Source organism: Acomys minous (genome assembly GCF_964271855.1).
Source record: "Acomys minous genome assembly, chromosome: 14".
Lineage (NCBI taxonomy): Eukaryota > Metazoa > Chordata > Mammalia > Rodentia > Muridae > Acomys > Acomys minous.
The window spans coordinates 68,313,072-68,457,250 of NC_140496.1; positions in this window are offsets into that span (position 1 = coordinate 68,313,072).

The following is a 144,179-nucleotide window of genomic DNA, read 5'->3' on the forward strand; positions in this document are numbered from 1 at the left end:
TGAAGTTCTCTGAGCTGCAGCCGTTTCATATGTATACTAAAATGTGTTTCTAATTCAAGGAGTTGCGTCAAGTTTATAGTGAAATTTAAGGATGTCTCTCTGAGTCCCGGCTTCTTGTTTCCCATAGTCAGAAGAGTTATTAAATCACATCCTTCTCTGGTACCTTTTATATTTTACTATGTCATTTGAAAACAGCACAATGTTTTGACTCCAGTAGGGTAAAGCCTATTACAAAATATCTTACTCAGGGCTGACAGTGAGCTAAATGCTTTTTCCATGATTGTTGTACTTCATATAGTAGGGATGGGGGGTGGGAATGATTGTTAATGTTTATCATTTTTCAAATCCCTAAATTGATTTAATGATCATCTAATTTCATGGCATGGCATACCCATTCAATGATAATGCAAATATTAGGCAATGTATATATGCTGTATGTCACGGGAAGTGTTAAGTGGTAGCAACAACAACAAAAATTACGTATACACTATATGTGCCAAAAATAATCTTAAAATTTTATATACAGTGAAACTACTTTGTGAAAATAATGTCTTAAATTCAAGTTACAGGGATGCTGAATGCATGCATAGAAGACTTGATGGGGTGAGGAAAGTTGCAGAGGACACGGATATGTACATAGGTTGCACTTTCAAGGTTAGCAAAATATACCATTTAATTCGTCAAGGCTTATTTTAATTGTGGCCACAAATGGATTGTGATGAAAGGAATACCATTTAAATTTATCTCTTCTGTGTATAGTCATTAACTTTTGTACCATGTATCAATATAAAAGAGTAAAGCTATAGGAAAACAGATGAAGTTGTGTGGTATTTTGAATAAGAGTGGCCAGTATTTTATTATAAATATCTCCTTACAAGAGGGTATATACCCTGCATATCCTTCTGGATCTGGGTTACCCACTCAGCATGATCTTTTCCTGTTTCATCTTTTTACCTGCAAATTTCATGATGTCTTTATTTTTAATAGCTGAATAATGTTCCATTGTGTAGATATATCACTTCTTCTTTATCCATAAGTATATTTCATTTCGGTTTTTGTTTTGTTTTTGTTTTGTTTTTCTAGTTTCTGGCCATAGTGAATAAAGCCTCTATGAACATAGTTGAGCAAGTATTCCTGTGTGGTGGAGCATCTTTTGGGTATATGCCCAGAAATGATATAGCTGGATCTTGAGTAAAGCTTTTCCCAATTTTCTGAGATAATCCTAGAATGATTTCCAATGTGGTTGTACAAACTTGCACTCCTACCAGCAATGAAGACGTGTTCCCCTTTCTCCACGTCCTCACCAGTATGTGCTGTCACTTGAGTTTTTGATCTTAGCCATTCTGAGAGGTTTAAGATGGAATTTCAGAGTCTTTTGACTTGTGTTTCCCTGATGACTAGGGACATCGAACATTTCTTTAAGTACTTCTCAGCTATTTGATATTCCCTTGTTGAGAATTCTCTGTTTAGCTCTGCATCCCGTTTTTAATTGGATTACTTGGTTTGGTGATGTTTAATTTCTTGAGTTCTTTCTATAATTTAGATATTAGCCTTCTGTCAGATGTAGGATTCATGAAGATCTTTCCACAGACTATGGGCTGCTTTTGTCTTGTTGACTGTATTCTTTGCTTTACAGGAGCTTTTCAGTTTTATGAAGTTCCATTTATTAATTGTTGATCTTATAACCTATGCCAATGAGTTCACTTTTTCTTTTGCGTACCAGGAGATAGGGGTAAGGGAAAGAGGGAGAGAGGTGGGATGAGAGGAGACAAGGGTGGGTTTATGATCAGGATAGGAAGTGAACACATTTTAAAAATAATTTTAAAATAAAAAAGCTAGGATAGAAGAAGAAGAAGAAGAAGAAGAAGAAGAAGAAGAAGAAGAAGAAGAAGAAGATGGAGAAGGAGAAGGAGAAGGAGAAGGAGAAGAAGGAGAAGGAGAAGGAGAAAAAGAAGAAGAAGAATTTTATATATTTGAATGTTTTGAGAGTTTGGTTCCCACTAAATTCAGAGATTTACAGTTCTCTCTCTCTCTCTCTCTCTCTCTCTCTCTCTCTCTCTCTCTCTCATCCTCAATCTCACTCTCTCAAACTGTAAACAAAGCTCCAATGAAGTGCTTTTATGGCGTTTAAAGTGATTTGATTATTTTTCCAATATTTATTTATTTATTTATATATTTATTTATTTATTTTCATATACATTTATTTTATTACACATATATAAAATAGATCACTTATAGCAAGAAAAACCATGACACAATCAGGAATTATATGAATGTTACATTCTTAGTGCTTTGGCTATTTGTATTTGACAGCTTCAGTTGTCACTCACAAGGTTATTTTTAATTTAATGGCATAGAATTTTTAATATAGATGCAAAATAAGTTTGATTCTAGATACAGTGATATAGAATTCAAATGTAAGATTATTCTTCACACATACAATATATATACACTCTAATATGAGGTATTGTACCTATATATAACTCAATTATGATACAACTCTTACTTCCAATACTTTGAAAGTGCTAATGCAAGCTGTTTAGGTTAAATAAGTGATATAAGTTAATTGTTAGCTCATCAAATCATGGTCATTTTAAACACTAGTCTATTTTTATCAAAGGAATATACATCTTAGGTGAGGCAAATAGATATGATACTATAGAAAGATAAGGTAGGACAGCTATATAAGGTCTTCAAAAACCTCAGAGACATGCAGAATATTCCATTTCAAGATGTTTTTACTATTTTAAAGATTCACTAGCAATGAGACAGGTTAACTCCTTATAATACTAAGCCTACTCCAAAGAGGATGATGAACATCAAAGAACCTCCTTATGGAAATAGCTTCAAATGTGTGAAACAAGCCACTGGGCAAATTTTTCTCATTTCTAGCACAGACAGAATTCTGCCTAAAAAAGGGCAAGCTTGGATGCTGGCAGAGTCAACGGCCAAACTCTGGCAAAACAGGGCAAGCAGGTCCTCAATAATTCCTGCCTCACAAATATGTCTGTAGATATATTGGACAGAAGGCTGAAGAAGAGGCTACAACATTATTTACAGCTTTGGGTGACTATTCAGGTAGCAAACTGTCTCTGTCATCTTCTCATTTGGAAAGCTACTAGCCTGTACCCTCCGGCATACTCAGGTAATCAAGTTTATTCCTTCTCAAGACTCTGATGGCATTGAAGTAGAGGTATCTTAGTTTTACAATGAAGCTTAGTTGTTTAGGGTTTAAGATGTCTTTAGGTCTAGATAGGTGTTTTAAGTTGATTAGGAAAATATGTGTTGGAGATTAACTTATATTCAGAAATTTAGATGCACCAAGATAGGAAAAATGTTTTCTTCAAGTGCTTTGTTTTATAAATTGCCTTGGTAATCTTTTTTACAACAATAGAAAAATAACTAAGATAGATTGCAATCCACTAATTTTTTGTAGATATACTACTAAAATTTTTTGGTATTATATTGATTAGACTTCTGGCTACAGTAGACTATAAATTGTGGTTTTTTTTGGTGGGTGTGTTAACTGTCACTCCATAGTTTACGCAACAGTGGAGGCAAGATGATATAGGACATCTTACTTCTGATAAATTTCATGTTATACCTAAATAACTCCTTCCTTAACTGAATATTAATTTGTGTCAGTCTTGGCCCAGGGCAAATTTGATGTACACAAGCTCTCCCTTTTCTTCTTTTGCTTCTTGTCTATGAATGTTTATGCATAGGCAAGACTTAGTGTTGGTCATAGATTCCCTGTAAATTATTATTAGATGCTATTCTTTGGCATGAATAAATATTAGCAGGTGTCTCATACAAAGAACAGAGAACCATCCTTAATAATCCTGCGCACCTCATACATTTATAATTTTAGAAGTGTATAATGCTTGTGAAAAATTATGTTTTCAGAACAAAAGAACCAAACACTGATGCTGGATCAGATCTGAGAGGATTCATTCCTCTCAGCATGCTGGGCCCTGACATCCTGAATCCTTCATGTTCCAGCCACAGTCACCTCAGTTACTGTTACCCATAAGAAGAGGACAGCTTCAAGGACAGTTTTGTACAAAGCTTCTGATCCCAATTGGTCCAGCACTTCAGATTGTCACACAGGACTCCTATTAAGCCTGGAATCTCTCAATATTTAGAAACCTACAAGTAGAACATTATGATAGGCAGATTTGGGCCCAGGGGTCCCGCTCAAACTAAGGCACCAGCCAAGGACAATACAGGCGGTAAACTTTAAACCCCTACCCAGATCTAGCCAATGGTCAGAACAGTCTCCACAATTGAGTGGAGAATGGGATATGACTTTCTCATGTACTCTGGTGCCTCACATTTGACCATGTCCCCTGGAGGGGGAGACCTGGTGGCACTCAGAGGAAGGACAGCAGGTTACCAAGAAGAGACTTGATACCCTATGAACATATTCAGGGGGAGGTAATCCCCCTCAGGAAAAGTCATAGGATAGGGGAATAAGGGGAAAATGGGAGGGAGGGAAGAATGGGAGGATACAAGGGATGGGATAACCATTGAGATGTAACAAGAATAAATTAATAATAATAATAATAATAATAATAATAATAATAATAATAATAATAATAATAATAAAAGAAAATGAACAAGAAATGCTATCCCTGGATTGCTTTACCTTTTTCCATAATTTTATTTGGGCCCCTATATAGAGAAAATTAGATTGGACTTGGGAATGGCTCTCTTTTCCTTTATCTTTCTTTCATTGGTAAGGAGAAAGGAACTGAAAAGAAAGAAAGAGAGTATAGAAAAATATAGGGATGATAGAACAAAAGGTATATTATTGAATCTACTCCTCAGCTCAAGGCTTTAATTGTTACTCACAAATCAGTTTATTTTTAATTATTTGGTATAGAATTTTGTATTTTGATACAAAATAAGCTAATTGTTAGTTGTCAAATTGTGGTAATTTCAAATACTAGTCGAATTATATAACAAGAATATATATTCTAGGTCTAACAGACAGATATTCTTCTATAGAATATAAGGTAACATAGCTAAATATTGTCTTCAAAATCCCAGAGACATTGAGAATATGTTATTTAAGTATGTTTTTATTAATCTAAAGAGTCTTTGGCAACAAGAAAAGTTAACTCCTGGCAACACCCATCCTACAACAAAGAAGATGATGAGCATCGAAGAACCTCCTCATGGAGAGGGCTTTAAATGTGGAAAACTAGCCACTGGACAAAAAGTCTTGTCAATTCTTTAGGGGATAATTTCTGTTTTATTCTCCATTTTTAGGAATTTCAAATTTCTTTCAGTTGGATATTTTTTCCTCAAAAATACTTAGTAAGAAAGTTCAGTAGAGAAAATGACTTGCAGCTGGTCCTGGGTTGTACTATTTTTCTGCTTGCCTTTTTTGAGGTCTCTGTGAGACATTAGCAGAACACAGCAAGGGTATTTTTTCACAACTGTCAAAATTCTGTTTACTTGCTCCGGCAAAAAACCATGTAGCTTTCTTTCACTTCTCTCAGGTTGATTTTTCTCTGGAGACATCTAAAACTACAATCCAAATTCAAATTTAATACATTCCACCTCCCATGAGTTATTTTAATGAAATGAATTATTGTAATGAAAAGTTCTGACTCTCTAAGATAAAATCAAGTATCATGTAGGAAAATCATCTCATCCTTTGATTATATTATGGAGATGATCCTCATCCTACTTTAGGCCAGTTCTCCTTGATCTACTCCAAAAAACCTTGATAAAATGCTCTAGGGTTATGAATGATCAAATTATATAATTTAGTTAAATATGAATTCCAGTATGGTGATACTAATTTGTAACACTTACTCATTCCAATATTGAACTTCATACTGTTAACTGAGGATCATGAACATTAAATACAATACATTTGATTTCTTAACTGGATAAAAAATAATGGAGTAATAAAATTTTACTTTGAATTCTATTTACTTTTTAACAATATACTTTTTATTTAAATACAAGTTTGAATAATTAAAATTGATGTCAAACCTTGTAGTCTTAAAATATAGGCTATGTATTGATGGAAGAAAAGAATAATAATATAAACATTATTTTTAAGCAATGAAGCTATGGGAGGGTTAAATGTAATAATTATTTCACCTGTCCCTTTATATTTAATTGGTATAAGTGCACTTTTATGTAAAATTATTTTTATTTAAAGAAATACTCAAAATATGCACTAATTTCAATCTATTTTCTGGATTTTAATACATCACAGTCATTATGGACATGTAGTTCATGTCTTTTCATATATTTCTGCATTTAACAGATTAAGGTAGATCAAAAAGTAACCACTAACCTATCTCTTGGGAAGGGTTGGTGGCACACAAATTTAATCACAGGACTTGGGAGGCATTGGCAGTCAAACCTCTGAGGTTGATGCTAAAGTGGTTTACAGAGTGAGTTCAAGAGCACCCAGGAATACACAGGAGAAACTGTGTCTCAAAAAAAATAAAAGAAAGAAATATATTGTGAATTAATATTTTCATGAAATAGTCACTTATTTTTGTGTGCCTACATTATTTATGTGGATGCTATACAAATAAAATGTGTCAATTTATTATTAGTAAAATTTTTCTAGCTTTATAACTTGTGGATAACTTTCTTACAATCAATTCCACAATAAGGACGTGCAAGTAAAAATCATTTCTTCAATAAAGTAGGAAGACTTTGCAGTGTAGTGCTTTCATTCCAAGGGTAAAGTATGTATTTTTAGTCAATTAACTTTCTGTCCTTTGTTTAAAATGCAGATATGATAAGAAGCTACTTAACTCAGCCTGAAATTCATTTGGTGGTATAATTACCACACAGAGAAGTTTAGATAAATTATACTTTACCAGTACTGAGGAAACAACATACTATCTGTAGTAAGTGGAATTTTCCTTAATGGTGTTATCTGTTCTCTGTGACTCTTTAAAAGAAACAAAGGTTTCGGTGTTCCTCCAATAGAAACAATTGCATTGAAATAAAAATAAAAATAAATGATCATTTTAAAGGTTTCTATTCTAATAAAGAAACTAACATCTGAGTTCCTGTGGAACTATATTGGGAACTCAGCACATATCAATCCTGGGCTTTTGGCCTATTACAGACCTGCTTCACCTAATTTTTAAATGATGCTTTATCTACTAGCATTTATTTCAAATTGCAATGACATTTATTTTAGAGGTTATTCTTCTCTGTTTAGAAGATTGGATTTCACATTATGTATGATGGCTGGCACTGTGAAGGTACAATTCTATGGATCCTTTTCTTCAGGTCTTTTTTAACCAATGTCTAATAATTTCACATACGATGTCACCATAGTGACTTCGTCATCTGACTCACAAAAAGTTCCATACCACAAACACTAACACCATTTATCTCAGTCTATTATTTGACAAGAACAGCATGGGTCCTCAGATTTTTATAATGTGTCAAAAATTAAACTTACTGGTAACCCTAGCCTGTTGTTTCCTACATCTGTGCCATAAACACACCTAAACATAAAAGATTTACTCTGGAATTAGCTGAGTTAATGGGTTTATTTAGATAAATATTTTTTAGTTAAATTCATTAAGGCTAAATAATTAAAGAAAATATTAAAATTCTCAAACCTTATTCCTCTAGAAGCAACAAAGAGACAGGAAATTGCCTATAGGAGATCATTAACCAATAGTCTTGGAAACCAGTGCTTTTCATTTTTTTCTGAGGGTAACAGTTTATAAACACAGTAATAACTGCTACTGAGACTAGAAGAGCATAATTCACATAATTCATTATTGTCTAATGAAAAGAATGTAGGGGTGGTGATTAATTCTGTAATATTTCAGTTCTCACATAGCTCCATCATAAAATAAACATGTCACATCCTTGGCTATGGCTCAGTAAATAAAAGAACTTTCTGCCAGTTCCTTCAACCTGAGCTCAGTCCTGGGGACTCACCAGGTAGGAAAGAACTGAACTATAAGTTGTAATTTGGTCTCCACAAGAATGGTGTAATCAGTTGGTGCTTACACACACACACACACACACACACACACACACACACACACACACACGTAATTTCTCCAAAATAAAATAAAATGCAAAGCAGGCCTCTCATCTAACTTAAGAATAAGAAGAATAAAAACCTAATTAGTGTTAAACGCTCTTAATTTGTTTCCTTATAAAGATTATCTGTTCTCCTTGATATGTCACCTGGTATTATGATTGGTCAGATCTTACTTATGTAGCCATATTTATGAAGTTCCATGGCTGTAACTTCCCTGTCGGACATAGAAAACACAATCCTGCTGCAGATGTCCTGGTTCTCTGGTTCTTAACAGAAACTGTGCTTTCTTGTGCATGATGTTCTTTGAGCCTTAGTTATAAGGGTTATGTTATAAATGTATCACAAAGGGCTGAGAAGCCTAATTGGTTATCTAAATAATCAATACACACTATTTATATATTTATTTGTTTATACCCACCCACACAAATAACCATAGATTAATATATGCAACAATAATAATTAAAGAAGAAGAGGAAAGATGCTCTGAGTCTGAGAAGGATTATGGAAAGGATATGGGAGATGTTGTATGGAAGACAAGTAGAGAGAGACAATTTAATTATATTTTAATTAAATACACTTATATGTATGCAAATGCAATTTGTACCAAAATTTTAAAAAGAGAAGGGGGATACATATATGAAAAAGTAAAGAAAAAGAGAAAATGATGCATTTTATTATCTCAAACAATAAAAGAAAACATAAGAAAATAAATAAGATAAGTTTATGTGAATTATCTCACAACTTGTTTTCTATTTTCCGCACATACTAATTCAGTGTAATTTGTGTAATAAAAAAATATATATGGAAAATATCTTATTTTTTCCACCAAGTGAAATTTTAAATATGAACAAAATGTATTTCACCTATTTTAATATAAGTACAAATCACTTTAATAATATGAGCAGACCAACTAAAATTCAAGTACATGCAGTAAAGAAGACTTTCAGGGCAATCATAAAACATGATATAGAAAAAAGATGAGAAAAGCTTTCTAAGTTAAGCATCATCCTGTGTTGTTTGAATTGCTTTATAACAAGCCACCATTATGTACAATTTTACATTTTATATGTCAGTTTATTGTTCAGTGACCCCAGGATTCAGAGAACACCTCTGGAAGAGTCCAAGCTCTAGTGTTGTGTAACCAAGAACTGAACAGAGACATACAGATACTAGGACCCAGGTTGGAAACTTCTATTGAGATAAGATATGCATCCAAGGGAGGAAAGGAGGTTGTGGTGGAATTAAGCATTAAAATGGTTCCACTGTAAAAATAGTAGGACTTTTTTTTTTTTAGATGTGTGGCATATTTTATTAAAAGTAATTATATTTATTTTAAAAAAAGAACCTATAGGAGCCCCTAGTACACAAAGACAAGGGGCTGGGGTTGTTAAATCCTCTCTTATCTTTTGTGTTCTAGCTGTTAGAGACTCTGCAGTCAGTTCTATCTTAAAATCTTTAAACTGTTGTAGGTAAATTTTCTATAATATGCAGTTCTACAGAAATGTTCTTATGTCACATCACTCATTAACTCTTAAATCTCTTCCCAGGACTATGTATGTTTTAGTACTATGGTGAGGCATGAGCTGCCTTTAAATATTATAAAATGACTTTGTACTTTTCACAATGGCCCAGTGATGAAGCTAGTTACTTACAAGGATCTTCAGTCTTATTGGTTGGTAAATTATTTGCTCATGTGTTAACTTTTTAAATTTTCATTAGGTCTTCTTTACATACACATTGTTCTTCCAAATGAAGCTCAAAACATTTATATAAAATGTATGCACAGCACATGATCTGTGATTGGTGTATGAGATCATAGGGAATAGTCACCAAAGACATGCATTGCAAATGTTGTTTTCATTTTCTCAGATGAGGGGGTTAGATGACAGCCATTCATTCCCAAGTCCTTCTAGCTCTTTCAGATAAGCATATTGGTATAGACAAAATGATCCCCATAGACAATAAAATACTAAAGGTAAGAATACAAATTATGAATATTGAAAGCTGAGATGAATAAGTAGTTGAGGCAGTAAAATTATTTCAACAAACATAAACTCATACTACTTTGGTAACAAATGTTTTTAATACATGCAAAAGTAATTGTTTGGAAGTCTAAGTAGTGGTGAAACAGCACAAATAAGCATGTGAATTAAAGATAAAAAAATTCAACCTTAGTTCAAATATTGGATTGCATGTATCCATTGACAGGTCTAAGATGTCCCAAAGTATACCCATCAGGTCTACCAAACCAGAAATATAGACTGTGGTAGTCAGAGTTTTGCACAAGTCAAGGATCTACTGGGTAATGGCAAAGATGGAACTACCTATCTCAAAGACAAATGATTCACATATTTAAAAGGGGAAGTTTCAGTGTATTAATTTTATGAGACAACAGACAGAAATTTCTCTTTCTTGACAAAGTTCATTCCCTGTCTAACTGGTTAAGGATTCATATTTTACTCATAGGGCAAAGACTCACTCTTTGTACTCCTCCTCTCTTTCTCCCCATTTTTCAGCTCAACCTCTGGTGCCCCTGTTAACAAATTAAAATCGTAAGTGAAAAATGGTCTTAGTAATGATAGTAATATTTGTGTAAGTTATATATTTTTTCATCTATCATTTCAATCCTTTCTAGGTTATGTAAAAGAGAGAAAGTAGTAAAATATTTATATTAGTAAATAGTGGTTATGTTGTCTTGTTTATACAATAGTGACAAAAAGGGCCTGTATATTTTTAGTAAAGAAGCAATATGTTTTTCAGAGAGATTTGTTACCCACTTACTTAAAATCACATCTGTGGGACCACATTTGGCAAGACTGAAATGTGGCTGTGAATTTAAATTTGTTCAGTCATTCTTAAAAATAATATTGAGGTTATGTAGGAAACTGAGAGTAGAATTACCATAGGACATAGAAATTCAATTTCTGGGCTTGTAGCCAAAGTAATTGAAATTGGTATGTTAGAGACATAGCCACATTCTAAGGTTCATTTCAGCATCATTCACAATGCTAAGATGTTGAAGTAGCTTCAGTGCCATCAGTAGATAAGTTAATAAAATAAACATGAATGGTTACACAATAGAGAAGTATACACCACTAAAATTCAAGGAAGTGCTGTCATTCCTGAAAGGATGCCTGGAGTGAGTGGGCCTCATGTTATGGGAAATATTCCAGGCACTGGAGAAAAAAGTCGTAAGTGTTAATACATGAAGGATTTTTCTTCTATTGCTACATGTAATTCTTTTTATGATCAATGGAATAATCTGTAATATTTTATTTAAAATTCATTTTATACACTATTTTTCCATTATGCATGTTAATCATATTTATTAGTTCATTTATTTTTAAATTCTTCTCTTGTACAATTCATCCTTACCAAAGCACCCCCTTTCATCCCTCCCTGTTTCTCCCTACCTCTCCTCTCCTCCTGATCTACTATACCCAAACACAACATAGCAAGATACAATAAGACTAGACACAAACTTTCAACTCAAGGCTGGGTGAGGTAAACCAGTAGGCCCTAAAACAAGCATTAGAGTCAGAGACACTCTCACTGTCACTGTCATTATTCCCCTCAAAACACTAAGCTAACAATCATTGCATATATGCAGACTAACTGTCTTAGATGGATGAAGGATCTATGAAGTTCTCTTCACTCTCTGTGAGCATGTTGGAGCCTTGCTTAGTGGATTCCACGAGTCATGTTCTTCCAGTGCCTTTGACCTCTCTAACTTCCAAATTTCCTTCTCCCTATCTTTGGAAGGGGATTTCCTTAGATCTGAGGGGAGGGACCTGATGAGGCCTCCAAACTAGGCTCTCTCTGCTTAACACTAGGCTATAGGATTTTTTTTTAAAATCTACTTTCATATGTGGCTAAAGGCAACCTCTAATAACAACTGGCGTAGGCACCAATCCATGAGTATAACAGAACATTATTAGGAATCAAGTCATTGATTTTTTGGCTTGGGAGTCTCATTTGCTTCAACCATAGGTCCCTAGCCTATTAAGCCTCAAGTTCCTGGTTATTAACACAATGTTGAATGTGGGTTATCTGTTATGACACAGGCCTCCCACAAGTTGAACACTCTCACAAGTTCTATGCCACTATTATGACATAAAATATGACAGGAAGAATAGATTGTAGGTAGACATTTTGCGGTTGGGTTGGTGCCACAATCCTACCACTAGAAACCTTTCCTGGTTACAGAAGATGGCAAGTTTAGGCTCCATATCCTCCACTATTAACAGTCCTCACTAGGATCTCCCAAGGTGTTTCCACTGCTCTAGATTTCCACATTATGCCTCAAAGCCCTCTAATTGCAGTAACCTCTCCTGGGACTATCATCCTTCATCACCCCAACCTGATCCCTCCTATTCCAGTACCCACACACCTTCCAGTTCACATAAAGAAAAATCCATTCTATTTCCCCTTCCAAGAGAGAACCATGGGTCAAGTCCATGGGGAGCTTGGTGCTCTGATTAGATCCCTTCAGTCTTTTTCCCAGCCTCAGCAACTCTGCCTACTAGACATGGTCCATACTGTGTGCTGCCATCTTGTCCCCTGAGTTTTGTCCTTTTTAGGTCTACAAAGAATTGCTTTGGGATTTTGATATATAATTGAATCTGTAGATTGCTTTCAATAGGATGTCCATTTTCACCTTGATGAACCCTCTGGTCCATGAGCATGCAGACATTTCCATATTCTGTTACCTTCTTCTATTTCTTTCTTCTATTTGCACTTATTTTGTTAGTCTTTGTCCTTTGTTTGGGGGAACTGAGTCCACTAAAAGTCCATTGATTAATAGCTATCAATTACAAATGAAACTTTTTTTTCCTTTTTTCTTTCTTTCTTTTTTTTTTTCAAGACTCTGTATTAGCCTTGGCTATCCTGGACTTGCTTTGTAGACCAGGATGGCTTCAAACTCACAGCAATCCACCTGCCTCTACCTGCTGAGTGCTGGGATTAAAGGCATGTACCACCACCCTGGCCGACCAATGAATCTTAATTCCTCTTATTTTGTTGCTCTTGCTGCAGCTGGTGGTGGGTGGTTCTAGTATGTTTTTCCTTTCTTTTCATGAATGTACCTAAAGTTCTTGAGTTGTATTTTTCCATCTATTACCATAGGAGGGGTAAATTTTTAGACAGTTATTGTTTAAATATGATTTTTTTCATGGAATATTTTCTGTTATCCATCTATCATAACTTAACATTTTGCTTAGTATAGTAGTCTAGGTTGATATCTGTTTTCTCATAGAGTCTGCAGGACATCTTTTTAGGTTCTTCTTGCTTTCAAAGTCTCCCTTGAGAAGTTAAGTGTAATTTTTGTTGTTGTTGTTGTTGTTATTTGAGACAGGGTTTCTCTGTGTAGCCTTGGTTGTCCTGGACTTACTCTGTAGACCAGGCTGGCCTCAATCTAACAGAGATCCACCTGCCTCTTCCTCCTGAGTGCTGTGATGAAAGGCATGTATCACCATGCCAGGCAAGTGTAATTCTAATAGGTCTGTTTTTATATGTTACTTGTCCATTTTCCTTTATAGTTTTAATAGTCTTTCTTTGTTTTGTATGCTTTGTTCTGTATGTCTTGATTATTATATAGTGAGGAGACTTCCTTGGTGTCCTCTATCTTCTTGTATCTTTATAGACATATCTTTCTTTAGGTTATTAAATTTTCTTCTATGATTAGAAAATTATTTCCTAGGCCTTTGATCTGGAAATATTCTTCTTCTTTTTCTATTATTCTTAGATTTGGTATTTTCATAGTTTCCCAGAGATCTTGGATGTTTTGTCATTTACTTTAATCTTTGTCATGCAGCCATTTCCAGAAGAAACTTCTTTTTATCCGGTTTTCTGGTGTTTGGGCTTCCTAATTTTTTTCCCAGAGCCATGGATGCAGGAGCAGCGATGTTGATGTTATGTCAAGATTGAGAAATCGCCAAAGACCACCACACGTCCAAAGTCCTATGCAAAAGCAAATAATCTTTATTGCTTGAGCTCGAGGGACCTTGAACCTTACTGATGCAGCAGATCAATAGCTAGAGACTTGAGTCATCCGTAGGCAGGGTTTTTATTGTGGTTACAGTAGGGAATGGGAATTTAGCAAGAATTGGGTAGTGCAATGGGATCAGTGACACCTGGGGACATTAGCTACTTTCCTGGTGTCCCCTGCTCAGGCTTACTCTGGGTCTTTTCCTGAAACAGTTTGTGGTTTTTCCAGGAATTGGAGTGAACTTAAGGATAGACCCAAGATGGAGTCTAGATACAAGATGGATTCTTCATGGCTTGAGTTCCACACTAGATGCATCCATTGACACTGGCTCCAATACTATATGTTATCTCACCATTGTTTCCAGCTGTGTTTGTTTGTTTTTGTTTTTGATGTGTGTGTGTGTGTGTGTGTGTGTGTGTGTGTGTGTGTGTGTGTGTGATGGTCTCCATTTGTTGTAAAAAGAGTTTTTTTTTTTTTTAAATAATGGTGGTAGCTTCCCATACTTCTGATGGAGGGATAAAATTTAGTATGTAATAAGAAATCATGATGGTTATTTTTAAAGGTACATTACCTCACTAGTCCTGGAAACATAATTAGTTCTCCAGTAGGAGGCATGATTCTGTCCTACTTGGTGAGTCCTAACTACAATTATAGTGAGTCCTAGGCCTCATTAGCATTGTTGGCTGTCAATGCCAGGTAAGTATCTCTGGTTGAACCTTTATTTATAACTTCCCATGCTGGTTAATTGCCCTGGTTCTTACATATTGAAGTTGGATAGTATTGTTTAATTGCTTTCCTTTCTTTGCAAATTCTTTTCTGGAACCATGAAAGCTAGACAGGACAAAATAGGCTTTAAGGTCAGATCCACCAGAACCATCAGAGTCTTGTTTCCTAAGGGCATACTTTCTTCAGCAATAAGGCATCACTTTTTTAAAAATGTATTTTTAAAAAGCAAGCCTGATATAACATCAAGTCCAATTCCACAGGCCAGAGTAGACAGACTACTCCCAAGATGATGTCAGCTCAGTGATATGTAGGTGATGCAGGTAGAACACCAAGGAGGTCACCTTTGCCAAGTGCCACAGCACCCCAGAAGGAAGACCACATCCAAGATGACCTCAACTTGGTGCCATGTGGCATACATGGGGCATAGCACTTCTCAGATGACTCCAGACACACAAAGGCCCCTGGTGCCACTAAGATGATAAAGTAAGTGGTAGATTTGGAAGAGAAAGAGAAGCAGAAGGATGTGTGCGTATTCAAGATAGATGAAACTGGAGAGTTAGTGGTACCATGGTAGAGCCTAATATGCATAGCCAGGATGTCACCTAAGGCCATTGTGAAGCCCTGGCCCATGCTATTTTCAAGGGTCATATCCAATGTCTTACAGCAGAGGGTGTGTTACCATCAAAGACTAGGGATATTCCTTTACCTGGGTTGCTACCTGTGAGTATGTTGATGCCTGAGGCCTGTGCATAGCTGGCCTTATCCATTGCTTTGAGCATCTTGGAAAAGTTGCCTCTGATGTCATAGACAGGAGAGCAGGGGTGTTCGCCATCTGCAGCACTCTGGACAACAGGCCCTGTATCTTTCCCAGGAAGGTGTGTGTGTTGTGGGTGATCTGTGCCCAAAGGTATGAACATGGGAAAACAGTCAGCACATACAGTCTCCATCCCTCACCCCCCATCATCCCCGCTGACCCATCCCTTACCACCTGTAGAAGGAGGGTGAGCTAGTCCCATTCTCATGAATACAAGAGAGCTGACCCTGATTCTCACCAGTTATAGCACTTGGGGGAGCAGGCCCAGCCCCTCCTGGGAAGCATAATATAGTTTGTCCTACTGGCATGAGCACAGGTAAAACTGTGCTGGAGATCTGGCTCTGACTTTTGCCAACTACAGCTATACTGAAGAGCTTACCCTAGTAGTGTGGGGATGAGAAAGCCAAAGAGATGACACGTTCATCTACTACCCAGACCCAGATCCAAGGCTTTGCGTTGGCCCACTCCAAAATCTACCCAATCTACAAACTGCTGGAATGTATGAAAGGGCTGTTCCTATGGGATCCAAGGTGGTAGGGGCTCCATGACTGGATATCCAAGAGGAGTCCTACTGAAGATGCACTATTGATAGTGTATCAGAATCCAGAGGCTTCTAACCAAACCAAAGACTCATTGCAATGAAATGTGCAAGTAAAGAAGTGTGGACAAAGTGGTGTATTGTGCAACACACTGTGACACAGTGCAGCTTCCACAATGACATTGATTTTTTTTCTTTAATTTTCTTTTGGAGAGGATATTGCAAGGGTGTAGGGAAGATATGTAGGGAGTGAGAGATGTATGACATTTGCGTCCACGATGCGAAATTCACAAAGTATATGTAAAAAGTTAAATAAAGTTAGTTTTTATTATTTTAATAATTGGTCTGAGGATTATAGTTTAGTTGGTAGAAGGCTTGCTTAGAATACACGAAGTCCTGGCCTAAATACCTAGAATCATATTTCCGAGGTGTAGTTGTATATACCTTTAATCCCAGCACTTGGAAGCTTGAGACTGGAAGATCAGAAGTCCAAGGTAATCATCAATATAAAACAAATTCAATATTGGCATCTGTTACGTGTTCTTCTGTTAGAAAAATAGGGTGAAAATACATGTAGCATCTTATAAAGCTGTTCTTATCAGACATATGATAAATCTGTAGGTAGTAGGGCCTGAGAAAGCAATGGCGGTATGGAGGAAATGATGGAAAATCTGGCAGAGTTGGAATAGCATAGTAAGTTTTAGTGACTTATTATAATGGTACATTGACCATACTTAATAATACTTTACATATTCAGAAGTTGCTAAATAAATACATTGAATAATATTGTCATCCTGAAATTTGATTTATACATTGTTGTATAAAGTAGTTTTCTTCTAATATAATTCTTCAGTTGTTGCATAGATCAGATTCTCATTTTTTGCTGCAAACAAATATATAGTTATAATTAATTAATTTATAATAAATTTAAGAAAAGAAAAAGTAGAAAGAAAAAATATGTATATAGCCTAAAGAAAAAACTGTAAAATAAGTTATTGTCAACTTGAAATAAATATGATGGAAGAACAGCATAAAGGAAAATGGAGAAAGAAAGAAGAGGAAGAAGTGGTGTGAATGGGAGCAGTAGACGTGCTTTTCAAGCAGGAATCTGTGTCTTAAGGCATGCATTTATATCCTGTATATGTCTGCTCAAAGTAAGAATACAAATGAACCACATCAAATACATGAGTCTTTACATCTACTAAGCTAGTGGTTATTTATGGGAGAAAAGGAAGGGTAGGTATGATAGAACACAGAATCTCTTTCAAAGAAAAGAAAATGATAACCAGATGTGGTATTTCAGAATTGCAGTCCTCTAATTTAGCAGCTGTGAGAGGCTGAGACTTGACGATGACTTTGCCTTCTATGTTAGACAGGCCACTGTCTTCTGTAGACACTTCTGAACTCCTGACATCTCCATTATTGTAGAGTCTGTTTTGTCATTTATGTTTTACTTTTGGAACTCAAGTATAGCCTTTCCTACAATATCTGATAAGAATCTAAGCATTGCACAATGATTACACCCTTAATTTACTCAGAATCTTGATGAAGAACTGCACTATCACATAACATTTCTATTAAATATTATGTCATAATCACATGAATAATGCAAAAATTGCATGAGCTTGAACAGTTTGTGACAAGACTGTAATGTCATGGGCTGATAACCCATACAAATAGTTGTCAGTGTAAGCACCATGCCCTGGAGTAACTGTGTATGCAAATAAATTGTTTCAAAGGTGTTTGTAGTTTTATACCTTAGCCCTGTTATGCTCAGGGCCCTGTCAATTCCTATATATTGAAAAAGGGTTCTTATTTTCCCAATACAAAGAGCTTGGCCTCTTTGTCACAGTATTAAGAAACGGCTTCTTTATCTTCAACTTTTATCACTTTCTTTTTCTGGGCAAAGAGCATGTTTTTCACATTTTTGTGCTGCAATTTTACTTCATTTTAAGTGTGAATACTTGCAGCCAGTAATAACCATGCCATTGCCTAAAGACTATATTGCCTTGCAATTATCTCACAAAATTAACTTTACTGTATAATTCAGTCCCATTCACATTTTTAGGACACATAAAAATGTAGACAAATCATTTGCCAGATTATAATTGAAATGCCCTCAACTCCAGTTCTCAGTAAAGTTTATATATCTCTATGAAACTTCAACGGTGTAACTTGTCCTCTACTATTTCATTTTCTATCGGTATTCTGGTCTCAAATCTGACTAGGATCACTCACCAAGGATTACTTGTAGTCTGCAGTGGTAGTGCATATCTTTAATCCCCACGCTTGGGATACGGAAGCAGATGATCTCTGAGATTGAGATAAACCCATATTAGAAAAAGAGAGGTCCAGGACATCCAGGATTACACAGACAAATCCTGTATCCACTTAAAAACTGTTACATACTATAGGCTGTGTCTCCTCCTTCATGCCTCTCATTACAGAGTGTTCTACATTATGCCCCCAAACCAGTCTGAAAGGCCTCAGCAACATGTAATCACACACAATCTTAGAATACATCCCCATATTTTTGGTACTAATTTTCTATATCCGTGCCTTTGGCATTGCCTTGTCAGAGTTCCTCACAGAAACAATGAAGACAAGAAGTTATAATTGCTCCTCATTTCTGGTTCATTATTCCATGATAATATGGAGGGCACAGGTGACCATCTTTGCTTATAATTGGAGCAATGTCACTGCAAACTCTTTTATGGTTCTTTCTGTCACATAAGGATAATCTCATGAAAAACGTTGTAACCAGTAGCCAATCATCTAATTGAAATACTAACCTTTAACATTGCTTACACATCTCTGAAAAATAGATTAATTAATAACCATATGAAAATAACAGGGGTGGGTGTGGTGGCACATAACTTTAATCCCAGCACTTGGGAGGCAGAGGCAAGTGGATCACTGTGAGTTCAAGCTCTACAAAGCATGTCCAGGACAGCTAAGTCTACACAGAGAAAACCTGTCTCAAAAAATAAAACAAACAAACAAGCAAACAAACAAACAAACAAAAATCCCAACAACAATAAAATGAAAATAGTAGGATGACAGCTTTGACTAACTATTTAAGAGAAGGAAAGGCAAATAATAAATTCTACATGAGAGGAAAGCAACTGTGTATATAGCTCAAAGATGGAATACCTGGTTAAGATGCCCTATCATGCACTTAGACCCATCACAAATAGATAAGTAATAAATAAATAAATAAATAAATAAATAAATAAATAAATAAATGGTGGAGAATAGAATAGGGCTAATGAAAGGTATAAACATAGAGGTGCTTTACATAAAAAAAATTTAGTTACTGTACTTGAAATGTTTGTTGAAAAGAAGATATAAGAAATAAAAATATTTTTATGTATTTTACTTTTTTGACATTAGTACATAAAACTCTACTTACATTTGCTCACACTCTAGGTTTCACATATGCGCTGTGTATGGAAGAAAACAGCTGTGCAGACGAGACTTAAAGGTCCCATGTTTAGTGACCAGAAAAACCACTTATGAGAGAAATTTTATGTGTCATTGATTTAGACCTGCTCCACTTTAAGTGAGGCCCTTGGAAATGACCTGAAGAATGCTGGCTGCGGGCAGCATCAGGGGCATTAATGCCACGGGGAAAGGTCAGGCTCTGCTTTCCAGCGAGGGTTTCCTTTGTTGCAGATGCTTTAGAATTTTTTCCTCTCATATTCTTTTTTTTTTCTCCTAACTGTCCTGAGTACATTCATCTTGGAGCATTTCTAACACATGAAAAACATCAGAAAAATACATTTCTTCTCAGAAATTTCAGGTAATTATGAGGAAAGTCTATTCTCTATTTTAGTTCTCAGATTAAATCTGCCCTGTGCATTAATCCCTCAGTGGTTATGTAAGTTTTCATCATTTTCTAACAACAGAGATGAGAAATCCACAGAACATTAATTTATTTTCAAGTATTAGTTTGCATAATTCTCACAAATCTTTCCTAGAAATACACTTACAGTGCTCTTGTAAACAGTGATTAAATCTGAGTGCATGTTTGCTCTTGAGATAGTTGTATAATTTATGTTTATCTAAAAACATGAGTTGATGAAAATATGACATCACTGTTTCAGTCTTTGTGTATCTTTTATAGTGCCTAAGGATTAATGCCATTTTTCATTGTTCAGGTATTTGCGTGTTTGTTTGTAGTTTCTCTAGTATCTTACTGGTCCCTATATAAAACATACCACCTTTTTCTCAATACATAGACTTTTATGTAAATTATGTTATAAGCATTTTGTTAAAATATGTGCACACATATGTACATATATGGCAAGGTATAAGTGTTTAAATGTATTGTACTCTGATTGAATAATGTTTTTAGGTTTATAGTAGTAAAATTTATAACATCAGCCCACATAAGGTAGGAACTAATGAATACAAATCAATCATTATCTGTCATGTACTTAACACAGGCTACATCAAGGTCCATACTTACACATCTGTGTTCACATCATACAGTCTTCCACATCACAACACATGGGTTTCAGCCTACACCTCCTAGTGAACATTTATATGCCTCTGGGACCTGTGACTTCAGAAGAAACCTAATATTTTGATAATTCAAATAATTCAAGTACAACACTTCTGTTCAATTATCAAATTTTTATTCTAATCACATCAGTTATTTCGCAAAAATCATATATATTTATTTTGGCTACTAATTATTTTTGCAGAGAGGTTTTGTTGTTGTTTTGCTTCATTTCCAAGATTTTTTGTTATTCTCATAGTGCACTTAACTTTGACGCACTCTTGTTGGAAATCCTTGAAATAAACCTAAGCTCCAGTCCTGAAGGTTTGGACATAAAGGGGATGAAGGATAGAGATTCCTAGTTACCTAAACAGTGATCAGAATATAGCAAGGTTTTATGAAAACATTTATCCTCGAGATATCTTAAAGCATTGAAAATTATATTCATGCTCACACATACAGTAGGCATAATTTTATTTTCCACTTTTTTATTCTTTTTTTTTATTTTTTATAATTATATCATTCCTCTGCTCCATTTCCTACAACCAAACCTCCCCATACAGTTTCTGTCTATTTATTAATTGTTGTTAAATATATACACACCCACAAATATACAAACACATACACTCACACACATTCTGTATTATATTGCCTGTTCTATATGCTTTCATGGCTGACTATTGGATACTGGGTAACCAATCAGTGTGCTGCTCTCTGGAGAGTCTCATTTCTCCCACTTTCAGAACTCCTTACTTGTTTGCAGTCCTTTGTGTGGGTTTGAAGCCTTGTGGGCTTTTCCTTTTCCACACGGGCATGGCTATTGGTGCCATTCTAGGTCAGATAATGCTTAGGCAATATTTTGGTAAGACTTTAGATATAGCTTTAATTAGTTATAGGAAACAAAATCTCAGCAAATTACCTGATCATCTGCCTCTTACAGTATTTCTGCTTCCTCTTCTGCAATATACCTGAATGCTGTTTGAATCTTTTGAAGATGTATCAATTGGGAACTATACTTTACAACTCTGATTTTGACTGGTTATGTTATTTTGTAGTGTTGTAAAGCATTTTTTTTGACAACAGAAGACTACTCTTCTTTGTGGGTATAAGGACAAATGTTTAGATACAGTTAGCGGTTATGATAGTTTAGTAAATAGGTGGTTATAGGTTCTCTTCAAGATCCTTGCCTTCCCTAGCTCCTCAAGATCATTGACTAGGTTTCCAGGACTTACCTCGGTATTACCTTATTGATTGAATCTTAAGTCCAATTTAAAAAGTTATTGGAGCCTAATATTTACATTACAAGCAAAAAAAAAATCTTATCTTCAAGAAAATTGAGCCTAAGTCAGTTAAACCTTAACTTGATTGAGACAATATAGAAAAACTGTAAGATTAAGTATCAAACCCTAGTATAGACAATAAAGACTGTTTTTAATTTTCCACACTATTAATTCCATCACTACCAAGAAATAAAACCTTTTCTCAGAGTTCCCATTAAAGGTCTGCTTCTCAGACTGCTTTTCACCGAACATTCATGGACCTGGCTTAGCTCTTTTTTATGCAATTACTCAAATAATACTCAAATAATATAAATAAATGAAATGGGAGAAATTGTATTCTGCACTGTAGGGAAGACACTGACATCCTCACAATGAATGACAAACTAAAACATCTTCATGTTTTTAAAAAGCATGAACTTAGTGTGGTACACTCTTATGACTAATCAGAAAATACTTGTTTGCTATGATTATTAACAACAGCTTCTTTCGCCATACTCAGTATAGCACTAAGCCTAATGGTAAAACCAAAAGAATTCCTAATTTCTGACTTTGTGAGCCTGTATACTGGCTGTGATCAGTATCCCAGTTTGCATAATGAGTGATCATTGATGACTTGACTGTATTTCAAATTGTCATGAAAAACACCTTTGGGAGTGTCTTTGGATGTGTTTCCAGAAGGTTGCATCGAGACATGAAGATCTACCCTGCACATAAACATTGTCAACCCATAGGATGGTATCCAGGCATGAAAAAAATTAAGAAAGCAGACTGTACTTGCTGTGAGGAAGTCATATGTAGTAAATTCAGATGAGAGGGCTTAAAATTTGAAAAGTTACTATCTAGGATGTGCATGACCCTGATTTCAGTCCCTGGTGCACACACACAGGCACACACACACACACACACACACACACACACACACACACACACACACAAACAAACACAGACACACACACAGGAGAGAGGGAGGGAGGGAGGGAGGGAGGGAGGGGGAGAGGGAGAGGGAGAGGGAGAGGGAGAACTGGAGCAGGAAGACATGTCTGCTACTTCCAAATCCCTCTCTAATTTTTCCAAGAATCTCTATGGTATTCACTTACAGAGACTAAAATCTTCTAAAGATCTCATTTAGAAAAAGGTATGCAGGTGTTTAGACAAGAATGACTATGTAAATGTAGAGTTTCTTTGATGTCATGAGAAAATTGTCTTGACACTTTTTGGATAAGGTGATGAACGGAGTAACACATATGTTCTATTTTCTGATTTCCCCCATCCAAGATAGCTCCAGTTATCAAGTCTCCTCAGCAGCCTACACTAACAGTGTTTCAGAGTGAAACAGAGTGAAGCTGGTTGTTAGTCTGAGACTAACCCCAGAAGGGATACCCTTGCTGTTGCTATGGGACTCTGAGACCAAAATTATGGTTCACAGGGTCCTCAGGTACATTCTTAAAACTTTCTTGGAACTGCATTATAGTCTAGCATTCTTGTTATCCAGTTATTTTCCTCTCCCACTGCCAAAGACTGTACTGAGATGCCCTGTTTCTCCATCCCTGTTCTTTCTAGTTTCCTGTATGCCTGGTAGGCAATTTCTCTTTACACCTCATACAACACTTTAGTTTCCTTTCTAATATATATTTCCAAAGGCTGCTGTGAATATTTTTATTATTCACATAAATTTTTATTATAAATACACACACACAAATATATATATATTCAGGGGAATATATGCTAATTTTTCATATGTTACAATTAGCTATTTAATTTCACAAGAAGAAGAAGAATTCTAATAACTTAACTTTCCTTGGAGTTGAATTTTATTCAGTGCTATTATTCTATTACTGAAAGTGTTCATTGTTGTTTGAAAGAGCATGATCATCCAGATATGGTCTTGTGTGCTTTTAATCCAAGTAAATATAACTTTTATTTGTCTGGTGCAATTGTCATCTTAGAGTCCTACTGCTAAATAAACTCAAACTCACCCTTTCCAGATTTTTCTGGACTCTTGCTGGCTGGCTTAACTCAGCTGTTCTGGCTTGAACTCTTCTCCAAGCTGACTGATTCGAACTGGCTTGTTTCAGATTCTCCTGAATGTCTCTGCTTCTGATCTCCACAAAATGAACTACAGTTAACTTCATTAACTGAACTGCACAAAACTGCCCTTACTGTACTTGATCTACTACACTGTCTTCTCTACTCTCTCTTTGCTGTACTCTATTATCTTGCGCTCAACTCTAACGTGCTGCTCTTAAGTAGTCTCTTCTTCCTGTCTCATGAGAGTTGGTAATCCTCTCTGACTGACTCATTCTGTCCAATCTTTCTCCGATTCATCACTTTGTCTGTCTCTCAATTAGATGTGACTTTCAAACATGGGTGCTTCCTTATACAAACTAAATTTGCCTTCACTGCTTTGGATTAACTGTCTGTATAAAGGGCCTATCTGTATTTCAGCCAGAGGGTAAAGGTGTGTCATTCCAGCTGGGTTACACAGACCTAGAAGTGATCGGATATAATCCCTTTTGAGAGCACCCATGTTGCTGAATTAAAACTTCTCTATATTTCCCTTTTCTGTTTAAACTACAAGTCATACACAGGTCTTGGATTAATAGTGTGTGCTAAAGCTGAGTGTCAGGCAAAGTGACAAATGAGAGAAGTATGTGACAGAGTAGAATATGCCATACTTTTATAAGAAGTGAGAGAAAGGAGAGTCAACCTAAGAGAGAGCAGTGCAGGGAAGAAACAGAAGTTGTTTTACCTGGACAGTTTTACATAGACAAGCGACAGAGAGAATAGACTAGACCCAGTGAGCCAGAGAATAAGGAGCCAGAAAAGTGGAAGAGAGTGCTAGGGTTACTTTGAGACTAAGTAGAGCAATTCAGTCAGAAGCTTAGAGAGGCTAGACTGAATCAGTCAGCTTGAAGAAAGGTGTTTAACCCAGAACAGCTGAGTTGAAACAGCCAGCCAGAATTCATAAAGAGCTACAGAGCATATTTTTGTACAGCAGGAAACCTTGGAGACTACAAATACATCAGGGGAATAAAGATGATTATTCTCACAGGTATATCCTATTCTTTGAAATCTTTCTCTGATTTGTCATAGATGTCTTGCTCTGGGATTAGTGGTGTGTACTGAGGATGAGACTGTGTTCCAGCCAGAGGGAATAAAGACGTGTGGCATGTCTACTGACCTAGAAGGTCTTTGGCTGTGATCAGAGCAGCCAGATTCCTCTACAGATCCTGGACTGGGGAACCTGAGGAAGAAAGATAGAGAAACTGAGACAAGCCTAAGCAAAAGATTCAGGCTTTGAGTCAAAAGCAAGCAAGCAAGCAAACCAACCAAAAAGACAATGCTCAACTTTCTATGTGTTCTTCTGCAATCAGTAAGTATTTTATTTATTAATTATAGATGAATGTAGAATTTGAAATTATTTCTTAAGATTTCATAATCATATAAGTGCAATATTTACCTTAGTCTATTAATAAAGTTATATTTTAGTTTTAAATTCTTTTTAAATTTAATATCAAAGTTAATATATCTACTTGCATATTTATACTCAATATGTGTACTAAATTTATTCAAACTATATACTTTTACCTATAATTATATTTGCAATATTCATATGTATTATAACATTTTACATTGGATTTGCTAAAAATTTTGTTTCTACTTTCTAAAACAGACTTCCTTATTGCTCAACAATTGATTTTTCCACTGTATTCATGAGGCAGGATTTCTTGTAACCCTGTGTTGTCCAGAGTGCATCAGTGCATCTTATCCCCTAAGATTGCCTTGAAATAGTAGTCTGTGTTATAGATTATGCCAACATGCCTAACTATTCCCTTTTCACCTTATATAAGTTCTAATGCTGAACAGCTATGTGGTATTCATGGGCTGTCTGAAACTGTTTGTTACTTTAGGCATTCTTAAATTAATTATAAAATTATATGACATTTTTATGCAAAAACTGAATTTTCTCTTCCCCTTCTTTCATATGTATGAGTTTCTATGTGAACCCCATTATAAATACCTTATTATTTTTTCCAGAAATAGCCTACTTCTATAATTTTAATCTACAGCAATTATTGCTACACGCAGTTAAAATGTTCTAAAATAAGTCACTTTAAGTATATTCATGTCATTTTGACATATTCCAGGGAATCCATTGAAGCTTTCATGTCAACAGAGTGCCGCTCTTACTTGGGGAATAAATCAGAGTATTGAAGTTTTACTAAAACTATAATGTGTGAAAGAAATTACTTTCATCAGTGAAATATAAATCCTGCTCACCTAGATTCAGTTTGTTTAAAATAAATGTCAGTTTATCATAAGTAAAAAATATGTACTTTTTTTTACAGAAATATGAGTAAATCAGAAAAGTCTAGTATTTATATATATAACAAAATAAATGCTTTTGTTTTTGCATTTTCATTATCTTCTATTGACATCTATCAGCAATTATGTGATCTTCAATATTTTGTCAAAATAAAATTATCAGATATAAATGGATTGATCTAGAACAGTTAGCTGGAGTTGAAATATAGTAACTATCTAGTTCTTTACCACACATCCTCCAGTGCTCATGTCCAGTACCCTAATTTTCCTTTAAACAACTTAAGTTTTATGTTTCCTGTGTAGGATTACTTTTATCTGCCTTCTAATGTACCAATAGTCCAAGAATTCTGTTTAATTTAGTTCAGCTTCTGCTTATTTGAAGAAGTTTAGTGTAATATTTCATCCTGTTTTATTTCTATTTTACCTCAAAATGCATAACTTACTTTTCTTTTTTAATGTGCTGTTTCTTCGGCTTTATTTTTTTCTTTTTCGTAAACTTTTTTATTGAAAATAGATTCTTCTTTCATATAATACATATCATCCACAGATTCCACTCCTTTCATTACTCCTAGCTCACCCCCAACTCCCCTCTCCCCAAGATCCACTCCTCCTCCATTTCTTCTTCAGAAAAAAAGCACATCTCCTAGTGTCTAGCACCAGGAAGGACAAATCAAGGTACAATAAGACAAGGCCTGATATCCATGCTGGACAAAGCAACCCAATATAAAGAAAAGAGTCTAAAGAGGGAGCGAAATGGTCAGAGATAATCCAACTCCCCCTAGTAGAAATCTCATAAAAAACACCAAGCCCAGAGCCATGGCACATATGAAGAGGACCTAGGTGTGTATCTGTGCATAGCCTATGATTGCTATTTCAGTTTCTGTCGGCCCATGTGAGCCCTGTTTAGTAGTCTCAATTGGCCATGTTCTACTTGGGTCCCCCATCCCTCCTACTCTTAAATTTCTTCACCCTCTTCTCCACAGTTCACTGATTCCTCTAGGGAGGGGCCTCACAGAGACTCTGAATTTAGAGACTCTCTCTCTCTCTCTCTCTCTCTCTCTCTCTCTCTCTCTCTCTCTCTCTCTCTCTCTGCATAACGCCTCATTAAAGATCTTTGCACCTGCTTCAGTCTACTGCTAGATGAAGCCTCTCTGATGGCAAGCGAACAAGGCCTGGATTAGGGTATAGCGGAATATCATTTTATATGCAAGATTTTTAAATTGTGTTATTATTGTTAAATTATTATTTTATTCTTATTATTTGCCAGTCATGTATGAATCTAAGCTAGGTTTCTTTGCTTTGTGTTGTCTGATTTCTGCCCATCCAGGCAGTGTAGGACATGAGCTCCCCCTTACGAGATGGACCTCAAGTGAAACCGAACTTTGGAATGTCACTACCGTATGTCAGTTACACTGTTGCCCCAGCACTTCTTACAGGCAGGGCAGATTTTAGGTGGAGGGTTTATTGGCTATGTTGGTGTCCAGGTTTTTTCCTTACCCTGCAGAGTACCTTATCATGACATAACACATGCCTTTAAAAGCAGAGGAACACCTATATTCTTATATGCCAGTTTGTAAAATTATTTTCCTAATTTTTAAAGTAATGGTACTTTTTTTTTACAGGTGAAAACCATAGCACATGAATTATTTTTGCATTAAATATAAATGCAGTTTTCCTTCATATTTACAACTTAAATGATTCCCTTAATAAATAATCTGTAATAAGAAACTTACTACATAGATTTTGGTGGTTATATTTGGTGTTCTAGGTTGGAAAACTTAAAAATTTCAGTAAGTACTTTCAGTTTATCAGTGCTTCCATAATTTCATGTAACCATAATATGTGAACATAGAAAGCACACTTATTTCAACACACTTATTCCCTTAGGTTGATGCAACTGTATCCCAAAAATACAGACTGTATAGCTTAGACACTTCTATTGACTCTTCCCCTTTACATGGAATTTTGGTCAAATGAACATAATCATTGCCCTATACATTGGCTTCCACAAATATATTATGTTCTTGTTTTAATTTATTTAACCATATCTTTAGTAAAATCATCCATTATTAATATATTGATTTCTCTGGTAGTTACGTACACTTTTATAATTATTATCAACTAATTAAGATTCCCTCAGCATTGTCACATTGGAATATTAAAGTGAATGAGCCTACCTGTAGGTAAAATAGTTACCATTAATGTGTTTTAAATATACTTGTATCGTTAACTAACTTAACTATTAAATACAAACTGAATTCTGACAATAAATTTACATATTTTATTGCCAATTAATTTCTGCATAATGCTGTCAAATTCATTAAAATTAGCAGATGGATACAATTATCTATGATCACAAAATTACATTGCCAGGAATATTATACATTGTTAATTACAGAAAAGGAAAGCTTAATTAGTCTCATCAGAATGATTGGTATGCATGTGATAAATAGGTTTTTATACAAATCATAGGAAATAGGCATCTCCTAGGACCATTGGAATTATAATGGAAAAAGTATATTAGTATTATTTATTTTTGAAAAAAATTCCATGACTCCTTTCTGAAAATTTGAAGACATTATTGTTATGAAACTGCCTATTGAACAAATATTAATAATCAGAAATTATACTAGTAATAGGGATTACTAGGTAAAATTGCTTATTTGCATGAATTTAAATAACTGAAATTAGACATCCTTTGATAATTGACATCAAACAATGGTTTGTATACCTATTCAAATACTAACTTCCAATTTTTCCCTTAACTCTGTTTCTTTATGCACCAGTAAAAGACATCTGAATGACATTATTTGCATATGCCAAAGTAAGTATTATTGTTTGACTTTAATGAATGGCACATTAAAAATAATATAAAATAATTTTCATTCGTGTTTTCTGTATAATAAACAATACTTCTGCCATTGAGCAACTAAATATATCTAAGTTATTTCCATATCCTTTTCCTACAAAATTACAATCTGAGTTCAGAATGCCTTTTAATAAACTCCTTAAGTTCTTTTTGCAATGTGACCACAAAATAATTATTGACATTATTTTAGGAGCTGGCATTCTAACATATGTACATCTACATTTTAGGAAGCTTACAATTCCATATTACTTTAAAAAATACCTTTAGTGTTACTTCGTACTTTTCTCACTTGACTTCAACTTTAGTAAAGAACTACAGGCAAATAAAGAATGATGAGATTGGAAAACAGTGTATTCTCCAGTGAGAAGAACATCAACAGATTTTTAAATATTAAATTGTTAGCCCTGAACCACTTATATATAAGAACCATTACTTGTACTCAGGAAGTTTTAGTATGTATTTAGAAAAAACATGCATGTGTGTTTCTACCATACATCTAGGTAATATGTGTATATACTAAAGGTATTGAAGAAATGATATAATTTCAAAAATAATTAAATTATTTATTTAAAAGTAGCAAATGTATTAATTTTAAAAATATTTAAATTACCTTAAAAGGGCTTTAGTATTGGTTATTTTCCCTGTATTACCATATCTCTACTGCCCCCAGGTCCATTCTACTTAATTCTAATATACCCCTTTTTCCACTTATAACACTATATTTTATTTCTGCTTTCTTGGAAGAAATATCTCACTCTGGTATCCTTCTCACTCTAGTAACCTAAACTGGATTTACTAAGTAACACCCACATATCTAAAGTTTAAATGCCAATATCCACATATAAGATAAAACATACAATATTTTTAAATCTTTCTTTGTTATCTTATTTAGAATGATTATTTCTAGCTCCAACTATTTACTTCATTTTTGTCTTTATACCTTAATATTATCTATAGTTAAATGTAACTTTATTATTATTATTATTATTATTATCATCATCATCATCATCATCATCATCATCATTATTTTGTTACTAACACTCTATTTGCCAGTATGAACCTGAGGAGGCAGGGCCTAAAAATGAGGTAGACTAAAGTGTCATGCAACAGAGAGCTTTATTCAGGGCATCAGACTATTTATGTGCTGAGGCCATGCTGAGGATTAAGCAAGACCATGTGAGCAAAGTTCACTTGAGTTTAGGTTGTATATAGTGAGAAGGGCAAAGTCACATAACTTTAGGCTGTGCACAGCAAGGTCGGCAATCCATGCTTAGAAACATCATCTAAATAATCAGTTCACTCTTATTTACACCTGGAAGGGGAATAAAAGCACATTCCCAGAAAAAAAAAATCCATATTATGGAGGAACAGAGAATATAAGACCTTTTCTTCTTTACTTGGAATTTTTTTTCACGAGCTCTCAGAAATCTCCTCACACTTCTTAGTGTCCCAGGTCCCCAAGGATGTATGTGGAAAATAAGGAGGAAAGATTCAAGGAGTCTGAAGTGGTGACGATGTAAGGGAAACATTTTCAGACACAACGGGACTGATACACACATGAGTGTGCAGAGGGTTTGCCAGCATGCACAGTACTGCAGATATTTAAGAAAGACATAATCCTAACATATAGAAGGAAAAGTGGAACCAAGGTACCAACTCCTATCAAAAAGAGTTATTTGCAATTGGTAGATTCTGGGAGAGGAAAATACAGCTGGAGGTTTCCCCAGAACAGAGATATAGACCTCACTTAGCCAGAAGTGGTTTCTCTAGCAAACTCCACCTGCAGCTCTTCTCTGTCTCACTAGATAGTGTCTACAATCATGAATTTTCGTGACCTGAAGTAAAATATGCCCTGGGTCCAGATCTGTGCTAAACACTAAGCTCAGCGTCCTTGTGCTTGCCAGGTGAGTGCTCGACCATTATGAACAGTCCTCAGTGCTCTGAAGAAATCTTGACTGATACCATGCTGTTTCTTATGATTTCTTTTTCTTTTTTAGCAAAGAGCAAATAGCAGCAACGTATTGGAAGAATTATCTAAAGATGAAATGAGAGTTACATATACATAGGGTAATGGCAAGCGACAAATAAAAAGTAAATACCTGGGCCTATGTGTCTTTACATATTCTCAGGGTTATAACTGAAAATCTAAAGAGCTGGTCCCACTTCAGTTCCTTTTTTCATTAGTAATTATCCTCAGTGTTTATGGTAACATATATGTTGGACCCTATTTTTAACTTTGAGAGATTCCAGCATGAAAACCAGCAGCAAAAAGAATGAGTTGTGATAAATGTGTAGTTATGACAAAATAATAGATGAGGGTCTTTGCCAAATGCATCTATGAAGTGAGCAGGGCCACAGAATTTGCCTGACTGGAACATGGATGATTAAATAAAATCTTTCTGCTTTTTTTGTTTTTGTTGTTGTTGTTGTTTGTTTGTTTCTCTTCAGCTCCTTCACCTGTCCCTCCCTGAGCACTATCAGGGCCTAAGATGTCAATGGAGCACAGATTGCGGTTACCACAGCTTCTGGTTCCATTCAACTATTTCTAATTGGAGCCTCAGGCCTGGATTGCTCACCCGCATCCATCCAACACAGCGCTGCTCTGGTAGATAAATGAGTAGAAAAGCGGAAACAAGAAAGATAGAGCAGGTTTTAAGGAGTCAGGCTGAGTGAGCACACTACATAGCCTCCAGCTTCTTAGAGTGACGGTGGCTGTGAGAAGGTGATAGTGCACCTTTTTTTTTTTTTTTTTTTTTTTTTTTTTTTTTTTTTTGCGACGAACAGATTTAGTCAAGTCCCAGAGGCCAGAAGGCAGTTTTAAAATTAAATGACAAGCAGTTACTACCAGTACGAAGGGAGTGTTTGATGTAGCTCTCTGCATTGAGCGTTGATAATGTGAGCACCAGAAATCCAGTGCTCCGAAAAGCACTGATACGAGGAGAGAAATTTTACTGTCAACTGCCAGGCAGGGAAAAAGGAACAGGCATCACTGACTCTCGTGAAGGAGCAGGTAGGTAAAACTGCTTATAGAGGCTTGGACCAGGAAATCTAGGCCAAACCAGAAGTAGGACTCAGAATCAGAGGGCCTCTGGAAACAGGTTGTGATATCATTGTTTATAGTATGTTTAACACTTGTACAAATATAGCCTGACTTGTTCTCAACTTATTTTAGATCTTCAACACTTTTCCTAAATCTCTCTACCGTGATTTTATGACAAGAAAACACGTACTTTGGTGAAATTCAAAGAATTTGTTGGTCTCCCTCTCAATTTCAGGTTTGGGGGTGTTGTGTACTTTCACCATAATCTAAAATAAAAACTTATGAAAATATCACCTCTCAGTATGTGTACTGGAAACACATGATTAAATTTAAGAAAAAAACTTACAAGCTGTTATGTAGTCATTTTCTGGTTACTAGCCCAAAGTAATTGATGACAAATGGTATTGGTTTTACATTTTAGAGTCTTTTCTTTAGAATACACTACACATTTTGGAGTTAAAAGGATGTGATTTTAAAGACTATATCTAACTATTTTACCATTTCTTTCTATAGAGTCATATCAATCTGTTGCACTTAAGATGTATTTTCTTGTGATAAAAATAGACTAGTAATTGGTATGACCATGACAGAGTAATCAAGTCCTCAGTAGTTCCTGTCTCACAAATATGTCTGTCAGATATGTTGGACCAGAAGGTTGAAGATTATGCTCTAACATTAAAGAGAGTTTTGGGTGACTGTTCAAGTAGCAAATTGTTTCTCCCATCTTCTCATTTGGGAAGCTGTTAACTTGAACCTCCTGTATAATCAGGTAATTATTTTCATTCCTTCTCAAGTCTCTGAAGGGGTTCAAGACCCAATAGTTTAGTTTTACAATTAAGCTTAGTTGCTTAGTGTTTAAGATGTTTTTAGGTCTGAATAGATTTTTTAAGTTGATAATGATGAGATATGATAGATGTTGATTTACATTAGGAATTTTAGACTCACCAAGACAGGAAAGACATTTTTTTCCAAAGTTGCCAAATACAAATATTCAAATCACAAAGAATGTAATATTTATGTAATTCTTGATTGCTTCATGGTTGTTCTTGTTGCATGTAGTTTATTTTATATAGGTATAAGTATATAAATAACATGTGTAAAAATAAAACATATTTAATAAAACATGTTTCAAACAGGATGTGATTTTCATAGCTTTGATGAAAATGAAAAACTGGTTACCAGATGTTTTTGTCCAGCAGTAAAAATATCTCCTGTTATTTACAGGGAATCATCTGGAAAGTGTTCTCTGACTATACGTTCTGTGTTTTACACATGCTTTTTGTAGTTGTAATGAAGCAACCCAAAAACAATCCCGTACATAAAAGAATCTCCTCCTCAACTCCACTGATATGGTATGTGAATCAATATTTCTCCCTTATGACCTTAAAATTTCTTTCTTGGTCATTAAAACACCAGGAAGAGACCCCAAGACTCTATCCAGACTGGTAATAGATCCCAGTCAACCAACCAACTACTGTTTCTATGCTCCTGCACAGACCTAGGGAATCTATCCTTTGTACTAGAGGAATCCCACAACTCCCATATGATGAAAAGAAGATGGAAAGAGAATAACCAGGACAGAAATATTCAAGCTTCCCAAACCAGACATTTCTAGAATCAGACGTCTTTTTGTCTTCGAGGTGGGTGTGGGAACTTCTATTCTTAAACCATTTGCAATGCTTGCCAATAAACATCTTTCTTTTTGCCCTGGGTTACTTTCCTGCATTTTAGTTATTTAACCAATGGAGAAAAAGAAACATCCTAATATCTAGTCTAACATTTGTGTTAAAACCTTTACCAAACTTCCAAATATAAATGGGCATAATTGCTCCTCCTAAGAGCTATGTGCATGAGGTAAGATGGCTTTATAAGCCACACTCTAGTGAGTGGAATCTGCTATGGATGTCTTCTACTAAATAAGTCACTATGGTGTAGTGGCTAAACAAGTGCCCTGCTGAGTAGGCATTGGGCTGCATTTGGAACTATAATACAATAACTGAGGAAATCCTGGGCAAATTGACTAATTTACCCATTCTTTAGTATTCTTGTATATAACTTGAGAAAATGGTACATAATTCATATATTACATGCATATTAATCATCTATTTCTAATACAAATATTGGCACAGGGTGTTGGATATCATTTCATTAGTGCCCCAGTTAAATCGCCACCATCTTTAAGTCATTGAAAAGCTTCATACCTAATATTTTTCTGTATTCTCCATTTTACCTCAAGTTCGTGCATTGTTGCCACCATATCACTGAAATTTTTTTCCCCAAGCTTCTTTCTATATATATCTCCATAATGAAATCATTTCTTTCAGTTTTACTCTACGGACAATTCAATGTATTTTTCTAACATCCATGTTGTGTTATATTTCTTGTGGGGCTTTTGTGAACAAATGTCTATTTCCAACAAAAGGGTAAACAGCAACAAAACAGTCTCTCTACAAAAGCCCACATCGACAAACTGAGACATTTGCTAGGCTTATTCGCAGTACAACTGTGACATGTTACCTAGGGAGTGTGTGTGACTAAAACGTAGCTCCACCACTGGAATGCTCAGCCAGTCAACCAGAACAACTCGAGAGAGCTGTATTGCTGATATAGGACTTTTAGGTGCTTGGGCCAGTTAGAATTTCTCCTCTAACCAGAAGTGTTTACTTCTTGTTTAAACTTGGGAAATAGTCTTGTGAATGCCACTTTAAATAGTTTCAGCATGTTGAGTTATTTAATTCCTATGACTTGAAATTCATGTCAACTTACTGAGGCTAGCCAAACCTCTTTCCAGGAAGAAATGTTTGATTTCAGGGGAATTTGTTTTTAACATTTTGTGACCATACTGAGGTGGCAGCTTCCTCTATATCTTCATGAGCCATATTCTAGTTAATATTTTAGCAGTGTGGAGCTAGTTACATTTCATTAAAAATATTCTTATTTTTTAAATGTGGATCCTGTCATACATTATATCTCATTTACTCAATTTTCTAAAATTTTTAAACATAAAATTATACCTATCCTTCAACTCAGCCTTTACATAAAATTGTACTAAACTGCTCTATGTCTTCTGTATTTGACATGTTTCATGAACCCAGGATTAAACCATTTTTACTTATTTAAAGCAATTTCATGTTGTATTTAAATTGCGTTATTTGTTTTCAACTAACTTTACAGCTGACTTAGTCTTTCCATATATATTTTAGAAATTCAGAATGTTCTGTCAAAGTCTTTTGAACTTAATAACTTCTTGATAAATATTTGTTCTATGATGAAATTTTGTTGACCCTTTAGGAACCCTTAGCTTCTGATGGCTTCCATTGTAATCTCCATGTAGACAACTTAGTGTTTCACAAATTATGAATACTAGGTGGTGTAGAGGAACTTTAACCCACCAATATTGCTGCATTCGAAATGGAGCACATGTAAAGGGCTTCTGGGTCTATATGGGAAAGCTGAAATGCAGACACACCCTGGATTACAGCATGATCTGGATGGAAACAGACATTCTGTTACTACATACCGTTAATTCCAAACAATGTAGATTAGTTTAGTTCTTGAAAAGAAGCAGCTGCATTTGAAAGTGACATCTAATTGAGGGACATAAAAAGTGATGAATCAGAGAAAGGTTTGACAGAATGATTCCGGATAAGCTATACCAAACTCTCAGAAGAACAGACAGGAGAAAAAGGCTATTTAAAGACAGTGAGTGGGCAACTAAGTGATGGAATTTTATAGGAGCAACTGCAAAAAGATAGGTTGCGGAGAGAGAACAAGCTAGATGCGGTGAAGGCAAAACTAACTAGAGAATGAGAAGGAATCATGAGATTAGAACAAATTGCAAAAATTAGTATGGGACCAAGCAGAGCAATTTGATCAGAGACTGACAGAGAGCCACATTGAATCAGTTATCTTTGAGAGGAGTTTGGATCAGAACTGTTGAGTCGAACCATTTAGCCAGAGTTCAGAAAGATCTAGAAAGGAGGGGTTTTTCAGCAGTAAGCCTCTGAGATAACAATTATATCAGGGGAATAAAACTTAAATGTGCAGGGTGGAACTGTTTCTCCATTGAGTGGTCTGTTTTATTTAGTATAAAATTCTTCAAATCATGTTCTTAAAAATGTTTTGTTTTCATTTTCAGAGCTGAAAAGTACACCAGTGTATTTAAGAGTCCACATCTGCTTTATCTAGTCATCTTATAATAATAACTTGATATTTGTAAATAATGTTTCAGGAAACTCAGAAGTGTAGACGTATTTTTGAGACATTGGTTTCATGCCTTTTTAGTAAATATCCAAGTGTGCCATGTCTGCATTATATATTGATTGTAGTTTTGCTCTTTGATTACATAAATACAATATTTCACAATGGCTGTAATAGTTTAGAATAACATTAATAGTGCAGGACAGTTCTCTCATCACCAAATTTCTGCTAACCTTTCATTTCATTTTATTCACAGTAAATGTTCTGGAATGTGTGAAGTGCTATCTGATGATTTTATTGTCATTTATGGATGATGAGTATTTTTTAAAATATCTTTATGGCAATTTTGTATCTCTTTTAGAAAAATTTCTATTCAACACTTTTATCTATTCTTAAATAGATTACTCATTTTTCTTTATTTAGAGTTGTTTATTTTATTTGTTTACCATCTTAAATCTGTGTCAGTTTTATATATTGCAAGTTATTTCCCAATTATGTATTCACTGTGGCCTCCTATGTTATTTAAAAGTTTTGGATTTTGATTTAATTCTGTTTGTATGGTTTGCATTTGTATTATCAAACAAGTTTATAAACTTGTTCATTTAGTTTTAAATTATTTATATGTATGCTTATACATGTGTGTAAACATGTCATTATGTGTATGGAAGTCAGTGGAATGCTTGGAGGAGTCAGGTCTTTTCTTCAGCGATGTGGGCCATGAGAATTGATTTCAGGTGGTCAATCTTGAAAACGTGTTCTTTTATTTGATCAGTCATCTTGGATATCCTGAATTCAGTCATAAACAATTATTTACTTTCTCTCTCTAAGTTTTGAGAGATTTTTCAGCATTTCTAACCTTGCAAACTGCAAAATAATTTCTTTTTCTTTCTATTTAGAGAGCAAACAGTCAAACCAACAAAACATAATAAAATAAGAAACACACACACACACACACACACACACACACACACACACACACATCCTAAGAACACAAAATCAGAAAATATAATGTAACAAAGCGAAAGATGAATAAAACAAAAAGAAACAAAAAATACTCAAACTAATATGAGACAAGAGTCTAAATAGAAACAAAAAAAACCAGACAAATAAATAAAAACGCTGAGTTCATTTTGTATTAAACATCTCCTCCTGGCCACCAGACCTCCCCTTCCATACAGTTAATATACCCAAGGAGACTCCACTAAATAAAATTATATTTTCCTTTGCAAGTGGTGTTCAAATGCAGATAGATTCTTTGCTCAGCATGGGAGTTCATGAGTACTCTCTGCAGTGCTGTGACACTGCTTGGCTTAGACCTACACAGGCCCTGTGTATGCCACCACAGTCTCTGAAAATTCAACTGCGCATTTTTCAGGGGACATATCAGGACAGGCCTATTCAACTCAAATGGAACACCGATGGCAGACAAAAGTTATGATTTTCTAATGATTACTTAAATATATATTGTTGAACAGAGTGAACAAATACTTTCATAAATATTTGAGTTACTTATGAAATATAGGTGAACCAGAAACCTCAGTTCAAAGGTGTTCACCAAAAGGATGAATATTATGCATTCTATAGCCAGTCAATCTGTCTTCAGTCTTATAGATTTCTGTAGCAATTTGGGTTTTTGATAGCATCTGTTGTATGCAAAGAAATAAAAATGTTTGTCTCAGGATCCTCAGCATAGATCAATGTGTAGTCTCTCCAGTATCACAGCAGTCATGAAGCAGCAAAGAACAAGCATTGCTCTTGGTCTCTTATATATTTTCAAGTAGGCATCATGTAGTATCTGCTTAAGCATTTGGGTGTCTGGCTGTCTCGAGTAAATGATGTCACTGGGTTTCATCCATCAGATGTGGCCCTGGTGCAGTGGGGTCATTGACTAAGCTACTTATATATGTCTGAAAAGCATTAAAAAAAATCATGTTCATGCCAGCATTCTGCTTCCAGCTTGTGTAGAAATGATTCAGTTCCAAGGAAATAGTTAAACAACAAGTATTTAAAAGTAGGGGCTTAGTAATTAAAATTTCAAAATAGAAAAATGTGGCACATGGATGATATAGGTAAAAAAAATTTAGAGGAGTGAAACTTTGTTTCAAGCCCAAAATAATTTAAAAGTGCTTGATATATTTTCTTCAGGCTATAAAACTAAGGTGTTTATGAAATTTAAATAAATTTTACTTAAACCTGAATAATAGTTGAACGATACGTCAACACATATAAGGAAATACTCTAAAATCCAATATATAAAAAATGAAGCTTGCTGAGCTATAAGTATGTTCAACACATGAATATTATTTAAAATAGTTTAAATAAATGTTATGAAACATAACATAATATAGAAAATAAAAATATTGGATTAGTTAATTTTTATTTTTATTTTTTGTGACGAAACATCTAGGAAAAGAAATCAAAAGTGAAAGGGATTTATTTTGGTTACCAGTTCCAGGATCACTTCTCCAAAAAAAAAGAAAAAAAAAAAAAAAGGAAGGCAATGTGGCAGTAGCTTGAGGCAGGTGGTCACATTTCTTCTGTTGTCAGAAAGAAGGAAGAGATGAATACTGGTGCTCAGTTTGCTTTCTCTTTTCATTCTGAGTGAGCCTTCTGCACGTGGAGTCAGTAGTACCGTCAGGATGGAACTTAACACCTCAGGAAACCTTTCTGGAGACTCTGTTACAGTCCTACTCAGAGGCTTGCCTTCTTAGTGGTTCTAAATCCTGTCATGATGTCAGCCAAGGTAATCAAGTTCTTCGAGAATTTTGAACATGCTTGGATCATGTTTACTGTCTTTCTCTCAAAAGGAAAACACAGTGTGAGTTTATAAGTTTGAATGAAGAAGAATTAGAAGATGAATGGATAGCCTTGTGACAAAGGTAGGAAATATAAAACTGTGAAAGCCAGCCTAGAGATCAGATAGATAGATTTGTAAATATACATTAACTAGACTTTTTGAATGTTTAGCTTAGAAAATAGGCCACACTAAATGTTAAATAAATATTCCATATATATTAGTATCTTAAAATGGTAAAGAGGATGACAACTGTAAAAAATGTTTAAGAATCTTTAATATGTATGTTTTGCTTAGAATCCGTTTTTTTTCGAATTGTTTATTTTTATTACTTATCATTTGTACATTCAGTGGGTGTGTGCTCTTACATCAGTGTAGGTGTTGATCAAGCCACATGTGTGACTATCAAAGGACCAACATCACAATTTTTTCCCTAACTCTATGGTATGAGTCCTTGGTATTGAATTCATTCAATAGGATTGAGAGGCAGGAGTCTTTACTGACTAAGTCATCTCACCAACAGTATTTTTATTTTTAATATTGAGTTATACAGATTAATTTGTTATTTTAAAATCTAGCACATCAATACTCTCTGCACAGGTTTTTGCAGAATTACTCCTTACTTTTCTCAAAAATTATCTATAGAAATGACTCAGTGGAAAAATGAAGTTTGCTAATTATGGACAAATCATCATTAAAATTATTCATGCATATGTTTAATATTTTTGGACTATTTGTTGTGGACATTTGCAGTATGTATCATTAAAATATATTTTCAAAATTTGGCAGTACAGTACTTTATTGCTTAAATTAATTTAGCAAGGAAACTTTTTGTTCTGCTCTCTAGATTAATTTTGTATATATCTTTCTTTTCCTAAGAGGGTTACACAGTGCTAACAGTTTTTCTGATAAAATTATTCAAATAAGTAAAATTTGCTGGAACATAAAAATTGTTATTATAATTAATGTATATTTAATGAATTATCAGTCTGTGCAAATAACCCCATAGTTATGGTAGCCAAAATTTATAAAAATTAAATAAAAAGATTTCTTGCTGATAATTAATATTGTCTTTAAACTACTTGGGAATTTCAAAATGTAAAATTGGTGACTCAGTTTTATGAAGTAAAGCACTATTTTCAATGGAATATAATTTATGTAAAATCATGTAAATAATTTTGACTGATGTGTGTATTTACATACTTATGCATACATGTGTGGAAGTCTGTGTTTATGGGTGTAAGAAAAAAATCTCACAATCAAGATAAGTGTATTTTCAGTTGTTTTTATTCCATGTAGGCAGTCTTTCCTTCTATGCCATACCTAAGATCTTCTTTCTTACATATTATTATTTTTAAAATAAATCAGTTTGAATTTTTTTCTTAATTTTTCACTTATATGAACCATGAACATTAGAATACAAACTGGGAAAAGATCTTCACCAACCCTACATCTGATAAAGGTCTAATATCCAAAATATATAAATAACTCAAGAAATTAAACACCACCAAACCAAATAACCCAATTGAGAAACGGGGCTTGGAACTAAACAGAGAATTCTCAACAGAGGAATATCAAATGGCTGAGAAATGCTCAACCTCCTTAGTCATCAGGGAAATGCAAATCAAAACAACTCTGAGATTCCATCTTACACCTATCAGAATGGCTAAGATCAAAAATTCAAGTGACACTACATGCTGGTGAGGATGTAGAGAGAGAGGAACACTCCTTCATTGCTGGTGGGAATGCAAACTAGTACAGCCACTTTGGAAATCTATCTGGTGCTATCTCAGAAAACTGGGAATAGGGCTTCCTCAATAAAATGGTCCTAATTGTTGAAGCACAATAAATTCTCAGCCTGTAAATTCTGTATGCAAAAATTTTTAGAAGAATAGATGTGAGAGAACTAAATAAATAAGAAGGTTACACTCTGATCTTCTTTCTCACAAATTCTTTCTGGAAATATATCTACCTAAATTCCAGAGAATATGAATCTCCTGACTTTACAAAATACCAAGTTTATCTTTAGAGACTTCTGTGATTCAACTTTTCCCACAATTTTTTTTTGGAAAAAAAAAGCAAGGAAGATCATTCCATCTTCTCTAGTCATCTTCAATCTCTTTCTTCAGAGTTTTGAAATTTTTTTCAAACAAGTCCTTCACTTGCTTAGTTAGAGTAACTCCTTGTGGCTAATGTGAAGGGTGTGGTTTTCCTAATTTCTTCCTCTGCAAGCTTGTCATTTGTGTATAGGAAGGCTACATACTTTTTTGAGCATGTCCCCTGGAGGGGAAGAACTGGTGACACTCAGAGGAAGGATAGCAGGTTACCAAGAAGAGACTTGATACCCTAGGAGCATATACAGGGGGAGGAAATTCCCCTCAGGAACAGTCATAGGGGAGCGGAATAAGGGGTAAATGGGAGGGAGGGAAGAATGGGAGGGTACAAGGAATGGGATAACCATTGAGATGTAACAAGAATAAATTAATAAAAAATAAAAAAGCAGTTTTCAGTGGGTGGTTGTGTTTTTATGTGTGAAGGCTACCATGAAAACCAGAATTACTATTAAGTAAGTGTGGTGTTTTTCTGGTATTATTCTTTCTTTGTTGGAAGGCTATCACCCATGAACTTTGCAAAATATGAGGAAAATATTAAATTTTCTACTTGAAGTGACCTCTCATTATTGTATAGCCTTGGATTTGTTAGTAAATTTTTATGAGCCTGAATTTCTTTACATGTAAATGGAAGTTAAGACTAGGGGGAAAATGGGAGGGAGGGAAGAATGGGAGGATACAAGGGATGGGATAACCATTGAGATGTAACAAGAATAAATTAATTTTAAAAAAAGAGAAAAAAAGACTAGTTTCAAAAGGTGCCTCAAATTTTATCTAATATAAAGTCAAAATAAGTGACTTAATGAAGATATGGCAAATTTTCAATACTGTTTTTACTAAATGAGTGTTAATTCACTAATTTATATGGTTTTCCCAGTATAATTTACCTTAAAATTTAATTAATTATTATTTTATGTATGCTTGAGTACTTCTTATATGAATGCACATGCGCCATACACATGTTAGGGGCCTGAACTAGAGGCCTTCATCCCTGTCATTGGAGTCATAGGGTCTTGTGAATGGGCTGATATGATACTGGGAAAAGAATCTCTCTTCTGTGTAAAGACAACTGCTGAGCAAGTTCTGTAATCCAACACCTTTTATTTTTGGCTAATACATTTTCCTAAAAATAAACTTTGTATTCTAAATAAGGAAGGTTCTGTACTTCTGCCCTTGTGTTGTTGACTTGAAATCTGAAACCAGTTAAAAGGATGGCAGCAGGAAAGACCTTGTACATAGAATGTATTGGTATCCCAACTTCTTTCCTGGGTTCTTTTTCACAAAGCATATCATTTTGCTCTTTTAAGGGAATATTTTTTGAACTTGTCACGTTTAATAAGCTAAACACCTTCAATCAAGTGAAATACTTGTACAATGTTGATAGAAATAAAATTTATATGTTTAAATGTTCCAAGATATAATATAAATTGACTAATTTTGAATATTCTAAGTTTCAAAATCAGAAATCCCTCACCAAAACCGGTAGTATTGAATGGACACATTGGTAACATCAATTCCTCTGCAAAGGTGAGCTGTGGTTTGCTCACCCTAGTATTATTAATCCACACTGACATTAAAAAGTAACTTATTCACTGATTTCCTATAGGTTTGTCAGTGGTAGATATTGAGGGCATTACTAGTCATGACAGTTAGGATAAATTACTACTCAAGTAAAGATTTCTTGAGATCTTATGGCTTAAGACTACATGCACATGAGTAAATTTGGGAGGAAGACACACATAAATACATGCATTTCCTCCAATGCATGAGTACATCCATTTTAGCTAAAGCAGTTTGTAAAAGGTACTTGTTAAAGTAATGTGACCAGCAATAGAAATTATAACCAGAAAACTACCCTAATTGTAAGATCTACCCAGGATAAAATGACTCTTACTGTCTAACTCATACACAGCAGTATTTTGACACCAACAGATAAGACAGGTAGATATATCTGATAAGAATTTGGACAGTTTTACATTATTTTTTTAGTGCTTTATTCTTTTCTCTTCTGTATAATATACAGAAAAGCATTTTCAATTAACCTACTGAACTGAAATTATCGATTTGAAATTTTCTAATGATGGAGTTACTAGGCGCTTCAACTAAAAGATATGAGAGGATAAAAATCAAAAGGGAAACCATTAACCAACTGACTTACTGAAATGGTCATGAAACATGCAGAGCAGCAACATCTGCTCATTTTAATGCTTCTTTTTAATGAGAGACAAAATACTTTTCTCAATGCTCAGTCACATTACAGGTCTAAATACAGCCATTTCTGCTGTCAATTACAGGTATCTGAAGAAAGCCACTGTGATACTCTGGTCTGATTAATGAGTACAGGGTAAAGGTCGGATGAAGGAAGGAGGACTCAATTCAGATGGAGTGTGTCAGTGGGGACTCTTAAAAACCCAAGGCAAAAAAAAAAAGTTCATTCACAGTGAACATTCACATTATCTAAATAACCTAAATATTATACTTTCATAATATCCAATATTGCCTACATATGTGTATTTTTCTCCTGACTACACCATCATTTCTACAACATTTAGAATTCAGTTTATTGGAGATTCATCTGTTGATATGTATTTTATTGGTAGTTACTGGCCCTCAAGAACTGGCCCCTGATCAGAGGAGCATATTCTCCCATATACCTGTCCTCTTCTAAAGTGGATTGGTTAATAAACTATGCTGAAGCTTGGGATTTATCAGGATAGAAGGGAGTGGAGTTTTGAGGTTATAAGCCAAATCTATACAATGGAAAAAATTAGCATCTTCAACAAATGGTGCTGGTCTAATTGGATAGCTACATGTAGAATAATGAAAATAGATCCATATCTATCACCCTACATGAAAGTGAAGTCCAAATGGATTAAAGACCTCAACATAAAACCAGACACACTAAATCTGTTAGAACAAAAAGTCAGGAAGAGCCTTGAGCACATTGGCATAGGAGAAAACTTCCTGAACAGAACACCAACACCTCAGGTGCTAAGATCAAACATTAATAAATGGGACCTTATGAAACTGAAAAGCTTCTGTAAAGTGAAGGACTCTGTCAACAGAACAAAACGAAAGCCTACAGACTGGGAAAAGATCTTCACCAGCCCAAAATTGGACAAAGGTCTAATATCCAAAATATATAAAGAATTGAAGAAATTAAATGACACAACAACCAAATAATCCAATTAAAAATTGGAGTACAGAACTAAAGAGAATTCTCTATAGAAGAATATCAAATGTCGGAGAAGCACTTAAAGACATGCTCAACATCCTTAGTTATCACGGAAATGCAACTCAAAAGAACTCTGAGACTACATTTTACACCTATCCGAATGGCTACGATCAGAAACTGAGGTGACAGCACAGGCTGACAAGGATGAGGAGAAAGGGGAACACTTCGTCATTGCTAGTGGGAGTGCAAACTTGTACAACCACTTTGGAAATCAACCTGGTGCTTTCTCAGGAAATAGGGAATAATTCTACCTCAGGACCCAGCCATACCACTCTTGGGAATATACTCAAATGATGTTTCACCATACAACAAGAACATTTGCTCATTTATGTTCACAGCAGCTTTATTTGTAATAGCCAGATGAAAAATGGATAAAGAAACTGTGGTACATCTACACAATGGAATACTATTCAGCTATTAAAAACAAAGAAATCTTGAATTTGCAGACAAATGAATAGAACTGGAAAAGATAATCCTCAGTGAGGTAACCCAGACACAGAAAGACACACATGGTATATACTCACTCATAATCGGACATTAGCCACATAATACAGGATAACTACACTACAAAACAGAGTAAGGAACATCAGCCAAGGGCCATGGATGATGTGGACCTAGACCCACTACTCAGATATAGTAGCACAGTCTCCTTGTCGATCCCATGTATGGAGAGTAGGGACCACTTCAGACATAACTCTGGCTACTGAAATTAGATAACTTTCCCCTGGCAAGATGGGGAAGAGTTTACAGCTAATACAGACAAGACGTTACAGGCTGAGGTGTGGTATTAGGAGAAGATGACTCCCATTTCTCAGTACTAAGGGAGAGGAGGAGAGGGGATGATGGAGGGAGGGGGATCTGGAGGTAATGAGGGAGGGGGCTACTCTCAGGATGTGAAAAATTTAAACTGCAGAACAAGCAGATAACTTATATTGATAATCCCACCATATGAGACTAGCTCAGAGACTGGCTGAAATGTGAATGTCTAGGCATAGACAATGCTTCTTGTTGGCTCCAGAACCCCTGTGTATTAGTATTAGATGCCATTCTTCATATGGCATGAATGAAGATTTACAGATGTCTTTTTTCCTGCTCAATACAAAGAGCAGAAAACCCAGCCTTAATTGTTCTGTGCATCACACACATCTTATACACCTATAATGTTAGAACTGTTTAATGCTTTTAAGAACTTATATGCTTTCAGAACAAAAGAACCAGACACTGACATTGGATCAGAGCTAACAGGATGCATCCTCATAGTATACTGGACATTGTCATCCTGTTTGGAGAAAGGGGTTTAATAGAAAGAAGGGGGAGTATAGAAATATGTAGAGAAGACAGAACAAAAAGTAGATTAGTGAATCTACTCTTCAACTTAATGCCTCAATTGTCACAAGATATTTTTAATTCACTGGTATATAATTTTGTATATAGATGCATAATAAGTTCTAGATACCATGATATAGAATTCAAATGTAATATTCTTCACACATATTAATGTATATATGTATATATATACATATATATATATATATATACATATATACTTTAATATGAGTTAGTATACCCATATAACTCAATTATAATACAAGGTTTACTTCCAATTTTGAAAGTGCTATAGGAAGCTATTTAGGATAAATAAGTTATACAAATTAAATGTTAGTAAATTAAATCATCGTCATGTCAATTGCAAGTCTACTTTTAGCACAACTGGACCAAAACTTAGAAATTTCTTGCTTCTTTGTTTGAAAATTTGAGTTACAATGATATGGAATTGAGATGAAGTATTTGATCAGGGCAGCAGTGGCAGATGGCCTTAATCCCAAAGCAAAGGAGTTAGATACAGAAGGTTTATTTCTGTAAATTATAGACCAGCCTGGTCTACACAATAAGTGAGGGCAGGATAAGATACAGCCACAGTCTATGATTCAAAATGACAAAGTTTTCAATAAAGTTACTATGTAAGTGTTCTCTCAATATTGGATAATAATGTCCTTATTGATCTAGAGGATTGATGCACATCAATGTTAGGTTCATATAAGAAGATTATGTCACACTGCCCTAAAAGGCCACCCAGTCTCCTTAGAAAGTGGGGGTCCCATGGTGTTAATAGTCATTTGGGCTTAATAAAAATATATTCTTTTAATCAATATGAGTACTCAAAGTTATCCTGGAGATTAATATGCAAGTTGCATGCCTTTCACAGCCAAAAGCTACTGAATAATGACTAAGATGAGTTTTTATGATGCTCTGAGAAACTGGATTATCCATTTAAATATTAGACACTATGATGGGGGACAAGTGGTTTTCATGCCTGGCACAAAGAGACACACGGGACTATAGAGGTGAGAAGGTACATGCCAGCCTACGTTAGGCCCCAAAATACAAAGGTCATAAAGGAAAACCTGTCCACTCCATGTGGAGAAAGGAACGAGACAAAAATTGCCATAACAACAAACAACAACAACAAAAGGCCTAAACCTCTAAATGTACAAAGTGTCTGGGGTATGATAAGCATTAAGGTAGAAAAGAATTTGAATAAAGTTGATTTTAGAAGATAATATTGTTCTGGGCAACTAGTTTATCCCTTTAAAATTAAGACTCTTTCATGTAGGTAGTGGCTTGGCCTAATTCAACAAGTACCCTACATGACAAAATAGGACATCTTGTTTTGATTTCAATATGATAATGATTTTATGTTCATTGATATTGGCAATATTATAAATCCTCTTTGAGAAGGGTCAAAATATAACAGACCTAGGTGAATGAGAGAGTGCTAACGTGTATCAGTCTATAATTATATGACCTCAAATTATAGAACAAGCAAGTAACTTATACTGCTAATGCTACTACATGAAAATTGCTCTAAGATGGATAGAGATATGGGAATCTACACATAGCCAAGAATTCTTCTGGGCCACAGGATCCCCATTCTTCATATGGCGTAAATGAATATTTATAAATGTTCCTTTTTTCTGCTCATACCAAGAACTGAAAAGTCGTCCTTAATTTATCTATATATTCTAGACATCTTATATTATTTATATTAGAACTGCATATGAGTTTTGAGAAAGTATATGTTGTCTGAGCAAAAGGACTGGACACTCATGATGATGAATATATGAATATATATGTGTGTATATATACATAGGAATATATACATATCTGTATATATACACTCTGAAATGAGGTTTTTTTTACTCTTACAAGTCATTTATATATAAAGTTTCCTTCCAGTACTTTAAAAAAATGCTATTGCAGGCTTGCAGGCTGCTTAAGATAATTAAATAGAACAAGGTAATAGATGATCAATCAGATTTATAGGTATATCAAGTACTAGTATAATTACGTTTAAAAGATAAATATGATTCTATAGCTATATTATATAAAAATAAATAGATGAAGTCCTCAAAAATCTCAGAGAACTACAAAATATGACATTTAAAGTTTTTTTAAAATTATTTTAAGGATTCATTTATAACAAGACAGGTCAATTTGTGGCATCACGCAGACTATCTCAATAAAGATGATGAGCATTGAAGAACTTCCTTACAGAGGTAGCATAGCCACTAGCAAAGAAAATGGTCTTATTTATCCCACATCCAGAATTCTACCTAAAATGGGCAAGCTTAACTGCAATCCAAGTCAACTGCTGAATTCTGCCAAGACAAGGAAGCAACTCTTTAATAGCTCCTGATTAACAAATCTGTCTGTCACATATACTAGACCAAAAGGCTGACCATCATGTTTCAACATTATACAGAGTTTTGGATGGCTAGCTCTGTTATTTATTTTATTTCATTTTATTTTGGAAGTTGCTAATCTGTACTCAGATATTTAATTTTATTTCTCTTACTTCTATGATGTGGTTCAAGACTAGGTTATTATAGTTTTATAATTAAACATTTAATTCTTTAAGAATTAAAAAGATGTCTTAAAGTCTAGATAGATGTTTATAGGATGTTATATAAAAGATATGATAGAAATTAACTTACATACAAAACTTTTAACTTACAAAAATAGGATAGATAATATTTTCTTCAAGGTTGGCAAACACCTTTTGACTAGACACTATGCCTAGTCAATATTATAAATCCTCTTTGAGAAGGGTCAGTCTTACCCATTGGTTTTTATAACTGTCTCTTATTGTATGTAGTGTATATTATTTTATATAAAAATGACCTTTTATTTAGACAGAAAATGGGGAATTTCTGGAGGATGGTCTGGAGCTATGTATTCTAATACTAATTACTGACCCACAAATCCGGAGCCTGATCAGATGAGCACATTTTCACTTACACCTGTGCTTGTTGTGTAAAACTTGCTTCACCTAGTTTAAAGTTGATCGATTAATAAAAAAAAAAAATACTGAAACTTGAGATTTGGCAGAAGAGAAGTGGGTGTGAATTTTGAGCTTATGAGGCCAGAGGTTGCGGGGATATAAGGAGAAGGTGCAGGAGAGGAGGACAATAGATGGATTCCAGAGAGGATAATAACACAGTACTGGGATCTTGGATGGCAGGAAGATAAATTCATAGTAGATTAATAGATTAGTCACTATGTTCACCTCTATGTTTAATTTTGAATGTATCATAGTCTCAATGTGTGCTTATTTGTGGAAATTGTTGATTAATGAATAAAAAAAGGGTTTACTAAATATATGACTGGACATTACTTATTAATATTCAGTAACACTGATTAGTCAAAAATGGTCTTTACATTATCCATCTAATTCTTTTCTTCCACATATTTTAAAAGTGTTCTTTATGTGCATATGGACCTGAGTGTATGTATGTATATATACTACAAGCTTGTATGTACTTTCCCAGGGCAGACATAGGTGTCAGATCTTCAGGCATTGCTAAAGAGATGGTTGCAAGTCAGCTGCATGTGTGTTTGGAGACAAAGCCAAGTTTTCTGTAAAAGTAAGTCTTCTTAAGCACTCATGCATGTTTCCTGCCCCTCTGACTTCATAATTATCCTTTACATAGACAAAATTTCCCTTTTTTTTTTTTCCATTTCAAGTGCTACTACTCCAACATGAATTGGATGCCTCTGTCCTTGTTGGAAACACTGGAATTACTTTAATTCATGTGAGCAGATAGTTTTATAGAGCCATGGGGGTCTAACAATGAAAGGATGTCAAATAACTCCAATCCTCCATCAGGGAAAAACAAAAATTGAAATGTATTTCTCCAAATGGTAATGAGATATTCTCACTTTGTGTACTGAGCTTCAATACTTGAACTTGTTACTGGGAAATAAAAACCTAATCTATATGAAGAGTCTGCACACTCATCTTCAATATACACATTACAGATATTATATATGTATACTTTGAGTCCATATCTAACAGTAGATCACCTCAAGCCCAGTTTGGTGTCTCAGAGCTCTCAACACATTGAGAACAGGAACAGTGTCTTCCTCTTTCATTGTGCCACCTTACATTTATTTGTTTATTTATCATTTATTTCTTCCTTTTTAGGTTATGCTGCCAATTCTATCAAAAGAAACATCATGCAACCAAATGCTTTGAAGCAAGCAGTAGTAGTGTATGTATGCCTTTCCCCCAGAACACTTAAGTCAGAGACATGCAAATTGCTGTTAGTTTCAGGATACTTTAGTCTAAGTAGCCAGAACCAGGAAATTTAGGTCCTTGTGAGAGCATGGACCACATAAAGGAAAAAATGAAAGCTTTGACAATCTCTGCTTTGTAGAGGAATTTTAATCCAGCAATGTGGCTCGTCTGGTAAGGGATCACACCCAAAGACCTTCTAGGTCTATGTGATCTGGCAGAAATGCACACACATTCTGGATTATAGCACGATCTGGCTGGAGCACAAACATACTCTTAGGACATACCTTTGATCCCAAACTATGAAGGTTATGGTTAGTTGATAGAAGTAAGATGCCATGTTTGATGTGATATCTAATTGAGGGCCAGTAAAGTAATGAATCAGAAAAAGATTTGACAGAATGAAACAGACACAGCATATAGCCAGTTCTCATGAGAAAAGGAGAGAAAGGAGAGGCTACTTTAGAGCAGTACAGGAAGAAAGGTTTTAATGAGAATTGAGTACCATCATAGTTTTACAGAGACAGGTTGCAGAGGGAACAAGCTAGACATAGGTGAAGACATAACTAGCCAGAGAATGAAAAAGGGTCCGAAGATTAAAATATGTTGTCAAAATCAGTTTGAGGCCAGGCAGAGCAGGTCATTCAGAAGCCAAAAGAAGCAAGTTTGAATCAGATGGCTTGGGGAGGAGTTTAGGCCTGAACAGTTGAGTTGAACCAACCAGTGAGAATTCAGAAAGAGCTAGAAAGGCTTGCGGATGGCTCTCATTTTATCCTCTCATGAGAGAAAGTAAAAACAACATTTACACTACTCTACTAGAGACTCAGAAAAATATATTGTGACCTCATTAAAAAACAAAGTGTGGAATTAATTATACTCATGTGATAAGGATGAAGAACATGTAAGGAGCAGAATAAAAGAAAAAAATATTTAATTATTTTAATTGGGTGAGTGATTAATTTGTGTGTGTGTGTGTGTGTGTGTGTGTGTGTGTGTGTGTGTGTGCATGTACATGTGTGTGTAGTCAGACGAAGTGTCTATTCTCTCCTTTCACAATGTAGGTCCTTGACATCAAACTCAGGTTATCAAGATTGGAGCCAAGCTGCTTTAGAACCTACCTCATATTTTTATTTAAGGAGAATAAGCCCTGTTTTGTAAATTGTCTCAATGAGATGTCCCAATTCTAATAACTGAGATTCAAAATAGACTAATCTGAAAATGATCAATGCTATACTTTCAAAAAGCCAAAGAGAGATGCAAATATTCTTTGTTTCTCCTTATATTTTGTTCCTGGCTGGGGGCGGTATGATAGAAGTAGGTGCTGAAACGGGTGTGTACTTCTCTACACAGAATATATTCCCCAGTTCTTCTTTACCAGTGTTTACACTCTTCAACTGGTTAACAGTTTTATTAGATGTTAACTTTTGGTTTCTGAGCAAATTGTCTTTCGATACCTGCTTTTGTCTTCTGACATCCTAATACACGATCATAAAAAGTAACTTTAAGAATAAGGTTCATGCTCATGGATCAGGAGAATTAATATAGTAAAAATGGCCATCCTACCAAAAGCAATCTACAGATTCAATGCAATCCCTATCAAAATACCTACACAATTTTTTAAAGACACTGAAAGTTTAATTCTGAACTTCATATGGAAAAACAAAAAACCCAGAATAGCTAAAACAATCTTGTACAATAAAAGGTGCCCTGGAGGAATCTCCATACCTGATCTCAAACTGTACTATAAAGCAATAGTAATTACAACAGCATGGTACTGGCACAGCAACAGGATGGTTGATCAGTGGAATCGAATCGAAGAACCAGATATGAATCCGCACACAAATGGTCACTTGGTTTTTTACAAAGAAGCCAAATCCATTCAATGGAAAAAGGATAGCATCTTCAATAAATGGTGTGGGACCAACTGGATGTCTATGTGTAAAAAAATGCAACTGGACCCATATTTGTCACCTTGTACAAAACTCAAATCCAAGTGGATTAAAGACATCAACATAAAACCAGAGACACTAAGTTACTTAGAAGAAAAAGTGGGGAAGAGCCTGGAACATATTGGCACAGGAGACAACTTCCTGAACAGAACACTAACAGCCCAGGCCTTAATGTCAAAAATTAATAAATGGGACCTCATTAGGCTGAGAAGCTTCTGTAAGGCAGGAGACACTGTCAACAGAATGAAGCAACAGCCTACAGACTGAGAAAAGATCTTCACCAACCCTACATCTGACAAAGGTCTAATATCCAAAATATATAAAGAACTCAAGAAATTAAACACCACCAAACCAAATAACCCAATTGAGAAATGGGGCTTGGAACTAAACAGAGAATTCTCAACAGAGGAATATCAAATGGATGAGAAACACTTAAAGAAATGCTCAACCTCCTTAATCATCAGGGAAATGCAAATCAAAACAACTCTGAGATTCCATCTTACACTCATGAGAATGGCTAAGATCAAAAATTCAAGTGACACCACATGCTGGCGAGGATGTTGGGAGAGAGGAACACTCCTTCATTGCTGGTGGGAATGCAAACTAGTACAGCCACGTTGGAAATCTATCTGGTGCTATCTCAGAAAACTGGGAATAGGGCTTCCTCAAGACCCAGCTATTCCACTCCCTGGAATATACCCAGAAGATGCTCCAGCACACAACAAGAAAATTTGCTCAACCATGTTCATAGCAGCCTTATTCATAATAGCCAGAACATGGAAACAGCCTAAGTGTCCCTCAGTAGAAGAATGGATAAAGAAACTGTGGTACATATACACTATGGAATACTATTCAGCTATTAAAAACAAGGAATTCCCGAAATTTGTGGATGAATGGATTGAGCTAGAAATGATCAAAATGAGTGAGTTAACCCAGAAGCAGAAAGACTCAAATGGTATATACTCACTTATATCTGCATATTAGCCCAAGGGGCATGTCCCACGAAAGCCTTCACTTACCAGGAAACTGAGACAGAGGGGAGGACATTCTAGTGGGACTCTAGATGAGAGAAGCATGGGAGAATGGCAAAGTAGAAGGATCCAGAGGGTCCTAGAAACCTACAAGTAGAACATTATGATAGGCAGATTTGGGCCTACGGGTCCCGCTCAAACTAAGGCACCAGCCAAGGAAAATACAGGCCATGAACTTTAAACCCCTACCCAGATCTAGCCATTGGGCAGAACATTCTCCACAGTTGAGTGGAGAGTGGGATATGACTTTCTCACATATTCTGGTGCCTCACCTTTGACCATGTCCCCTGGAGGGGGAGATCTGGTGGCATTCAGAGAAAGGACAGCAGGTTACCAAGAAGAGACTTGATACCCTATGAGCATATACAGGGGGAGGTAATCCCCCCCAGGAACAGTCATAGGAGAGGGGAATAAGGGGAAAATGCGAAGGAGGGAAGAATGGGAGGAAACAAGCGATGGGATAACCATTGAGATGTAACAAGTATAAATTAATAAAAAAGAAGTCATGGAATAATCCTAAATAAAATAAAATAAAATAAGAAATCCAAAAAAAGAATAAAAACTTTCACAGATATATAATTCCGAAGTGTAGACTTAGATTTTTTTTATGAAAATAAGGAAAATCAACATTTTTCAAACATCATATCATGATTAACTTTGCAGTTTCCATGCTTGAACTCAAAATTCTTATTTTTTTGATTTATATGTCTATTTCAAACTAGATAATGCAATTTTATGCCAAATAGTTCCTTACATAAAACTTTGTCTTTACAATCTATACAGTATAATAAATCAATATAAACATACTCAAGATATTGAATATTACCTCTTAATAAATATAATTACAATTCAGTCATTTTAAGTGTAATTTTTGGGTTCAGAACTATCTTCCTTTAGAGTTTCATAATGAGATTGTGGAGGATCCCTGAACGATATCATTTGTATTTGTGTCCCTGGAATTGTGTTGTGTTGAACCAAAATTTGCCTCAATATGTACAAATTAAATGAATGTTTCATATTGATAATTGTCTATAACCAGACCAGATAAAATACAGTAAACAAGGCATGAACATAAAAAATATGTAATAATTTAAAAGCCTATAATTTATTGTTAGAAAAAATGTTAGATATATCCTCACTGTGAGACACAAGATGAATTCATTATTATTTATGAAAGTCTAATAAAATTTTATAAAAGTAGCAAAACAATTTCAAGATAATATCTGTTACTCTTTGCTATATATACCTTAATGTTGTCTTAAATTCAGGTATTTTCAATATGCTATTTTCATATATGTTGATTTTATTATTATAAAATCTGTTTAATGGTAAGTGAATATATGTATTTGAAGAATGTCATATTTTTACTTAAATATTGAAAGGCTGTATGAAGTTCCATTCACTGATAGGATATTGCATTAAATACATTGTAAAGTTAATCAAAGTCTTTTAAAAAACACCTCTTTGCTGTTATATGTACTAATCTAAAGACTAGATATCGCTAGATTCTTGAAGGTATTATGTTCTAGATAAAATTCTAGGTGAAAATCAACTCTTTTCTTTAGTTTCAGAAAATTTACTGTTTTACAGAAAATAAAATTCTGTGTTACAGAAGAAATCCTCTGAATAAAGAGAATTAAAATATATGTCCTGATACTTAATTTTTTTTTCAGGAGAGTCATATAAAATGTGTTTGAATATATCTTGAAAGTTTCAAATTTTCTAGATAAAAGTTACTAATGAAAACTGATACGTGTACAAATATAGCTAAATGATAATAAAATTCATGCTTGAAAATGTTTAAGTTAATTTAGCAGGGATGTCAATTAAAATATATAAATTTAAATATGTTGTAATATTTAATATTTAAATATTTATACTAAGTGATATAAATGTTTCAGTAGACTAAGTGTTCAGAAAACTATTTTTTTTCTATTTTAGGTGGTTTCAGCACAGTTAATATTTGTAAATGTGATATCACACATATAACTATATACAAACAGAATGAAAACTTAGCTTTTACCTATATACAGGGAAACTTTGACTGAATGTGAGCTTTTTCTACAAATGGACATGTTATCACACATTGATACTTTAGCAAATGAATGTACTTAAAACATAGCCTGAGTTTTATTCATAAATCCAAAGCCTCTGTGGTGGTCAAACCTATATCCCCTCTCTTTGAAGCTATTGAGGTGACAACTGACCAGTCTCTCAGTTTTAACCTTGACGTTCTACAGCTTAATGTCTAAAGAGAAAAAGATGAGCATTAGAATGTTCACACAGCCTCCAGTGTCTAGCCCTCCATTTCTGATTCAGTCTGTTTCCATGCTATTTGATAACACTGATTCCTCTGTTTTTCTCATTGTTTTTCCTTAATTCTACTTATTTGGTCTCTTTACTTGGCACAATTTGTGTTCCCTTTCTCTGGAATATTCTATCATTTCATAATTTACAGAAATTGTGCTTCGCTTTGAAGTTCAGGCCTGAAAAAACCTCATAGTCCTGGTTATTTTTGTCCAGTACATTACACATGCTTCTCTTATTTTCCATAGCATCATAATTTACTTGGACTTTAAAAAAATTTTTTATTAATTTATTCTTGTTACATCTCAATGGTTATTCCATCCCTTGTATCCTCCCATTCTTCCCTCCCTCCCATTTTCCCCTTATTCCCCTCCCCTATGACTGTTCCTGAGGGGGATTTCCTCCCCCTGTATATGCTCATAGGGTATCAAGTCTACCCAGATCTAGCCAATGGCAGAACATTCTCCACAGTTGAGTGGAGAGTGGGGTCTGACTTTCTCACGAACTCTGGTGCCTCATATTTGACCATGTTCCCTGGAGGGGGAGAGGTGGCACTCAGAGGAAGGACAGCAGGTTACCATGAAGAGAAATTTAGTTGGACTTCATAGTTAATTTTGTATAAGAAAGTAATTTTAAAAAGAAAAATAGCATGTAACTCAATAAAGTCTCAGTACTACTCAACAGTGACTTCTAAGTTGGGAATAAGAATATTACAAAATATATATTGCCAGGTAGTGGTAGTGTACACTTTTAATGTCAGCACTGGAAGGCAGTATCAGGTAGATCTCTGAGTCCAAGACTAGGCTGGACTACAGAGTGAATTCCACTATAGCCAGGGCAACACCGAGACACTCTGTCTCGAATTTACCCTCTACTACAAAATAAGCCAAAGTATATATATTAGTTTGCCATACTTTCAGAGATTCTAATTAAGAGGTTTGAAAAAACGCTAGACTTTTAAAATATTTTAAATATTCCCATGTGTTCTTTAAAGCACTGTGTGCACATCAGATTTGTAAACCAGTAATTCCACTTAACACTGTTGAATCAGCAGTCGGTGAGCTGAATGTAACTCACGGGAATTATTTCCTTGGACTATGAAGCATTTGCAAATGTTCTGAATAAACCTGTAAGCATTCCCATTTCCAGCCTTACCTGAAAAATGAACAGCGAGCTGGTGTGAGACAGTAAGTGCGCTACTAACAGGAATGTACTACAGCTATCGTCAGCCAGCTCCCTGAGTATGTAATCCCTTCTTTCATTTATTCAAATCAGTATTTATTGATAATTTCTACTGCAGCATATTTTTATAACTTGCAAAGCCAACTAGAATAAAATAGACAAAAAAAATGCCAGAACCGCACTCTGTCATGTTAGGTTTGAGTTAGCCGCTATTCAGACAACTTTCCACTGCAATTTTATAGCTATTAGGGGAACACCACATTAGATTGTGTCTGTAAATCTCTAACAGGCTCTCTGGGTTCTCCCCACCTCACTCTCCTTCTCTATTTCAGGGACCCAGTCCTCAAAACTGATTGTAGTCTTGCTGATGCTACAGTGAGAGGCTAATGACTTGTCTTCCTTTTAGGCAAACATCTAAGTATCTAGATCCAAGGAAAATGACAGGAACTTAGAAACTTAGACACCAGACAGCAAAGTACTAAGGTATACCTTCTGCCCACACGTTAAACTCATCCAAGGTGCCTTTTCTTGACACTTCTTCATAGCGTGTAGATTCCTCACATTCCCATAGTGCAAGACAAAACCTCTCCTTCCCCAATCAAATTTCTTAACTAAGCTTCCTTAATTTTCTAGATCTCCAAAATCCTTTGTCCAACTGGTATCCTACTGCACTGTCTGTGCTGTGATATAAACCCTTGTGCCCTCACAAAAGCTACTCTGACCATTTATGCTTTCTGTTTATGCCATATGTTCTGTCATTTTTTACTATGAGGCAATTATTTCAACTGAGTTTCTTAAGAAGATAAGCATTGGTTTCTTAAAGGACCATGTTGTACTTTGTCTTGTAACTTGATAGATTTGCATCACTGCAAATTATTTTTTCCAGTTTTACATGATCACTTCCTTCACTTAATAATTATGACCTCAAAAACAAACTATGGAAAGAAAAGCTATGAGTAATAATGAATTAATGAATAAAATTGAAACTTTCATGACAATGGAAGTGCAACATCTAGAAGTGAAGCAAACTATTTCATAATTCAGTATAGAGCAGAAGCTAAGTGGTGATGCTATTACTTGGATAGATTTTTAAACTTTAAGTCTTTGTCTCTGTCTCTGTCTCTCTGTCTCTGTCTCTCTGTCTCTGTCTCTGTCTGTCTCTCTCTCTCTCTCTCTCTCTCTCTCTCTCTCTGTGTGTGTGTGTGTGTGCATATGTTCATGTGTGAGTGTATGTGCACACAGACAATAAGTTGAAAGATGAAAACAAAACCGTCTTCAGTCCTCATCTTTCACTTCGATACAAAATCTCTTCCTCTCATCTGTGAACATAAAGATAACTAGTCAGAAAATGTCTGAGGATTTCCATCCCTATCTCCCAAATCATTTTAGAAGTGCTTATATTATAAACATGTTGTACTGTTATGAACAGCTTTTTAACTCTGTACCATAAAAATGATTAGAAGTATCTGTGAGATATGTAACTTATCCTCTCAAAATTGCGAAAATGCATAAATTAGAGCAACCTATAAAACTAAATGCTTGAGGGAAACAAAGGAGAATTTTCTGTTTTTCTTTTCTTTCCTTTTTAGAAATGATCAGGGTGAAAGAACTATAGATAAAAATCTTCATGTTCTTAAATTTTATCATGGTCTATGTGTAATTGATATTACCTTCTGATTGAAGTCAAAACTTGAAATAAGAGAGAAAGAAAAATATTAAAGAATGAAATAAACATTGTCTCAATGTTGCAGAGTAGTTTAAAAGTAAAACTGGGTAATGATAGGAAATATAACTATAACCAAATGTACTTTTAGTGTCTATTGCTATTCCCTTCATTATTATTACTGAATATATATATATATATATATATATATATATATATATATATATATATATATATAGTTGTCTCTGATGCCTTAATGATTCTACTTTATTAGGGATTCATTAAAGGCGTGTACCTCCCTTATAACCTGACAACCCTGAAAGAAGTTTAAAGGGATCAAGAATGAAACCCTCCAGGTATCAGTTCCATGAGGCAGTTCCCCTGGCATATTTCTCTGGAATCTAGCAGATCATCTACCCAACAGAAAAAGCCGCACTGACTTTGGATAGAACTTGGAGGTCTCCATCATGATCACTGCAGCCAATCTTGAAACTCCAGGATCATGGGCAGGAACCTCTGATCTCCCTTTCTGGTTTGCCAATATTCCTCTCCTCTCTCTTCCTCTGCTGGAATTGCAGGTCCCTGTCTTTCATCTAGTGCTAATACTTCCTTCCTCTAAGACTATCCTAAGATGTTTATCAGTTTGCAGGGATAAAGTCTCAGTGGGATCAAGCATCTCAAGACTATTTTCACCTTGGGCACCGACTAAGGAAAAGTTACATTCTCTTTATATAAAATGATAAGAAATCATTTTACAAAAAGAATGTATGTGTTGTGGTCCTTTACTATTTTTTTAAACAAATTTATGTTTTTATTTCAATAATATTTCTATCTCCTCTGCTAAGGCACCATTGGGGAATGCTATTTTTGGGTCCTTCTGGTTATTTTGTAGCAGTCACCTTTCAGAAAAGATCTGGAAATGTGACATAGATGTGTGAATCAACCTATACACGTGTGAATTGTTGCACATGCTTATATAGGATCAATCAGAGGCCTTCCTTGCAAAGAGAGTGAAGTGACAGTGGGCTTGCTGATTGGTTCCACCTCTCTTCCTTTTTTCTGTGATAGAAAAACATTAACTGTAATGTAACTACCGTACTTTCCATGGCATGAAAACAAACTCTCCTCTTCAAAATTAAAGTTATTGGTCCTGTTTTGTTTGTTATGTTCTCTGTAAATGCTGAGATGATGATTTAGGAAAGCTGCTTTAAGGAAACACAAAAGATCCTTAAGAATTATGTAGATGGGCTGCATACAAACATACACATTTTTTGGTTAATGACTACTGTGAAGACATTTTCAGTGTGTCATGATTATTTCTACTTCGGTACATGATCTTATCTTTTGCAGAAGGTTGTTTACATAAGATATCAGTCTAAGACTGTCATTTTCTGGGGATGAAGACTGAAGAAACTTCATAGAAAAAAAAAGACAAGGAGAAGACCTTGATATTATCCTTCATGTTAGACAAAAATACAAACTATTTTAAGAAAATAGCATGTTTACTATTATAACTGTCATCATTCAAACACCTGCTACATAGAAGAAAAGACAGCTTGAGTAGATTGAGGAGAAATCAGAAAAGATGAGGGAAGTGCAGTGAAAACACAAGTGTCTGATGCTGATCACAAGTGAAAACTCAATAACACAAGAGTAAGCAAGTAATTCAGGAGAGTAATCCAATCAAAGGCAGTCTTACATGATCTCTGTGACGGTCTCCCATGAGTCACGGCCTTAACTTCCTGGGAAGATGGGTTCCTACATAAGCCTGATACCCCTTTTCACTTCAAGTGTGTCTCAGTCAGTGTTTCATCACAACAAAAGAAACATGAACCAGAAGAAATTTACCATACATTAACACTATACTCCCAAATCTCATATGTTTTTATTCAACTGATACAGGCCATTCCTGAGACCTCCTTTTGTTGTTGTTGTATTTATTTATATTTTAAACATTTTAGTAATTCTCCTGTGACCTTCACATCATGTACCAGAATCCACTTATATCCCTGGTTTTTTAAATTAATTTATTCATATTACATGTCAGTTGTTATCCCATCCCTTGTATCCTCCCATTCGTCCTTCTCTCCCGCTTCCCCTCTACTCCCCTCCCCTATGACTGTGACTGAGGGGGACTTCCTCCCCCTATATATGCTCATAGGGTATCAAGTCTCTTCTTGGTGACCTGTTATGTTCCCATGTTTGCCCTTGCATCCTCTCTTCCAACTAGAAAAAAGTCTCATTGCTGAAGTTGTAGTATTTGCCAGTATATTCTGCAGTATGTTCTTTGTCCACACTTCTTCTTTTTTAATGAATATATTATGTATTATAACTTATTCACATTACATCCCGATTGTTTTCCCCTCACTTTTATCTTCTCCTGTCCACCCTTTCTCCTTTTTCTGCCTAATACCTACTCTAGACCTATGACAGGGGACCACCTGCCCCAACTGTCTGGCTACTGCCTATCTGGTCTCATCAGGATACCCTGCATCCCCTTCCTCTGTGGTTCCACTAAAATGTCTTGCCAAAGGGCAGTCACCAAATCTTGGGCACTAGAGTGCATGTCACAGATTCAGCAATAGTTCTCTCTTCCTCAGGTGGAGAGTGAGCAGTCCATCAACTACATCTGGACAGTGTATCTTGGTTCTCTCCATGCATTGTCCTTGGTTGGTGCATCAGTTTGTGTGGGCCACCCTATATCCAGATCCTTGATGGTCTCCCCGTGGAACTCCTGCTCCCTCCTGGGCCTTCCATAACCCCTACTCTTTCCTGAAACTCTCATCTCACAGCCTAGAGTCCAGCTTTGAGTCTCAGTATGGAGTCTTTCAGAAGAGATCTACTTTGGACTAATAGCCATTTAAAAGTGAGTATGGACTGTAGGTGCATTTCTAGGTCTGGGTTACCTTACTTAGGATGATGATTTCTAGTTCCACCCCTTTGCCTTCATATTTCAAGGTTTCCTTGTTTTTAATACCTGAATAGTATCCCATTGTGTAAATGCACCACAGTGTTTTTATCAGTTTTCAGTTGAGAGACATCTAGATTGTTTCAAGATGCTGGCTACTACAAGTAAATCTGCTAGGAACACAGTTGAGCAAATGTCCTTGTTGTATGCCAGAGCATCTTTCAGGTATATGCCCAGGAGTGGCATAGCTGGGTTTTGAGGTAGGAGTACTCCCAGTTTTTTGAGAAAGCATCATATTGATTTCCAAAGTGGTTGTATATGTATGCACTCCCACCAGAAATGAAAGAGTGTTCCTGTTTCTCCACATCCTCCCCAGCATCTGCTTTCACTTGAGTTTTTTTTATCTTAGCCATTCTGGTAGGTGTAAGATGGAACCTCAGAGTCATTTTGATTGCCATTTTTCTGATGGCCACGGGCATTGAACATTTTATAAGTGTTTCTCAGCCATTCAGTATTCCTCCGTTGAGAATTCTGTGTTAGCTCTGTAACCCGCTTTTAAAAATTGGATTATTTGGTTTGGTGGTGTTTTATTGAGTTCTTTATATATTTTATATATTAGCCCTTTGTTGGAAGTATGGTTGGTGATGATCTTTCCCAGTCTGTAGGCTGTTGCTTTGTTCTCTTGACAGTGTCCTTTGATGTACAGAAGCTTTTCATTTTTATCAGGTCCCACTTATTAATTATTGATCTTAGAGCTTGAGTTATTGGTGTTCTGTTTGGGAAGTTGTCTCGTGTGCCAATGAGTACAAGGTTCTTTCCCACTTTTCCTTCTAACAGATTTAGTGTGTCTGGTTATGTTGAAGTCTTTAATCCTCTTGGACTTCAGTTTTATACTGGGTGATAAATGTGGACCTATTTGCATTTCTCTATATGTAGACATCCAGTTAGACCAGCACCATTTGTTGAAGATGTTATCTTTTTCCACTGTAAGATTTTGGCTTCTTTGTAAAAAATGAAATGTCCATAGTTGTGTGTAATTATTTCTGCATTTTCAATTCGATTCCATTGGTCAACTGGCCTATTTCTATGACAGTACCATACCATTTTATTACTGTTGCTCTTTAGTACAATTTGAGCCCCAGGATGGAGATTCACAGGAAGATCTTTTATTGTACACTATTGTTTTAGCTATTCTGGTTTTTTGTTGTTGTTGTTGTTATTCCACTTGAAGTTGAGATTGCTCTTTCAAAGTCTGTAAAAAGTTATGTAGGTATTTTGATAGGGGTTACATTGAATTTGTAGATTGCTTTTGGTAAGATGGCCATTTTAACTTTGTTGATTCTCCCAATCCATGAGCAAGGGAGACCTTTCCATTTTCTGATGTCTTCTTCAATTTCCTTCTTCAGAGACTTGAAGTTTTTTTATACATGTCTTTCACTTGCTTGTTTAGAGTTACACTAAGACATTTTACATTTCCATAACATTGTACTTTAGGGCAAGTAGTGTAGCTAATGGTGAATAAGGGAGCTGTGGTCAGTGTAAATCTGTTGTTACTACATTTTGTTTGTTTTGTTTTTTGTTTGTTTGGTTTTTGTTTTAGTTCTTGTTGTTTCTGCTTCTTATGTCTGAATAGTGCTGTTTAGTCTGGACTTTTCTCTTGAATCTTTTCATTATGGTCATTTACTTATGCTAATACTTGTTTTCCCATTTTTACTTCCAGCTAACTTCATTTTTCTATCACAACTTAATTTCTTGTTGATGGCAATCATCATATTTGTGATCCTATCTTGATTAAGGTGAAAAATTTGGTTAGCTGCTAAGCCAACTTGCCTTTCTTATGTCTGAAATAGACTAATTATCAAGTAGTATTGTCTTTAGGTATGACTTGTGGACATTTGGATTGCAGAATGTACTTGATTGGAAATGACCTATGGTACTTTTTAGATTTGGGCATGGGTTATTTTAATAAGATTCTCAGTTTGGAAAAGAATTGACCTATTAGAATATTCACAGGAATAAGGCAAAGTTCAAATTTCCTAATAAGAAAGAACATGTTGGTGCCTCATATTTGCAAAAAACAAAACAAAAAAACCCTATTTAATGTGTGCATGTGTGTGGTTGTGTGTGCTAACAAAGGCTACTGAGTCTTGATTGGCTGACTTGTCATTCTTCTACTATCCACTGAGATTCTTTACCATTTTCTCATTTAAGTGTTATTTTACCTACTAAAGTCAAACTTTTTCAGAATATTTGATAGTAATGATCAGGAGGATCCAATATTACCTAAAAATTGTCACATATATGACTGATAGAAAATTGATTTGTTACCACAAAGGGTAGTTCCTTGATCCCTTTAAAAAGGTGAAGTGCACCTTGATTTAGTCAAAATACTGCCTCCTATTTTGCTATTTGAATTCTCCTACATATGCATAGTTTTGTAATAGCATAATATACTTCGGTAATTAAATGTGGAAATGTTATTTAAAAGTTAAGAGATAAAAAAGTTCAAATCATTTGGATAACTTAATACAAAATTCACATGACTCTCATCTCACAGATGTCCAAAAATCCTGATACGAATGTGTAAGGCAATATAGGAAGAAATTTTAAGTATTTAAATATATTTTAAAGATTTATATATAAAAAATGAAATATTTAATACTATATACATTTTTCATAGTCAAAGACTGGAGGTATGCGAGATACTGATAAGGGTTCTATACCTCATTTAAACTTAATACACCTTCAAAGTACACAGGTTTTAAGTCAACTTGAATTATATATCTGTATATGTAAACACATTGAAGTGTCAGAACTCTTAGGGCTTAATTTCTTTTATAAAGTCTTTTAAAATGTGCTCCTTAGTGTTATAACTTACACAATGCTATGGCTTAAAGCTGTACATGTCCAGAGGTTACTAGAGTTCTCAGACAACTCCTCAGATCCTGGAGTCCAGTGACGAATCTGGCTTTTGTGCACACTGTATGCCCGTGCTGTATTTTCATATCTATAGACAAAACACTTACACATGAAAATTAAATTGATTAAATTTCAAAAAATAAAAAATTTAGTTATATTTTAGATGTTTGAAAGAACATTTAATGGTATTTCAAACAAAAATCGACATAATTGTGAATTTTATATATTCTATTATCAAAGATCTCATCTTATAAGGCAGAATTGCTAGCAACCCATAAGACAGATGTGTGGAAAAAATTGTGAAATACCTTCACTTGCTTTTATTCTTTCTTCATTATAGAGCATATTTGAACAAAATTTTACTGCTCAGTTTTTTATCATTTATTGCACATTCTGTTACAATAAAAACTTTATAAAAACTTTGAAATGACAGCTGTGACACAACGTGGCAGTGTTTAAACATGTCATGGGCATTCTGAACAGGTGTAGACATAATGGAAATAGAGGATCCTAAAAGATAACGACATAAGGAAATCACTTGAGCATCGTGTCTATGTGTACATCATAGAACAACATGTTATCAATGGGAAGACCTGAGCCGAATCATCCTCAGTCAATAAATGTCTCAAGACATTTTACTACTCTTTGCCTTTGTCCATGTTGTTTAATTCTATACATTTCTGCTTCTTTTGTGATTGTGGTCTACTTTACGCATGTGAGGATGTCTTATAGAATTAATAGCAATTGAATAATTATCTTTTGGAGACATAAATATAATTTTGACTACTGAAAGAATAGTACAGTCTCACTTTCTCAGGTAAAGATATCAATTCCTCATGTACATAATTATTTTCAACAGTTTTATTCAACAGTATCAACAGTAAATATTCAGTTTTAATTTATTCAAGAATATTCCATTATATCTTATGATATATAATTAAACATTGTCAACATTTGTGATGAGGTTCATTAATTAGGATGGAATCGATTGTAGTAATAATTGATTCAAGTTCAAAATTTAAGGTAGATTAGTTATCAGAGTGTTTCTCAGCGTTCCTAATTCTGTGCCCCTTTAATCATGCTCATGATATTATGGTGACCTCCAACCACAAAATCATTTTCAATGCTACTTCAGAAGTGTGGTTTTGCTACTGTTATGAATCATAATGTAAATATTTTGGGATATAGAGGTTTGCCAATAGTGTCACAATCCACAGGATAAGAACCACTGTTTCATAGACTACATTTCTGTGGTGATTAAATTGTGTGTGATTCTGATGTTCCCTCAGGATTCTTTTATGAGAACAGTTCACAAAGGATATTGTTATTATCTTGACTCTTGACTCTTGGCCTCCACAGGAAAGGCTCACTTAGCTAGGATAGTGTTTATCCTGTTGGTATGTGTTTTAGAATGTTTCCCCAAAATATTTTAGACTCTCCATCAGTAGACTCAGTGAAGGTTGAGATTCATCAATCTGGCTGGAATAAATACACTATGGCATAAAGACTATGTGTATATATATATATATATATATATATATATATATATATATGTGTGTGTGTGTATGTGTGTGTGTGTGTGTGTGTGTGTGTGTGCGTATGTGTAATGTGTATGATATTCTCTCTCTCCTCTCTGTGTGTGTAATGTGTGTGTCTGTATGTGTGTGTGTGTGTGTGTGTCTGTGCTTTTCTCACTCCCACCATCTGAACTAAAATAGATGGTTTCTCACCCCCATGGGAATTAGTAGAGTCCAGGTTAATAGACATCACCCTGAGTTTGACCTATTCAACTGAACTATCTATCTCTGGAATCTTTAAGTTAACAACAGTGAGAGTTATTAGTCGCCTTCCTGATCTCATAATGCATCTCCTACTTATGACTAAAATGGATACTGCCCTACTTGATCTGGAAAAGTATGGTTAAAATCTTTGCAAAGTTAAAGACATTATTAAAAGCTATTTAATAAGAGGCAGCAGACAAAAAAAAAAGACAAAAAATGTAAGCCTTGTTTTATTTATTAATTTATTTTAAAGCTGAAGTGATGACAAATTGTTAGATAAAATATGTAAATTAAAACAGTGAGATAATACTCTTAAAGAAGTTATGTAAAGAATACACTTGATCTTATTAAATAAATTCTTAAGAAGTAATAAGTTTATTATACTAAATGGTATTTATAAAACATCTATTTGGAATCTTTTAAACAGCTAATTTAGACATCACATTTTGCTTCAATTTAGAATAACATGAATAAGAAATCATTCAATCATGAAATAATTTGATTTATGATCAATAATATTAGTAAATTATGGTATTCTTCTTTTACACAAGTGAATTTCTCAATGATGCAAAGTACATTAGTTTCTCTAAGCTTTCTTTTAGATAGGCATAACTCTACCTGATCATGTAAGTACTTCTCAGTATTGCTAATACAATAGATTTTCAATTTCACCATCCTGTTATTGTTTAATTAAATATTGTGCTTTTTTGTTTGTTTCTGTGAACCAGTTTCTAAGAAGTGTAGTTAGGAAAGATGGGCCCTGAAACTTTTTTACTTATTTTGAGGATAAAACATTGTCATGGTAGACCACTCTATTTATTCATGGTTTTCATATTATAGTAAAGGTGCTGAAAGTTTTAATTGACTTCACTCTTTACATCAATCCTTATGCTTAAATTGGATGACTTCATCCCAACCTTTATATCTTACAATATCATAACCTTGAACCAAAATTTAATAGAGCTTGTAACATATCAGAGACTTTCTCTTCATATTGATTTTAGACTCTGCTCTGAGAATTTATAAAGTGCTGAACTGAAGCAATTTGCTACATATCACCAGTGTTTTCACCTACTTTTATACAGAGCACAACTTCTTAAACTGCTGGTCATGACCTAATACAGAATAGCATAACTGAGTGTGGAGTTGAGAATTTTTGGCAACAGAAAAAGGCTCTGAGTGCACAATGACCACCAAATGAATTAAATAACAAATATAAAGAATCCAAGGTTTCTTGGAGCAATCTCACTGTTACATGGACTCTATGTACAAACCATGAGGCCTGCACTCTATGCATACCTACCATGTGATGCCTCATGAAGAGTTTTAAGATTATTGCATGCTATGAGTTGCAGAGCTTTTACTGTACGTGAGATATCTACTCAATTAGGAAGGGCATATTATCTTAGTATTACAAAACAGAGTAATGTTTTCTACGTTTTGGTTGTTTCATTTTGTTCTGTTGTGTTTTTGATAAACACAAGCCCACAGGGAATGGCTGTATTAAGATATGTGGTCTTGGGGAAATAGGTGTGGTTGTTGTAATATGTCACTGGTGGTGGACTTTGAGGGTTTTTTTTTTTTTTGGTTAGTTTATTCAGAATACAATTCAATTGTTTTCCCCTCATATGTATCCTCCCATTCCTCCCTTCCTCTGTCTTTCACTCAATTCCCCTTTCCTAGGTCTGTGAACAAAGGGGACCTCCTCCCCCACCATATGATAACAGCCTATTAAGTCTCATCTTGGTAGCCTGCTTATCCTTTCTCTGAGTGCTTTCAGGTCTCCTCACCAAGAAGAAGTGGTCAAGTATGGGGCACCACAGTTCATGTCAGAATCAGTCTCCACTCTCCACACAACTGTGGGGAGTGTCTTGTCCATTGGCTAGATCTGTATAGGGGTTCAATGTTTACTGCATGTATGTCCTTGGTTGGTGCAGTAGTTTGAGCAGACACCCCTGGGTCCAGATCGGCCTGTCACGATGTTCCTATTGTTCGTTTCTAGGACTCTCTGGATCCTTCTATTTCCCCATTATCCCATACTTCTCTCACCTACAGTCCCATTAGGAAGTCCTGGCATCTATTTCAATCTCCTGGTAAGTGAAGACTTTCATGGGACATCCCTTTTTGGCTAGTGTCCAAGTATAAGTCAGTATATACCATGTGCATCATTCTGAATCTGGATTAACACACTCAGTATGATCACTTCTAGTTCCATCCATTTGTCCACATATTTTGAGATTTCATTGTTTTTAATAGCTCAGTAGTATTCCATAGTGTAAATGAATCACAGTTTCTTTATGCATTCTTCGCCTGAGGGATATTTAGGTTGTTTCCCAGTTCTGGCTATTATGAATAAGGCTGCTATGAACATGGTTGAGCGTATGCCTTTGTGTCACGGAACATCTTCTGGGTATATTCCAAGGAGTGCAATAGCTGGGTCTTGAGGTAGCCCTATTCCAAGTTTTCTCAGAAAGCATCAGATTGGTTTCCAAAGTGGTTGTACAAGTTTGCTTTGCCACCAGCAATGAAGCAGTGTTCCCCTTTCTCTACATCCTCTCCAGCATGTGCTATCAGTTGAGTTTTTGGTCTTAGCCATTCTGATGGGTTTAAGATGGAATCTCAGGGTCATTTTGTTTTGCATTTTTCTGATGACTAAAGACATTGAGCATTTCTTTAAGTGTTTCTCAGTCATTCAATATTCTCCTGTTGAGAATTCTGTTTAATTCTGAGTTCCAGGGTTAAGAAGCTTAAGGCAGGGCCTAGAACTTCATTGATCTTTCTTTCTGCCTGCAAATCCAGGTGTAGAACTCTCAGCTCTTTTTTAAGTACCATGTCTAATAGACTAAATATCTGAACTGTATGCCAGCTTCAGTTAAATGTTTTTCTTTATAAGAGCTGCCATCGTCATGGAATCTTTTCATAGCAATAAAGCCATAAATTAAAGAGAATTTGGTATCAGGCACTGTAGTGTCACTGTGATCAGCTGGACTATTCTCTTATTTGATAGACTATGAACACATTGATACTTTAAATTAGGAAAAGCAATAGAATGTTGTATGTGGGGACTTTATGGGCCACACTAGTAGAATCGTGGAAGGAAGACACTGGTTTTGAGAGGATTTGAACTTTGGTTCAGAGGAGAAAAAATATTTGAATATGAGCAAGGAAAATTCAAAATGTACAGTTTTAGGAAAAGAAGGGCATCAGTGAGTGGAATGGAACGTTATCTGTGTTCAAGGAGATGAAAAGATTAACTCTAATATGAAGTGAAATAAAGGGAGTGGTGATCTCAGCAGAAGATGCCACCAAGCTAAATTTCAACTTGTGAAAAGAATTTAAAGAAAAGCTTACAGTGTAATGTAAATACCTTTATAGCCTTTAAATTCAGGACTCTGGAAGAAGAGGTAGGTTGATGAAGTTAGTGAGGACTACAGATCTAGTTCCAGGACAAATAAAGTTAGATAGCGAAGGAAACCATTAAGAAGAAACTGTTGGCAAAGATGTATTTGAAAGAGAAGGCCATGCTCCAGCTGCAGCAAGCAGCAGAATTTAGCGGCTTTGATCATGTAGCTCTGGCTTTAGGTCAAGGGTAGAAGAAAGGGACTATGAAAATTTCCTCTTTTGATAAGAAAAGCTACTACTGCTTCCAGACATGTGTTCAGAGTACCCCCGAGTGGAGCCCTAGAGAGGCCATTCTGTAAAGCTGTGAAGGTAAACCAGGATTGCCTTGGAGACCCCAAAATATAGGAGATGGCACAGCCATAATCTACATGATGAGAAACATGGTTCACAGAGAGTGGATTTAGTCCAAAAGAAAGAAGTGTGCTGTAGTCAACAAAGGCAAAAGGAGTTGGAGGTCCAAGGAACTTCTTTCCATCACACATGAAGATGCACATTTTGCCCAATTAGCTTTAGGTCTTGCTCTGATCTTGTATTTTCTCATTATTATTTCTTATAGAATTGTAATGTATATACTGTGCCTTTATATGTTGAAAGTGTGGGATCAATTTTTCTACTATTCTATTTTACAGGGGATTATGATAAAAAGATTGCATGAGTCTCAGAAGAGATTTCTTTTTTGCTTGGGTTTTTAAAAACAAGTTTGATTCTGTTATAGACTATGGAGACTATTGAAGATAGATTGAATTCATTTTTCTTTATGCTGTGGTTACAAATCTCTGAGGAACAGAGAGTAGAATATGGTGATTTGAATAATAACAGCACCAATAAGCAGTGGAAGTATTAGAAAGAATATCCTTGTTGGAGTAGATATGGCTTTTTGGAGAAACTGTGTCACTGAGTACTGGCTGTGAGGTTTTAGAAGCTGAAGCCAGGCCTAGTGGTTCACTCTCTCTTTGTGCTGTCTACAAGGAAAAGATGTAGAACTGTCAGCTTTTTCTTGCATGCTACCATACATCCTGCAATGACAATAATGGTATAAAATTCTGAACTGTAAGCCAGTGGAAACAAATGGTTTATTTTATAAAAGTTTTCCTGGTCATGGTGTCTCTCTACAGCAATAAAACCCTAAGACACCTACATTTGTTCTTTTCTTGTCAGTTTCAATCAGTGTACCTTAGAGTTATAATGTTTTAGCCTGCTTTATTGATGAAGATCTAAACTCAAGTTTACATGTTGTATGTCAGACACTTTACCAAATCACACATCAACACCATCAAATTAATATTCTCATAGTGCACATGTGTGTGTGTGTGTGTGTAAGTTATATGAATTAAGAGAGTTAAGTCATTTATTCCATGGTATTTTCATCTTACTTATTTTATTCTTTTTTTCTCCCAAATTATTGTGTCTGCTTACTGTTTAATTTTAAGAGATTAGTATGCAGATATAAGTGAGTATATACCATTTGACTCTTTCTGCTCTTTCTGAGTTAACTCACTCATTATGATCATTTCTAGTTCAATCCATTTGTCCACAAATTTAGGGAATTCCTTGTTTTTAATAGCTGAGTAGTATTCCATAGTGTAAATGTACCACAACTTCTTTTTCCATTCTTCTACTGAGGGACACTTAGGCTGTTTCCATCATCTGGCTATTATGAATAAGGCTGCTATGAACATGGTTGAGCAAACTTTCTTGATGTGTGCTGGAGCATCCAGCCAAGGACAATACAGGCTGTAAACTTCAAACCCCTACCCAGATCTACACAATGGACAGGACATTATCCACAGTTGAGTGGAGAGTAGGGTATGACTTTCACACATACTCTGGTGCCTCATATTTGACCACATCCCTATGAGCAGATAAAGGGGGAGGAGGTCCCCCTCAGTCACAGTCATAGGGGAGGGGAGTAAGGGGAAAATAAGAGGGAGGGAGGAATGGGAGGATACAAAGCATGGGATAACCATTGAAATGTAATATGAATAAATTAATAAAAAATAGTATAAAAAAGAGATTAGTGTTTATTATTTCTAAGTATCATTTCTATTTAGATCTATATGTTTTGTCACATTAATATTTTAAACTCCATAACAATTTTACATTTTACATTTATTATTTTTTTAAAATTAATTAATGTATTTACTCATTTATGTCCTGTCATAGCACTCTCCTTCCTAACATTCCAGTGCCAATCACTATCCCCCAAACAAGATCCATTACTTTTCTTAGACCAATTGTATTTGACTTTATGTGTATGCCTCTGAGATACCTAATATCTGGTTCTTGGTCATCCATTCAGTGTCAGTTATGGGTTCCATCTCATGGAGTGGATCTTATGTCAAATCAGACATTGGTTAAATATTCCCACAAGTTTTATGCCACAATTGACCTAGCATAGTTTTCAGGCATGACAGAATGTAGATCAAAAGTTTTTTTGGTTCAGTTGATGTTTATGTTTTTCTTATGGCAACTTGCAGAGAACCTTCATGTACCAAAGACCCTACAAAATGGGGTTACATTCTAATTAGGCACCGGATGGGCCTCCTCTCGCTCAGTGAGTTTCATGGGTATTGTCTTCAGAAATGAGACCTTGCTCAGGTTTTGGAAAGCAACATATTAACTTGGCAGAGGCCTAGGTTGTTTTGAGATTTCCTTGGGATTCCTTTTCTAATACTTCAACTGCTCTTAACCCAGTCCCCCTATTAGAAGATTTATTTAGTGACAAAAGATCTTCTACTGAGAATTCATCTCCCTCATTATTTAGAGATTGAATTAGGATCATCTTCATGTAATTTAGGAAGCTTTTACTGCACTGTTTCCTTACAGTTCTTCAGATGCCCATCAAGTCTAGCTGTTCCGCCATGCTTTTTCTCCTCCATCCTCCTCTTCCCTTCAGCCATCCACATCATCCTTCCATTGTAATTCCTTACCTCAGCCCAAGTCAACCCATAAAAGGTATTCTATTTCCTCTTCTGAGGGAGATACATTTACTCTCTAGTGCCTTGCTCTTTAAGTCTACAGATTGAAAGTTGTTTATCATTTACTTAATGGATAATATTCACATGTAAGTGAATACATACCACATTTATTTTTATTGTATTTCTAGTATAACTAAGTAAATCATTTTGTTACAAGTACACTTGCAATATGGTGCCCTTATACTTAGAGCTATTGTTCATACATTGTATAAGTCCAACACACATTTGGCTCTAAATATGTTACAGAAAATTTCCTATCTATAGGGTATATGTTAACTTTCTGAGGTATAGGATTATATAACAAAGGACGTACATTTAATTTGTTGTGTTTCATTTTCTTACAGGCATCATAGAAAAACACACACATCAGAGTTTCATTCAATGAACAGTAGCATCACAGACACGAATAATTAGGAGTTACATAATGTCTATAAATCTTATGATTAGGGAAATTGGAAACATTTTAATGAGTACAAAGTTTGGACATACAAGTTTCTGGCACAAGACCATAACTATTAAAGGATTACACAGATAGAACTGGACCTGGTGATTTTAATGCTGATATTTATATTTCTACACACACACACACACACACACACACACACACACACATACACACACACACACACACATATATATATATATATATATAAATTTTTAAAATATCATTAATGGAAAAAAGGGACAGTTAATATCTTTGATTAATGTTGTTGAAAATATCAACTTCTTAATTACTTGGTTAGTAACATCCTCAACTGGAGTAGACATTTGCTTATTGAAAGTATTTTGTTTTTTAAGATAGAAAAAAAGGGATAACAGGATTAACATTAGACTATTTTCATGCCAAAGAGCTATTCTTTATTATTTTTGAAGCAGAAGGACTATCACTGAGGAGAAACTGAGAGCCCTCATTCATAACAACTTATTTCTCAGTGTATTGGCTCCTATTCTTGCTGTGAGAAATTGCTTTCAATCTTACCAAGTGGAAAATAATGTCAGCTTAATATTGTAATGACATGTAAAATTGAAGCATTATCCTTCACCTAGGTAATCCCATCGTAAGGATGGTTGTAGTTAAGCTCGATCCTCTACTGCATCAATATGCTTTGCTTGACTCATGGCTTTTTTTTTTCCATTTTTGACATTGCATAAAAATCTCATTCCTTCTCACATCATCTTTCTCTGGTGGCTTTCCATTGTCAAATCTTACCTTCTGAACAATGTGGATAGAGTTTTTAACATTCATTTTCTCTTATTAGGTTTGAGTGACCTCTGGTATCCAAGTTAACTTTGCGATCTCAAGAACTTAAACTTTAAAAATGTTTTTCCATATAAGGTAACAAACTCACAGACTATTGATAATAAGATTGAGTGTATCTGTAGATCGATAATTTTGCCTCCTACAAAATGTGTTCATACTGATGATTTGACTACATGAAATGTTGTAGTTTGGCTTCATAAATTTAAAAGTGTGTGTGTGTGTATGTGTGTGTGTGTATGTGTGTGTGTGTATGTGTGTGTGTGTGTGTGTGTCTGTGTGTCTGTGTAATATTTCTTTGGAGTTTTTAAACTGAGGAAGACTGGATTTTTTGGATACTTTCTTTTTTTCATATTTAGGACCTGTAAGTTATTATTATTATTATTATTATTATTATTATTATTATTATTATTATTATTATTATTATTATTATTATTGTTCTTGTTGTTGTTGTTATTGATGTGGTTGTGATTGTGGTTGTTGTTGTTATTAAATTTATGTATTCAGATTACATCTCTCAATTGTTTTCCCCCCACTTGTATCCACCTCTTCCTCCCTCCCTCTCTTTTTCATACTATTCCCCTTCCCTAGGTCTATGACCAAGGGGGACTTCCTTCTCCACTACATGGTCATAGGCTCATCTTGGATACTTTCTTATTGCTCATGCACCATCAAATTCCAAAGGAAAATATTCTGTGGGCCATTAAACAGGAATTACAAGGAGAAAGCTTACAATTTCTGTGTAGTCTGCAAACTTTAGAGGATCTACATAAACTAAAACATAGCATAGAGCACATTGAAAGTATTAAATATTATTAAATATGTATCATTAGATTTTAGATTTTGAACTAAGAATTTTCCTTAAGTAAAGCCAAATTGATCTTTAAAGCTGAGAATACTTTATGTTGAGTATGATATGGGCTTTTATTTAACACATGAATAAGGCTATCTATTCAGCAATCAAACTTTCTTGTAGCAGACAGCATTTTAAGCCCTAGAATTTGTAAACAATAGAGTCCAGGATATGGTAAGTTATTGGGAAAGGCAAAGAAAAGCTGATGTTATGTTAAAAACTTAACAATTATTAAGCCAATAGCCAGTTATCAAAATAAATGTCAGTATAATGAAAAAACAGATTTCATTGCTAAAATTGTATGGTAATTATTTAGTTCGTATTTTCATTATATTTTGAGGCAGAAAACTGTAAATATGTGATATAGCCATTTTAGCACTTTGAATTTACACACATTCATATAAGATAAAACTATGTTTTCCATGTAACATTTAATATTCTTACAAAACATGTTTAAAAAGGAGGTAGATTTGTGAGGAAATATTTTTAAAAGATTGAGGTAGTTCTTTTAGGTTAACACTATCATTAACTTTGGTCATACTACTATTCATGGTAGTTTATATATTTAAAAAGCCTGATTTCTGAATGCATCCTTCATGGTAGCTTGCATCATATTTATATAAAGAAATAGAGTAATGTACTGAAAGATGGAACTGAAACCAAATTATTTTCTAATATTTTATGAAAAGAAAGACCATTGAATGGATAGATAACAGAATTGGGCTTATTTTTTCATTTCTGAGAATAATTTTTTCCTGAATTTAGATAAAAGTGTGCGCTCTATGAACCATTTCTGATAAGTGTAACACTATGTTAGTTTTATACCTCACATTATGCTTTGCTACATTGCACACACAATGAATATCATCTTTCTGGAGATGCTTTGTTGAGTAACTGATTTTGTCATGCATTAATGAATATTTAATTCATATTTTTAACTTAGTTTGTTCATCCATTCATATTCACTTTTTTAAGAAGTGAATTTCATAAGCATAAGGCAAAATTACATATGTGAGTTTAATATTACCATAAAACCAACTAAATACATTTTTTAAAAGTACCCACCTTTTAATATTCAACAAAAATTCACAGTTGAAGAAAAGAACAAATTACTATGAATCAATGATTATTTGAACAATCAAATAATGATGATTCAGGTTTGTGTTCATTTTCTGGGAACCATGGATGTTACTTCCTTTGGAAAATAGATTGGAAGTAGACAGAGAAAGGGAAATATAAAACAGACATAAAGGTCATTGGAGAATTGAGCAGAAACTACAATGAAACTGTCAGCCATGACTGCTGTGTTTTCCATTCTTCCTCCAAGTCCAGAAACTAGGAGCGAGACATGGAAAATGTTTTTCCCTCAGTGTTTGGACATGAAGAATTCTTAGCTAGCGTGTTGATCTTGATTTATGTTATCCTAAATAAGTGATATACTTTCTGCATCATTTTGTTACTTTTTAAAAAGTAATTTTTTACAATAGTAATTGGAATATATGCTATCAATTGCTCTAATTTCTATCTATACTTAAAATTTTCAGTTAGTCATTTTTCTTTCTCAAATTGATTATATAAAACTTACATTTATTGCATTTGCCTGATGGAAACATTTCATATAAAGAAGATTGCTTTAAACTCATTTGAAAGTGACAGTTTAAATATATATGGTCAGTTTTTCCCCTTTTGAATTTATTACAGTAGAAGTATTTTGTGTCTACACACAAGGGCCTAGGATTTGTGATATGAAAAAGAAAGAAACATTACAAAAATGAGTGACACTGATGTAGAAAGTTGAAGCTTTGATATAATCCCCAAGAGGTATTAGATTAAATGGGGGAACATTGAGGAGTCACCTAAATGCAACCCAAGAATGAGCCTTTGATCAGACAATTGGGTGAAAAGCCCATTCAAATATCCAGGGTAATATTCCTCCTCTTATCAGGCTTCTCTTTCTTACTCTAGACACTTCTTTTTCTTTCAAATATAGATATTCCCTAAAAGGAAATGAAAGTCATCTTTACTAGAGATTGGACCATCTTATAGAGTACTAGGAATAAGCATATTAAGTAAAATGTAACCAAACAGATAGTTTTAAAGGGTTAATGTCTCAGCAGGACATGGTGGTGCATGTCTTTTTTATCCCAGCACTTGGAAGGCAGAGGAAGGTGAATTCAAGGCCACCCTGGTATAATAAAGCATGTTCCAGGACAGCCAGAGCTACAAAAGGAGAAACTCTGTCTAGAGAAACATAACAAAACAAAAACACATACAAACAAATGAATACATAAATTTTGAAATAAGCAGTAAGTAAATAAATACCCCAAAAAGAGAGTTAATGCCTCCGCCAAACTATTTGGTCCACATTCTCTGCCTGGATTCTAGCAAGAAATTCAACCAATGATTAAGAATATTGGTATCAGTTATTTACATCAGGACCCTGAACAGTTCATCCCAGAATGAAGTCTAATACCCATAGGCCAATATTTCTCATGGACATAGCTTCCATTCTGCCTCCAACTCTCCCTTCCTTAGTGTGAAAAAGGAGGTAAAATTTATTAGATAACAAGGAAGACATTTAATGTGAGAGTTTTTTGGTTGGTTGGTTGACTGGTTTGGTTTTGGATTGTTTGTTTGTTTGTTTTGTTGTTTTTCAAAGACAGGGTTTCTCTGTGTAGCCTTGGATATTGTCATGGTTTGTAGTCCAGGCTGGCTTTGAACTCACAAATGTCCCCCCACCTCTGCCTCCTTGAGTGCTGGGTTTACAGGTGTGGACGTTCACGTATGGCTATTATGTAAAATTTTTAATAAAAGCAAAACCAGAAAACTGAGTTGACTTAGACCAAAAGTGAGCAGAGATTGGAAATATAGATATTTCATTGTCAAGTATACACTAAGACACATTAAAAAGACATAACAGCTTTCAAAACACTTGAAAAAAGCAACTAAAAGTTAAATGAAAATCAAAAATCATCAGCAGGAATGTGCAATGGTGATGATTCAACCCATTATGATATTTTGTGATTATTTATTTGTTGTTGTTATTATTATTGAAAAGATATGAGAAACTAGGGAAGTTTTAAATGAAGGAACTAGTAGTGATGGACTTTGAATGACAGCAAATGATTATCTCTCCTCATTCTATTGCAATAGCCTTTCCATTGGAACACAATCTGACTCACTGTTTCTCTCTTTGAAACAAGAAATTAGGATATTATTACCCTTAAAAATTATTTCTTATCTCGACTTTTATTGTATTTATTTTTGATAGCCAAATTTTATTTTTTAATTACTTAAAATGTTTGTACGTAGATAAGAGAAATTTTATTCCTCTATTTTAGGGAATGCTAACAAACATTCTGACTTTGTTCCTTAGTTCCATCCCATTCTGTGTTAGGAAGACCATTTCTTTTTATAATGGTATTATATAATTGTTGGGTTTGGGTTTATGTTTTTTATAATGATATTTGACATGAAAAACTGCACAGAAACCCAATAATTTGTTTAAAATTATGATAGATTAGCAATAATTTTAGAAATTAAAATTTTATAAAATACTACAAATGCTAAACTATTATAAAATAGACAAGAGAATTTTTCACTTAAATCAAAAAATGAACAAATTAAAAAGAAAAAAATTCTAAAAAGTATTTTGTTTATTTAGCTCACATTGTGTGTGTGTTTGTGTGTGTGTGTGTGTGTGTGTGTGTGTGTGTGTGTGTGTGTGTGCATGTATGTACTACCATATGCAGAAGGAGGAAAAACTTGGCATGTCCAAAATACTAATAGATCAATATAGGTCACAGAAAAATGGTGTTTTTGAACTTAGCACCAAATTAGATATATTTCCTTAAAAGTAGGAAGTATTTTTTCATAAAGAATTTGTATCTGACAGTACCATTATTCCAATTAGAGTAGAACACACGAACATGTGAGATCATAAAAATTTTACCTCCATTAACCAAGAATACATATTTGGAAATAATTAATCAAATTTTGGTGGGAAGAGATATGATATTAGAAAATATCAGAAAAGAAACATTGCTAAACTTTAAATCACACTCTGAACCCTACACATTAATAATGGGAGATTTCAACAACCCACTGTCACCAATGGACAGGTCAACCAGACAGAAGCTTATCAGAGATATAATGAAACTAAATGATTTTATAAATGGATCAAACGTATATCGACAGAACACTCAAACATAACAGAATATAGCTTCTTCTCAGGTGCACGTGGAACCTTCTCCAAAATTCACCAAATACTCAGTCACAAACAGAGACTCAATAGGCAAAAGAAGATTGAAATGATACTTTGTATTTTATCAAACCAAACAACAACAAAAACAATAGAAAGCATACAAATCACGGAAACTGAACAACTCTGTACTCAATTACCATTAGGGTCAGAAAAGAAATTTTTAAAAAATTAAATTTTTTCTAGAATTCAAGAAAAAGAAGGCACAGCATACCTAAACTTGTGGGATGCACTGAAGGCAGTACAAGAGGAAAGTTCATAGCTCTCAGCCCCTTCATAAAGAAATTGGAGAGATCACATGCTTGCAATTTAACAGTGCATCTGAAAGCTCTAGACCATAAAGAAACAAACACACCAAAGAGGAGTAGATGGCAGGAAATGATCACACTTGGGGCAGAAATAAATAAGGTAGAAACAAAGAGAAAAGTTCAGTGAATCAAGGAAACAAAGAGGTGTTCTTTGAGAAAATCAGTGAGATATACAACCCCTTAGTCAACTAACTAAAGGCAGAGATATAATATCCAAATTAAGAAAATTAGAAATGGATAAGAACAGATCCCAGGGAAATCCAAAGAATCATTAGGTCTTATTACAAAAGACTATGCTCCACAAAACTGGAAAAATCTATATGAAATGGATACTTTTCTTGATAAATTTCATTTACCAAAGTTAAATCAAGATCAAATTCACAATCTAAATAGCCCTATAAGTCCCAGGGAAATACAAGCAGTCATTAAAAGTCTCTCAACCCCCCCCCAAAATGTCTAGGGCCAGATAGTTTCAGTGCAAAATTCTACCAGACTTTCAAAGAAGAACTAATAACAGTACTCTTCAAATGAGTCCACAAAATACTAACTGAAAGAACTTTGCAAAACTCATTTTATAAAACTACAATCATGTTGATACCTAAGCCACACAATTATTTAACCAAGAAACAAAATTTCAGATGAATTTTCCTCTTGAACCTTGATTCAAAAATACACAATAAAATACTCGCAAACCAAATCCAAGAAGACATCAAATACATCATCTATAATGAATAAATAATTTTCATTTGAGGGATACAGGGGTTTTTTAACAAACAAAAATCCACTAATGTAATCAGTATATATACAAAATGAAAGAAAAAACACACATGATCATCTCATTAGATGCTTAAAAATCCTATGAGAAAGTCCAGCACCCCTTTATGTTAAAGTATCAGAGATATCAGGGATAGAAGACACATTCCTAAACATAGTAAAGGCAATATATACCAAGCCAATATCCAAAATCAAATTAAGTGGAGAAAAATTAAAGGAATTTCACCAAATTCAGGAACAAAACAAGGCTGTCCATTCTCTCCATAACTATGCAACATAAAGTCTGAGTGAGTGCAATAGGACAACGAAAGGTGACCTAGGGGATAAAAATTAAAAGAAGAAGTCAAAGTATCACTATTTGCAGATGATATGAAAGTATACGTAAGTATCCCCAAAAAATCTACCAGAGAGTTCCTATACCTGAAAACACCATCAGCAAAATGACTGGATACAAAATTAACTCTAAAAACTCAGTAGCCCTCCCACATAGAAATGAAAAATAAGCTAAAAGATAAATTAGGGAAACAATACCCTTCACAATAGCCACAAATAATATCTAAATATCTAAATGTCTTGGTATAACTGTAACTAGGCAAGTGAAAGACCTGTATGACAAGAACTTTAAGTCACTAAAGATCTCCCATGATCATGAAGTGGCCAGATTAACATAGAAAAATGGCCATCATACCAAAAGTGATCTACAGATTCAATGCAATCCTCATCAAAATGCCAAAGCAAATATTTACAAACCCTGAAAGGACTGTTCCCATCTTCATATGCAAACAAAACAAAACAAAACAAAAAACAAAAAACAAAACCACCCAGGATATTGAAAACAATCCTATATAATAAAAGAACTTCTGGGAATATCTCCAGCCCTTATTTTAAGCAGTATTTCAAAGCAATAGTAACAAAAACTGCATGGTATCACCATAAATATAGACAGATTGAAGAATAGAATCAAATTGGAGACCTAGGAATAAGCCAACACATTTATGAACATCTGATTTTTTTTAAATAAGCCAACCTATTTATAGGAAAAATAGAAAGTGTCTTCAATATATGGTGCTGTCTAACTGGATGTCTCCATGTAGAAAAATGCTAATAGGTCCATACTAATCCCCCTACACAGAAGTCAAGTATAAATGGATCAAAGACCTCAACATAAAAACACATAGACTAAATCTATGAGAAGAGAAAGTGAGGAAGAACTTTGAACTCATTGGCAAGGAGACAACTTCCTGAACAAAACATCAACAGCTCAGGCACTAAGATCAACAATTAATAAAAGGGACTTCATGAAACTTTAAGGCTCCCGTAAGGCAAAGAACGGCTGCTTACATATATCTGAGAAACAATGGCTTTAAAAATATACATAAAACTCAAAAAATTAAAGACACAACAACAACAATAACAACAACAACAAACCCATTAAAAAATTGAGTATATAGATAAAGAGAGCATTCTCAACAGAAGAACCTTGAATGGCCAAGAGGCACTTAAAGAAATGTTAATTGTTCTGTGATTTGAAATCTTCACATTGTGATTGTATCTCCTTCCCTCATTGCCTCCAGATTCCCCCTCCCTCCCTCCTTCCCTAATATGGCTAATCCCACTACTGGGAATAGCTCTGAGACTGGCTGAGATATGATTGTCTATGCATAGACAATATTTCTTGTTGACTACAGAATCCCTGTGAATAATTAGATGCCATTCTTCGTATGGTATAAATGAACATTTACAGATGTCTTTTTTCTGTGCATATGAGAGCAGAGAACCAGTATTAATTGTTCTGTGCATCATGCACATCTTATACATTTAAAGTTTTAGAACTGTATAATGCTTTTGAGAAAATACTTGTTTTCAGAACAACAACAACAAAAAAACCCAATTAGACATTGAAGCTGGATCAGACCTGACAGGATTCATTCCTCTCAGCATACTGGACACAGATATCATGCATCTTTCATGTTTCAGTACCAAGTGCTTCAGTTGCTGTGCCTCACCAACAGCTCTGAAGCTCCCCAGACAGCTTTGAAGAAACCTTCCAATCCCAATTGGTCCAGAATTTCAGACTGTCCTACACAGGACTCTAATTCAGCCTGGAATGTCTCAACATTTAGAAACTAGACCACAAGCTTTATTTGTTTAAACATTTCCCCAGTTTCATTTGGGCCCCTACAAAAGTATTAGTACTTCCATATCAGCAGAAAGAAACCTTAAGAGAATGGTACCCCATTTCCCTTAAGAAAGGCTGGGTAGGTTTTGCATTGCTTTCTTCAGTGATAGATACTTATTTTCATTGGGAGTTAGTTACCAATTATTATTGGTCTTATATACAAAGAAAACTAGGTTGGACTCAGTATCTCTCTTCTTTCCTTTATCTTTCATTATTAGGCTTGGAGATATGGTCAGAAAGAAAGAAGTGGGAACATAGAAATATATAGGGATGATAGGATAAAATATAGATTAATGAGTCTACTCTGTAACTTAATGCCTTAATTGCTACTCACAAGGTTATTTTTAATTCATTGGTATAGAATTGTGTTTATAGGTACAAAATAATTTAATTGTATATGCATTGGCATAGAATTTAAAATTTAAGATTATTTTTTACACACGTTATATATATATTTCTGCTCTAATATGCGGTATTCATCCCATGCAGCTCAATTAAAATACACAGTTTTCTTCCAAAATATTGTAAGTACTATTGCAGGCTGTTTGGGATAAGTAAGTTATACAAGTTAATTGTTAGTTCATCAAATCATGGTCATATAAATTTCAAGTCTATTATCATCACAAGAATACACATCCTCAGTTTAGCAAATAGAGAAGATGCTATAAAAAGATAAGGTAAAATAGATAAGTCTTCAAAAACCTCAGAGACATAAAGAATACAGCATTTAAGGAAGTTTTTATTATTTTCCAGATACATGAGACAAGTTAACTGCTGGCAAAATCCTGCCTACTTCAAAGAAGATAATGAGCATCAAAGATGCTCCTTATGGAGATGGCTTCAAATTTGGTAAACAAGCCATTGAGTAATATTCCTACCACAGACAGAATTACGCCTAAAACTGGACAAGCTTGGATACAGACTAAGTTGATGGCCAAACTCTGCCAAGACAAGGTAAGTAAGTTCTCAACAGTTCTTGCCTCACAAACATGTCTGTTAGATATATTGGGCCAGAAGGCTGAAGATGATGATGCTCCAACATTATAAAGAACTTTGGGTGACTGTTCAGGCAGCAAACTGTCTCTGTCATCTTCTCATTTGGGAAGCTGCTAACCTGCACTTCCTGTATTCTCAGGCAATTAATTTTATTTTTTCTCATGTCTCTGATGGAGTTGAAGACCAGATAGTTTAGTTTTACAATTAAGCTTAGTTGTTTATGGGTTAAGATGTTTTTAGGTGTAGATAGATGTTTTAAGTAGATAGAGATGAGATATGACAGATAGTGAGTTACATTCAGAATTTTACACTAACCAAAATAGGAAAGATGTTTTATTCAAGGCTGCCGAACAAATTGCCAAACCACTAAGAATGTAACACACACAGACACACACACACACACATACACACACACACACATACATATTTGCTGATTATTTCATATTTTTGGTTTAGTTTATTGTATATATGTGTAACACTATAAATGTATATGTAAAATATTTAATGAAAGTACAAAATTTAAATAGAAATAAACAAACAAGAAGGTACAAAAGAAATGTTACATGTCCTTAGTCATTAGGTAAATGCAAATCAAAATGACTCTGAGATTTTATCTTAAACATATCAGAATGTTAAGATCAAATACTCAAGTGACAACACATACTGATGAGGATGTGGAGTAAGGGGAACTCTCCTTCATTGCTGGTAGGACTGCAAACTTATACTATCACGTTGGAAATCAATCTGGCACTTTTTCAGAAAACGGAATAGTGCTCCACAAGACCCAGCTATACCACTTCAGGGCATATATCCAAACATGCTCCATCATATAACAATAACATTTGCTCAGCTATAGTCATAGCCACTTTATTTGTAATAGCCAAAAACTGGAAACAACCAGTTGCCTCTCAGTTTGAAGACTGGATAATGAAACTGGGGTAAATTCACTTAACAGAATACTACTCAGATTTCAAAAACAGGAAAATCATAGAATTTACAGGAAAATAGAACCACTGAGATAACCCAGACACAGAAAAGCACACATGATATGTACTTAGTTATAAGCAGATAGTAGCCATATAATACAGCATAACCATACTACAATTCACAGACCCAAAGAAGATAATTAATAAGGAGGAACCAAGGGTGGATAGTTAAATCTCACTCAGAAAGGGAAACAGACAGCAAGATTGAAGAGAGGGAACAGGGGAAAAGAGGAATTGAGGAGAGAAATAAAGGTCGAGCCATAAGAACAGGGGAAAGCATGGGTAGGAAGATAGAGGACTTGCAGAGAGAAGAGAAATTTTGGGACAGGGCATCACCAAGACAAGCAACAACTTTGACCTAAAATTTAACCTGCCTACAGGGATAGAGATGGAGATGGAGCAGAGATTAATGGAATGTCCAACCAACGCCTGGCCCAACCTGAGACCCACCCCATAGTAGACAGTTAACCCCTGACACTACTAATGATACTATGCTATGCTTGGTGATGGGATCCTAGCACAGCTGTCCTCTGAGTGGCTCTACGCAGGAGTGGATTTAAATAACTTTTGAGACTCACAGCAAGACATTGGGTAGAACACAGGGAGTCTTGTAGAATAGTTGGGGGAAGAATAAAAGGACCTAGAGAAGAGTGGAGCTCCACAAGAAGTTAAACAAAGCCATATATGCTTGGTCCAGAGTTTGCTTGTGTAGACTGATGCAGCCTCCAAGGACCATGCATGTACTTGACCTAGGCACCCTATGCCAATGTAGCTCCTGGGAAGCTTAGGCTTCATGTGGGTCCCCTGAAAATGGAAGAGGGTTCTGTCTCTGAAGTAGACTCTGCTACCTGCTTTTCAGTCAGTTCCCCCTTGTGGGGCTACAGGGAAAGAAATGCATTTAGTACTGATGTGACTTGATGTGCTAGCATGGGTTGTTAGGGGGGCCTCCCCATATCTAGGAATAGGGGAGGGCAGAAAGAGGGAAGAGGGAGGAGAGGACAGAGGGGCCTATGATCCAGATGTAAAGTCAAATAATATATAAATAAATATATTTTTCTAAAGAAAAGAAAGTAAAAGCCAAGCAAACATTTTTGTTTTGGTTTGTTTGTTTGTTTGTTTGTTTTATGGAAGAAAAGGTAGGAAAAAGAATTAATGGTACTGGAAATTGAATTAATAAAAGTAGGTTGCCTTCCCAGAACAAGCATGCTACATTGATAATGATACCATTAAGATAATGAAATTGAGGATAGTCTTCTTTATTTAAAAATATAAAAAGGATATTTGGTGCTATGGAGATGGCCCAGTGGGTAAAGCTCCTCCCATGCATGTATGAGCACTGGAATTCAGATCCCAGAATACATGGAAATCCTTGGGGCATGTGGGTGAAACGGTTTGTTGTCATTTTAGCACCCTGAGGGCCGAGAATAAGTGTCCCAGGATCAAACTGGCTAGCAAGATATTAATTTGCAAGCCTAAAATTTAATAAAAGAAAGGATAAGACTATCTAATGTTAAAAGGAATGGTTGTAAAAAAAATACTTAAATAGTATTAAGGTAATATTTGATATTTTATAAAGCATAACTAATGAACATTAATATGAAATAACAAATACTATGATTCAGAGAAACTGTTCAATGTATGGGCTGAACATACTATATGAGTAGGTGACCATGTGAAGATGTGTATGAACATGTAATGAGACTAGAGATCTGGTGCAAAGGTTTCAGGAAAGCAATATTTGTATTTTCTCTTCTATTGTAGGAAACCAAAACTTTCATATCTCATCATTATCTACTTAAAACATCTTAACTCCTAAACAACTAAGCTTAAGTATAAAACTAAAGTATCTGCTCTTCAACCAAATCAAAGATTTGGGATTGAATATTTTTATTATTTTATGATTGTGAATAAGAAGTTGTGAAAGAGTATCTGCAGAGATTTTAATGCAAATATCAATGGATAGAAATATCCAAATACATCTTACTTTAGATTTTTACTATTTTACATTGTATTTTGAATCAAGGCATTAGGAGGTAGGCACAAAGGTCAGTTTAGAACCAATATCAATTCAAATTGAATGGTGAGTTTGTATGGTGATACTCATTAATGTATCTTTAAATTGCAACTCTAATTTACAGTTTAATTTTCTCTTGGATGCTATAAGCTTCCCAATATCTCTAAGGCTGAACCATTATTATCTCAGACAAAACTATATCAATGTAATTATGAACTAGTGAATAAGGTGTACTTCAGGTAATTCATATTCTTTCTTCTCAGAGTCAGCTTGCTCCATAATTTATTTTAAAACTGTATGTAAAGGACTTGTGGGACAAATTGTAAAGACAAGTTATTGCCTACAGTTTTTAAAAATTAAAAATAGAAAATCTTGCAAAACATTTATTATTATTAAAATTAATCTTCATATATATGTCTATATTTTTTAAGTTGTTTGTTCATGGTATCAGGTCAAATACTATGAAGAATATTTAATATAATCCGGGCCATTCACATTTATACAATTTGCTACTACAGCAGTTGAAAGAAATATGGTAATTATAGCTGACTATTCTCTACATAAATTTTTAATCAAACCTAAAGATATGCCTTAGTTGTTAAGACTACTAGCTACTCTTTCTGTGAACTAAAGTTTAGGACACTCCTACCCTACTCCAACACATACACATACACACACACACACACACACACACACACACCCCACAGGCTTTAACTTCAGTCACCACCTATAACTTCAGCTTCCATAGTTTTAAAAGCCTGTTCTGTATATATCTACACAAAAGTGCACATGACCCGATGTTGACACTCACATACATACAATCAAATAACAAAGTAAGTTTAAAAACAAGTTTTCAGTACTAACTGAAGAGCTATAATTTTGTTTAGAATTGTAGTTTTTGAGATTTTTGCATCATTGTATCTCATATAATTTCACTTACATTTTATGTTTACAGATTAAATGTTTAAAAGTCCAGAAGACAGTAGTCGGTAAATAAAAGATTTTGAAAAAAAAAAAAAGATTTTGAATATTTGAAGATTTTAAATTATAAAAGTATACATTAATAATTGTGTTGAATATGTTAAAAGAACACAGATGCACAATGAATTTTTTTCTGGGTCACTCTTTGTCTTTTTAAATTGGAAAATGACTACTATGTTTGCTACATTATAAATAAGGATAAAAAAGATGTATGACACCTGGCTGTTCCCAAACAGTGTTTTTCTTTTCCCACACAGTCAACCAAGAAAGATCAACTAAAGGAAAAAACAGTAGATATGTAGTGTTTTAATTCAAATATTCTCCAATTATCAAATATTCATCTTTATCTTCATACTCATCTTTCTCCTCCTCCTCTTCTTCTCCTTCTTGTTTTTATTCTTTTATTCATATTCTTTTATTATTATTATTACTCTTTTATTCTTGTTCTTATTCTCACTCTTGGAATTGCACAAGAAGTAGACTTGAAAATATTGCTGTATATCTTGAGTTTAGAATAATTCAAAACTAAGATTTTCTGTTGTTTAAGAAAAATTAATTGGTAAAAACAGCATGTGTTATCATTCCCATGAGAATAATTTACTGCATTACTACCTTTTAATAGCAATAACAACCCCAGTACATTTCATTTTGTTGTTGGTTGAAACAAGGTCTCTTAATTCACCTAGTAATTTTATTTGACCATAATTCACTATACTCCATATACCATGGTTTGTTGATACATAATATCTGATTAAAATGAGGTCTCTCTTTTCTCACATACTTGGTATTGACAAAATTATGTGAATGATTTGTGGCAAAAATTCAGTAATAGAAAATCTTACCTTCTTCATGAGTCTTGAAATAATATACCTGAGATCCATGAGTAAGAGTATCTCACAGGTATAATCCATTTGGTATCTAAAGGTATATGGCATGCTTTTCTAACTTTTTTAGAATTTGCCTTGTGAAGATATTAAAGGATAAAAGTATCCTTTAGGTAGGATATTTAAATGGGGATGAGACAGATAATGGGAAAGAAAGAGGGGAGGTGAAACACTAGCACTATGGATATTCTAAAAGTTGTAATAAAATTAAATAATGTATATGCTTTATGCATGAGTGCACAGACATGTTCTCATACAAGCATGAAATTAATCAAAGCTCCACTACAGAGGACATTATATTTCCTGAAAACCCATAGTTTGTCAAATGAAAATGTCACTTCTAGATAGGGGAAATTTTCCCTCAGGTGGCTCTTCACAGTTGTTCTAGAGACACTCAAAACAATACAGCATATTGCCATTGATCTTGGTTGCCCCCCAGAAATTGATTAAGACATCACATGCTTTAAGAAGAGTTCATGTAGAAATCAAGCTAATATTGACCTGGAAGTACTGGTGTCATAAAAACATATCCTCGTGTTTTCAAAATCTTTCCTCAACAATATAGTTGTTTTTTTTATACTTTTTAAACTTTCTTTTCATCCATATATTTCTTCAAAAGTATGGATGTTTCAAAAAACTCATATCCTTAGTATTTCTTTTTTTTATTCCTGAAGAATGAAGTTGTTATATTTACATATGCAAGTATATATCTGAGATGTAGCTATTAGATATAGATAATATGTCTCTAATATTGCAATGTGTATATATTATTTATCAATTGTATATATATGTATATATAACATGGATTATATATACAAGAATTATATAGCTAAATATCCTAATTCTTTATTTTATTTTATTTTTTTATTAATTTGTTCTTTCTAACTCAGAGTTGGTTTATACAAAGAATTTTCTTGATTAATTCTCTACATGGGTAAATCTCTTATTTTGATAGAGACATATATTTCTAGTAAAAAAAAGCCTGGATTGTCAATAAAATTTAAACCTATGAATATACCATTTAAAAAGTAATTTATTCATTGTTTAAAACAAATTGCAGATAGTGGATCTCCAAACAAACAACCAACAATAGGGTGAAAATATGCCTTAGATTAATTGACACAAATATTCTTTTAAAACAATGAAAGATAAAAGAACAAGAAGAAATCAAGTATCAGAAAATATTGCAGATAGGTTAATGGGATACTTTTAATTTATAAACAAATATACTATTTGTTACACGCAATTGCAATGGGGATATTAACTAAATTTCTTTTCACAGAAAAGGTTTCTTTAAAGCTCATGGGATGCAAACTTGAAAACTTATTTGAAAGACTCTCTCATGAGAATTCAAAGGAAATAGTGTACCAAGCTTATCAAAGGCCACCAAAGGAAATGTTAGAGTGTCCTGGATGCATTCAATAAGATTCCATTGGATAGTTAGGAGTTCTATGAAGAATCTCCTGAGAGAATAATGCATGGATTATCTTGCAATTTCAAAGTAGTTGCTTTACACAAGGAAGAATTAAATCAAATGGCCATTAAAGAACAAATACAACACCATCTTCTATTATAGGTTACTTCCTTAAATGAGTCATGCAGTTCAGAATTTCATTTCTGCTAATAAAAATTTCACTCTAGGATGGAAAGTAGAAATGACCTAGGAGTAACAGAGGGAGGGGAAATAGTAATCATGATATTTTATGTAAAATATTTTCAGTAAAATAAAAACATATTTTTTCTGTAACATCAATAACTGAGCTATGGAGGAGCATCAGAAAACTCTATTGTTATGTTCTAAATATCTCTGTACTTCAGAGAAGGAATCAGGCCAGTAGATGCTGGTCCAGTAGGTATTTTTTTCCTTTGCCCTAGTGAAAATTACATAAAAATTTCTTGAAACTCACTCTTGATTTGCTGCCATTAGACTTACAAATAGATAAAGGGTATGGAATGCATATCTCTGGACTTGATGGTTTTGAATGATCAATTTTATTTTCCTTTGATAATCATAAATAAATGTGTAAATGCTAAGTAGTCTCATTAAAATTTAAGGAATATTATAATATATGATTGACCACATATTTAATAATTTATCCTTTAAGAACTATCTGTCTGAACCTTTGATGAGATATTACCTTTGTATCTCTGAATTTTTATCCTTACTTATAAAATTAGAGGCTAAAATGAACACTAGTATGCTCTTTAGCAGAAAAAAAATGCTGTCACCATTCATTCTACAAGACCTACTTAAGACAGAAAGAGGTAAGATTAGGTAACTATAGCCCATCATGGTGAGTAACCATAGCACCATTAGCTTTTGGCTGCTGATTACATTGTATCAGAGATCAATGACTGATTGTGCTCAGCTAGCTTTCTTGGTTTTGTTTATTGCAGTTCTTATCAATAGAATGGTACCATTTACATTAAAGCATTAAGGCAAGTCTTTCATTTTATTTAACCCAGTAATGTCTTGGCATGAGTATCTGTCTCAAAACAGAAAAACAAACAAAAGAAAACAAAACAAGAACAAAATAACAGCAAAATTAGAGCATTAGCGATCCACACATACTGACCCACACTTTCAGTCTTGACAGTTTGGGATTCAAGAAATAATACTGTGATCAAGAGCAATCAGAATAGCAAGTTGAGAGTTCACCTCTAATTATAAGCTTGAAGAAAAAAAAACAACCAGATATGGCCTAAATTCTTTATTTTTAAAAATCTGCCCCTGGTGACATACTCCTTCTACCAAAGCCACACTTGTAAACCTATGCAAATAGGACCAGCAACTGGAGACTAAAAGTTCAAATACCCAAGACTACGAGCTACATTTAGTTTTTAAACTACCATACCTTGAAAATCTCTAAGCATCATTGCTCAAAATGTTTATTAGGTTTCAGGTAAACATCACTGATGTTATCTTTGACCATTTGGTTAAATTATGTTCTATTATTTTATTTTTTTTCCCAATAGATATAAAAAATACACTTAGGATATAGTCCTTTAATTACACAGTAGCATTTTTAAATTTGGTGATTAGTGCTGACCTGATGCTACCTAGTAGTTCCTTCAGAAGTCACCTAGTCTAGATAAGAAAGATATTGCTACCTTTCAGGAAATTCAAGGTGTTGCAACATTGTTTTAGGAACTGGAAACAAAAATTAAATATCCTATCATTCAAAGAATCAGAGATTGTACTTGTTTAATTTTAAAATGTCTGCAGTAAAACAAAAATATTTTGGGATACATACATTTTAATATAAATCTGACTGGGCTGAGCAAGCGCCTAGGGTGGAACTGAGCGCTCCACCCAGCCTGCGTCACAGCAGAACTGGGACTACACTGGGCAAGCGCCTAGGGTGGAACCGAGGGCTCCTGAAATATACCTTAAATTTACTCTGATTTCTCACCATCCTTTTCTGTAAGTTGTATGCTAAGTATCTAAGTGAAGCAATGAAGAAATTTATTCCTTTGCATAAGAAATATAACCACAGTCTAAACATTAAGTGATTGTTAAGATCTGTCTTCCCAAATTTTTAAAAATAAGACTATGAAGGTAGGAAATTGAAAGTTAAATATTTAAAATTAAAATCTTAAATAGGAATTGGATTAACTTCTGGTCTTATGTCATAAACTCCCTATTATACCATAACATTATTAATAGTCAAATTATAAATGATATTATTTTCTTATCCTTTCTTAATTCTGTGACATTTATCTAGGTGACATTTTCTGGTACACGAGCCTCATAATTTTCTTAAAAGAAGAATAAGCAGAAGGAAGAGGATGAAGAGGAGGAGAAGGAGGAAAGAAGAAGAAGGAAGAAGGAAGAAGGAAGAAGGAAGAAGAAGGAGAAGGAGAAGGAGAAGGAGAAGGAGAAGGAGAAGGAGAAAGTTAATAATGCTATCATAATTTTTAGCATAAAATTTCAGACAATGCTTGTTTCTGATTTGCATCTTAATGATAAACTGTAGATAAACAGAGGCCATGCATATGAAACTAAAAATCCTATCTTGTTGTTAAGATATTCCCTACCAAAGAGCCAACCTGTGAATATTTGTTTCAAAATTCACTCACTATTGTAAAGAGGTGTATTACAATTATCACTTCATTAATTTTTGTATATGTGTATAGTGTATATATTTTATTTTGATGTTTTTCATTAAAGCTTACATACACATTGTTTCTGTACCTTGCTTATTTGTTCACATGTTAGGAAATCACTGGACAATCATACTATTCATTGATCATCAGGTGTAAAACACCTTGCTTTTTGATATAAAATCTCTCATTGGGACCTGAAGCTTAGCTTATTAGACTAAATAGGCTGGAAACTGCACTTCAAAATTCATCTATCTCTACTTTGCCAACACTGAGATTAAAAGATTATGTCACTAGCCTAAGTTCTTAATAAGTAGGATATGTTTATACACCTCCCTTGGCTCCTCCCAGTTTCTCCCTGTCGGCGCCGCACCGTCCAGCGGAAATAAGACACCAACAACCAGACTTCTTGAGATCTTTACTCAGGATTAAGCTCAGTGGGAATGGTCCCGAAGAAAGGAAGGGCCAAGCTTAAGTACAACTCAAGGGCCAATCAGCTCATGCCAGGTGTCACCTCCTCATAGGTCCGTGTCAGAGCAGGACTGCTCATCATCAGATCACCAGTTACCCTTGCACAGCCTTTTGCCATATAAGGACTTGTTTATCTTAGAGAGCACTCACTGTCAGGATGGCAGAAACCTGTGCCTTGTTAAGGCATGGCACCTCGCAGCTCTCCACAATTCCCCCTGTTTTATTTTGTAAGGGCAAGACAAAACGGGTGAGAGTAGAGGTCTGATCTCCAGAGGGCACTGATGTATGACCGCCCATAACCCAGGTTATTCACCTTGATCATGTACGGAACCCGCCCTGAAGTTTGGCCACTGATGTACAACAGAACTCAGCTAGGGGCTCGGCCCCAGACTAGCTCTGGACCCAACCGACACCTTTTTCTGGAGGTGAGATTTTGGGTGTCAGCCCACATGCAATCAGACTTGCTCTCCAGGAAGCCATGAACTGCAAACAATGTACCTCCTGTGCAGTGCTTTGCCTTGCACCCCGAACGTGAGGAAGATCAGGACTTAAAGGCCACCAGACAAGCCTGAGGGGACTGTCCAGCCTCAATAGCATAGAAGTCTTGTGCAATTAGGGCACGGTCTCTGTTTCGGGATATGACCAAGCACCGAAGGAACACAAGGCAGAGGAAGCTGATAATCAGAAGGGCCATAGCTAAAGCCCCGATACCCGCCCACTCCTTAAGATGATGCATAGATTGTTGAATCCAAGAGGCGAGGCCTTCAGCAGTGGTAATGTCCACGTGAGTGGAATTCACAGTGATGATAGCAGTACACAGCTCTGTCATTAAGGAGTCAAAGTTTTTGGACCAATTTCCTGTAAGATAACTTGACATTTGTAAGCAGGACTGATTGGTACAGGATAATGCGGAGAGACTATTGAGAAAGCCATTAAACACAAGCCAAATAAAGGGTGGCCACATACACACAGGTGTGGGGGAGAAACCAATATTCCTGCCTCCGGCAGAGAGCCTTGTGGAGTTTTCAAATACTTCGTAATGCATAACCCTGACATTTCCATTCGCATCTGAGCTGAACCACCAGTTAGAAGTTTCAAAAAGGTCAGATGTATTCTAGCTGAAAGTAGCATTACCAAATGCTCCTCCATTAATCATGGCCATTGGCGTCAGCTGCCATTGACCCCACAAAGGAGCCAATTGTTAAAAGGATTGGATGGTATCAGGAGGTTAGTTGGCCTGATGCAGCAAACCAGGGGGCTATGGTATCACATTCTGACAAAAAGGTTTCCAAGGTTTTACTCTTTAACTTGTTTCCTTTTGATATTAACAGCTCTTGAAGAGCGGCGAAAACCAGATGAGACTGTGACGCACCCATATTTTCACTTTCTTTTTCGCGATAAACCTCAAGTATTGTCTCCCTTCCAGAGACTTAAGAATTAACTCCCTTCCTTTAGTTTTCAGCAGCCCTTTCTGAGCCGCCCTGATCGGACATGACGAAGACTTTCCCATTTTTAAAGGGTCTCTGAACGTACCCTGCTTTACCGCGGACTGAAAAACTTGTCTCAACCTGAGGACCTTCCCCCGCTTTACCGCAGACTGAAAATCTTGTCTCAACAACCTGAGAACCTTTACACTCGGGTCCTAATTTACCGGACACTTACTGATCGATCGCCCTGTAGATTAGGAGTTCTGAAGTCTGACGTACGGAGGACTTTCTCCCCGTAAGGGCCACCACTTGTCGGCACTGCACCGTCCAGCAGAAATAAGACACCAACAACCAGACTTCTTCTCGAGATCTTTACTCAGGATTAAGCTCAGTGGGAATGGCCCCGAAGAAAGGAAGGGCCAAGCTTAAGTACAACTCAAGGGCCAATCAGCTCATGCCAGGTGCCACCTCCTCATAGGTCCTTATCAGAGCAGGACTGCTCATCATCAGATCACCAGTTACCCTTGCACAGCCTTTTGCCATATAAGGACTTGTTTATCTTAGAGAGCACTCGCCGTCAGGATGGTGGAAACCTGCGCCTTGTTAAGGCATGGCACCTCGCAGCTCTCCACATCTCCCCATCTCCACTGCCATCTAGATCCACTCCCTTTCTACCCATCATGCTGTTAAAGAGGAAGAGGGAAGATTGTAGCAGTCAAAGGAGATGCAGTGCACTAGGAGAACATTGTCAGCCAAAGCAACTAAACTAGGATCACATGGCAAAAAACTCACATGCCAAGCATGGGACATGCATGAGCCTTCAACATGCACTCGGCATATATGTTATGGCTGTTAGTTTGATTCATTTGTGGGACTACTAAAGGTAAGATTGAGTATGTCATTGACTCTTTTGTCTGATTTTGGGACTCTTTTCCTCCTATTGGGTTGCTGTGTATGGACTCAATACAGGAACATTGTTTTTTGTCATATTGTAATTTGTTTGTTGTTGTTGTTGTTGTTGCTTTCTATTTGGCTGTTCTGTTTGGAGGCCCATTCTTTTCTGAAAAGGAAATAAATGCTGAGTGTTTGAGTGGTTTTGGGGGTTACAAGAGGTAGGGGAGGGCTGGAGAAGGTGGTTGGAGGGGAATATGTCATAATGGGATGTTATATGAAGTAATAATAGGTTACCAATCAAAATCAAAATGAAATTAAATGAAAAGCAAAGAATTCAAAGAGATAAAAATAAAATACAGTGTATAAAATATGATAGGATAAAAAAAATGATCACATCAAAGTATAACAAGAAAAACCAATAGAAGGAAAAAAACCCAAAAGGAGGTGCTAGAATCATAGTCACACTTGTTCACACTCAGGCATCCCCTGAGAACACTAAACTAAAAGGCATAATATATACACAGAGGACCTGGTGCAGACCAGTAGTGACTCTATGCTTGCTGCTTCGGTTTCTGTGTGTTCATAAGAGTTTTGTTAAGTCGATTTGGAGAGTCATGCTCTCCTGATGTCCATTATCACTAGGACTCTTAGACTTTTCCTACTTGCTCTTCTGAGGGGTTCCCTGGGCTCTGGGAAGAGAGATTTGATTGAGACAATACTTTTAAGACTAAATCTTTCAAGCTCCCCTTCTCTCTCTCTTTCTCTTTCTCTCTCTCTCTCTCTCTCTCTCTCTCTCTCTCTCTCTCTCTCTCTCTCTCTCTCTCTCTCTGTTTGTTATAATGTCTGGCTGTGGATCTCTGTATTTTTTCCCCATCTTCTTCAGGAAGATGTCTCTCAGTGATGGCTCCATAAGACACTTATATTTATCTTTCTTAGTCTGAGTTACCTCACTCAGGATGATATTTTTTTCTTGTTCTATACATTGGCCTGAACTTTTTGTGATATATTATTTTAATCACCTGAGAATTAATTCACTCTGTGGTACCATATTTTCTTACCCTTGCTTCTGTTGAAAGAGTTATAAGCTGTTTCCAATTTTGGAGGTATTGTGTGTAGAGCAGGACTGAACATTATTGAGAAAGTGTCCCTGTGATAGAGTAAAACATCCAGGGTAAGTGCCACATAGTGGTATAGCTGGATCTTGAAGTAGTCATATTCCCATCTTTCTAAGGCACTGCTACACTGATTATAATAGTAGTTGTACAAAGTAACATTTCTACCAGAAAGATTGAGTATCTCCCTTTTTCCACATCCTTGACTCTTTTCAAGTTGTCTTGTTATGATATAACAATGGAAATGCCAGATTAAAATTCTAAGGTGTGGAATGGCTTTATAAGTCATTTAATCAAGAATCCCACCCCAGGAATTTGCTGAATCATGGATATAAAATAAAAGAGATGAGTAAGTATCATAGTATAGGAAGGATTTTTTTTCAGACTCAAGTAACCACACAGGCAAGATAAAAGCATCTTTTGTCTTTTGTAAATTTTGAGATGTCTCAATGATTAAGATTTCTTGCTGCTTTTACAAAGGTTCCCAGTATCATGTTTAGTAGTACACAACTGTTAATAGCTCTAGATCCAGGGCATACTTATATCTAGCTCCCTTTCTGGACACACACACACACACACACACACACACACACACACACACACAGACAGAGAGAGAGAGAGAGAGAGAGAGAGAGAGAGAGAGAGAGAGAGAGGAGAGGGGGAGGGAGAATTAACATTTTAAAGTAAATCTGAGACAAAATACAAAATAAGTGAGAGCTATTTTATGCTCCTGTGTCATTGCTTCCCTTCTACGACTACCAGTTTTATGACCTTATAAGTTAATATTATCAGGTAAAATTGAAAAAGGAACTCAGGCTCCTCTCGGTCTCTCAATTTACTACTTGATTCTGCATGAGCAATCACAACAGAAGAAAGCTTGCTTTGAATGCTTATTAGATTTTAGAGATCTTCTCCTATATTTTCTTCCCTGAGAGACATTTTACATGGTCATGACAATTGCTTAATTATGACAAGATAACAGAGGTGCCCTGTCAACTGTAACAAACTATGTAAACTTTCATTTGAGGAATGAGAACAATAATGACGTGGAAGTCTATAATTTGTTTAAATTTCTTGACTAAAGAGCAGCAATAGTTAAAGCATATAGTTGAAATGAAAAAAAGGCCTTATAGAAATACTTATACACACATACTATTTTATGGTACTTAAAGACAATACCCACTGATATGTAATGTACACTTCTAATAAAGTTTATGCTAATACTTCTTTAACCCAATTTTAAGAATGATTTATTGGGAATATTAGATGAAAAACTCTCATGAAACTAATTAAGTGTACAAAAAAATCTTATATATCTCTTACTCTTGAGTTACAACTAGTTATGTTTTATATGGTGCATCTGGAAAAGTTAGTATTTAGAAACAAAAATTTGGTATAATTAAAGCAACAATTATCCACACTCTGGTGATCTCAAATGATATTATTTATCAAACCAACATAGAAAATATTTATAAGGTTACATAAGACCAAGTGGGGAGAAACATATTTAGATTTAGTGATATCTGTTTCTTGTGTGAATCCAGTATGTTTCTTGTCACTTTCATCCCTGATCAGATATTGAAGTCAACAGCTGTGACATACTCTTGTTCTATAACTCACTGTGAAGGAAGCATAAGGATAAAGTAAAGGTAGATCTGGAATCCTAAACTTCTGATTCTCCAGCGTTCTGCTTACAGTAGTTTTGTTTCAAATTTATCATTGTAGTGACTCAACACAGTATATACCTTCAATCTTTTGATTACTTAAACTCTTTTTCAAATTATCTTTATTTTTATGTGTGAATTTTTTCTTCATGTATGAATGTGCATCATTTTTTGGACTGTGGCCATGGATGACAAAGGAGTGTGTTTGAAAATGGAATCAATCACAGGAACTCGACAGCCACTTTGAAGGTGCTCAGAAACGAACCCGAGTCCTTTGTAAGAACAGGAAGTTTTCTTAAACAGTGAGGCCTCTCTGTAGGCTTACTTTTAATATTCCTAAAATAATTTAATTATCTATATGAAGTTGGTGTTAGTTGCAAATAATTGAGCAGTGAAAGATTCACAGTAGTAGTGGCTATTTTCAATCTCAGGGATAGTTAAAAACTTAGGCAACATATTTAATATCACATTTGACTTTCTACTCACTATACATATATCATTTCACAGACAATTTTGGTTATTATAGAACACTTTAAAATATTTTAATCCTGGACAGAAGCATATTTAAGTATATTTTACGCCTTTGATATTTCTAAAATATTAAGAGATATAATAATATCTCGGATTAAGATGGTATTGCTGAAGACAATACTAACTCTGGCTGCAAGATATAGACAAGTTAACTTCAACTAACAAGGAGAATCTCTTATTGCTTACTAGTTTATAAAGTGACAGAAGCTACTATATATTCTGCAGGTGAAGAAGAAAAAAAAAGGAGAAGGAGAAGGAGCAGGAGGAGGAGGAGAAGGAGGAGGAGCAGGAGGAGGAGGAGGAGAAGGAGGAGAGGAGGAAGAACATCAGTGCTTATAACCATCTCTGAACCCAGCACTCTGAAATGCAGAGTAACATCTATTTAGAATCACTGACATCATCAAAGAGAGAAAGAAACCAGGAAACTAGGGTATTCAAAGTCCTTATGAGAGTATGACTTCCCTCATACTGGGCCTCATTTCCCAAAAGCTAAGCCACTTCCCAGCGGTTTTACCATGGAAACAAGTCTAGAATCATAATGGGCATTGAACGCATAAAAATGATGAAGCAGTAGCAGTATTTCGGAATCCAGACAGGTGAAAATTAGAGGAACAAAATTTTAAAGGTGCTGGTTTCAAAGCAATAAAGGGAAGCTAGTGTTACTAAGAAGGAAACAAATAACTTGACCAAAGGAAAGCACATTGAAGATTAAGTGAGGCTTTGAACATCTCTGGAGCCTCCCTGACCAATAACTCCTAAGGATGTATCACATGCCTTGAATTGGTATTTTCTCTTATTAACCTACGTCCTTTGGGACTAACACTGTTCTTCCATACAGGCCAATTCTGTTCAAAAAAAATCTCCCTAACTTTTAAAGTTTTATTTTTAAATTTGCTAACAATTGAGTTTACATAATGCTTTCTCATACATCCTTCCTTCTGGGTACCCAATTGCCTTCTCTCCCTACCTCCCAGACCCATTCCCTGATTAAACTTTAATCTTCAGTATTCCTAAATCTTTCTTGTCACATGTGTTATACTGTTCTTGTTCTTTAACTTTTTTTTTTTTCTAAATAGGACTGTGAGACAATGGTAAGCTTCTGCATGGCTCTCTATACCTCATCTCTTTGGTTAACTCTTCCCTCTACCTCTTGATTTCCTCTATACTCTTACAGCCCTCTTTTAGGAAGCCTTTCTGCCAAGAGCAATTCATTTCTTTTGTCTTTCTTATAATGTACTGTCATGTCCTACTTTAACATGCTTTCATCAAAAGAGAACTTTCTTCTTTCCTGACTTCCACTTATTCTCCAAAGAAAAATGAAAAGAATAAGTTTTGAAGCTGGGGTTCATATATAAGAGAGCATAAGGCATTTGTCTTTCTCATCCTGAGTTTTTTCATCCATGTAGTTTTTCCAGTTCCATCCAGTTGCCTTCATATTTTACAGCTTCATTTTTTCTTGAACGATAAATAATATCACGTTCGGTACATGTGCCACCTATTTCTTATCATTAATTGATTGATGCACACATAACTTTATTTTGTTCCTTAACTTATATACTCTTTATATGACATCAATGAATATGAATTGCAACTTTTTCTACTGTAAGCTGTTGGGTTATACTCAGGAGCAGTAGATCTGTTTCTTCTAGCATCTCTGTTTCCAGTGTCTTGAGAAACCACTAGATTTATTTCCAAAGTGTCTGCACTTTACACTTCCACTACAGTATATGTTCCCATTTTACCACATGCACAGCACCATCTGTTGTGATTTATATTGCTGATTATGATCATTTGGACAATAATGAGGTGGAATATTTAATTAGTTTTAATTTCCATTTCATTAATGGCTATGTATGTTGAGTAAACCCATAAACTCTTTTTGAACCATTTAAACTTCTTCTTTTACGAATTTTCTTTTCACATCCACTACATTTTTAAATATTTTTGTTTAATTAATATTTTAGGTGGTTTTTTTTTAGTTCTTTGTATATGCTAATACTAATCTTCTGGCAGATGAATAGCTGGCAAATATTTTGTTCTATTCTGTAGGCTGCCTATTCACAGTATTCATTGCTCTACATGCATTTTGTGTGTTTCTTTGTTTCATGACATTACATTTGTTGGTCTTATTTACTGTGTTGCTGGATTCTTAAAGAATGTCCTTGTCTGTGTTATGGATTGACGCATTCTTTCTGCTTCTTCTTCTAGAAATGTGAAGGTATAAGCTCTTACACTGAAGTTCTTCTTTTATCTGGAATTGAGTTTGTTCACAGGGAGATAATGTTCTACTTTAATTATTCAGTTTCTCCATTTGTTTAAGTTATTGTCTTTTTTCCCAGTGAACATGTTTGATATCTTTGTCACAAATCAAGTATCTATGGCTGTATTAAGTTATATATGGATCCTTATTTGGATTCCATTGGTCCATAAGTCTGAGTTACTAAAAATACCAGGCTTCTTTTTCTGATTTTAAAATTGTTTTTGCCTTTGGAAACACACAATAATTACATGGTAATACTTTATTGCAAAGAAATGTTTTACATTGTTTACAGAACATGGAAAAATCAATCTTCAATTGACCAGGAAGCTTCTCTTCCCAGAACAATGTTTCTTATTGTCTTCCAATTCCTAATCAAAATAGCCTTTTCCATTTCTTTCCTTTTTTTAGTTATTCCTTTAAGACTGGGAAAAATCCTCATATCAAGGCAACCAAGTCCAACCCAGTAGTAGAAGAAGCATCCCAGGAGAAGACAAAAAAGTCAGAGAGACACCTGACTGATACTGATAGAAATCGCACAAAACATCAAGCTGAATAACCATAATGTAACATGTATAGACCTAGTACAGAGCGTTGAGGGTACTATGATTGTTGCTTCAGTCTCTATGAACCTTCATGGCCCTGCTTAGTTAATTCTGTGTTCTCGTAGACTCCTCTAGATTCCATACTCCTCCCTTCTTCTTTTCTGGATCATTCCCTGTGCTTGTCTAATGCTTGGGTGTGGGTCTCTGCATCTATTTCCATTTGATCCTAGAGGAAGCCTACGCATTCAACTAGGATTTTGTTGCTATTGTTGGTGGTGGTGGTGGTGGTGGAGTGGTTTTAGTGGCAGAGATGATGATGATGTTTGGTTGTAACCTAGGTCTCTTAGCCATCCTGCTTCTGGTTCCTGGCCATACAATCCATGTCAGGCATGGACTTCCTCTCATGGCTTGAGCCTCAAGTTAGAAGAGTCATTAGTTGGGCAATTGCCCCTTGTGCATGAAACACAGTAGAAAAATCCTTAAGATTTAGCTTACCATACCTCTCTTCAGTTGAGCTATCAGTCTTGGGCAAGATGATACATGATTATTTATGATTACTTGGTTTGTACATCTATAGCCATGTGCATGTTGAAGCCAAAGGCTGCTGTCATATTGCTTTCTAGATCACTCCATTAAAATAATTGCTTGTTTTACTAAGGTGTCTATGTTGGAAGGAAAGCCCCAGGATCTCTCCTGAATCTGCCTCCTGAGCATTACTATCCCAGGCATGTGTTGATGAAACTACATTTTGGAAATGGATGCTGGTGACCAAATTCAAGTTTGATTTGTTATATAGTAATCATTTAATTGCCTGAGTCAGCTTCCTTGCTTCTTTGTTTTCTTCTTTCTTTTTTTATTATATTTATTTTTACATATACATTTATATTATTACACATAAAACTACTAAGTGCCACGGACTGGTTAACTAAGCAAGTTTTTGATGGAGTTGAAGACCATATAGTTTAGTTAAGCTCCTTCATTTTTTAAACTATGTTTCTTCCCTGTAATCACTCCCAGTTTAGCTAAAAAATAATAACATGGATTCAGTGCTTACAAAAAACAAATTTTTAGAGTTTGTGCATGCTGGAAATCCCAAAATGAAACTATTAATAGATATACTTTCTATGATATGGGAGTCAATGTATGAAGACAACATAATAATACGTACATGTGCACATAGAGATAGATAGTTGAAATAAGTCAAGTAAAACTGGTGGAACAAAAGGAGACTAGGCAAAAACACTCCATCATCAGAGACAGCCTGAATGCAGATAAATCTAAGAAGGAACCACTTTATCTAAGAACTTGATGTTGATCTCAAATACACTTTCCTTGGCGAAAGAATTTTTCACATGTGGGTACAAGTATTGAGTTAGTACTGTGAGGCTGGGAAGATGCAGGTCATTTTGGAGTTCCTTTAGAATTAGATCCAAGAAAATGAGTAAACAATTAAAACAGAACATGAAGAAGCATATGAGATTATGGATGAGAGGTAACTTGATAAAAGTTATTAGAAGCAGATGGCATGGGATTGAGACAGGGATCCCATGCCTGCCCCTCTATGAGAGGTAGCATAGAGGATTGCTATAAGCCCTGCCCCAGGTTTTAAATTATAACAAGTGTCTATGTCTTGATTGATTGTTAGCTGAGCCTACTGGCTAAAAACAATAAGTGGCACCCAATGTGGGGCATGTATCCACGCTCTTTAAAATCATATTTTGACATAGTCTAAAAAGGGTTAATAGCTCCCAGAGAACATCCATGAGCCAGAGCAAAGAAGACTCCTTACACTTGGCCAGTTGGAGAGGCAAAACTAAGAGGCTGACAGTCTTCTAAAGTAGCCTGAGATATAGAGTTAAATGCCTAAAAAGAAATAATATAAAAACTACAATGGTCCCTTTCCAAGTCGCCATGTCAAAAGTCTCCTGGATCATTTTTGGTTTTGTTTTGGTGTTTATAAGTTTGTTTACAATGTGTTTAGTCATAGTCACACTCCTTTCTTTCTATAAAAAGGTTCAAAAAACCCACAGATAGCCAAGAATTGTGAGAATAAGGTACTAACAATCAAAAAGGGAGAAAGAACTAAGCTTTTCTCCATAGAGTATAAAGTGACTGGGATTCAAAGCTCCTTAGTTACAAGGTGTTTATGAGGGCTTTCTGGAAAAGACCCACCCAAAAGAGATAAAAATGACTTAATTCCATAGAATGATGAAAAGGATTTTACTAACTAAAGCCTAAATTGACATAAATGGCGAAAGACTTAGACTTTTCTGTAATCCTTTCTTGAGTTATGCTTGAGATTTCTAAATATTTTAACTAAATTAAGGTAAAATAGTTAATCCCAAAATAATAGAGACAAAAGCCAGACAAAACTGCTAAATTCCAACCTGAACCCCACAAGCTTGACTCCCTGCTGATAAATTACTTACAAGAGACTGCTTAAACTGACAAGTTCTTTTTTTTGGTACACTCCTTTTTCTTAACAATGGATTATATATATTTACTGTTCTAAAAGGTAGACATGCATCAATTTAAGGTTTATGTTAAAAAAGATAATAAAAATACTTTAAATATATATTATTTGTCAAAATAAAGACTAAAATTAAAGGGAAAGACAGACATGAACTACATGACTTCCATGTAGAGAAGGGGTGAAGCAAAACTGCCCACCACAAATATAAAAAGCCAGGTACATGATACCTGCTGCCTAAGAAATATATTTTGTTGGTCAAGATAAAAAAAACAAAGTTAAAAGGAGAGACAAAAATGCAAGCTGTCTATATTGGTACAAGATACTTATGATATACATAAACCCTAAGATAAAATAAAAACTATCTGATGTTTACTTTAAAAACTTAATGCCTTTTTTCTGCTTACGACAACCAGTTTGTTTCTAAAACAAAAAATACTTTCTCAAAAAACAGGCTGCTGCCTAACTTATACATCATGCACCACAGAGACAAAAAAAAAAAAAGACATTTAAAACTATACAATTTTGTTTTGATTTCAATATGATGATAATTGTATATACATTGTTAATGGTGGTGTTTTATTTCATTTTTAATAAGGTCAAAATAAAACAAACATAAATTAAAAACTACTAACTTAAAAAAGCATATGTTTACATAAATTCAAACTACAAAACCAACTATTAACTTATATTGCAAATCCCACTACATAAAAATAACTCTAAAACTGACTGAGACATGTGTACCCTGCACACCTTATGCATTCATAATTTTAAGACTGTGTAATACTTGTGAGAAATTATATATTTTCAAAAAAAAAAACAAAAAACAAAAAACAAAACCAAACACTAACACTGGATCAGACCTGACAGGATTCATTCCTCCAGCAGGCTGAGACGCTGACATCCTACATCCTTCATGTTGCAGCCTTATGTGCTTCACTTATTGTTCCTCATCAGAAAAAGAAACTTCAAAAAAGGCTCCTGATCCAAATGGGTCCAACATTTCAGACTGTCCCACACAAGGCTAATATGATGCCTAAAATTTCTCAACATTTAAAAACTGGGCCACAAATACTGTTCCCACCTTTCTCCATATCCTTGCCAGCAGGTGCTGCCATTGGAATTTTTGATCTTAGCCATTATGATGGGTGTAAGATGGCGTCTCAGAGTTATTTTGATTTGCATTTCTCTGATGACTAAGGATGGTGAGCATTTCTTTAAGTGTTTCTCAACCCTTTGATATTCCTCTGTTGAGAATTCTCTGTTTAGTTCTGAGCCCCATTTCTTAATTTGGTTATTTGATTTGGTGGTGTTTAATTTCTTGATTTATTTATGTATATTGGATATTAGACTTTGTCAGATATAGGGTTGGTGATGATATTTTCCCAGTTTGTAGGCTGTCACTTTGTTCTGCTGACAGTGTCTTCTGTCTTATAGAAGCTTCTCAGCCTTATGAGGTCCCATTTATTAATCACTGACTAAGGAGCTTGAAAATGACATCAGAAGATGGAATGATCTTCCTTGTTCATGGATCAGGAGAATTAATATAGGAAAAATGGCCATCTTACCAAAAGAAATTTACAGATTCAATGTAATCTCCATCAAAATACCTACACAAATTTTAAAGACATTTAAAGTTCAATTCCCACTGTTGAGTGGAGAAGAAGATCTAACTCTCACACAAACTCTGGTGCCCCATATTTGATCATATCCCTTGGATGGAGATGCCTGGTGGCACTCAGAGGAAAGATAATAGGTCACCAAGGAGAGACTTGATACCGTATGAGCATATTCAGGGGGAGGAGATCCCCCTCAGACACAGACATAGGGGAGGGGAGTAGGGGGGGGAAGTGGGAGGAAGGGAGGGATGGGAGGATACATGGGATGGGCTAACAACTGAGATGTAATATGTATAAATTAATAAAAATGTATTAAAAAAAAAAAAAAGTCTACAGACAGTGAAAATAAAAAAAAAAAAAAAAAAAATAAAGTTCAATTCTCAACTTCTTATGGAAAGAGAAAAAACCCAGAATAGCTAAAACAATCTTGCTCAATAAAGATCCTCTAGAGGAATCTCCATACCTGATCTCAAGCTGTACTATAAAGCAACATTAATTAAAACAGCATGGTACTGGTACAGCCATAGGTTGGTTGATCAATGGAATCTAGTTGAAGACTCAGAAATGAATCCACAAGTATAAGGTCACTTGATTTTTGACAAAGAAGCCTATTCAATGGAAAAAGGATAGCATCTTCAACAAATGGTGCTGATCTAACTGGATGTCTCCATGTAGAAAATTACAATTAGACCCATATGTATCACCATGCACAAAACTCAAGTCTGCGTGGCTTAAAGATCTCAACATAAAATCAAAGACACTAAATCAGTTAGAAGAAAAAGTGGGGAAGAGCCTGGAACCCATTGGCACAGGGGACAACTTCCTGAACAGAACACCAACATCCCAGGCCTTAAGGCTAAAAATTAATAAATGGGACATTTTTAAGTGTTCCATAGCCATTTGTATTTCAGCTTTAGAGAACACGCTGGTTAGTTTTAAACTCATTTTATTAGTTTTTTTTTCTTGATGTTCAGCTGCTCAGGGCTTTGTATATCTTAGATGATAACCCTCTATCGTATACATATTATAGAGGCATATATATATCACATATGTATATATGATGAAGTTTTCCATTCTCGAGGCTGCTGTTTTGCTCTAGTCATTTTGTGCTATCTTGTACAGAAGCTCTCTTAAGCTCATATAGTATTAGTTATTAATTGTGGGTGCCTCCTCAAGATAGTTTTCTATACTAGGCTTAATTATAAAACCAACAGGTATTCAATCATTCTTTAATGTTCAATATATAATCTGCTTGTGAAATTAATTTGCTCACTATATTTCCTTATTCATTTGTTCTTCATCCCATGTTTCTTTTTACCAAGTAAAATATGCTGTTTACTCTAGGTTTTTCCATAAGGATGTGGAAAATGTTTTTTTAAGCCTTACAATCCTATAAGTCTATCTGAATTTGTATAAGGAGGTTTATATAGATTAAATACTAATAACCATAGATTAGTTATTTCCAAGAATAGCCACAATTGTCTCTGACTCCAAAGAGAAACCTGTAGTTTTATACAATTATATGTGTAATATGAATTTTTGTTGTGTTTGAATATGTTGGTGGCATAAGCCCATGTGTGCTTCTGTGTGTTGTGCATTCCTGTTGGCAGAATATTTGATGCCATTGTGGGCTTTGAGGTTGTGAACTGCAAAAAACTGTCGGTTGTTTGGGGTGGCTCAGCTATAACACAGAACTTTAACCCAAGGACTTCTACTTATCGTAAACAGATGATAATGGTGTGATTCAGCCCAAGCACACACCTTTAGTCCAAGAGTTTCTGTACACAGAAATTAACAAAGTTAACTCTAGGTCAACAGGCAGAGAAAGAAACCTGCTGACAGAGATTAGCTAGAAAGAAGGGACTTTGAGAGACTGACATTTAGGACAGCGTGGAGAAGAAGAAGAAAAAGGAACTTTTGGCTTTTTCTCGAGGGCTGTATCCTCCCTCCTATGAAGTTTAAGAAATCTCAGAGACCTAGAGAATATGGCATTCAAAGACATTTTTAATAATCTAAAGATTCTTTGACAACAAGATAAATTAACTCCTGGCAACACCCAGCCTGCCTCAAATAGAAGATGAGCATCAAAGAACATCTTATGGAGTTGGCTTCAAATGTGGTAAACCAGCCACAGGGCAAAATGTTCTCGTTTCTGCCACAGACAGAGTTCTGCCTAAAAAAAAATGGGCAAGTTTAGATGCAGACAGAATTGACAGCTAAACTCTGCTCAGACACAGAAAGGAAGTTCTCAATAGTTCCTGCTTCGTAATTATGTCTGTCAGATACATTCGGTCAGAAGGCTGAAGATGATGCTCCAACATTATAGAGAGTGTGCGGTGATTGTACAGACAGTAAAAGGACTCAGTCAATTTCTTCATTCTGGAAGCTGCTAACCCACACTTCTGATTCACTCGGGTATTTAATGTTTATCTTTTCTCAAGTCTCTGATGGGTTTGAAGACCAGATAGTTTAGTCTTTCAATTAAATTTAGTAGGTTGGGGGTTAAGACGTTTTTAGATTAAGATAGATATTTTAAGTTAATAGGGATGAGATATGATAGATATTATTCTCCATTTAGAAATTTAGACACGACAAGATAAGAAAGATGTTTACTTCAAGTTTGCCAATTACAAATGGCCAAATCACTATTAATGTAACATTTATATAATTCCTGATTGTCTCATGGTTCTTCCAGCTGTACATAGTTTATTTTACTCAGGTGTGATAATATAAATGTATATGTTAAAATAGAAACATAATAACAAAATTTTCAAAAAAAGAAAGCTGAGTAGAAAGCTTTTTTTTTCTCCTAGGATATAGACATAATAAGAAGGTCAGCTGAGTGCTTTCTCTGCCTCTTGGAGTTAGCAACACTTTTACCACAGCATCTGGCTCCTGAGTCCTCACTGGTAAAGTCGAACAATTTGGGAACTTGTTTCACTATAATAGCACATTCATGTATGTGTCTGGATGTGTACCTAGAAAACCATTCACTATATTGTAAAAAATATCATTTTGATTTTTAAAAATAAAACAAAGTTTATCAGTCTTCTTCTATCCATCAAGTAGATTTCTCTCACTTTTTTTCCTCTCTGAATCTCAGTCTACTTGGAAAATATTTTTGCTTATTTTTGTTGTTGTTGAAGCTCTCCTTCTTTGTTAGAAGTACTTAGTACTTCCTGCAACCAGCCCTCACACGCCCACTCATTCCTGTAAACAAGATGCTTTCACTTTGAATTCTCCATGCCCTGCTATCACTACATACAACCATGCTGTGCTGATGATTTCTTAGTCTTGTCTTGTCATTCACCTTATCCTCGTGTCTTCACACAGTTCAGTTTCATCTTCAGCAAGTGGCAGTCCTTCCAAAGATGTGCTGATTTTGGAGTTCGAAATGTCTCATGGCTTAAAGCAACACCCTGTCAGCTTTTTTTTTTCTTTTGACATGGGTTTAATAAATTAAAATATCTGCAGACTGAATCTCGTCCTGAGATTCAGAAGAAGTACCTGAGAATGAAAATAAATCATATCTGATTTATTATAAAACATTTTTATTTATTGTTCCTGGACATATCTGCCCTTTCCCACTGTTACTACTTCAGGACAAAGAAATATTAACTTGGGTTGACCTTCACAACAGCTTATAAAAATGTACAGTTTACTTAAATTTTCTTTTATCTGACCTTTCTAGATTGGGTTAAGATGGGTTCTGCTCTCACATGAAGTTTTTATTTTTACCTCATAAGATGTCCTCGTCTTCACATATATGTATTTTTTCCTCAACAGTAACATTATCAATAATGTGCTGAATACACATTTTGAGTGTATTTATTTCCATTGATTAGTAGAGTTTCACTATAACTTACCAAGACATTATGGAGAATGATTTATGATCCTCGATGCAGTAGGTTTTATATTTCTTTATAATTACTTCATGCCACTGACTTCAGGCTGTGTAAAATACTGAGCTAAAGTTCTTCCTCTGCCCCTATGAATGCCAAATTTTGCAAAATATCGAATTACAAAGTATCTTCCATATGATGTGTAAAAAAAAAATGAAGGAAAAGTTTTGTATTTTCTCATACCTGAAAAATAATTTGACCATATAAATGTCAGAAAGTGTCATGATATTTTTATATAATAATGTAATAAGCATTAATAGCATGTGCTGAACCCCATTTTATATGTTTTAGAGACATAAAATATATAATCAGTTTCTATAAGTGTTGCATGCTTTTGCACAGGCTTTAAAAATCTATGAAAAAAGGAATACAGGCAATTTTATTTAGCCTATGCTTTGAGTATTTTTACATATTCATCTGCAGTACAGTAAACACTTGTTTGCTCTTAAGATGTTTGCAAATAAATGATTGTGTTTATGTTCATTGAGTGTGATTAACTGGTGAAAAATTCATCAAACTCAAAAGATCTGCAGAACTTATTTAAAATTATGTCTAAAGTTTTGAAGAATGAAAACGGTTTGACAAGTAGGCAGCCTACAAAGAAACTGACACATCAAGGGAAGAAGATCAAACAGGAATATAGCAAGCATATTCACACTGTAGGCTGCAGTGTCTGGCTGCACTCCAAGGGGGTTAAAAGAACAGGCAGACATGAAATACAGAGAAAGAACAGAGACAGGAATTTCAAGGTGAAGTAAAGACCATTTGGCATTCAAAACTGACTTTTTTCTTTTGCATTTTGACATACAGTCAATAAGTTCATATCAGTTTAGCTCTGTTAAATCAGGGTAAGTGCTTTTCCAAGCTGGAGGAAGGAAGCACAAAGGAAAGTATCAACAATGCTTACATGAAATAAGATGACTCTCCTATCTGAGAGTTTATAGACTTTCAGTAACAAAATGATGTCAGTAAATGATATACTAAGGCTTAAGCTTAGCATGTTATTTTCTAAGTCTTTAAGGTTTTTAAATTTTAGTTTACTTTATTTAAGCATATATTTTATTTTTCTCTTAGACTCATACATAGACTATTTATATTATATTAACGCCAGGCCTTCAACTCTGGCCTGCTACCCTATCAATTTCCTTTACCAATTTCATATCCTCTTTACATTTATCTAAAATTTAATTAACCCATTGAGCTCATTCCCACTTTTTGTATTCAGTGCATACAAAGCCTTCCACTGGTACATAGGGAATCTACTAGAGACTGAACTCACAGGTAATGTGATTTTTTTTTTATTCCTTGAAAAATCATGAAGTATCTGTAAAGTCTCAACTTGGTGTTGGCTAAAGATGCATTTCCATACTTCAGTTTGCACTTTTGATTAACTTTGTTTCCTGTATGTATGACAGAGGAAATAACACAATCATTTAGTATTTATGTGTGTAGGAGATAGTCATGTGCAAAAGGCACTGTTTCTCTGAAGTTCTTCAACCTCTTGTCTTTTATAAACTTTCTAGCCTCTATTTCTCACTTCTTCAATGGTCTCTGAGCCTTGAGAGAAGGAATGTGTGATACAGGTGTCCTGTATTGGGAGTAGTATTCCGTAGTCACTTATTCTCTCAATTTTGACCAATTTTTAAGTATATAAATTTTAATGTTGGTTTGAATTTTTATTCCAATCATATCACTTTATATGAAACCTGTATTATTTTGTATGTATAGGTATTTTGCCTACATGTATGTCATTTACAAGATGCATGCCTGGCATCCTCAAAGCCCAAAAGAAGGTGTCAGGTCTTCTGGAATTGGAGTTGCAGTACATTGTTAGCTGCTACGTGGGTGCTAGAAGGTGAGTAAGATCTTCTAGAAGAGCTGAACCCCCTATGCTGACCTTTAAAGGTTGTTTTAAATATACATTACAATGTTTAGTAGTTTGAGGAGCCCATATAAGCTCATAGGGAATTGCACTATTAGGATTTGCACTATTAGGATTTGTGGCCTTGTTGGAGGAAGTGTGTCCTTAGGGTTTGCCTTTGAGGTATCAAGTGCTCAAGTGAGGCCCAGGGTTCCTCTTTTCCCATTGTCTGCTGAACCTGATGTACGGTGCTAAGCTACCTCCCCAGCACCATAGCTGCCTGCACACTGCCATGCTTCCTGTCATCACAATATTGGTCCAAAACTCTGAACTATAAGCTACCCACAATTAAATGTTTCCCTTTGTAAGAGTTTCTGTGGTCATGTTGTCTCCTCCCAGCAATGAAATACACTAGGAAGTTAGAAAGATATACTAAAAAAGACAATACATCTTTTCAGTTTTAGTGCAGAAGCCAACGGTATTTAATATTAGATATAATATATTTGTCTTAGATATCTCAGGTATTTACTCATCATTCATGAATGCAATTTCATTGTTTATCTTACTGTTGGATTTGTTTCAAAAGTTCAAGATCATCAAATATATATATGGCCTCAATGTTTCTTTGACCTAAGCAATTTATAATGCTCTTGAGTTAAAGTAAATGAAAGAAGTCATTAGTTGAAGTAACCATTCACGAACTAGAGTGACAAACTAGAGTACCTTTAAATCAATGAGATTGTATAACAATTTTTTTTTTTTTGTAAAGCATGACTAATGTGTAAAGCACAGTGGAGCATGCCTGTAATTGTAGCACTTTGGGAAGCAGAGGCACGCAGATTTCTGTGAGTTCAAGGCCAGCCTGCTCTACAAAAAGATATCTTGACAGCCCAAGACTACAAAGACAAAACCTGTCTGAAAAACTGAAAAACCAAAACAAAACTGAGAAAGCCAAAAACCAAAAGAAAAGAGAAGAAGAAACACATAGGCATGTATATTTGAGGCCAGACTGGTCTGCAAGTCCAAGACAGCCAAGGCTGCACATAGAAACCCTGTCTCAAAGAACCAAACCAAAACCAAACCAAACCAAAACAGCAGCAACAACAAAACAAAACAAAACAAAACATAGCTATTCAATAACATGATGGTTCTGGAGTTTCTAGGTTTTGTTTATTAATCCTGTGGTATTTATATAGATTGAGAATGCCTACTTTTCATCTACTTATATAGGTACCTTAAATAATGACTCTGATATAACATATGAGTAGTCACTGTTGGTGATAAGACAAGGGATAATTTCCTGTTTGAAACCTCTGTATACTGGGGATGTGCTCTCTAGATTCTGATAAATGCTGACAAGTAACCTTTTTCCAAAGGTTCTTATGAGTTAGAGTTCCTCCACTAGGTGTCTTCACTTTTCTAATCCACATGGGATTAACATTTAATGTAAATTTATAGTTCATAGGCATAGATAATTTCACATATTTACCTGGCCTTGAAAAGTTTTTGTAAATTGTTGATATTCTTATTGGTAGCTCATATTTATTTTCCTAATTAACGATACATTCAATCATTTTATCAGAGTCTTTGTCCTTTTATCTAGGTAATATATATTAAAATCTTACAATGTGAAAAGTTATTTGATTTCATGGAATCCATTGTTATAATGGTTTGACCATGTGATGGTAGCTACTAATTTTTTTTTCAAATCTGATTAATATCATAACAAGGACTTTAATTTTATAAAATTATATCCTCTTCCTTAATCTTTGGTTTCCTTTACTGTCAATCATATGCTTACACATTCCTTTGTTCTTATGCCTCTGGGAAATATTCCCTTTGAAGTGTACATTGAAACCCCTTGAGAACTGCCAGAGTTCTTTCTGTTCCTCTCTCCCTTATTTTTCTCTATAATTACTCCTTCACTTGAATTCTTGACATGCACAGAGAAATCCAATAAGGCTGGTCTGTGTTCAGGTACACATAAAAATTAACAAAACCATGTCATAACGTACATGTTAGCTTAACTTACAATTAAATAAAAACATCATAGCATTGAGAGGAAGTTGTGCTGTTTTACTTCCTTCTGCCTTTTAAAAAAAATTCTGGCTATTGGCTGCTGCAATTCAAATGTAAAGCTATGATATACTCATGTGAAACTCTTACTTTGTCTTAGTTTTTAAAAACATAATTTTACTTGCTATCAATATGAGTATGGATACTTGCATATGCATATGTTTATGTATGGTCACCTCTGCCATAGCATGTGAGGAGGTGACAAAAATTATTTGCAAAGTCAGTTTTTCCCTTCGATTTGTATTTAGATCTTAGGGATTGAAATCATGTTATCAGTCTTGCATGGAAAATACATTTACCTGTTGAACCCTATTGCTAGCTTGTCATTTAATTTTTACAGAAGAGAGTGGCCTGAAATGATCATTCAAATAATAGAATATAACTATATCTTTTTAAAAAGTGGATATGAATTTAAATAATCATTTACAGTGAAATAGTTCATTTGACATTTGCATATTCAACCAATGAGAACATATATACTTTTTGTCTACCCTGTTCTTTCTTGTACCAAATCTATCTCCTCAGTTCATTTGCAATTATGTTCTTTTCAGAGGAGTTATAGATTGCTTCAAGGGACCAATGTGTCAAGAAAAGGTCAAGTTCTTACATTATAGTGAAAAGAATCTAGCAGATGCTTAGAGTTCACTGGACATATTTGTGATATACTTAAAGAAAGAACTGCCTCAAAAACATATATTGACAACAGAATATACTAAATATGTGTTATTACCTATGAACATAATGAAAGTTATGCCTGAGTCTATTAAAATATTATCTATTTCTAAACATCTGAAGAAACTGATACTTTCTAAATATTGGGAAATAAATCATTTGTCATTTATGAAGTAAAAATAATTATCAGAATAAGATTTGAGATTAAGTCATGATTCCTGTCACTTTTTTTTATTCATGCAGGGGTTTGCTAAATCTGGCATCACATTTTCAAAAGTTAACAGAAGCTGTGGGTATTTACATGGCCACAGTGTTGCAAAGCACTATCTACTCTTTGTTTGATTGTTTGTTGTTTTATTTGCATCATCATTAATTTTACACTAATTTTTATCTCCAGTAGTTGTATCTGTGCAGATTTAATCAGGATGTTTCACTTAACAGCAGAATGAGTGCCATTCAGTTCTGTCTTTTTATGACAATACTTTCATTAAATAGATTCTCAGCATTAGGTTAACCAACAGACTATGATCCGTGAAGATTCATGTTCAAAGATTTGCTTCAAAACATATCCTCTTCTGTATCCTGTTTTGATTTTCCCAGTGTTGTTTTCACTTTTAACAAGTTAACCAATTGGGAGCTTTAGCAATATTAGTAATTATTTTTGTTCTTCAATAGTGTTTTCACCAAATATAAACATATTTTCCTACCTAAATTTTAAAAATCCATTATCATACTCTTGCATTGTGTATTTTTGACCTCCTGTTTTTGTCCTTCAATAATGATGTCATTGTCTCTTCTATAATATTTGATCTTTTTGTTTTTCTATCAAACATAATTGCAGATGTAATAGAATCTAGATTATGCTCATCTCATTCATTAAGTATTTGTGAGTAGCCTTTGATTCAATGTTCAAAGTTACCTTTATTTTTAAAAATACATTTATAGCTATGAAGTATTTGCTTCCATTTGGTTGGATATGCACAGAATATTCCATAAAAACAAGAGAGATAACATCCAACTTTATATTTTATGGTTTTCAAGAGAATTTTTGGCATTAGCATGAAGTCTTTCTAAAATGATATTAATAAATATTCCTTTACTAATTGAGTTTACTGTTATACTCTATAAAAGACTTTATTCTTTACTAATTTTGTACTTACTTATATTCAGTATCAGATTTATTAGTCCAAAAATATCATTATTTTCATCCTACCCCGATCTGATTTCAATTTTCAACATATATCCAAAATCTACCTCCAAAATATTTTTAGCCTAACAATTCTAATATCATTTTATATGTCTCTTGTAGTATCAGATATGAAAATTTTTCATTTATTAAAAATTTGGTGTCTACAATGTTATGAACAAATATTTTTTAAAAATGATATTTATGATTTAATAGAAAGTATTAATGAGAACTTGAGCACTTTTAGGATTTAAAGTAGAAATGGATTATTATTTTTATATAGAAGTTTAGATTTATGATTCTGCTAACCTTTTTTTAAGATTGCTTTTTAATATAGTTGATTCTTTCTTCATAACTGCACATTGATGTCTGCCAATAAAGAATAGATGGTTGAAAAATTAGCAAAAATTATGTTTATGGATGCTTGCCTGCATGTATGTATATATGGTATATTTGTGCCAGCTCCTGGCAAATTCAAAAGAAAATATATCAGTTGGTTAATTCATAAAACATTCATTGGAAACATGTTTGCTAATTCAAATCTCTCCCGAGAGGCTCAACTTTTACCAACTATAGAGTTATTTTTGTAATAATTCAGAATTTATTTGAGGATATACTATATTTTTATGTTAGGATACTAAGTGTTTTTTGTTTAGAGCATGTTGTTTCTTTGATTGGGAATAACAGCCTACAATTTATTTGCATGGCTTCCTCCACTGTATCACCCAAAGATAGCACCATAACAATAAAAACAGATTGAATAAATATCATTTTCTGTCTAATATCTCAATTTAATTGTCAAGTAGATGGATGGAGTTTCCTTGGATAATGTTCTTTTTCTTTTTCTATCCTTTGCTTCTCTTTTTTAATATTATGATTATAATCTCTTTGTCTGTAAAATAAATTATTTATTTGATTTTATTTTCTAAGTCACTTTTATCTTCTATATTTTTCATTATTTTTTAAAGAATCCTACATGATGTGTTTTAGATGCCCTTCTATAACCTAGATTTCATATTTTCTTCACTCACTAAAACTTTCTATACTCATCCCCTTTCATCAGCAGATTATTTCCTGATGAAAGTCTCTTATTCACTCACTGGTAAAGCACAAGCTGTGAACCTCCATTTCAAAGGTCTACACGTTTTTTCTCATGCAGTAGAATGTTAAGGTGAGCAATAATAATATTACCAGTCATAGTTTAAGTCCATATCACACAGTTACAATGGCTTTTTTTGCTTTGCAGACTGCTTCATCATGGGATTTGGAATAATATTCCAGGGTGGCAAATTTCTCGAGTTCTGGTTCTTCAGTTTCCTGGGGCCTATGCAGCATTTCTTCAGCAAAGCTCTTTTCTACTTAGCCATATTCACTTTCTGTTGTTTCTATTGCTCAGTTTATCTTTCTATAACTTTAAGTTTTGTGTGGGAAAAAAAAGTTATACGGTCATCTTTTGTCTAAATGAACAGGATGCCATAAAACATTATTAAAACATTTTGTGACCACATTTATGCAAGTAAATATTCATTTCTATCTTTTCCTGTGTGTAGGTATGTCTGTGTGGTTTAAATTTGCTGAAAAGTATGTTAATGTGTGCAAATAATCTTCTAGAATGTATAAGTTAGTATCATAAATAAAATTACCCTATCTTACGATTACGGAAAATAAAAGTTGATGAAATATATTCTCAACACAGAACACAGAAGGAGTATAGTAGACTTACACTGTAGATGTGACTCTCTAACTACTAAAATCTATTTATTATACATTCAATTGTATTCAGCATTATAGACTGTACGTCCTTGTCACTTTTTGGTATTAGATTCTATATACACAATTATTTTCCTTATTTTTTGACTTCTCTGTTTTCTCTTTCTCTTTTCTTCTATGTTTCTCTCTTTCTTTCTGTCTGTCTTCATTTCCACATCTTCTCTCTTTTTCTCTTTCCCTGTGAGGTACAGTCTCACCAGGTGAGCCAACCTGTTCTTGAACTCGTATAGCTCTAATAGTCTCTGCTATTACCTCTGCCCCTTCATGAGGATTGATGGAATTAAAGGCATGAGCCACAGCATCAAGGCTAATTCTATGACATTTTATAAAGATCTTAAAGTACGTAAAGCCAATATTAAAAATGAAAAGCTCTGAGGTTTTAAACAAAACATTGTTAAAGTTAGTCATTTTGTCAATAATTTGAACTAACAAGAATAATTTTCATTGTAACCATCAGATCTAGGAAAAAAAAAAGATTTGAGAACAGACAAGAGATAAAAAGATACCACAGCCCTAGCTATTAGATTAAAACTTCTCCTTAAACATGCATTTCTTTTTTTTCTTTTTTTTCTCCTTCATTAATTTATTCTTGTTACATCTCAATGGTTATCCCATCCCTTGTATCCTCCCATTCTTCCCTCCCTCCCATTTTCCCCTTATTCCCCTCCCCTATGACTGTTCCTGAGGGGATTACCTCCCCCTGTGTATGTTCATAGGGTATCAAGTCTCTTCTTGGTACCCTGCTGTCCTTCCTCTGAGTGCCACCAGGTCTCCCCCTCCAGGGGACATGGTCAAAGGTGAGGCACCAGAGTATGTGAGAAAGTCATATCCCACTCTCCACTCTACTGTGGAGAGTGTTCTGTCCATTGTCTAGATCTGGGTAGGGGTTTAAGGTTTACCGCCTGTATTGTCCTTGGCTGGTGCCTTAGTTTGAGCGGGAGCCCTGGGCCCAAATCTGCCTATCATAATGTTCTACTTGTGGTTTCTAGGACCCTCTGGATCCCTCTACTTTAATCCACCATATAAACAAACTGAAAATAAAAAAAAAACACATGATCATCTCTTTAGATGCAGAGAAAGCATTTGATAAAATCCAACACCCATTCATGTTTAAAGTTTTAGAGAGATCGGGAATACAAGGCACTTTCCTCAACATAAAAAACGCTATATATAGGAAGCCAATAGCCAAAATCAAAGTAAATGGTGAGATACTCAAGGAAATTCCTCTAAAATCAGGAACAAGGCAAGGCTGCCCACTCTCTCCATATCTCTTCAATATAGTACTCGAAGTTCTAGCCAGAGCAATAAGGCAACAAAAGGAGATCAAGGGTATTCAAATGGGAAAGGAGGAAGTCAAATTATCCCTATTTGCAGATGATATGATAGTCTACATAAGTTACCCTCAAAATTCCACCAGAGAACTTCTACAGCTGATAAACACCTTCAGCAAATTGGCTGGATACAAAATTAACCCAAAAAAGTCTGTAGCCTTCCTATAAACATGCATTTCTTGAAATCCACTAATCTACCTATAAAATTCAAGTAAAGAAAAAATTATATCTCCTGGCACCTGTTTTTGGCATTGCTATTGAGGTAGGTTGTGTCTCTTTACTCAATTTCAATTTCTCCATCTGAACCTGTTTGTCATATGAAAACTCTCTCCATAGGGTGTTGGCAACTCATTCATATGTCAGCTGCTATAACCGTTCTTATGAGAAACAAAAAATATAATAAATCCAATTCATTATTTTGCATACAATAAAACACTCAAATTCAGTAAATACTAAGTAAAAGTGGATAATGTTAATCTGATATAATAATATAGTCATTTTTGAATAACCAGGGCTTCCTTTTTCACATCATTTAAATCTCTGTTACCTTGAAACTATTTTTCTGAGGAGAATTTAAATTACCTTTAGTGGATACCAATATTTATCTCTTGCAAAGTCACTCTTGTTTTGTTCATTTGGCCACATAGACCTCAGCAATTTTGTTTGATTATTTCAACAACTGCTAAATAATCATAAAGTGATATACTTCATCAGTTTCCCAGAACTTAAATCTTTTATCTGCCCTATTTTTCTTTGTTTAAGAATATTAAGAAATTTAAAAAAACTTTTACAAAATATCAAGAAACTCAATCCTATTTCACATACAATTATGGCTACCAAAGTAGGTTGAATTAAAATGTATTGGAAAAAAAAGAAAAGTAAAGTAGTGGATTGTACTGCACTGCTAAAGAATCTTAGTTTCCATAATGACATCATGCCACCTTTAGAGATAGTTAGTAGCTGAGAGAATCATTTTTATTATATATTATCTATGCATAATGGGTATCCCTTCCCAGCTCTTTTCACCACTTTCCTGCCACCACCTGAGTCTTCAGATCCTTCAGTTTTGTTGTATTAACATGAAACTGATACTAAGATGAAGTTGACATTACAACAAGAGTAAAAGGAAGACAGTGAAAACCTGGTAAGTGAAGGAGGCATCAGCTACAATGTTGAAGTCCCAGAATCAATATAATTAGATGAAGGAGTCCAGGGTTCCAGACATGTCTAGGATCTGGCACTTATTGTAGCATTGTAAGTCACTACAAAACGGCCTTGACTTAACCAACTCTTTGTCAGTGTCTCAGGGCCACCCTAAGGAGACTGTGACCTTGATTGGAATGTGGGCATGGACTTAGAAGTTAACAGCTGCAGGTTGTCAGAAGCCATCTTCCTCACCTCTGAACATTGAAACATCCTTGAAAAGTCATCTGAATGAGAATTTCTCAAATTATTTTCCGACAAAATTCAGAAATTGATTGTGCTGCAATAGCTAATCATAGGTTTTGTTCTCTTGCTGAGACATTTTATCATGGCCTAAATGTCTATTAGTTATCCTTAGAGAACAAGTGTACGATAACCTAAAACTCAGACACATATAAATGTAGGTGAGCAACACATAATTCTTCAGGATCAAGAACAATAAAATAAATCTATAATATTACCTCTATTGCTCTCTACTCACATGCCAAAATATTACTGCTGTTATCCTACCATTATTTAGAATCTTAGGAGTGTGTGTGTGTGTGTGTGTGTGTGTGTGTGTGTGTGTGTGTGTGTCCAAATATCACAAATCCAATGCCTGAGATCTATTTATTTTGTTACTAAATTTGAAACGAAAGACTTTTTGTGACTTATGTAATATACTTATTTAAATATAAGTATTCTTTTTTAGTGTAATGTTTTGATTTGTTCAGCTCAACATTGAGTAACTTTGGAATATCAATAGCAGCAAAAGCATTTCTTCCATTCTTACCTCCTACAGGTAGCCATAACCTATTTTCCTTCGATGCTTTATTTTTTTCTTTATGCCATTATTATTATTTTCCTTGTGGTTAAATTAAATTTTTAAATTTTTGATATATTTTCTTCCCTTTCACTCAAAAAGTTAATCAGCATGTTATATTTTTACTAGACAATTAAGATGAGTTTAAGTTGATTTTGTTATCCTTCAGAGTTTTGATGTATTCTTTTCTTACCTCAAGTCCATGTATGTTTACATGTGTGTGTAGTGTACATAAATATATTGTTATTTTGATATTAAGCAATGCTAAAGGCAATTTTAAGGATAGTACATACCCATTCCCAATAGGTGGGTTGGTGTCTTTCATGAGTTAGAAATGTTTGTTGCTATGTAGGTAAAGGTCAGATTTAGGGATTTCTTTCTTTCTTTTCTCTATCATTTTTTCCCTCTCATTTCTCTGTTCTATCTAGTGTTAGAGTGATAAAAGGCTACAATATAAAATTATAGGGTAAAAGGTAGATTATTGACTCTACTAGCTTCAAGTATTTACATTGGTAATGTATATTGATAGAAATTTAAGATAAGATTATGTTGTTCAGCTTTTGCTTAATGTATTGTACATATGCAACTCATTTGAAAATGTGATGCAAAGTTATAGTCTTATGAATGCTATCTATTTCAAACTGTCCAGGATGGTGTGATATGCAATTTAGTTCTTAGTCACCTTTAAATCTTACTTTTAGCATTGTTAGCTAATAGCTTAGTTAATTGCAGAAATAAGCTTTATTTAGTCTCATATATATTTTTAAGTTTAATCATATAGTACATACCTAGAAACAAGCTGTGTTTGTCTACGTCCATACAGACAGATAGATAGATAGACAGACAGACAGACAGATATGGTTATGTAATATAGTAGGTATATAGATGATCTTCAAACACCTCAAAGGGCTACATAATACGGCATTTAATAATAAAGTTTTTTTCTGACAGAGAGACGCATCTGCTCATGACAGCACCTCCAGTCTACTTCAGTAAAGATGATGGGCATAAAAAATGTGGCAAAATAGCCATTCAATAAAAAAACTGTTCTAATCTCTACTGCTGACAGCAGACTAACTGTCCAAACTGTGAACAAGCATGACATTGGGAAATTGAGTGTCCAACTTTGCAGAAACTAGGTGCTGAATTTCTAGTTTGCTCTTTAATGGATCTGTTGGAATCCTGATGACAAAAAGTGGAATAGCTCCAAGGAACTGAGTCTACAGTGGTCAACCTATCCTGGTTTTATTAACATCCTTTCCTCTCCTATCTAGTGTAGGTAGGTTGGAAGGGAGGTATAAGTATTAAAGAAGCAAAAAAAATACGTTTGAAAAATTTCAAAGCCTACACATGTTATAATGCAAGCATGTGTATGTACATGTGTATATGTATTTATCTGCCCATGTGTTTTATCTGCACATATATATGCACGCTTGAATGGACTAATGCAGATGTGTGTATGTATATGTGTCTGTTTGTGTATGTATGTGTCTGTGTGTGATTGTGTGTTAGCATATCTGTAGTTGTCTATCCCACTGTTCACAATGCTCAATCAGTTATGCAGAACCCAAATTTAATAACAAATTTGTACATTTAGCCTTTCTTGAAGTTGAGTCTGTAAAATTCCATCCATAAAGTTCCCAATGTGTATCTTCCAGTGCTGTGGTTTTTTTTATGAAATACTTTCACTCTTTTGCTATTTTTATTAATAAATCTAAACAGATTGTCATCCATAGGAAAAAGGGAGATAAATTATATGTGTGTGTGTGTCTGTGTGTGTGTGTATATTTTTGCTTTATTCTTCAATATCTATCCAAACATTTATCAAAAATCCTGTAGCTTTCTTACTGAAAATATGCCAAATGAAGGCTTTTTCACACATAGTGAATTCTCTTTTCAAGGAGAAAGCTTGGTAACTTTGTCTTTTGTGTTTCCTACATGGTTGTTTCTCCTTTGTCTCCTTTATAAGAATAGAATCATGTGTGTAACATACTTTTCTTCAGCACTGCTATATTTTGTACTCCTATCTAGAATAACACTAGGATAGGTTCCAAAGTGCCCTTATAGGCTAAGAATGATGCATGAGAGACAAGGCCAATGTAGAACCAGTTTTTGAATCTACACTATTCTCTGCACATTTGTAATTTGATTTTGTAGTTAATGGTCTTGTATAATTTGGATTCTGATTATTTTATTAATAATTCAGCTTTTTAATGAGATTTGTATATATTAGATACGTTATGTTTTGGATCCTAGATTATTAAAAACTTCAAAATTAGTCGAGAAAAATTCTTCCTTTCTTTCACATAATACTTAAAAATTTTGTGTAAGATGAGTATTTTCCTTTAAATTATGAAATAGCCTATAAATCTGTTTTCTCATAATAATTTTGATTTAAAACATTTAGGTTTCATATATGAGCTGTTTTCCTTTATATGAGACTTCCCCCAACAAAGCATTAATAATATTTTATTAATTTCAATAATCATTCTGCTGTTATAAAGTATTTATTAATTTGGGTGCTCCTAAAATAAAATGTTTCAAAGTCATTTCAAGGAGTATGTGAAGAAATAGTGGATTCACAGACACTTGTGCTTATAGGAACTGGCGCAATTAGGAAGTGTGACCATGCTGTAGTAGGTGTGGCTTTGGTAGAGGAAGTGTAACACAGGAGGAGGATCTTGAGATCTCAGGTGTTTAAGCCAGGCCCAGGGTCACTCTCTGTGCCTGCTGGGTGCTGATCCAAGTATAGAACTTGCAGCTATCTCTCCAGCACCATGTTTTTCTCCATAACTCGATGCTTCCATCCATAACAAGAATGAACTAAATCTCTGAATGGTAAGGTAGCCCTAATTAAATATATTCCCTTATATGTGCTGTAATGCTTATAATGCTCTCTTCACAGCACTAGAAACCCTAAGACAAGCTCCATGGGTAATTGTACCTAGCTTATGTTACCAAAATGATTAATTCCTACTTGCAGCTCTTATGCTCAGGAACAGCTTTGACGTAGTCAGTTGCTGCAGGTTGATGTTTTCTATTTTTACCCATGAAATAAATAGGTAAAAATCAGAGTTGATATTTCAACCAGGTGATGTCACCTCATATCTTCTGGTCCAATAATAACCAATAAATAAATTAGTGAAATGAAGACAATTTAAGCTCTCCTAATAACCTTTTTTGATGCAGCTCTTTGTCATTTCAATGGGGCAAAGGGGATTTTGTAAGCAATAGAATAGGCCCTAAACCATTATTCTTAAACATTTGAAATACCTTACAAGAACAATTTTATATCATATAGTAAAGCTCTATTGTCAATAGTGTATGTATTTAGCTCATATATATTGAACACCTAAAATTGGTTTCAAGGAGTATTCCTGGTATTTTATGATGCAATTTTCTTTCTTAAGACATAGTATTAATTAACTTCTCAATCTGGTTGAGTGTAGTCTCATTTTTTACAAAGATAATATTTTTCCAGGTCATTTGATACAGAAGAATGGCTTTCTCTAGCTTTCATGTATAATAATAAATGGCAAAATTAATTAAATGCCAACTGTGTAATAAGCACTATGCTGAAAGCATTTTTTCTATTAATCCTCTCAACAACCTCATAAGGTATTATTATAATATCTACTTCCAGATAAGGAAACAATGTAATGAGGCTTTGTTACTTCCCTGCAGCTATCTGACCCATAAACATTAGGTCTGGCATTTAAATCCATGTGGTCTCTGACTGCAAGCTAATGTGTAGAAGAAATTACAATCTACTTTCCTCTTAGGTAACAGTAGCCAGGTCTCACACATACAGTTGGTAAATGATGGGTAAATTAACCAGTCTCACAAATAAAACTGTTAACTGACAAATAAGAGACATCAAATATATTTAAACATAGAATATAGGCAAACTCAACAAAAAATGATAAGTCATTAGATTTGGAGCCCTGTGTACTAATGTACTGTCCTAATACTTATAAATATATTGATTTGTGAATGATAAGACAAATGTTGAGGTGTTTAGGCTGGTTGTGTCAGTGACATTGACTGCTTTTAGCTGATAGGGCAAAGAACTTGAGATATTTCTGGTTTTTGGTAGAAAAGTATTTCCCATTTTTTTCATATGGACTTTGCTTATAATAAACTATACACAATGAGAACAGTTATAAAACAATCATGCAAACCATATATAAAATTTAAATTAAAAATGTTTAGCTCATTTATATGTGACAACATGAAGAAAATACTATCTATTTTATCTAGGTGAATCTAAAGTTTTAGATCTAAACCATTCTTTGTCATATCTTGTATTTATCAACTTAAAAAGCAACTTTCTAAAAAATTAAAATATGTTCTTAAATCCTAAACAACTTGAGCACACATGAAACCATTACTGACTAGTCTTCAATCCCATTAGATCTGAGAAGGAATAAAATTATTACTTAGTTAGGAAATGCAGGCCAGCAGCTTCCAAAACTAAGAGATGACAGAGTGTATTGCCTGGTCAGTCATCTAGTATTTTTTTAAATTTATTTTTACTTAAGTAATTTATTCATATTACATTTAATTTGTTATTCCCTCACTTGTATCTTCCCATTCTTCTCCCTCCCTCTTTCATCCTATGCCCCTCCACTAGGTCTGTGACAACAAGGGAACGTTGTCACCCACTATAAGTTCGCGGCTTATCAGGTCTCTTCCTGGTAGCCCAGAATGTCTTCAGAGTAAAAATAAGCAGTCATCGATTCTTTATAACATTGGAGATATTTCAAAATATAAGAAAAGAAAGTTTTATTACTGACTGTCTGTGAAGAACTCATGCTGCCTGTACTCAAGGTAGAAGAACAAAGGTAAAGCAGGTTTTTTTTTGAAGAGCATGCATCTGAGCTAAAGAGTCAGTTGTTATGTTTTGTTTGTTTGTTTGTTTGTTTTTACCACTGATTGCTATTGTTACTGATTCTGTCACTTGAGATCTACCTCTCTCATTCCACTACTGTGGTCTCTCAGAAGCATGTCTATCTATTGGTAAATCACTATCATCACATGTTACTATCATTCCTGCGGACACCAAGATTCCATTATAGGATTTCTGGTATTTAACTTACAGTCAGACCATAGCCAATGAAGATGAAGATACAAGGTAAACTTGGTTTTTGAAACCAACCCAAATTCTGAGTCCTGTGTCTGGATAAATGCTGATTTCCTGTTCTTTCAATGGCAGTAGGTAGGAGAATCATACTGAGAACAGATGTTAATACTGTGTCTTTGTGCAGAAAGGGGTCGGGTAGAATTGGTATCTGGATTTCAATTTGTTCTCAGCTTAAGCTAATGCTTAAAGTCAATGCTTGAGATCAAAAAACTCTATTGAAGGAAAAGTATTGTGACATGACTCTCCACATATAAAATTCTTGTATATAAAAAGTTAATTCATAAAATAAATTTTATGTTCCATTAATAGTCCCATTTCTAATATTCTATGTTTATTTCATTTGTATTCGTGCTGTGAGGAAGTGATTTTTGCCTTCTTTACAGGGTTATTCTAGAGAGGTGATTTATATGTATAACAAAATTTCATGAGAATTTATCTAATAGGAATTTTGTTCTAGATCTTATCAATAATATGACTTGAATGCCCCCGTTTTATATAAAAAACATATATTTATTATTGTTCTGCATGTTTTAAAGAACAGCATCAAATTATCAGATATCTTAAACACTCAAACATAATCATTACTGTCATGTCTTGTATTTTATTCATTTTCTATTTCTCTTTCAAACTTCCAGAACAGTTGCTACTATTCTAAGTTCTTTAGAGGTTTTCATTCAACAGCATTCCTAAATGGATAACATAATGTAAATTAATACTTACATTAACTTCAAAAACATAAAAATTATGAAGCTTTCTGTGCTTCCCAGATTGGTGCACTTAAAATGTTATTGTTGCTGTTTTATGAATATTTTGATACTGTCAAACTGTATCATTTATATTAAAACAATCAAATTTCAGATTACTTTTGATTAATTCAAAACATTTTTATTTAAATATATGATTATGTACTCTGTGTGTGTGTATGTGTGTGTGTGTGTGTGTGAGAGAGAGAGAGAGAGAGAGAGAGAGAGAGAGAGAGAGAGAGAGAGAGAGAGAGAGAGAGAGTCTCACTGTATAGTCTTTCTGGTTTGGAACTAGATATGCATTCAAAGCTGGGTTCAGGGGTTCAGAAACATAGAAGTCTCTATGCCTCTGCCCCCTAAGTGCTGGCATTAAAATAATGTTACAATGTGGCCAGGCACTCTGTGCCTCTTAGTAAAATTAATAATGGTATTATTATTCTTTCATGACCGTTTTTATAATAGTGAAAATATGTTAGAAAACTATGTTTACAATGTTTAAAAATTGAGTTCAAACACTCTCAATAAGGAAATTTAATAACAGCAGGTGTCTCTAAGATATTGGGTAGATTGTGTAACCTGAGTTGGAAAGATCCACTCTGGATTTGCTCTATGACTCAAGGAGGGTTCTGTACTCAATACAAACAGAATGTATTATGAACTCAAGTACTCACTTCTTCCTGCTTTCTGAATATGTAGAATTCCATTATCTTTAATTATTGAGATATTTACAATATTCATGTACTTAGTTTACCATTATGTATATTAAGCCAAATGCTTTCTTGAACTAGAAAATGATTTTCTGTGAAGTTTGTTTTTATATCTATACAAATTAATAAATTTCTTAAACATAAGTTTTTTTAATGTTCTCCAATATTATTAGAAGTTGTGTGCCTAGGACTACTATTTTACCAGTAAAATTAATTGTGATTCATATTTTAGGAAAGTGAAAATTTACACAGAAAAAATAGACTAAAATGTTAAAACTGTGAGATATTGTTTTGAAGCAGGAACAAAGGATACTTTATGTTCAGTAGATGATTGTTACTTAGCAATCTATTGGAGTTAGAGTAATATACCTTGGAAGAAGGCTCATTAAATATGATGAAATACTTGATTTGTGACTGAATATATACTCAGTTTTGTAAGATTCTGATTTCTGCTGAGAATAAGGTATATTCTTTGTTGTTTCAGAGAAAAATTCTATAGATATCTATTAGGTCCATCTGATTCGTGATATCTATTCGTTTCATTATTTCACTTTTTAGTCTTTTTTGACTATCTATCCGTTAATGAGAGTGGGGTGTTGAAATCTCCCACTATTAATGTATGGGGATCGATGTGATTTAAGATTTATTAATATTTTACTAATGTGGTTGCCCTTGTATTGGGGGCATAGATGTTCAGCATTGATATGTCCTTTTGGTGGATTTTTCCTTTTATAAAAACGAACTGTCTTTCCTCATGTGTTTTGATTAATTTTGGTTGAAAGTCTATTTTATTAGTTATTATGATGGCTATTTCAGCTTGACTCTTAGGTCCATTTGCTTGGAAAAGCCTTTTCCAGAGCTTTGCTCTGAGGTAATGTCTATGTTTGTTGCTGAGATATGTTTCTTGTATGCACAGAATGTTGGGTCCTGTTTACACATCCATTCTGCTAGCCTTTGTCTTTTTATTGAAAAATGGAATTCAATTATTGTTGATCTCCTTTACTATGATTTGGTGGGGGTAGTGTGTTTGTATGCTTCTCTTCTTTTGTTTTGCTGTAGTGAAGTCATTTATAGCTTATGTTTTTTTGGGTGTAGTTGATCTCTTTACATTGGAAATTTCCTTCCTTTATCTTCTGTAAGCTGGGTTTGTGCATAGATATTTTTTAAATTATTGTTTTCTCCACCTATGGTGATTGAAAACATTCTGGGTATAATAGTCTGTGCTGAAATATCTAGTCCGTTAACATCTTCAACACATCTGTCCAGGCCTTTTTGGCTTTTACAGTCTCTGTTGAGAAGTCAGATATGATTTTGATAGATCTGCCTTTACATGTTACTGGGCCTTTTTTCCCTTGAAGGCTTTATTTTTTTGTTATGTACATTTAGTGTTTTGCTTATTATGTGGTGAGAGGAATTTCCTTTCTGGTCTAATTTATTTGGTGCTCTGCAAACTTCTTGTATATTTAAAGGTATCCCTTTTTTAGGTTGGGAAAATTTTCTTCTATGATTTTATTGAAAATACTTTTTTGTCTTTGCAGCAAGGAATCTTCTCTTTTCTTCCTATTATTCTTAGATTTCATGATGTCCTTGATTTCTAGGTTGTTTTGTGCTAGGATTTTTCATTTAATATTTTCTCTGAGAGATGTATCCATTTCTTCAATTGTATCTTAAGTGTCTGATTCTTCCATCTCCTCTATTCTCTTAATGATGATTACCTTTACGGTTCCTTTTCTCTTTCCTAAGTTTTCTATGGTCACAAGAAGCCCATGTTAATGGTTTCTATCCTGTCTGTGGGTCCTCTGCCTTCCTGCTCCTACTATCTGCATGTGAGTGTTCCACCCTTATTCCTCTCTGTGCTCCTTTTCCTATTTCATTTATTGTCTTCAACCATTTCCACTTTTTGTTCTATTTCTTCTTCTGAGTGAGATTTAAGCATCCTCCCTTATGTCCTCTTTGTTATTTATTTTTTTTGGGGGTCTGCAAATTACAGTATGTTTACTCTGCACTATATGGCTAAAGTCCATTTAGAAATAAGTACATACCATGTATACCTTTCTGGGTCTGGGTTCCATCACTCAGGATGATCTTTTTCTAATTCCATTCATTTGCCTGTAAATGTGATGATTTACCTTGCTTTTATTGGGTTTATAGTTTCCCATTATATAAATGCACCAAATTTTCTTTATCCATCCTTTGGTTGAGAGACATCTAAGTAGTTTCCAGAAACATGTAACAAAATCCATAATCCCTTCATGATAAATCTTTAAAATGGGTAATGTTTTTTTCACTTGAGAAAAGTCATTTAGAAAAGCCTCACAGGTAATTACGTCTTTTAAAAGAAGGATTGTTTCTTTCCTAGGATGTGGAAAAATACAAGTTTACTCCTTTCATGTGGTCACCTCTCCTATAAAATCAGTACCTTCATATCTATTATGTTTAGTATATTGGAAGCTGTAGCCATGGCAACCAAACAAAAAGAATAAATGAAAATTATACTGAGGGAAAGGAGAGAGAAATGTAGCTATTCATTTATGGTATGATTTATCAGTAGACAGTTGTGTAGTGTTACTGAATCATTAAAGAAGCCTATCAATTTAGTAAGATTGAAAATGCAAAAGTGTGGAATAGCTGGGACTTGAGGAAGCCCTATTCCCAGTTTTCTGAGATAACACCAGATAGATTTCAAAAGTGGCTCTACTAGTTTGCATTCCCACCAGCAATGAAGGAGTGTTCCTCTCTCCCCACATCCTCGCCAGCATGTGCTGTCACTTGAATTTTTTATCTTAGCCATTCTGATGGGTGTAAGATGGAATCTCAGAGTTGTTTTGATTTGCATTTCCCTGATGACTAAGGAGGTTGAGCATTTCTTTAAGTGTTTCTCAGCCATTTGATATTCCTCTGTTGAGAATTCTCTGTTTAGTTCCAAGCCCCATTTCTCAATTGGATTATTTGGTTTGGTGGTGTTTAATTTCTTGAGTTCTTCATATATTTTGGATATTAGACCTTTGTCAGATGTAGAGTTGGTGAAGATCTTTTCCCAGTCTGTAGGCTGTCACTTTGTTCCCTTGACAGTGTCTCCTGCCTTACAGAAGCTTTTCAGCCTCATGAGGTTCCATTTATTAATTGTTGACATTAAGGCCTGGGCTGTTGGTGTTCTGTTCAGGAAGTTGTCTCCTGTGTCAATATGTTCCAGGCTCTTCCCCACTTTTTCTTCTATCTGACTTAGTGTCTCTGGTTTTATGTTGAGGTCTTTAATCCACTTGGATTTGAGTTTTGTGCAAGGTGACAAATACACTCAGAGGAAGGACAGCAGGCTACCAAGAAGAGACTTGATACCCTATGAGCATATACAGGGGGAAGTAATCCCCCTCAGGAACAGTCATAGGGGAAGGGAATAAGGAGAAAATGGGAGGGAGGGAAGAATGGGAGGATACAAGGAATGGGATAACCATTGAGATGTAACAAGAATAAATTAATAAAATAAAAAAATGCAAAAATGATGTAGAAATATACATGAGATAGCATATGCAAACATGAAAGCTGAGATCAGATAGGCTTCTTAAGCATTAAAATTAGGGACCTCAACTTGTTTACTAGGTGCAGGAAGAGATAAAGTGGCTAACAGGTGGTTTGGGCAGACAAGCAGTCAAGGCTGGAAATGGCTACAAGAAGGAAGTTGTAGTTGTCCGTCTTTGTACACAATGATCAATAATTCATAAACACTTATACTCTAATTTCCAAAGGAAGTCATTACATTCCCATTGATCATGCAAAATGTGAGCAGCATCTTTGCCAATTTCCCATGAGCTAATTAGTCTTGAATTTTTTCAAAGTTAAAGGTTATTCAGGACCTCAATCACTCAGGACTTCCTTTTCTTCTTAAAGTATGTAACTGAATTATACCATATTCATGAATCAGAAGTTGTGTCATTATCAAAAGACAGTACTTCTAAAAATAAATTTCTAATGATAAATCTTTGGGGTTCCTTTTGTAAAAATTTAATTTGATTCTGAGTGTAATTGCAGGCATCCCAGAAAAGATGAAAATAGAGCAAGTAGGTTCACTCCACTTTCTCTTCAAAAAAATTTATTTGAAAGTGACAATAATGAAACCAATATATTAGTGGGACATAAATAAATGTGTATTTCAATGAAATAGAAAAAATAATAATCATAAACATGATCAACTTATTTTCAGTAGGAAAAATGAATTTGTACAAAAAAGTAAATTGTACTTTTTCATGAACTCTGTGAGGTTCAAGTAGATAGTAGCATGTACATTTAAAATGGGTCTTCAAGTCATACAAGATTCAAAATTAAAACAAATTAGTTCATCAATACACATATAAAAGTTAAAAGCTTAAAACTCTTAAAAAGAAAAGTTGAAGAATTTTCATGGTAATAGATTAGGCAAATATTTTTACAGATGAACACAAGAGCACAATACTTAAGTGAAAAAAAGTGAGATTTATAAAAATTAGAAATTATTTTTATTAAAAAGCCATTAAATATGTGGAAAAAATAAATACTTAAAGATTACTCTTCATGTAACTGTGAAAGAAGTGTATCTAGAATAGAAATTGAGTACTTATAAGCATAATGATGAAAATGCAGCTTAATTAAAGTATGAACAGACATTTTAAAAATATTTTAAATAGAACTCTGTTGTAATCAAGCCTGTCTTCAAACTTGCAAGCTTTCCAGATTCTTGAATTATGAGCAAGTATGCCTTCATCAACCAAAACCAAAGAACAACTTTAGCTGGACATTGATATAAGTAAAGAATGCATAATGATATCTAAAGGGCACATACCAAAAGATGGCAAATTAATTATTCATTAGGGAAATGCAAATCAAAGCCTTATCACACTATTTCAAAAACATGGATTGTCTACAACTTAAACGTGAATATGTGGCAGTAAAGTGAACAGATAGCTTTTAAGGGACTCTGTTATTAATCTCCAATGCTAACTCATGCAGACAACTAGAGAAAAAATATTATTTAAAACAATGTAGCATTAACAGGAATATAAAATTGTGCATTTTCCCAATTTTGAAACACTTATGTACTTTCCACTTTAAACATCATGATGTATATGGCTAGCCAACCACTCAATGAGAAATGGATGCATATAATCACAGAATGCTTGTAAGTTTATAATAATGTGAATATTATTGTTGGGTCACATTTGGAAAGTAGTCAAACTAATGAGAGCCGAAGAGTAAAAATTTGGTGCAGCACATCTATCCATTGTAATATTACTCATTCATGAAAAGCAAAGAAGTGCTACTTAATTTTTCAGAAATGATACTTAGTCATGTACTTATGAGATGGCTCAGCAGGTCGAGGCATTTGCCACTGACTCTGTCAACTTGAACTTGCGTTTGATCTCTCAGACCCACATGGTAGATAGTGAGAACTAACTACCTCAAGTTGTCCTCTGACTTTCTTTGACACATGATGTACAACACACACACACATAACTGAAAAAATATACATATTCTTTTTTTCAACGTCTATGTATTTTATTTTACAGGCAAGAAAATGTGTACAGGTTTTAGCAACTAGTTCCCCTAACTTCAGACTCCAAATTACCACAGCCCCAATTACATAACTCAAAAAGAAAAGCACAACATATGCATTGGTAATTCCGGAGATATGACACTGGCAGTCAAATAATAAAGGGGTGAATGGTCCTACAATATTAGATGGAGCATGTAACTGCTTCTCTAAATCCTGACTGAAGTAAAAAGAGGTTTTCTTTTTAAAAACACATTTATTTTATTACACATCTATAAAACAAACTACATATAGCAGGAAGAACCACGTAACAATCATCAGAATCAAGAGTTCTATAGATGTTACATTCCTAGTGGTTTGTCTATTTGTATTTGTCCAGTTTGAAATAAATGACTTTCCTGTCTTGTTGGGTCTAAATTTCTGAATGAAATTCAATATCTATCCTATCTCAACTCTAACAACTTAACTTCTTTTACTTGATCTAAAATAATCTTATCCCCTAATCAACTAAACTTTATTCTGTTAACCAAAAAAATAAGTTTCACTGTAAAAAAAAAAAAGGAAAAGAAAAAGAAAGGTATCCAGTGATTTCATTTATATAAGATAGAATAGGAGAGGGCAGTTTTAGTAAATAGAAAATGTTTGCTATTTCATTAGGGTGCCTGACACAGATACTGTGAATTTAGGGGATTGAGATAAAGACACATGAAGTAATAAAAACTGCTGTGCGAGGAAAGCATGCTCAACTTTTTGGAAACTTAATACTTTGAAATACTCATTATAGTTCCTTGTAATTACAATTAATCACATTTATTATGTATATTTTTACATAGCAGTAACAAGTATAACAGAATTCATCTTAGAGCTTAGAATGTATTTATGATTTCTGAGTGAGATAACATTGAAAATTATCATGATTTAGTGATAAAAATTCTAGGTTGTTTCAGTTTCAGTTGTTGTTGTACTGAAAAATATTTTTGTTTGACTGTTTGCTTGCTTGCTTTTTTTCCAAGACAGGATTTCTCTTCGTAGCTTTGGCTGTCCTGGAATCACTTTGTGTACCAGGCTTTCCTCAAATTCACAGAGATCCATATGCCTCTTCCTCCATGAGTACTGGGATTATAGGCATGTGCTACTGTGTCGAGCTGAAAATTCTTATTTATTATACAGGACACAGGAACAATGAATTTCTAACAATAAGACTTTACTTAATGTGGTTATCCTGATGAAGCATCCTTGCTTTTACTGCTATTCTCAAAATATATACAGGCATGTCTAGTATAACTGAAATTTAGTTTAATATAACTTCCAGCTGTGACACTTATGGAAACTTGACCAAACAAGTGTATGGCCACCTTCTCCAATAATGTGTACTTAACTTCATCTCTGTATCTCACTGCTTCATGATTATTTCAGCACCTTACATTTGTCATGATTATTACTTTTATTATAAATATCATTGGACAGTGACATGATAGCACTTTTAATAATGATCTTGTGGTGGTACAAACTGTACCTATATAAGACAGTCAACCTAATTGACAAGGGTTTTGTATTTGTTACTGGATCATAAAACTCCATCTTGTTCCTTCTCATCAAACTTTCTTAATTCTTAAGAAATAACATTACTAATATTATGTCAACCAATTAGGCTGAAATGATCTCTAAGTGTTCAAGAAAATGAAAGAGTTGCATATCTCACACTTTAAGTGGGAAGATAAGCATAATCAAGATTAATGAGACAGGCACATTAAAATCCAAAACAGTATAGAGATTGGTTTGTTTCATGGAACAGTCAGTCTCCTATAGGAAGGTAAAGAGAACATTCTTGAAAGAACACACACACACAGACACACACACACACATGCACACGCATGCACGCACACACACACATAGACACACACACAGACACACACTCACACACGCACACGCTCATGCGCACATGCACACACACACGCGCACACACACACACACAGCACCCGATACTTGTGTTGGCGCACATGAAGAAAACCAAACCGTGATTGTTTGTGTGGAGAAAGTCTTAGTGATGTGTATAGATGGCTGAACCAATAAAAACTCCTTGTTCAACTAAAATTGGATTCAGCTCCAATCCTTCAACTCGTCAAAGTTTAGGAAGATGACACAGGTGGGAGCAAAATGTTTGAAGCTATAAGATAGTGGTTTTTAAGTCTAAGTGAAAGAAAAGAGCTTTGCAAGAAAAAAGAGCAAGGTATTATTACAAGACTTGACTGAGAATGAGCAGCAAGATATCCAGTCACCCCGTAGAGAAAATAGAAAGTGAGCAACATATTTTAGGTATAGGTAAAGTAACTTCCAATTGAAGTATAGTGCCATCTAAGGTTCTCATGGATGGGGAGAAGACCATGCCTCACTTTTACAGCACAAGCTATGTCTCTCACTGTAGCCTAAGACAGCTGATGAGAGAAATTTGAAACAAATGCTCAATGGCTAGTCAAAAGTAGGCATCAATTCTGTCATGAAAATTATAGTTAAAGAATTATTTTTTAAGTTTTCCTATTTACTGACAATGGTACTGATGCAGCAGAACTCTAATGGAGAAGAACAGTGAACTTAGTTTTTTTATTTCTTCTTCAGGTATAGATAAAAAATTTATTTCCTTTGACTTCGTTCTTTCCTTTCATTTTTCTTTTTATTTTCTTTCTTTCTTTCTTTCTTTCTTTCTTTCTTTCTTTCTTTCTTTCTAGCATGCTTGCTTGCTTTTCAAGATAGAGTTTTGACATGTAGTCTTGGCTGTCCTGGAACTCACTCTGTAGACCTGGGTGCCCTCAAAGCCACAGAGATCTGACTCCCTCCACCTCCTAGGTGCTGGGATTGATGTCATGTACCACCCATGGCTCTTGATTTTTCATTCATGTTCAGAGAGGGGAGGACATCCTATTGGGACTCTAGATGAGAGAATCATGGGAGAATGGCAAAGTAGTAGGATCCAGAGATTCCTAGAAGCCTACAAGTAGAACATTATGATAGGCAGATTTGGGCCCAGGGGTCCCGCTCAAACTAAGGCACCAGCCAAGGACAATATAGGTGGTAAACCTTAAGCCCCTACCCAGATCTAGACAATGGTCAGAACACTCTCCACAGTAGAGTGGAGAGTGGGATATGACTTTCTCACATACTCTGGTGCCTCACCTTTGACCATGTCCCCTGGAGGGGGAGACCTAGTGGCACTCAGAGGAAGGACAGCAGGTTACCAAGAAGAGACCTGATACCCTATGAACATATATAGGGGTAGGTAATCCTCCTCAGGAACAGTCATAGGGGAGGGGAATAAGGGGAAAATGGGAGGGAGGGAAGAATGGGAGGATACAAGGGATGGGATAACCATTGAGATGTAACAAGAATAAATTAATAAAGGAGAAAAAAATGAAAAAAAAATAAGTGATGGGATAACAATTGAGTTGTAATCTGAATAAATTACTAAAATTAAAATAAAAAAAACAAAATGAAAAAAAAATAACCTGTAGTTCAATGTGAAATTTCAGCTTTCAATTACTTCTCTGGCTGGCTGAATCAATTCAGCTATTCTGCCACAAAACTACTCTCCAAGTTGAATTATTCAATATGGCCTCTCATTGAATTGCTCTACTTGGAAAAACTAACTCTAAATTCCACAAACTGAACTACACTGCGCAAACTGAATGGAACTGACCAGAACTGCAAGAACTCAACAAAACTGCACTGTGTTCAATTGAATTGTACCAAACTCAACTCCCTTCTCTCTCCACTCACTGCTCTTAAGTAGTCTCTCTTTCCTATCTGTTTTCATGAGAGTTGGCTGTATCTTATCTCTGCAAATATTTTTCTCATTCTTCACTTTCTCTGCTCCTTAATTAGATGTCATTGTTTGGGGTTAAAGGTGTTTATTAAGGGTGTGTCTGTGTTCCAGCTGGATCACACAGACCTAGGTCTATGGATGATACCTTGCCAGAGCAACCTGAGCATATAACCTGAGGTAAATATGCTTAATAAATATGTAATGGATGTGAAATCTTAAGAAAAAGCCTTTTATAATAAATATAAAGGAAATGCACCACTCAGTTGTGCACTGTATGATGCAATTGATATACTGTTAGAGTATCCCATTTTTACAAAACTTGTCCATCGTTTGATAAAACTGATCAGAATGTAGTAGGTATGACATTTAGTGTTTGTGGTTTTATAATGTCAAATGAAAAGCGAAGACATTTCCAATATTAAAAACAGCTGGCTCCTTATCATGATTGTAGGATATATCATTTAAAAGAGGCATAAGAGCCAAGAGAAAACTGTGGGTCATTTTGACTCCAAAAATCTATAAAAGCCATTGGTAATATCATTTGTTTCCTTTCAGAACTTGAATGTAAAATCATATTGCTGTAAGCACTACACCAGTGAAGAAATAGGACACCGGATTATTGAGAGGAAACCTGGAACCTGCTAATCAGACAAGGAGTGTGAATGGCACAGCCATCTTTGATCTCTCAAGTCTATGTAATTTTAGCCACATAACCTGTAGTATTTTTATGGCACACTGAAATTTATATTCAATATGTAAATTAAATTTTCTAAAGAAACGTTCAATAGAAAAATTGAGATTCAAGGAAAAAAGAATAAGACATATAAAATATATTGAATTAATATGTTTACCACCAAAAAATACCTAAATTTGAATGCAAGTACATTTTGTGTGTGTGTGTCTTCTATTGGAGAAAAAGAGAGTTTGTAAAAGTGAGTAATTAATTCTACCAAGTATTTTATAGTATCAAGTAAAATCAAAAGAGATGTTTGATATTTAATGTTTGTTGTAAAAGTTGATTATCTCTTGCCAAGTAATTTTAAATAAAGTGGGAAACATCATAGCTAATCTTAGACTTATTATGTTATCTTGGATATGTGGTATAAGATTAAGAAATCTACAAAAAAAACTTAATGTATTTTCAGAAAAATACAAGACAGGGCAATGCAGTTGTAATGAAAATAATGTTGATGTCCCAAAAGAAAACTGTCATTATTAAGATAGTAAATTGTTTTTAGACAAGTCTTCCAGGTATACTTGCACATGAGAACAATCATTTGGTCAGAATCTCCATAGGCCTTTCTGTATCACCAGCAGAAACATGAGCATCATCCACGTCTCATGCTCACTATCTAGCTTAGGAATCTAATGAGTCAAAGAGCGTCTCTGGGTTGCTTTAGATCACTTCTGCCAGTCAACCAGTTCATGCGAACTTGAATTTGAACAGTAAAACTGCAGGTGAGTCTATCAGCACCTTGGACACAGAAAGACTGCTGTAAAGGTGAACGCAATAGTATAGTGGCTAATAGACTGAAGGGATGGATGTGACAACAGCACTCAGTAGAATTTGGAACAATGTCTTGCATTTTGTATCTCCTAGTTTTACTTGAAGACATCCTTTCATTCAGAATATAACATACTTTGCTGTTATCCTAATGATATTTAAAAGCTTATTCTTGTTATTCAGAATTCCTCTGTTTTTCAAATTATCATAACACAATTATCACTGTTGTACTAAAACATTCCATCCAAGCGTAACAGCGAAGGTCATTAGAACAGGAAGCAAACAAAAAGTCATGTGCTTAGGTAGGAAGAAATCTGCAAGATTTTTAAGATTCCCTCCCAAACTCTTTGAAAAGAAGACAGTCTTGACAAAGGAAATTGCCAAGAGGATATTCTTCGACCATATGAGCTGCCTGTAGGTTATTTCAATTAGTCACCACCTACGTTGGTGTGTGATTGTCAGTGATGCAGCTGCTTTTTAGTCATCCCTGACCCTTTAAGTAACCTCTCCTCAATAGCCATGATAATAACAAAACACAAAAAGATTAAAAACAAAACACAATCCTTCCTGTTCAACTTCTGGTCTTTCATGGGTTCCCCCTGTGGGTGGATGGATCTGTCTGTTTAAATGTGTTATTATGACTCCCCAGGAATAATATCTCAGACAATAATAATCTAGAAGACTATTTTAAATTTATTTTAAATAATGTAAAGACTATGTGAATGCTAAATAACATTAAATTAGTCATTGAACTAAATAAAATTTCATACAGAAACTGATATATTATAAACTATAATTTCTAGATCTGTCAATTTCATTGACCTAAAAAGTACAGAAAATAAACAAAATTACAAATAAATAATTATCCTACTGCCATTTAAAAATTGCTAGCACATACTTTGATCATTATATCACATGACAATATGTTTTATTACCACTTTTAAGAGAATAACTAGAAAGACAATTTATTACTTCCTTTGCCATGGCATGATTCTGTATCTTTGTTTTGTTCCTTTGTAAACATAGATTCTTAATTCCTGATTTTTCTTTGCTGTTTTTCATATTCCCATTAATTAAACATACAAGTATTATGCGTATCACAAATGCTAGTAAATTCTTCACAAATAAAAGTATGCACTATTATATGTACACATCTATAATTTTAAGTGTTTATCAAGTATGCTTTCCAACTTACTGTATAACATAGGAAAACCTTGACTGTCTAATCTGTCTTTACCTCCAGATTACTGGGTACACCACTGTAACTGTTTAGAACAGTTCTGGGTATCAAACACGGGGCTTTGAGCATGCCAGATAATCACCCTCACAACTGAGCCTAATCTTTAGTCTGACACACTGTAAGATTTAAAATATAATTTTGAAGTAAATGCACATCGTCTTTTTACAGCATTCATGAAGAATAACCTCCACTGTCAACTTGATGCACATTATGGAAAGGCTTTATTTTTAATTAAGCTTTACGAGTTGTTTAATAATATGTTGCTGACTTTCTCCTTTTGTCAGAAACTACATTACTTATTCAAATACCAATATAAACACTAGTTTTTATTCTTATAGGATAAATTTACACTTCCATGACTTAGTGACTGGAATATTTGCACAAACCATTCCTAATCTCGAAAAATTACCAGTAACTTGGATATGAAAAAAATATATCATGCTACATTATGTGTATTATATGAAACTTCAGGTGAATATATCTACAGATATCAAGTAAGGAAATCAAAAGTGGAAATGGTCATGAGTATTAGCAAACATTTAAAATGTCTTGAATTTGAAAACTTAAAAAGTTTGATGAAAGACATATTTAATTTTAGAATTTAATCATCTTTTAGAAGAATATCTGGCAAAGACTGACCCATCCTGGGCACTGCCTCAGTATTCTGTTGATTTTTTTTTCTGCTGTAGACCATATGGTTGATGACATTGTATACTTTGACTTTAAGGCATAAACAAATTAATCTCAAACTGACTAGAAAACTGTCTCCCTGTTGAGTAGCTTTCAAAGTGCCAGAAGGTACTGTGCAAGCTGTTGAGAGAGAAATAGACATCAGTGGACTTACCTAGTGCTGGGCTCTGCATAGTACAACACTGAAGACAGGCAAGATATTCTCACTGGTGTAATAAAACAAGACTGATATGGGATCATCAGTTGCTTTCTGTTGGGATTTGAGGCCTACTCAAATTCACAGAAGTAAATGAGGTATGCTTGGTACTATAAATGAAATCAGAAATGCATGGGTAGGCAGATTGTAGGTCCATTCGATGGGCCTACTGCTGCATTTTTTCTTTCTCTCCTTATTTGCTTTTTTCTTTCCTTCTTTCTTTCTTTTCTTCCTTCTTTTCTTTTTTTTTTCTAAATTGTTCACTTTACAACCTTATTGTAGCCCCTCTTTCATTACCTGCCACTTCCACCCTCCCCTTCCCTAGTCCTCAGAAAGGGGGATCCCTGTCCCCTAACATCTGACAGCCTATCAGGTCTCATCTGTACTGCCTGTATCCCTTCCACTGTGGTCTGGCAAGGCAGCCCTGCCAGATGGAAGTATCAATGTTTGGGCACCAGAGTCCATGTCAGAAATTGTCCCTACTGCACGTATTATAGGATCCACAAAGAGATTGGGCTGCCTGTCTATGACAGATTTAGTGTGTCAGGTATTATGTTGAGGTCCTTAATTCTAAATAGTCACAACTTCCTTCTGTATACTTCCTAGATGTGTACCTATAGATTTCTGATGCTTTCAATCTGGGCTGGGTTGATTTACCACCAACATAGACAGATAGCTAAATATATTGAGAGTAAATGACTGTTAATACTTATTCCTAAATAGGAAATCTATGTCTGGCTCCTCTAGTACACAAGGGAGGAAGGAGTGTCCCTGTCATACTTTTGCTGTATTGTTGACACATAAAATAAAGAAAAAGCAAGAATAAATACAATAACATTTGTTTTTATCTTACTAAAGACTAAACACAACATTTTTATATGTTGCTGGATTCAGTCATTTTGTTCAGTAGTTAAACAAAACACACATATGAATTACTTTATTTCTTTAGTCTATTTTTTGGTATTTAGAAATATACTTTTATGGTTGTAAACCTTAGTTTACTCAGCTTTTATTCCTTTATTTCATGTAAATATCAAGAAATAATTACATATTTTATTTAAGTTCTTAGACTTATCTATACGAGTCAAGACTTTGCTAGTTCCTGTGTTTTATATAAAAACACAACACACCATTGGTATTGTTATTGAAGGTGAATTTCCAATACTAGTTCAACATACAAATTCCCTGGAATATCAGATATTTCTTATAGCAGTATGCACAGTAAGAAATATTGTATATTATTTTTCTGTCTATATTATAGTATTAGTTAGTAGGCATATATTTTATTGAGTTGTGTGTTCTATAATGATAGTATATTTGCCCACATTTAGTTGTTATTTGGGATTTATTCCTAGTTAGATCTTAATGACTGAACTTTTGAGAATGAATGCTTTAGTGCCATGAAAAATGAAAAGTGTTGATGTAGTTTTATTTAGATATAGAGCTATTGGCAGTTTCATATTCAATACATTAATATACAATTCAGATACTTAAGATGTAATACTTAATATTTTATTGGTCTGGAAATGGCTACAAATGTCAGAATATTGATAAAAACATTCTTATTAATTACAGAGAAGGTAATGAGTTATCTTTATCTGTCATTGAATAACAGATATAAAAATTTCTTCTATCATATCCTTTACTGTGCAAATAAAACACAGTAGTTATAGGAAGCATATAAAGGAAAGAGCTTTCCTGAAAATTTTGACTCATTTCACAGAAAACTGGATCATAAAGCCCACAATTTCCATAATACTTAGGGAATGTTCACATTTCACTCAACACTGTTGGAAACTTCAACTTTGTATAAATTCAAACACAATATTTATTTTAATTTTAATAATAAGTATTACTAAAATTTTGAATTATCTAAACCTAAGTTTAAGGTAATAGTTGTAATAAAATCCAAGCTGTCTTGGATTTCATTTTAATTGTTCATTTGAGAAAAGGTCTCACCCAATTAACCAAGACTGACTTGGAAGCTACTATACACCAATATTAACCTCAAAACTCACGTATTTCTAACTCCTTAGCAAACGCTTTCTCTAGGGTATATGACATTGATAAGCAATGCTGAATTCTACTCCCATTAGTTACAGGAGTGATGGATAAGAAAAAGGAGCAGAGGTGAGACCAAATTTTCGCTTACTCATCTTGTTCCTACTAGGTAACCTCATTTTTTCATACAGCTTTGATTGGTGGTCCTTCAATTGTACACATTGTTTCATGGAATCTACCTGAGACAGATGTAAATACCACAGAATATAAATGTATATAAAATAACCAAACTTGTAAAATATTTAAATAAATAGACAATTCATTTTTTTTGCTTTAATTTCTTTTATTTTCTTTGTACATAGTACACAGTAAAGTTTCCTAAATTACTCATGCATTAAAAGGAAAAAATCCTTTCAACAAATACAGATAAAGTTTTCAACTGAGGCAAGAATATATTTAATATATGTTACTGAATTGAATAAGAGAACTCAAGAGGAATTTTCATATACCTCACATGTGCTGTCTGCTGGGTCAAGGCTCTGAAGCCATAATCCCTGGCATTTAGCGGCAACAAATTCCTGTGTGCCAACATGCACAAATAAAAGTTCTAATCTGTTTGCTGATAACATACTTTATACAACATACAGTTGAAAATTTTATGTTTCATTTCTAGCTATCACAAGATGTTTTCATGAATGTTTTTATATATACTTGCCATGGTAAATGAGGAATAATTTCAGCTGAAGCACATACTAAAATGTAAAGTTCTTATACTTTGCAATAGACACACTAGAATTTTAAAAGCAAAAAATATTTTCCTTTGTATATTTATCATTTTAAGGTTCTTACAAAAGGCATGAATCCACATATCTCTCTGATATTTGATATCAGCAACATTTTTATTCTTTAAAATTGAATGGACTTAAGTTATAACTGCTTCTGAATTTTTATCCCAGCCAATTTTATATACAGTCATTACTTATACTTTCCATTCTTTGAACGCCTACCAACTTATATTTTAATTTTATGAGTTTTGTTATTAGTCATTCAAAATTTGAATTTACAGAAAGTGTATTTTTCTTCCTGAATTTTAAACAGTTTTTGTTTATATAACTCTTTGTTCTAATACACATTTTCTTTTTTTTCATATCAATTATTTATTTTTTGTCACTTTTTTTTCTCCTTTATTAATTTATTCTTGTTACATCTCAATGGTTATCCCATCCCTTGTATCCTCCCCTTCTTCCCTCCCTCCCATTTTCCCCTTATTCCCCTCCCCTATGACTGTTCCTGAGGGGAATTTCCTCCCCCTGTATATGCTCATAGGGTATCAAGTCTCTTCTTGGTAACCTGCTCTCCTTCCTCTGAGTGCCACCAGGTCTCCCCCTCCAGGGGACATGGTCAAAAGTGAGGCACCAGAGTATGTGAGAAAGTAATATCCCACTCTCCACTCTACTGTGGAGAGTGTTCTGTCCATTGGCTAGATCTGGGTAGGGGTTTAAGGTTTACTGCCTGTATTGCCCCAAAATTTAAAATCACCAATTAAAAAAATTTTTTGTTAAGGATCACGGTTACTACGCCCTTTATCAAATGGCCAAGGAGAGATGAAGTCCTCAGCAGAAGCAAGGCATTGCTTTCCATATCATCACAACAAATTTAATTAATTAATCAATCAACCAATCTGACTACCAATACACCCATAATTGGATCGCTTTAAAGAATGCTTATATATGTTTGTACTTTATACTAGATGGTTGAATGTATCTAAAAGTGTGTTCAACCTGTCCAGAAATTGTCATCTACATGTTTAATTTATTGTCACAGGTATTTTGTATTACTTCTTTTATTTTTAAATATTAAGTATACACAGAAGTTCTTTGGGAAGATATTTTTAGGGTGACATTATGTTTATGCTCCCTAGGTGCTGTTACACTGCTTATTTTGTTTATGACTGTGATAATATTTCACTGTAATTTATCATATGTTCCTATATTATTTTATCTTTGATAAAACAATTCTTATATTTGTTTCCTTTAGGTTCAAATTTGATTCTTATTATATATTTCCTGAATTCACTAGTCTTAATTGTTTCTTTCTATTCTAATTCATTTTAGTATAAATGCTATTTTCTAGGCTAGTGGGACAGTAACATATGCTTGCTTCGTGACTCAATTTTCTCAAATTATTCTTTCCATTCTTTCACTAGAAGGTGGTACTTTTTTTTAAAGGCAAAATAAACTTCTCTTATTTAACAAGAAGATGAATTATGTTTCTCAAGCCATTCATTTAACCGTTGTCTCTTAACTTTGACCATTAATATTTAATCATTATTAAAAGATTTGTGGGTTTTTTCATTATTTTCTTGTTTATCTTTGTTGTTTTATTTTAACTCTTATTTGTATTTACTAATTTTTAACCCATTTGCTTTTCTCCTATTGTTTATTGGTTGCGCTTATCCCTGTCTTCAGCCTGAATAATTACATCTACTATTCTCTGTAGTTTATAGTAAATGTATTTGAGCTTGTTTATGTAATGGAAAGTTTTTATTTACCCTCCAACTTAGCAGATAATTTTGCTAGACAATATATTCTAGGTTGGCAAAAGCAGTATTTTGGAAATGTAGGTACATTTCTTCTTGCTTTTAAAGTTTCTACTAAGAAGTCAACAGATAGTAAGTCTTATTCTGATTTAGTACAATAAAGTGTTACTCAGAGCAACTGAAAGCAAGCTGTGATCTAAGTGACCGTGGACTCCAAGGCAAGGAATGTATGTAAAAGTCTACCTAGTTAATGATGGAAATACTAGAGTCAACTTTATGTTATTGTTTTTAAGTTAACATATTCACTTATAATTATATCTCAGTCTACCACTACTATTTAAAGTGAACTAAAATGCTGGTTTCCATACTAAATGATATTTTAAAATAAGCAGAATGATAGCTTATATATAAATGAGTAAAATTGCCTTTCAGTATCACAAGCTAGGGACACTGATAGTTATGCTAAAGTTAGAGCACCATTTTAACTATATTTTGTACTTTTGTATAGTTTGTAAT